Source organism: Lepisosteus oculatus, chromosome 7 (genome assembly GCF_040954835.1).
Source record: "Lepisosteus oculatus isolate fLepOcu1 chromosome 7, fLepOcu1.hap2, whole genome shotgun sequence".
In the NCBI taxonomy this organism is placed as follows: Eukaryota; Metazoa; Chordata; class Actinopteri; order Semionotiformes; family Lepisosteidae; genus Lepisosteus; species Lepisosteus oculatus.
Window position 1 is genome coordinate 21,524,164 of NC_090702.1, and position 144,179 is coordinate 21,668,342.

The following is a 144,179-nucleotide window of genomic DNA, read 5'->3' on the forward strand; positions in this document are numbered from 1 at the left end:
GTTACTGTACATCATCAGTAAAAAAAAGGGTGAGCCCGTTTCAGCAGAGCCCATACAGTACATGCCAAAGCCATAATATTACATCTGCCAGGACTTAGCATTTGAATAGAAACACAAAGATGAAACAGGAGAGCTTTAAAACAAGGTTTTATGTATAGGTGAAACCAAGATCTACCTTTACAACAGTGAAGAAAAGTTCAAGTGTGGAGAACGAAAGGAACTGCAGGTGGTCCAAAGAACAGCACCTCATCCGTGAAGCACAGTAGAGGTAATGTCATGAACACCTCTGGAACCAACTTTATGTAGGCTTTATGTTTTAAGTGTATGTTATCAATGGCCACATAAACACAAAGAAACTGATGAATCATGCATCAAATACTGTATGTTTCATTAAGATCTCAGTGTGTTCAGCACAAATAAACTCTGTATTGTACACATTATTGATTGGGATTGGAAAAAAAAACATGGTATACCACATGCGGATTTATATGTGCAAGTGTTAATACATTTGTATTGTTCACCAAAATAATGTTAGTATGAGTTTTTGAATTAATACATTTTACAGTATCTGCCTGTAGAGGTTGCTATAATCAAAAGAACTGAAAACATCCCTTGCAACATCAGCAGGTAAAGTTTCTCTCACATTCCCTCTTGTGCTGATGACTTGCTTTTATTTCTGTTAAACACTGCACATAGAGCTCACAAATTACCAATTACACTGTAAAACCAACTTTGACTTGCATAACTTTGATATAAGCACACTGCAGCAGTGATCTTAATTTAGACTGTAAATGAGGTTAATAGTCTTCAGGCTACTGTGCACAATGTGAAGTTTTTTATTCTCTTCAAAGCAATTAAAAAGTTTATCATTTTGCAATGCATTTTATTCTGTCTACCTTTTTTTTTTGCATTTCATATCAAGCCCTTAAATGTATGTACAGTAATATGCAGTATAAGGTGTATGGTAGGGCATTTTATTTATTTTTTACTGATTTATGTAGCACGTATAAATCTGTTTATATGGAGATCAGTTTCACCAACATGACAACTCTGAGGGATTTAATTCAGTTACAGATTGCTTTTTTTCCTTTTTAGTTGTTCAGTCTAAATCTGTAGCTTAGTCATTGCAGAGTAGCCTATATAAAAACGGTTGTTTTGGCTAATGCTGAGAAAGTCTTAGACTGCAGTTCAGTGAAAGCACAGGGTGAAGAGTGCTAGACAGGAGGACTTCCCTTCTCTATGGTATAAATACAGGTAGATATACAGTATACAGTCTATCTTGCAGTATTGCATTTTTTAAATTAAAATCTGAAAAAAAAACAGTTCCAAACCTTAGAAACCACGGAACATTGTTATCAGTAATAGCTGCTTTCTCGCTAATATTTTTTTTGTCCTGCCTTTTAAAATGTTTATAAATGAAAATTATTATGGGTTCAGCTCAGTTTTGTGTTTTCGATTAGTAACAAATGTTATATTTTATTTGAATGGTTGATGAAACATCCTGCATTCAGTCATTTTTTTTACATACTGTATGTATTTGTAATTGTATTTACAGTATATATTGTAAAGTAGTGTGTGGTGTAGATTGAGCAATTTGTTTTTTGAAATTTAATCCATGAGGCTTTTGGTGAGGCTACGTTCATATGGCAGTGAACAGGCTTGCACCTGTTTCATGAAATAATTTGGGTTTAATAAGCAAACACTGTAACAGCTAATGAATATTTTATTGGGATGCCATTTTTAAAGGGTACAAGCATAGACCTAGGGTGAGACATAATTTTAATGCTAAAGAATCTTGTTATTAATATTAATCAATTCTACCTCCTTGAATTGAGGATGCATTTTCATCCTACCATATTTAGTGAAGCCAACTTGCATACTTAATGTGACCTTCTTTTTAAACTTTCCTGATTATCTGTATAAGGTGTCTAGTGGAAATTCCCTAAATTAAAAATAAATTTTCACCTTCTGTATTCTGTTGCAATTATATGCATGAAGGTTCCCAGTGTAAATATATTAATCTCATATTTTATCTGTTTTCTAAAGATAGGAAGTGCTCGGTCATGAATAAAATAGGGCTGTCCCTGGAGACAGAATTTCTGGTGATGGAAAATTACTTTTACCAAGCTTCAGTACTATAACACATATTGTAGAGTATTTATTGAAACTTAAGATTGGCTTATATTTAGCTTATTTACAAAGCATTTAAGTAATTGACTATGCTTCTATTCTTCTAAGAGCTGATAAATAGCATTTATTGATTTACTGTGCAATTAAGACCCTTAAAGACAACTTAACAGAAAGACAAAAAATCAATACAAAGATTTAAATTACTGCCTAAATTCTGTATGAATTATTCATCAATAGCTCATCATTTTTTGTTTGAGAAACCAGTTTCTTTCAGAAGAAACTGCTTTTCAATCCAAATCAGTACTTTTCCAGGTAGCAGACATACAGTATTCAGAAGGGGTGTAATAATTGGCCTGCACAGCTCACTTGGTATTCAGTGGAGAGACACCCTTGAACAGAACAGCCACGAGAGTCCTCTTCAGCCTGTTTAAAGGAGAACAAACGCATAGGACAACATGACAATATAGAAACTAACAGAACATGAAGGACATAGCCTGCAGACATGAGCGACACATAAGTGACATATCACAGGGTGTAATCGTTCAAAGAAGTGTTTCAGATTAATCAAATCAATTCGATTTTGTGTAGACTTCGACATCTAAAAAAATAAGTTCAGCAAAAGGTTAAGAAAATTGGAGAACTCAAATCATAATTAAGTTACATAATTACATACATACTGGTATATACAGTGGGTATTAAAAGTATTCACCCCCACTAGACATTTTTACATTTAACTGTGTTTTAATATAGAATCACAATGTATTTGTGATTTATTTTGCTATTGATCAATACAGAACACTCCAATGTTCCTTTGAATGAAAGAAATTAATAAAGGTCTGGTCTTCCTGATGTCGTTTTTATTGGGAGCTGTACCAATCAACTGTGGGACCTCCCAAAGATAGATAAATTATCCTAAACTTATGTGAAATACCCTAATTGCACACAGATGAACTTCATTCAACAAATTATATGACTTCTAAAGAAATTTGGATGAACAAAAGCCTATTTAGGTGTGTCTTGGTAAAAGGGTTGAATACTTATGGAATTACTTTTTTTGTTTTAGATTTATAGTTAATTTAGGAGGATGCAATTTAGTTTTAACTTTGACATTATAGAGTGTTTTCTGTCAGTCAAGTCCAGTTAGGGGTGAATACTTTTGAATACCACTGTATGATGTTAAGATGTTCCACTTATTTCTTTTCTTGCATTTAATGATACATCCTCTTCAAAGAGCAGAACTCCGACCATGTTATCAACTTCATGTTGAGTGGAATTTCGAAGCTGAATATTTAAATACTTGCATAATATTTTGGAGATGGGAAGCTTTAAAGGATAACTGTTGTTGACAGGGTGCTTCAAAGTGTGTTTCCAGATCTTGCTGCTGGGTGGAGGCAGTTCCTGTGGACCTCTTGCTGTGAGAAGCCGTGCCAGCGTGTGTGCTGTGAGCTGGCTAAAAGCACTCTTGCAGAGTGGAAATGACAGCTTGTGCTGGAGGGAAATACACAACCTCTTACAGTCTTGACTTTAGTGCGCTCATTTGTTTTCACCTCATGTGGAATAAGCTTAAAACATAAGCACAAAAATGAGACGAAAATGCACCGCAAGTCACCACAAACTTTAATGTCAAGTGATATTTTTAATGCAGGATATGAGAATTAAAAAAAAAATGAAAGCTGGTTTTGTACAGTATAAGTCAAGGAATGTTGGTTGCTAACTATAGCAGTCACATTTTGACAGTTATGTGTTAGAACAGTTTATGAGTTATCTGCCCTCTGTTATGAATAAATCAGTTTCCTCTGCATGAAAATGGAAAGGTGTTGTGAAATACAGGAATGCTTTGTCACATTTTTAAAAAGTGATAAAGTGGAATTTTCCTACTAATATTCTTTAAACTACAAGAAAGAATAAGCCATGACAGAAGAAATTCAAAGAATGGAGAGAAAAGATGCAGTTCATGGTCTGGGACAGCAATAGCTATAAAAATAATATTCATGCAGTATTATAACGATTAAATAAGTTACTCACTAAATTCAACACTGAGTTTCTGAAGCTGACAGTTGACATTTCCCAGGACACCATTCAGCACTACTGGAACTTTGTCTCCTAATACTCTGGCAGACCCAGATGAGATGCTGAGTGATACCTGTGAGTTTCATTCAGTTATTTATCATTCAGCAGTTAGGCTGACAATTTTAATTCCTGGTTAAAGGAATTCAGTATACCACAGTACTATAGCAAGTGATTTTCTCATGTAGTGAAGGACATTTGAAGTCATCTATATGCGTCAGTGGCATTTTACATTGTTTTTCTATTGATCCTTACAACCATAGAACCGATTCACTTATGATTTTGTGCTTCAGACAACAACAACAAAGAAAAACTAAACACAACACAATTCTCACCTTCATCTAACAGGGTTTCAGACTGCATTTAAAAAAAAAGTTTAATCTCCTCATGTACTCCTGGAAATCATTTATTTCAGTATTTAATGCAACATGTAAAGATTACTTGGGTTTATATTTCTTTTGCTTTTGTGTCACTCAGGAGGAATTGTATATCATTTCATTTAAATCTACAAACTGTGTGTCTCCTTAGTTCCACTGGCCATGTTGCATTCACGTGAGACCTTCACAACAGATGAATATATATGCAGGCCCTGTTGTCTGTACTATTGTAAACTTTTGTCTAAACTATTGTTCAAATACACAGAAAATGCATTTTGAAACAGATGACATTTCAAATGTTTAATGCATTTATGCCCTAATGACCTAATGTTAATTTACCATGTTAAATTTTTCACAATGTTAAATTTTTCAACCACAGTTCTAACCTGGTGTGACCACAGATTTTATTTTCATTGTGCTATACTAAACAGGACTGTGGTAGTTTATGATGGTGTCCCCATGGCTCATTGTAGAAAAGCATAGTGAGACAAAAGGAAACCACAGCAGGTCTGTGATAAAAATGAAACAAACATACGATAAACTGTCATAAAGTTGTTACTTCAATTTCATTAATAGCAGTATTTTATTTTTATTTCATTCAAACCGAGAATACAGCTCACTCAGATTAGGGCATCCATTTCAGTGAAGTTCCATAAATAAAATATTTTAAATGTGCCAACAAAAACATATTTGACTAAAACAGACCTGGAATTCATCTTTGTTGAATTGGGATAAAAAGTAAAAAAAAAAGCTTCTAAGAACTGAAAGCTTGAAAGCACATCAGTTCAAAGCTAAGACATTTTTAATGCTGCTTCTAAAAGTCAAACAGGTTATTTGTCATCCTGTTTTTGAATTTCTCAATTCTGAATCCAGCCAGCAGCCTAAGAGCTGACCCATAAAAAGATAAACTGCTAAAGAGATATGGCCAGTATATTTTTGGATTGTGGGAGCACCCAGAGAAAACACGTATGAACATGGGGAGAACATACAGGGAGGAAGCAGCCCAGGTCTAGAATTGAACCCAAGGCCACAGTGCTGCAACGTTAACCACTGCACTGCTGTGTGGCCCTGTCCTAATATTAATCCATCTAAAATCAAGTTAATTGACACAATTTGTCAGTCAGTAGTCAGTGGACCAATTGGAAATAGGCATTAAGTAAATAAAGAAATTATTAATTTCTGAGACAGAAATTTCTGAGAGAGCACACTGTTTGGAGGTAGTGAGTTCCCCAGTAAGTTCTTCAACATTAGCAACACTTGTACAGAAGAGCATCAGATCCAAACCTTTACTCCTACCAGACATCCTTTTTCAAAGGTTAAAGACGTTTATAATGTTGGATTCCTAGCACAAATCTTGTGAGATTTCAATTTATTCGTATTTTGTATGTTATATATCGCCTTGCTAGGAAAAAAAAAACATAGTTTTTGCTGTAGAACACTGTATTATGAAATAGATTGCTGGTTGTATCTCAATTTCAATAAAGAACAAAGGGCAAACCCATCAACCATGGACAGATTAATGTGCAATTGAGTACAGTGTTTTGTTTTGACTGATTTCAACAGAACAATTTTTCTCCTCAAAAGGAAAATTTAACTTTCATTTTATATAAATGCATCTTTGGGAACATGCTCATAAATTATAATATTTCTACTACACATGTTATCCACAAAAAGGTACTATATGCTGATTTCTATTAATATACAGTACCTGCATCAATGGTATTGCTGTGCAATTCCTGTAATCCTTGTATTATCTCATGAAGTTAGGTTTATTTTATTGTATATGTAATGTCTTTATGTGCAGCATTCCAAACAGAACTTTGTGTTCACATTTAGTATTCAAAACAGTCCAAATGTAATCTAATTGACAGTTTTAGAAAGCAGTAGCAAACGTTTGTAATAATTCATAAAACATATTGAAAAATGCTGCACATTGATCACCATGATACCAAGAGACAGGATCGTACCATAGCTCGACCTATTTCTATTCTTCCTTTGCAAAACACACATACACAATTTTTGTCTAACCTTTAAAAAATCGCACTTCAGATGCTGTTTTAAAACTAACCATCTAGTATTCAAGCTGAGTGAATAAGAGAATGTTAACATTGCAATTTAATTCTCTTTGGAGCCGTGGAAGTCAAACAAGAAGGAGGTTTACTGATGTGACATCACCTGCAGTGTTCTCTAGGCCCTGATTATAAGGGGACCCAGGAGACAGGAAAATATGTCATCTCCAGAATGAAATAAAGCACTGGGACATTCAATTTCAGCTCAGGTCTATTAGGAGCTACACGGTTACCAAATAGACCCAGGAGAAAATAACCAGAATAGCTATGTACTGTAGCAAGATGGAGCCTGGGAATGTAAGATAAACTGATAAAGAGACCACCCTAAGCTATATACAGTGCAACCTCTTAATAAAGCTGAAGTGTACTATTTTCATACATGGAAGCTTATAATAATGACAACTTACAATCCTCTTCTGCTCTATAAAGCAATTTAGTTTTTGATACACTGACCATTCAGTTTTATTTAGCATTTATTAATTCCTTATTGCAAAGCATCTTTCATTCAACTCGACCTTGGAAAAGTTCGCGACCTAAAAAAGGTTAGCAGTGCAGAGAGATCAATGTAGACTTTTGTAAGCAGAAGTGGTTAATATAACTATTCGAAACATTAAAACTAAAAGATTGTGCACAACGTCTTGCAGGACAGTACTGAACTGAGTCTTTACAATGACTGAAACAAAAGCAGAGGGATTAGAACAATGAAGGCTCTAATGATACAGCAGGTGAATCTCAAGGGTGGCATTGGAAGGTAATCAAAGACAAAGGACTAATGAGAAAGTGACAATAGAAGGGGGGTGGTGGCAGGATTGAATAAACAGTAGTTAAGGGCAATGATGGTAAATCAGTTCCAATTAGAAGACGTTAGCCAGTATAGAGTAGACAGAAGAGACGTTGCACAGAAGAAACAAGAACGGGAGAATATTAAGTGAGCTATAGAGTTTAGTTATGGTGGAGAGAGAACATTGTTCAGCAATGAATTCAGGAATGCTAACTATATGACTATTGCAGTTGCCCAGTCTAAACAAGAACAAGGGCTAAGACCAGAAACTGAGTGATGTCTGTTGTTAAAGAGATAAATCAATCGGGATTTATTTAAAAGAAAAATAAAAAAAGGAGTGTTTTGTGCAGGAATCTGGGGTTGCACCATACAGTAATTCAAAGCAGTGGAGGAAAGAGGTGATAGAGCCAAGGCCAAGAGAAATAGTGATGGCGAGACCACTATAGGGGGATAGGAGGAATAATAAGAAGGAGGGGTTATTAATAAGGTTAGAATTTGAAATCCTGAATTAAAGGTGATGAGAGGAAATCCAGGAATAGTTATCTGGTCCTGTAGGTACTTTGGTATCCACAAAGACGTTTCACAGATGATGATGAAAGAAAGTCTACATTGGTGGTGTACATATGGTGGGAGAACCCAACGCAAAAAAAATAAGAAAACTGATTTGGTATCGAGAAAAAAAATGTCCTCCTTCTGATATTTTAGAGGTATGTGTGGGTCAGTTAAAAAAGGAAAACAACTATGATATGAAACATGGAAGGATGAATCAGAGAGGCAGGAAGACAACCAGTTAAGATTAATGCTTGAGATACCAAATTAGGAAACAGTGGTTAAGAAGGACATCTAGTCAAAATCTCAAAGAGTACTAATGCAAAGAAAAGTGAGACATTGGTCATACAAACTGAGTTTATCTTACTCGTATTCTGCAGTAATAGTGATTCCATGGATAACAGGATATGTCAAAATTTACATCTACAAGTCCATAGATAACAATGATAGATAACACTAAAGTGTTAAATGAACTGAGCAATTGTTTAGTATATAATTGATTAGCTTTTATGCCTCAGGCCATTTAAGGGTCTGTTCAGCTCCTAACGCAGGATATAAACTTTAAATATAGCCCTGTATCATGTCCAGCTACAATCTTTTGAATAATAGAACTGCCATCTGAGATGAAGGACAAAAGAGTAACTAGAGCACTGTCAGGATACGGCTACACTACACTGAGACACAATCATAGTCAAAGCTTTCTGTAATTGCTAAATGTTTTGACTGTATTTATGAAACTCCTGAAAATGATAATGGTATCGTATTTCATCTGAATTTTGTGTTAAATATGCTGTTTATTGTATATCTTACTATCAAGATCACATAAATGAGTATTCCTTTTCAATTAATTGCTTAATAGAGGCCTCCCCAAGATTGTCCTACAAGCTTAGTCTCTAGCTGAATTCATCCAAACAGCTCTTGAAAACCTCTTAATTTCATTTTTTCATATTGCACAAGGTCTTCCTATTTCATTTTTGTCCTTTAAGATCCATTCCATTGTTTTCCTGGTCCAACCACCCTGTAACTCACAACTGGCAACCCACTGAAGTTAAGCAGATGTGAGCCTAGCCAGTACCTGTATGTGAGACTTCCTAGGAAAGCTAACGTTGCTGCCGGAAGAGGTGTTAGTGGGACCATTAGGGAGCGCTCACCCTGTGGTCTGTGTGGGTTCAAATGCCCCAGTGTAGTGATGGGGAAACTATGCTGTAAAAAAGGCACCATAATCTAAAGTCCTGATTCTCTGTGGTCATCAAAAATCTCAGGGTGTTTCTCAAAAAGAGTAGAGGTGTTGATCTGGTGTCCTAGCCCAATTTCCCCCTGGCCTTTACCAATCAATCTTGGCCTCTAATAATACCCATCTATGAATTGGTTTTGTTACTCTGTTCACCTCCCCTCTGATAGCTGATGTGTGGTGAGGGTTCTGGCACACATTTTCTGCTGTTGCATTAATCAGGTGGTGCTGCTCATTGGTGGTGGTTGAGAAGAGTCCCCATTACCTGTAAAGTGCTTTGATTGGAGTGTTCAGATAAGCACTGTATAAGTGTAAGGAATTAATTAATTTGCTCTTCCTTATCTGTTCTTCTAGTTTTTTCTAGGTATACCTTTACACATGCACCACTGGGTCATCTGTAGTTTCCTTATTAGGTATTAATATTGTTGTATTCAAGATCCTGATTTCACACCTGATTTTAGATACGGGTACACAGATGACCTTCATGTTGAGAACCTTGAGCTCTTTTTCCAATTCTTTATGTTGACAAACTTAATTGGGCCTAATGCATAGGCCTTTTTAACCTTTTTTAGGTTATTGATGCCTTTAATTCAATTACTTCAATTTCCTTGGAAAAAGCACGATTCCTGTAAATATCACTTTAGATAATTTTCAGGAACGCTATTTTCTTGTAGTTCTTGAAATTCTGTTTCTTCTGAGATTGGGGCAAACATGATTATGTCGTTAACAAATTGTATATAATTTAGCTAGGCTCTATTAATCTTTAGACCATTTCCTTTAACCTAAGTGCCTTAGAAACAACTTTCAATATAATTGTAAAGAGCTCTGGTATTACATATCCCCTTGGTAGACATCTTTCTTGATTTTATTTCTTGTCCTTGTGTGATCTTATTGAAGATGTTGTCTGCTTGTTAATGCTACTGATGTTGATGTAGGTCTTTTTAATTCATCCTTTCTTTAAGGCTTCTAAAAATGCCTTTTCATACTCATAACTCATTATTAATCCTGTGTAGAAGGGTATATCATACTCACTGGGTGTTTAAATTATTACTATAATAATATATAAACATGACTTACTGTTATTTCAGTCCTGCTTGTTCTATAAGATGGGTTAATGGCAGTTTTTGTGGCAGCCTGTAGGTGTTTTACTTTGCTTTATACTTTCTCTAAGACTTTTGACCAGAACATTTGCCTGTTTCTCAACCTTCTTATATTATATAAGTCAACATAACATCATTGGGAAGTGCTTTCCTCAAGGTGAACATCTGGTATGTCATTTAAGACCAGATTTTATATGAAACATCTTTGTTTATAGTGTCGATATAATACTTTAAACCTCCAACTTTAGAAGCAGAATACAATTTTTTGCCACTAATTACTGAGTATGAAGCGCTAATTGATTAATTTCTTTGCGTGTGGTATTGTGAGAGTGTGATATGACTCATTAAAACAAAGACATAACAAACATTTCAGTGATGTTGATGTGATGTCTTCACTGTCATTGTATTATGTTTGTGCTGCACAGGTGGTTTGATGCAGGGAATATCTTCCATTACAAATATCACTCTTTGGACAGATATTAACTGACATAGGCTTGCACCATTCCTTCTTAAGAAGCATTCTTCCCTCATAAAAAATAGGAGTTACAGTACAATTCCTTTCTAAGTAATTACATCCAAAATTACATCCTTGTCTATTTTTCTGGCCCGAAAAAAGATTGTGTCTGGTGTTCTTCACAATCCATCTTGTGAACGTGTGTGTGTTTTTTTTCTCCACAACGTCAAATGCCTTTTCTTTTGGCTTTGGGTATCCAGAGTTGCACAGTGTCACTAAGTGTTCTTCAGGACCCTATGCAGATGCCAGAATCCGGAGGGGAGTGAGACAAAAATGAGGAAAAAAGACTGGGATCAGGGCTGGAAGAAGAACAGGGGGACGTGACCAAGGTGCGCCGGTGCTCGGGGGGGCATGGTCCAGGCAAACAAGTCCGAAGGGGGTCCGTAAGAAAATCCAGGAAATGCAAAAGTCCAGCGCCTGTTGGTCATGACGTAGACAAGACAAAGTTAAAAGGGGGAGCGGAGTCCGGCGAAGTGTCGGGGGAATAAAAGAGGGTAACGGGGCCAGGCGCTCCTAGCCCCGGACCCAGATGGTCAGGACGCCGTTGCGAAGCCTATGCCGTCAAACCCCTCCTGGACTGGCTGGTAGGCGGGCTTCCAGGTGTCCATCTTCCAAAGCTGAGCCCAGATTAGTAGGCGCGTCTGGCTTTTGTAGGAAGGGGGCTAGAACCGGGGACAGGGCTGGAGCGTCCTTAAGAGGAGGGGCTTACTTACAATCGTGACACACAGGCCATAATGTGTTGGCTTGAATTGGAAATTTAACCATCACTCCTCATGACATGCCTCTCTGATTTCTACCAAATTCCATTTTTTTCCATGCATCTCATTTCAAAATCAATCATTCATTAAAAACATCTTGTTTGGAGCTGGGCTGACAGTAGAATGAGGCTTCATCTGGTATACTTCTTTGCAATACTGCTCTTGACATACAGATGAAGTGGTCATTTTGAATGGTTGAAACTTATCCATTTATACAAAGTAAAAATAATTCAAATTAGCCTTTTGCTGTTAGCTGTATTAATAAATAGAATGCATTATGCCAGGGATTGAATTATTAACCAGTGAATGAATTTCGTGAAGTATAGCCACTTGAATTTATTAGGAGATCGTGTTGCTCTTTTCAAGTGTAGGCGTTTCCATGCTCATAGAACTCCTTTATCAATAAAAACACTGGTAACTGTTTTGCCCTGTGATATTTTTTAGTAAAAAAACAAGAACTTAAATAAACAACAGACAAAACTGTATATTGCAGGATGTTCTGAAATAGTATATTTTATTGCACTAGCACAAATGCATAATTATGAATAAAGGGATTAACACATTCTTGTTTTTTTTGTGTACTGCAAAATGTGTACTCCTTTGCCGTTGTTTTATTATCTATATTGGTATTACATAAAACACATTAATATGAAGAGAAATTGTGGTTATTTACATACAATTACATTGTAAATTACTTGCAATTTAAGTCACACTCATAAAGTGTTAATATTTTTAATACCGTAAACTATTAGAACAAAGTATTCAGGCTTTTTGCATTCCTAGGTTTTTATCCAACCTCTTAAGTGAAAAGGCTTAAGTAAAACCAGTCTAGGTGTTTCCAATGAATAAAATATTTTTGGTGTATGCTTATTTTATTGTTGCTGTTAAATACATACTAGCATGTATCTTTGGCCTTTTTGCCAATCTGAACCCACAATGTTGCGGTAATATTCAATGATGCGCAGAGTTCCCAGTTGCTGACAAGAGTAACACCTGTAGTTAAAGGTCGCCTCTTCTCCATCTGTTCAAAACAACACTCTTACGGTGACGGAAACATTCGGTGAGTCTAGAGAGTAAGGCTTCGGTGAAAAAAAAAGGCTCTAGTCTGGAAACGCTGGCTTGGGTGTTGGCTTCTGTTTTCTGTAAAATTAAAGCAGCAGAAATAGATTGGGCAGTGCTGAAAGAACAGCTCCCTCGTTGCAGTGAAGTGCAAGGGTTTTTCCCCTATACGTATTCCGGTGATTAATCTATAAATATTTCAGAAAACATAAATATTTGTGAGAAGCACTATTAAATATCATGAATCTTGCGACATAAACAAGCGGACAAACTGATATTTGAAACCGCTCAACTACAATGAAACAATAAAAGAAGGCTATGTGCCTCCACATATAAACCATTGTAGTTACCCTCTAGAGCTCTTAAACCAAAACGTGTTCTGTTTTCTTAATACCCCTAACAATTAATATTACTCTACTCGTAGCAAGAACATATACATTTAATAAAAAAACAAGTTTTTTTTTTCTTGAAACTACTTTTGTTTCCTATGAGCTATAGGCTATGAATTTCGTTTTTTCATAATGCTGTGTATAATTTTAAGACGGTCTAAGAACTCATTAGATATATTTTCAACAGACAGGGAAAAAAAAGAGTTGCCTGTCTTATGCCACGTCTCTTAATTTATAAAACGCCTTTTTAAAGAACCACGGGTGAAGGATATGTTTCATGGGGTGTGCCCTGGTTTGATTTCAGGATAAAAGAAGCAAATTGAGTTGCAAAAGCGAAGAGTATTTGATGATTTCGAAACACAGAGGCTCATAAAATCCCAAGAGTGAAAAAGGAGAAGGTGATTGATCAATAGTGAGCAGAGATATCATTCCGTTTGACTTCACCTGCTTGTGTGCGAGAGAGGGGAAGAAAGGGAAGGGACTGATACAGGCAAAACAGCACAGCACGCTCGCAAAGAGAGCTGTTGCCTGAGATCATTTGCACAGGGAGAAACCAGGGGAAGTCTGACGTGCAGTAAACGGATTTTTCTTTTCCTTCAGATTACCTACAGCAATGCAATAATACACAAGGCTTTCAATTGAACGTTTAACAAAATGAAAGCAATTTTCTTTTGACGAGTATCACGTTCGATGGCGTTTACTGATCTTACCGAAGTGGGAGGTACTCAACTGGCTTTTACATAGACTACTTTTTAAAAGAAAAAGAAGGGGGAAAAAAAGGGTAGACAAAGCTGCGATCTCCCATTTTTTTCGAGTCATGTCTGATCCGAAGCGATGGGCAAGATCGACGACAACGAGAGGATAATCCTCAATGTTGGGGGAACCAGGCACGAAACGTATCGGAACACACTGAAGACCTTGCCGGGCACACGGCTAGCTCTGCTCGCTTCCGAGTCTGATATAGAGTCCGGGGTGGATCAGCAGCAACAAGTCCCTGGCTACATCGAGTACAACCCGAAGAACAACGAGTACTTTTTTGACCGCCACCCTGGGGTTTTTGCCTATGTACTCAACTATTACAGAACCGGGAAACTTCATTGCCCTGCCGATGTCTGCGGTCCGCTCTTCGAGGAAGAGCTGGCTTTCTGGGGTATCGATGAGACCGATGTGGAACCCTGCTGCTGGATGACCTACCGGCAGCACAGGGACGCGGAGGAGGCGCTCGATATTTTTGAAATAAGCGGGGAACCTGGGGTTGGAGAAGGGGAGGACGAAGAATTGAGTAAGAGGCTTGGCATTGAGGACGTGGTGTCACCCGAAGGCAATGTCAGTCGCTGGAAAAAGTGGCAACCGGTGATTTGGGCTCTGTTTGAGGATCCCTATTCTTCCAGAACTGCGAGGGTAAGATACTGGTAAAGCATCAGTAACATAAACGGAACGAACTCTTCAAAGCACAAATGAGAGTTAAGATGCTAAATTTGAATAGTATATCACAGTATTTTCTGTAGTAGTTATCACCCCTTATAGTTGACCGCCTTCGTATTCCAAATGAATAATGAAGTTCAAGTGGACCCAGTTTATTAATTTTCAAACCCAGCTAGGGAGCTACACTGTCACCTTCTAAGATTAAATCGTGCAATAAAGAGCCTCACTTTCCCGTGTTTTTAAGTATAGCAGAATGCCAAATAGAACTACGATTTATGACAATGCTTTCAGTATATATATAATAAGGCAGTCCCGCCCCCCAATGTTTCGCGTTTTACATGCATGCACTCTGCATTGCTCAGCATAAACATAAAGATCCTATAATAACAGTGAGTTAGTTAATCGTGATGCAGTCAGTCATAACTCCAATTTACGGACATTTCATTAAAGTCACCCCAGGCAGCCTGTAGTTACTGTCATTAGACAGGATTTCTGGCCAATATAGGAGGCTGCAATACATTTAATTTAATATAAAAAACTTTCTGCATACTGGAATAAAATACATCGAGACATTTATACCTGTAAATAAACACTATACAAAGGATACTCATGTTTTGCATTCAATCTGAAGCGATGTTTCTATATATAGAAGGTTATAGAAATTCAAATCGAGGTTGTTATGGAAACCTGTTGTGGAGGTGGCAGTGAGAAAAGGGGAGAGCAGGGTATTTCTTTGAATGAACTGTAATAGGTGGCATTTCATCAAAAACGAATAAAAAACCTGCAGGTTGCGTTATACACCCGTTGGTCTGGAAACGTGATAAGTCTTACCCGCTGTGTATGTTTTTTTGAAAGTTTAGAATATTAAATTTCTGTCTATAAAAGCGCGCATTGCATTTTTGCGAAGTATACTAAGTGTTTCTTAATAACAGCTCACATTTTTGCAGGGGACAGACCTGCGACACTATTATCTCCTTAGATGTCACGAAGGCATCATGGCGCATGTTATAAAATATGGTGAAACGCAAGTGGCTCTGATGGCAAAAAGCCAGGTTAATTAGTCTAGACGGTCGTAAGACATAGAAACTATTTTTAAGTTGTTAGTGCACAAGCGTTTTAAAGAATGATTCATGTTGAGGAAGACAAACAGAAAGAGAAGGCAAACAACAGAGGTTAACATCCATAAAACGAAAGATCACGTTAGAAAATATATAGCAATTAATTCAACAGAACACAATCATAAAATATGATATGCAGTTATAATAAAACATGCCGCAACACGGATCTGTACTGCGTTTCCAAGGGAGGCGCACTGAATATTAAAGCAACATTCCCATGCTAATTAGCTCAATGCCCAATGTCTACGACTAGAGGAAATAATGTTCTTGTTGTTTTATTGTAACAAATCAGTGAAGTTACAGTATCTAACAGTCTTATCATATGAAAAATCTATTATCTTGAGTGTGTAACTAAATAGCCATCCTTTAGTAAGATTTATAAAGTTACTTAATAAATACACATATTCATGTAGAACTAACATGCTCTGATCAGGTTGTGGAAAATTTGGACTAGTTCTAACCAAAAAGTTATTTGTTTATCTTTTTTAATGCTTCATCCTTTGGTGAGGAAGGTATATAGCACTTAAGATCTGCTTTTTATATACAGGAGGGAGTTCATCATGAGACATATTTATTTTCCAAAACAAGACAAGTTGAATAATATTCAGATAGTGTCGATATTAATAAAAATAATTTTGTGTAACAGCATCTCTACCATTAGAAACATTTCAATTGCTTTCCTAACTAAACTTAGGTATTGGAAGCTTCCCTACATGGACAAAAACATAATTTAATAGATTATGAAACATGATTTTAGTTTGTTTCCTTATGAATATATAGGCTGCTGAAGCAGTCATATAGTGACATTTTTGTAAGATGATTTAGAGGTAAAAATTATTTTATGTTATGTTTGACATGAAAATCAGCCACCAAACACACAGGGTGCGTCAAGCCTACAGTAGTTAGTCTATTATCATTTAGATATGACAATGACTAAGCTATCAGCGTCAATAGCCCAAGGATGTGTCTTAAAAAGTGAATTTACTTCTGACTTTTCTAGACAAGAGGCACCTTTGTATGTTTGGGTGGAGCTTAATGAGTCCCAAAACTTAAATACAGTTATTATGTGTTGGAAAAATAAATTGCTCCTACTGTACTTTAATTAACAATCACAAGACTGAAACAACAGGAGGACTCTTCTGTTACAGTTGATATGATGTGAACACGTCCATTCATTCATTGAGAATGCTGCATCTGTTAAGTCCAGTGATGCATCACTTCTCTCAATAGTGTGATTTATACACAGACTATATAAACCTCTCTCCCATGTGTAGCAACTATAATAGCCTCTTTTGATGTGTTGAGAGTATTTGCTGCAGTCATTATTTCCAAGTGTCTGCTCCTCAAGGTGAAGCAAACTGGTAATGCTCTCGACCAGTTCAGTGATTGTACTGGGCCACCCCTTGCCTGTTCTTAAAATAGACAATTATCCCATGAGTAGCTACAGTGTATCCCCTTGTCTTGCTGTTGTGTCCTATTATGATCTTGGAGACAGGGACATGGTTCATCTAAGCAGACATTGCGTCACCTCTAAGTGACAAAATAAAATTGAAAATGCCTACTCTTTTTCTATAAAAGACACCATAGCATTGTCCTAGACTGTTGCTATAATCAATAATTAATTGTTTCTCTGGTCTCCTAATCTTGGGCTTTGTGAGCAATCTGCATTTTTAATGAGACAGGGGAAAAAAGTGACCTTGTTCTGTGTGGGAGATGCATTTGCATTTGCAGCATTTCCAGTATTGTACATATAGTCATCCTAGTAAAACTGAAGTGCTAGAGAAAGGCTAAAGGCTAAGTTATTCGTATTGTCTGTGTCTTTGAATAACTGCCAAAGTTATCCTTTTATCTGATATAACAACGTCTGCATGTGAAAGGAGTCTGTCTTGGAGTTAAAGCAGATTTCCAAATGGACAAGCTTAAATATTACATTTAGGGGCTGCTTGCTTGCCACTTCAATTCACACAGCTTTGAATGCTTTTAACTATACAATCAAAGTTTAAGCAAACTCTTGTTTCAAACTCTGGATGAAGGTGAAACCTTTTAGTGGTTGGGAAAAATAAAATTGGTCCTAAAGAAGGTCCTTAGAATTTTAGAGCTCCAGTTGGAATTTTAAACAATATTAGAATGTAGAATAAGAATGCTAAACAGACTGCCTGTATAGGACAGAGTTCAGGAATGGCAGCAGAGTATTTAAAGATATCTGTCAAGGTGATTCAATAGTTGGCCAGTCATTTTCTGTTAGCTTTAGAAATATACCAGAAGTGAAAACAAATCATTTTCAGTTTGTAATAGATGCTCACACCATTTAAATTACAGTAATATTATCTCAAGTTCATACTGATATAAACATGGTGTAATAAAAAAGCATGTTATGCCTGTTGCTTTAAATATTAATATTATTACTAGGTGTTTTCTCTCTTCATTTCTTTCTGCTATGTTATGACATAACAATCAAACTAGCTTACTATTCTGATATTTTGCTTACTATGGTGAACAACAAAGCAGTCTTCAGTTTACTACAAAATAGTTCTTCATCAGCCTTTAAAACCCATGCTGTAAGTATTCTAATGTCACTGAGGACAGAGCGTCTTTCAGATTCTTGGAGTGTTTAGTTGCTGTTGCAGCTTGAACTGCTGATCTAGCCTTGCTGAACTTGTGAAATCGGACAGACTGGAAATTCAATGCCATAAGCTGACAAATAATGGGCAAATCTGATTAGGAGGTCCATGGTTAAGAAAATGACATACTGTAATTACATGATTTTGCCTCAAATGTTTAAAGATGGTAGCACTGTAGTGTAGGGATTACCATTGCAGACTCACAGTGCTGGGGCCCTGGGTTCAATTCTTGACCTGGGATGCTATCTGTGTGGAGTTTTTATGTTCTCCCCATGTTTGCATGGTTTTTGCCAGGTGATCCAGCTTCTTCCCACTGTCCAAAGAGATACTGGTTTAATAGGCTTCTGGGAAAATCGGCCCTGGTGTGAGTGTGTGCTTCTCTGTGTGTGTCTTCTGATGGACTGGCGTCCCATCCAGGGTGTATCCTGCCTTGTGTCTGTTGCTTGCTGGGATAGGCTCCAGCTCTCCCACAATCTCAAAGTGGATGAAGCAGTTAGAAAATGGATAGACGATGGATGGATGTTGAAAAAACTTCAAACAAAGCTATACAATGCCTTTTATTGTTACCTTCAATGCAACAGAGCCTCAGGTGATCTCATAGCTCCACACAGAAGACCATCTTATTTTGACGTGGCATCATTTTTGTGCCACCATAGGAAACAATGGCTTCATTATTGCTTTGTCAACCTGGAATGCATCACAAAGATAATTTCCACAATAGTTATACCTCTCTACACTTGATGGGCAATATGTATACTTTGTCTGCCTTTAATTAGGTATCTCATATTGCACACCTGAAGAAGGCTTAACAGCCAAAACGTTCTGTTTCTTTTCTTCACTTTTCAGCATGGAATAAACCTTTACTTGTTCCTATCTCATATTACTGTAAATCACCTTAAAATTGTTGGTCGATTTGTGTTAGCATAATGATACTATGATCGTTATATGGTGGTGAAAATGTGACAGGGCAGTTTTATTTAGTTGCAAAAGAAAGTGAAGAAATTTGCTTTTTATACATACACACCCCCTGCTCTGATTTTCTTGTTTCTTTGAGGATGATCGTTTGGTAGGTGACCAGAGAGGTTGACAAGGCTGAAGGAATTACTGTAAAATCAATGGTTGTGTGAAAGTGAAATGGCATGTAATGCTTTTGAAAGTGAATGTGTCTTTTCTACCTTCCAACATTGTTTGATAATTAAAATTGCCATTCCAGAATAGAAAAAGCAGGCATACAGTACAAGAAATTAATTTTAATGCACCAATGTGCTAAAGGTGTTCAATACATATATAGTATGAGTCTTTACCAGAAATTTACAACAATTTAAAAAACCTGCTTGCACACCTAACAAAAAGTAGAAAACAGAAAAGCATTATACAAACTGTATTAAAACCAAGGTTTTTAGTCAATGGTTAAAACCAAGTTAATTTATTAAACAACCATTTCTACTTAGAAATGACCTGGCCAGGTTGTTTTGCAAGCAAAAAGCTTGTGATGGCTTGTTGCTTTAATTTCTGACATCAGATTGATCAGATGGCAATATGTTTCAGTCTCATTATGTCATTCTGTTGTGAAATTTCATAAGAGTTCACTTAATCTCTCAGTTGAGCCACACTTATAAAGATGATTGCAGTATTCCGTGATTCATGGTAAGATGAATTGCCTTGTAAGGCTAAGGTCAGTTTTTGTTAGCTTTCTGCAGTTATTCTTGATCTTTCCTAGAGCTTGCCTTATTTTTCAATCCAAATACTCTGAGAAAGTAATTTGAACACTGTGGCCTTAGGAATACATGACGTTTAGAGTATTTGGGTGTTACATGTGTAGAATGTGTAGATTTGGGTGTTACATTCCATCCCATTTATGTCTTGTATTGTTTATATAGTGTTGTGTAAACCTACCAAATGGAGGATATATTTTAAAAATTAGAGCAGGAAATCTTTGGACTTAATTTAAATTCTATATGTATGTTTGGCCACTTCAGACTGTAGCACTTTATGATTCTATTAGATTGCAACATAATTCATGGTGACAACATGGCATTCAGACCATTATACTTTTCCTTTTTCGTAAACAGTTACTCATTCCATAGCATAATTTATTTTATAAGGTCCCACTGTTAGCCTCCACATCATTTGTTAAATGCATTAAACAATCTTTGTAATAAAACCTTTTTATTGTATCTCTGTAGAACTCACTTTTAGGAAAAAATAATATATTCGTTTAACCAAGTGAGCCACATTCATCCTGAGAAGGTCAGAAATGAATTTAAGGTCTGTGTATGCACTAGTCTTTCTCAGTAAAATCTAATAGTGGGAATGCTTTGTTTTGCTAGGAAACATGCAAAGAAATAATAGATTGTGTATAAAAACTGCAATTTATTAAATAGCCTTAAATCCAAACAAGAGCAATGTATTCTCAGTGTTAGCAGTTATAAATGTTAATGAAAGGTTATTGTTTATTCAGATTATGCAAGGTTTTTCTAAATACAAATACAAATAAGTTTGAAAAGCTCCATAAATAAAACATGTGATCAACAGCAGAGATTGAAAATAATTTCATAAAGGTCAGTGTTGAAGAAATGGTTTCCAAGCCTTAATCCTCAAAAACGGTGGTGTATAAATATCAAAAGTAAATTATTCAGGAACTGAAAGTTTATTTGGAAAAGAAAATATTTGATATTACAGATTTTTTTCAATTCATTGACTAATGCTGCATCCTAAAGCAGGAGGGTGTAGTTTTCTCTTGATGTCTGAGCTGCTTGTCCTAATGCTATGTGTTGTCTCTGTGTTCCATTATCAATGTAAAATGTTACTTGTTTTTATTTCTGTAGTTCACCAAAGTTGGATTGTGATGGTAAATCTTTCTTTTTGTCTGACATCATGTTTTTAATATTAAGCCTGCTTTTACCACTTAAAAGGTTAAAATAATACTGTCTGGATGTCTCTGCACGTTCAAAGATGCTACCTCGGCAGGCTATGCTTGTTGTCATGGCAACATTTTGCTCATGCTTTCCTGTTTTCATTGAAAACTGCCCGGTCTGTGAAACCAATTGATCTCAGGAAGTTATTCAACCATGAATTCCACTTTCTAACCCTTTACATTCTGCATATTGTACTACATTTTAAAAGTTTAATCATTCAATCATGGTCAGTTACACCTGTATTCTTTTCCAGGCTCTACTCTCATTTAACATTTGAAACCTTAGTAAATCTAAGGCTTATTCAAAATATATAGTGGTTCTAATATGTATTTGTACAGTACGTCCATTGTACAAGTATATATTGGACCCAGTGCATGTGTATGCATTTGAAACCTACTGCATTTACAAGTTGCAAAATTTCATTAGTTCGTCACTTGGAATCTCACTGTTCATCATCTTTTCTGTTTGTTAAATAAAAGTTATTTATGAATTTTTATAATCAAATAATGACAGGATTCACTGTAGGTCACTAAATCCACGTTGTTGTTGAGAATGTTTTAGTTCACATCCCCTCAAGACCAGTCAAGATTTATTTTACCATCTTTTTTTCTGTTGATCACTTTAATGCAACACATAACACATCAACAACAGTTCTACTGGAGGGATTGGGATATTCTAACATGCTTACACAACATGTTGTGTCCCAGGCTGGCTGCCTTAAAAGCTTACACAGTCTTTTTCATTTGCTAGACATGCTGCAGGTTATTTCAGTGTGTCTTCATGTGTCAGCCATATTTTTGGAAAACCAACAGGGAGGCTGACTCAATTATACATTAACCACATTTCTACAAAAGTTTAAATTTAACGTGTTCCATTTTTTCCCAAATAGGAAAACTATGTGATATTATGGAGTAGTAGTCTGTTACATTTGTTTCACATATTAACTATGAACATGTGAGTACCAAAGATCTAGACAGTAAAACATTTTTAACTTGTATTTTACTTATTCAAAAGCTCCCCGTTTTTAGTGCTTTTCTAGAAACAAAAAAAGTGTTTTTAAGTTAAAAGTTAAGGAGGAGAAAAGGCAGTGAACACTATCTTACCATTATTCCAGAAGTGAAATGATTGGGAATGAGTCAGCAAAAAATGCAGTACATAGAACAATGATATAAATGAATAATAACACTTTGTGAAAGGCTTTTATTAATTCAAATCTACCTTTGCCTGTCTTAGAGCACAGGACATTGGTATATTATAATTGAAACCCACCTTTTTATTTTTCAGTATCCCTTGGACCCACCAGTTTGGGTATATTTATTACCAGGCAAAAAATATTTTGCTAATGTGTAGAAAAATTTCCATGTTCCATGTGCATTCTACCAGATTACTCTATAACTCTGAATCAAAAGTGCAACCTTGCATACTGTTAGATGAAAAAAAAAACATACAAAACAATAACATATTTAAAAACAGACTATTATATTCTCATATAGTATATATACTTCATATTATATGCTTAATATTTACAGTAGTGACTATTTATAATCTTCATACATATATTACATATTATTATCCATATTACATATTAATATGAAAACATGATATCTTCACTTGTTTGTCTTTATTTTAAAAAGCCATTCATTTCTTTCTAAAAGTGCAAGCATTAGTGCGTTGTGTAAGAATGTCCTAAATTAATATCTACATTTAGGATCCATTTGAAATCTGGGTTTAAACATTTCAACATATTAGTTCAACATAACTCTTTCATTTTTCAACCATGACACTACTTGAGCATGCAGCAATTACTTACTACTGCACATTAGCATATTCATGAAATGTTTGTGAAATAAAAAAAAAACCATATGCATGAGCAAGTTATGTGCCTTTGAAACAGCATGTTTTTGCACTTTACCCTTTTCAGGGAACTTGTTCCACAGTGTGTTCTACTAGTGTTGCAAAGGAATTTGGTCCAAAACATCCACGAGGAAAAGTCACTGTTTCAAGAAAAAGAATCCTAAAGCAGATCGATGGACTATGGATCAAATGTTCACTTTCTCTGGACAGAAGCACTGAAACATAGAGACTGATGGATTATTGTGCTGACTTCATAGCCCTTAAAACAAAGGGAAAACACTCTTCACAGGGCAGTTAACTTAGTTATTTGGAGCTAAAGAGGGAGCTGGTATTTTGTGATATTAATCAGCTGGTATTAATCACCACCAACTGCTGATGCAAAGGAATATACAGTAGGCACTGTTTTTTTTTCTGAAACAGCAGAATCATGTTTGAGGGGCATGTAGAGCTTTCATATCTGCAATTATGTTTTTGACTCATATCTTTGTAAGAACTGCTGAATGTTTATTGCTGAAGGGAATTAAATCATTATGAAACAACCTGACACAGTCACGTGTAGTTTTGTCTTTGTTTCAACACAAATGTCTTAAGGAGGAGAAACCCTGTTGGATAATACTGTTACAAATGGGGCTGGACAGATATTTTAACACAATTGACAAAACACAAATTGTTACAAAATTGGGGTTCCGAAACTGGTGAAAATCAGTATTTGTATGAGCGGTTTAGTCAATCTGAAATAATTATTCATAACCCCCGACTTGAAAGTGATGTTCTAGCTGTATACCCATGCGGCTGGTATGACTAGAGGCACGTGAATTCTTTATTCTCTTGCACAACTTTGTTGAGAGGAGTAATAATCCAGGAACACTTGGTTAAAACACATATATATGTTTATATTACCATAAACTACACAAGGCGCAAAACACGGAACACACAAAGTTACATTATGTACAGTATTTACAGACAAGGCATTTCAAAGGGCTAACATTCTGGTCACCCAGAAAACCCCAGACTGCTACTAAACACTAAACTCTTAATATGTCTACAGAGGCCACACAACAGATGATCTACCTTCTTACTAAATAAAAAGTAACCTGCAGTTACATCTCTCTATGCACCCTGGATGCCACAAAATAAATGGGAGCCTATATCCCTATCCAAAATGCACCCTAAGCGGGAAAGATGAAGAACAAAATATGGTAAATAAAAGGTGGCAAAGTGATAAAATGTTTTGGCATTGCTGTTTCACAGAGCTGGGGCCCTGGATTCAATTCCTAGGATGTTATCTGTGTGGAGTTTGTATGCTCTCTTCTGTTTGCACAGAATTACTCCAGGTGCTCCAGTTTTCTCCCACAGTCCAAAAACCTTTGTGGTAGATTAATTGACTTCAGGGAAAACTGGCCCTGTTGTGTGTGTGTTTCTGTCTGTGTCTGCCCTGCAATGGCCTGGTGTCCTGTCCAAGGTGTGTCCTACCTTGTGCCTGTTGCTTGTCAGTATAGATCAAGGCTCCCATGCAACCCTGAATTGAATAAAGTGATTAGTAAATACATGGAGAAATGGTTCAACCAGTAAAGGTGCTTGGCCATAGCAGAGATAGAGCTCTATAGCTCTGTCAGTGTAAGGCTGAGTATATGCTATATTAGTAGCTGACTGTGACTGGGATCTCCAGAAGCTACTGTAGTTGCCCTAGTAAGGTGAGCTTTTGTCAGTTAGGACTCAGCTCTCAGTAACTCTTGGCAACTGCCACATGCCTGTGATCTTGCAGAGATGTCAATGAGAATATGCAGTAAATAAAGATGATAAACAATTAGTGATTCCAAACATGCTGGCTATTAAATAACAAAATGACTGGAAATCCCTGTTTAAAAAAGTTTGCACATCTGTTGCAATGAAATTTACAATCCATGTCTGACAAACAAATTAGCATTAGAAACAAATAGTCCCAATCTGAGGAACATGATAATTATCTTATGCTTAATATCCTTTCTACTGTTTTTTCATTATGCGTCTCTTATCATAAATTAGGTTTACCTGTTATGAAGTATTTAGGACATTATTTTTGCTTGAGACACCAAGAGGACCAATCAGATTAGTCTCTTGTGCTGTTGAGTGTGGCAACTAATTTTCGATCCTAATGTTTTTGTTCAGTGAACAGGAGGCAACTACAAAATCGTGTATGGTCTTTATCACATTTTTATGGTAAGTGTCAGTTGTGAGGAAGACAAATTTTGCATGCTTAGTTCCTCAGAGCTCTTTGTCCTGAAATTAGTTTAAGGTTACAAATATACCATATGATATGCATCGGGTAAGGAAATTTAACAATTCTCCTTTATTATTGGTAAATAAGGTCTGTTCTTTTAAATTTTTGATTTTGAGGTGACGTGTCGACATTATAGTTCAAAGAAAAAATGAGAAAATCTGAGATGTACTATATGATGAACTCTTGAACAATACGCACATCTGGTCAGTACTGTAAATACTGTATGCCATTTACAGCATACTGTATTTATTTTCATTAATCTGGAATAATATTAAGAATATTAATGTTCATACAGATATAATTATTAATTCTCAGATCCTCTGCATCTGTTTGTTCATACAATTGCAGGTGTTAAGAATATTTTTATCCAAGTAAACCCTTAGAAAGAATTAAATGAAATGGTTTTCTTTTATTGTTTAGTTTCACCATTATCTCTACTGTGTGATGGATACTGCGTGAACATATTACTGGCTATAAGATATGAACCATCCAAACAGAACCAAATTAAATTGTGGCATGCCTTTCCAGATTATTTCAACTGCATGATGCAGGAAATACTCTAACTACGACTAATAATAAATACCATTAAAATACAATTTCATACATGTTTACCAACAAACAAAGGTAAATTATTTACGTCAATAGTGCAATAATTACAGTTTAATAATTGTATCTAAATTGAGAAGCATGATGGTCATTTCTGTATTGTTCACATTACTGCTGGTAAATGAACCATGTTGGGAATGAAGTGAGGGCTGAGCGAACGCTTCTGGGTGTGTGTCCTGTGGCCATTGTTGAATTTCCATCAATAAAGCGACAACTGAGAAATCACGTGCGCGCATTAGAAACAACAGGCATGATCATTATTTATCCATGACCTGTATGGCTCATGAAATCAAGGGCAAACTGAATGTGATGGACTCTCTTCCTGGCAGACTTCAGTCATTTTGAAAATGTCTGCAAACCAGAGCAAATCAGCCAATATTTAGAAATTCTTAGCAAATCGGCTTATGTAGATGATGTCTAAGGACTGCACATATTCAGTATGCTATAGAATAAGAGCTTTTTCTAAAGATTGAGATTTCTTTCCATTGCTGCTATGGTTCCAAATAAACAGAAGGTACACAGAATTAGCCTGTGGTTTCTTCACTCATGTTTCTTAGTAGATATTTAAAACAATTCTTCCTATTGTTCCTGCTAACTATTCCTGCAAAAACTAATTACCCAAGATTCACACTTTCAACAGCCAGGATTCGTACTTAAAAGAAAAACCAATAACTTAATCCAGTACTGTTTGAAATTTGGGAGGAGATTGCATGTTATTCTCATGGTCAATTGGGTTATTGATTTTCTTCCCACTTCCTAAAGACCTGTAGGTGAAGTGTGAGTTGCTACACTACTGATTGACGTTTGTACCTGGCATGAGCAGTGATAGTTACGAAACATAAACAGAATACAATATGCACGATGAACCAAATGGCATACTCTCATTTTTATCCATTTTGATTTCTAAGGTCCCCATACAATACAGCACATCACTAATGTTGTGATTAAATACATGTACTGTATGGCACATCTTTTGTTTTTCTCAGAATACAGAGCATTGATTTTGCTCCACATATGTATTGCAGAGGTAATAGTACACATCATTTCATAGAGAGACAAAATGCTTTAAATACAAATTCCACTACTAACTGAATTACAAACTGAATTCAGTGTAAAGCAGGCATGTCTTGTACTGTATATAAAAGATTTCTACTGTAGTAGCAGACATCGTGGATTTAATCAGCCAGGTTTTTGTTCACCTTACAGACAGTTTCTCATCTCCTCAGCAATGGAGTATTATTGTTTTATTTCACATTATCAAGATCTTGCCGTTTCCCAGAGCAGTAGCCTTATAGCACCCAACTCCAGAAACAGGCACAGCTATAGAGAAAATACATCATGAAATTGCACCTAATACTGTAAACCATATACACAATGGAAGAACTCATTGGTAAAATGTCAGTGCTAGCTTTGGAGGTGACTTGCCAATTGCTAATTTCACTTTGTACCATTTTCTAGTTGCCCTGATAAAGCACTGTAAACCCGATAAACCTAGTCATTAAATAAATCTTTGAAGAATGCATCTCCTTTAAGGCAAATGAAGCATTTCCTCTCTTGAATTTCCTCTTTCTGACAGCTGCTTAGAAGAACCAAGCCTGAATGCATCTTTTGCTTCACTGCTTACAACTGGAAGAGATTGCAACGGAATGAATAAGGCTCCACTCAGTGCAGGAAGTCAGAAACTGTTTCTTCTGTCTTCTTTGTTTTGCATAAGGTTAACAAAGGGGTGCTCACAAAGCCAGATTTCATTTTCGTTCCCTTTTTATTTTATTGTGTATGCGCCTTCAGTATTCTTCAATAAACATTGCAGTATTGAGTAAAGTGATGTGAAATTTTGTAGCTTATGGTGATTATTGGCATTTTCTAGAGAGATTATATTCAGTTAATTACCTTCATAAGTAGTATCAGGGCTAATATGACATGAGTTTCATCGGCTTGTAAATGAAGTAAAAACAATTAAATGTTATGTCTTAAATAGCTTTTTTTGTCTGGATTTAACTTGACATAATTGTCAGTTAACTAAGCAATTTGGGAGAACTATACAGTATCTTCACATAGACATGTTATTTGATTTGTTGGTTCCAAAAGGGAAAACAAGATCCTGTTCCAGAGGAGTTTTTTAGCCACATCTTGCAAGAGATTGGCTGTGACATGTTAGGGGCTGCCAGGTAAGTCAAAACCTAATTGAAAAAAAGTTGGGGGAAAAAAAGCAAATTGCTTTACTTTGTTTTTAAATGGAGTGAGGGAGTCTTTTAAACCACCTTTTGCTCACAAAGTGTAATTTAAAAGTCCTCAGCAGAACAGAAATGTCTCAAATGCAAAGTCTCTGTGATGTGAAGTAAGTTTATATGGTTTGTTCGGAGAGCATGAATAAAGATTTAAAACTAAAGAGTCTGGAATAGGAAGCTGTTAATTCAGACTTCAATCTGTAGAGGGGAATGTAGGGAATAGAATGAGATTCAGAAGAGTGTACTGTAAGTTCTTGTGTCATTGCCTCAAGTCAGCAAGTCTAAAATACTGACGTATTCCCACACCAACCAACATTGACTTTCTACTTTTTATCGGGGCTACCTACTACTATGAAAGCTGATTTACTGTATAATATTGGTTTACTCATTGATAACACTCACTAATATATTAATAACATATTCTATAATATATATTATTAATATATTAATAATCATCCACCTTCATTTATCTTCAAATACTTTGATTTATGTACAGAACTGAATGCTTATTCTCAGAGGTTTTCTATCAACAGCCATGCTACTGTATATACATGAACAAAGTAATGTTTTTTTATATGAGAGATAATTCCTTGAGGCCGTACTATAGACGTGTGTCAGTGGATGGAACGGTCACTTTCTGTGGCTTTATTTAAAATAATGGGAGAGAAAATGAGAATAGCACAGTAGCATTATACTTAGTGATCAAAAGCATACAATCAACTTAAAAACTGGGAACTAGATTCCTGTGGCGGATTGGGAATTCAGATGTGGAATGCTTTTGATCATCTGTTGCAGTTCATTGCAACTGAAGGGATATCCCATTGTGACATCATAGCACACAGCTATCACACACTGCTTTCTTCCCAGTGCTTTTATTTTTCAGAAGACAATTACAGAGGTTAAATAAGCTGCACCATAAGATTCCTTTGTGTGGAATGTGGCAGTCACACAAACACAGCATGATATGACCTTTTGACTAGAATCTCTGAAAGGGTATATGAGAGTGTTTAATATAGCATAGTATTGAACGGAGTCTAAATAAGAAAACACAGAGCAGCAGGGAAGATACAGTACATCTACTGTAAAATTAGAAAGATTAATTTTAGGTATGATATTCAGAAGGCTTCATCTTTTTTTGGCTTTCGCACATCATTTGAACTAAAGGTGTGAGTTCTTGATGGATACAGACATCATGTTGCTTTTTATGCAGGAGAGATGGCAGTGAGAGACACCAGTGTTACTCTTCCTGTGTGCCAAAAATGTCTCTGAAGGTCTACCAGCAAGGAGGTGATTTGCAGATTGTTAATATGAGGTGGCAATTTATGCATACTGTACAGTAGGTAGGAAGGGTTCTTTCTATGACAGGACAAAACAAGAAAAAAGAAAACTGCCAAAAACAGGAAAAATGTTCAAAGCTGAGGAAATAAACAGTAACAAAACCTAAGGTTATAAACACCTGGGACATGTTGACTTGCATTGTTTAATGTTAGGATTGAGGAGAGAGATTTGAAAAGAAACCACAATTTGTGTTACACGATAACATGAATATCAGCCTGAATTTGTTTCTCAGCAATGAGTGTGTTTTGTGACTGCACTGATGAGTTTGGTTAAAACATTATACTTTATGTTATTATTACTATTACATGCATTTTACTTTGAAGGGAGGAGGTGGTGTTAACTTAAAATGCACTTTTTTACTGAAACCTGCACAGTTATAACTACACAAAGAATAACAGTATCACTGTATGTTTTTCTTTTAGTTTTACTGGACAAACAAAATATCTATATGAGAATCAACAAATTCTTCAACCTGCACAAAATCTGCAGAATATTTAAAGCATAAGAAAGGTTACAGACAAGAGGAGGCCATTTGGCTCAGCTAGCGCATTGGGTAGAGATACTGTACTTGATTAATCTTAGTAGGTCTTGCATGTTTCAACTTCATCAGCTTGGCCAGTCACTCTGTAAGGCATATCTACAGCATGTAATTGGAAAGGGTTCCCGAAGGGGAAATCCTTAGTGCAATACCTCTGGGAGGCAAGATTTCAATCGTAAATATCCTCCTGGCACATTACAATGGTAAATTTGTATTAATATTATATTTTAATGTTATTGTTTACCATGATGTCCAATCAATGTCTTGCTCAGGTGATTTTTGTCTCTGTTCTTGCTCAGGTTGAGTCTAATGCTCACACACAATCATCACTGGTGGGTATGACAGGGTGTTGTAGGTATTGCTTACTTAATTATTTTATTTGCTCTTTAATATAACTAGTTGCTAAGAATCAATTTAATAGAATTGATTATATTCAATAGAATATATTTGCAGCTCAGTTGTGCCCATGCAACCACTAAATCTCATTTACATTTTATTTCTACAGCACACCTACTGAACATGGAAAGTAGTATTGCTTGAAAATTTTATGATCTTCAATGACCACTACATATTCATAGCACAGTCTTGTTGTTTGGATTAGTTTTAGTTATCCGTATCGGAGAACATACAGTACTGTGAGGTGATACAGTAGCCTGACAGGAGACACAAAATTTAAGGTTTGTCCAACAAATACCCTGATCTATTAACTAATACTTAAGTAACCATTTTCTATAAATGCACATTTAATGTCCAATATAGAAAATAAAAAAGTCATTGAAAGGACCAGAACGTTGAATTTATATATTACGTATTAAAAACACATAAGCTAGTAACTAGTAATGACAACTGAAAATAAATTCTGATTGGTTGAAAGGATTGATTTGTTACTTGTTACAAAAACTACGATTGGAAGTAAAAAAATGTCAAGTGGGAGGTGCAGCATAGCAGGTAAGCACTTAAGGTAACAGGTGAATTGTGGTTCAGGTCCCTGCTGCGGACACCAGCCAATACAATGTAAATAACATAAGGAGACATAAGAAGATATGAAAATATTAACAAGTTCAAGTATCAGGTAGAACAGAAATGAAATGGCCTGGCAAATTAAAATATAAATAAAAACGGTACAATTTTAAAACTCTGAAATGGTGTTGTGACAGCTTCACCCCTTAATCTCTTGTAGCCCTACTTTAGTTTATTCAATGCAAGCATATAAAGTGATCTTTTGGGGCTTTTAGTGGTCTGACTTTCCCACCTGTTGTGTAACCAGTGTGCTGTGTATAAAGCTGTGTGGTACAGCTATAATTTTACTATTTGTCTGCCAAAGGTAATAAAAAATTATTATTGGAAGAATTCCAGAATATTTTCAAGAAAGTTTGTATGATTTAATGATTGATCCAGTGCATGCAATTTATCATATGCTTAGGCAATGAAATGTAGTTAACTGCAACATATTTGCATTTCCTGTATGTTGCAAAGCTAGGTGTGTACCTGGATTACCAGCTACTAGTGTAATTATTTGAGTATATGTGGTAAACTAACATGTGTTTACAGGTTTACATTTAAGTAACTGAACAATGCTAGAAAAGTGTTGGATTCTCTGGTTGTCTGCATTCAACCTTTAGCAATCAATACAAGGGAACTATGAGATAAGCCTTTTTGAGATAATTTTCAGGAACTGGGCAACTCCTTGTAAAGATTAAATTTTAAAGCAAGTCCTAAAATATCTTCAACCTCTGCTCTGCATGTAACACTATGAGCCTTGGAAGTTAAGTTTGCCAGATGAAAATGGCAAAGTCATTGACTTTGGGTCTCTTATCTGAATCGCCAAGGATATCACATTTGTGCTGATGCTGAATCAATCACATCAAACACACACGACTTCAGTTTCAGTTGTGTAGAGGTTAGTGCTAGGGCAATTAAACTAAGCCCCGCCAGGGACAAACTGTTAAAATTTAATGCGGACCCCTTGTATAAATGTTTTCTTCTTGTTAAAGAAGAAAAAAGCACTGCAGTAGGGAAAGGAAAAATGGTTTAAAGAAGCTGTGGGTGGAAAAGAGAAACATGATAGTACCGTATATAGATATAAAAAAAAATCTGTTTCAGAGCAGTTATTGTGTAATGAGACATGCTTGGGAACAGCATTTATGGGTGACAACTATTTATGGTTGAGGAAACTTCTGTTGTAAGTGGGCTGAAAAATGAATCTGTTTTTTAATTTTATGTTACAGTATATGCAGTAGCATCTTTTCAGGATGAGTACAATCTCTGTGTACTTTACAATTAGACATACTACAGCAAGGGATAACGAAAGAGCTGCAAACTACAAAAACAACAGCCCTTTACTGTTGGTACTGTACAGCTGTAGTAATAACAACAATTAAACTTTATTTTACATTAGACCTTTTAGTCTTCAAAGCAGGGAATGTGGTTTATTTTGCGATGCTTCAGATATTTAGGACATTGCAACAAAAGGTTGCCCAAACACTGTAAAAGGACAGTGGGAACGCATAGTAAAACAGTATCAAATGAGCAAATGTCAAAAGCAAGGAATTAAATAGATAACATATCAATTACATATAGGAGAATCATATTATATAGATCTTGAATTTAGGTGAAAGGATTTCAAAATTAACGTCAAGCCTATCAGGAAGCCGATGCAAGTACCTTGAAGGCAGGAGCTCTAGTTTCCAAATGCTGAACATATTGTAACTTGTCAAATGCAGTTTTACAGTCTTGCAGGTAGGGTGTTACAGCAGTCAAATCCTTGTTAAAACAAGCTACCGAGACAGACACCATAGGATACAGCTTGACAATATTTCGCAGATTGGGAAAAAACAAGGCTTTAAAATATTCAACACAAGGATCAAAAGTCAATGCAGGAATCAAAGATCACTCCCAAATACTTTGTTTTAGATTGAAACTTGTGTAGTGCTATCAATTGACAGACAACGTTACGATGAGAGCAACCTATTAAAATGTTTAACATCACTTTATTAACCCTTACAATTTCTTGCATTAGGAATTATCTTTTCGCATACCCCAGCTCGCTCTCCATGAGAGACACAGATAGGGAGAGAGCCTGGAGTCAGAGCGCAGGGTCTGCCATTGTACGGCACCCCTGGAGCAGTTGGGGTTAAGGGCCTTGCTCAGGAGCCCAAGGAGTAGGATTCCTCTGCAGGCTGCAGGATTTCAACCGGCAACCTTCTAGCCACAGGCACAGATCCATAGCCACAGAGCCACCTCTCCGCCCCATATTCACATGGTCTTAGTCTTGGCACTATTGAAATGCAAAGTGCCATATACTTGACATATCCAAAAACAAATGCAAGTACCACCCATGTTGTAGGCTGATTTTAGATTGACAAAAAATGTATTTTTTTTTCAATCAACTGAGATTTTAGTTTTGATGTTAATTTGAGTTATATTGATCATTATAGTTATTGTAGTTCATATGCAGCTAGGATAATGGCAACTTACTGGTAATTCTAATGTTAATTTCTGTTCAGTATCTGAGTGGTAAAACTCATCCTTCCAGTCAGGATATCCCTGTGTGCTTGCATTGCTCTTTAAGAGTATCTTTTAAAAACACAGCAATGCTCTTTCAGAGTGCTGGAGTCACATACAGTAAATCATTACACTTTTGCATTGACCTCCAAGCTGCACATTGTCCTGCATATTATTGTTATTCCTGTCAACGATGGCAGTAAATGTAGTAAATCTACACTTTTCGTTTTTACAATATAGTGGCCCTTTTTAAAAAAAAGTTTCCACCATGATTTGTATTTTTGCCAAGTACAATCAGACCCCCCATTTTAACTTTCTACATGATTAATTGGGTAACCCAAACTCTATACTTCTTCACGACTTCACCAGCTGTTCAATATGGTCATGAGGTTTTTTATTTGTTGCAGTATAACTCTACTGCATGCTTTTAAATCTAGGGTGTGCGTGACCCATGTTAAAATGGCAATCTCTGCTTTCTTCCACAGGGGGTTTGGTACAATAGAAGTCCAGCATGGGCACCATCTGCGCAGTGCCTGCCCTTGATTCAGCTCAGCAAATACACTAAAAAAAAACTGGATAAAATTACACTGATTACCATATACAGTATATCCCACCCCGAAAAGGACGTTAAAATGACCCAAATGTTACTAATTACTAAACAATGCAGTAGTGGCAAATTAAAAAAAGGCTTTGCTTTCCTGCAGCTTTTGCTTATCCCTTATGGCAGTCCAGTTGCTCGCTTACGATTTACTTGACTGAACATGTCAGGTTCTGCCTTTTGAAGTGGCTGATGAGACATTTGTATGATCAAATCCAGAAGCAGAGATGCCAAGGCCAGAGTGAAACCTTTTTCAAACCACAAGGCATAACCCTGTTAAGAGAACATGTCAGAAACTCTGGCAGTTATGCTCACCAAATTACATTATGTTTAATGTACAATGAAAAGTCTTGTTTTTAAAATGTTATGTTCTGATTTATGAGAATTATTTTCAGCAGCATCTCTAAGCTGTATTGTAGCTTTCTAATGTAAGTTTATTGTTTTTATAGACAATTAGATTTATCCATTAAGTGGGCTCAGTTTTTCCCTGGTACTGGGTATCCTGTCCTGTAACATGTTATTGTTTGATGTAATGGCAAATAGTTTTGATGGAGTGTAAAAATACTTCTTTTACAGGACAGGTACTGTATATTTTTTTTATATTTACAAAATGTATGTTGTATTATAACTGGAAATTAAAGACACAGTGCTTTATTAATTAAATAAAGATAAAGTTCTTTATCCTTCAGAGATGACTAGGCAATATGGACTATTTTTACACAAGAAGCGTAATACTTCTAGATTATTCTAGATTATAACAATAAAATGTTTTTTAATAAAAAATTTTTAATAGAAAAATTTTGGTCACTTGTATTTAGCTTTTTAAAGATTTGTTTACTAAAACAGTTTGTTGTTTGCATTGCACTACAGTACTGTACAACATTAAGTCATCATACTTCATTTGTCATGTAGTTTCTGAATCATAGTTTTAATAGCAAAACTATATAGAATTTGGAGATTTCAGGTTTTACACCTGAAAATATGCATGGACATGATTTATGAGCAAACTCCAAATAAGTCACAGTATTGTTATCTTTTTATCTCCCAAGTCTAATTCAAAGATAAGAATCCTTGCAGATGTGTTGCCATCTGTTGCACAACAACTAGTATAAGGCCTCAAGAACACTAAGACAACATTGCAGCTCTTAACATGAGTCCCTTCCTCCAAAAAAAAAGGAAACTGGAATCATTGTGTCATTCCTCTTACAGCTGTTTTTTTCATCTGTGACTCTTAATTGAATGTTATCAATCTGGTGTTTCTTTAAATTCAATCACTGATATATTGCATAAAAGTGAACTAAATACATAAATGGTGGTCTGTGGTGCTATTTACAGTAGGTTCCTGAATAGTAACTGGCCAATCATCCAAAAAACACAAGGACACAATAAGCAGCTGAAAACTAGTTTGGTTCTTCATAACATGCTGTGGGATAGTAAATGTGATAGTTGATTGTATAGTATATAATATATAGTATATAGTATATTTTAGTTATTTGAACAAGTAACAGCAGAGCATATGGTGTGGTATATTTAGATTTTCAGAAAGCTTTTGCAAAAAGCTGTTGGTTTTAGGTATTCAAGGTAATCCATGTATTTGGATTAATCAGACGTTAGTGGATAGAAAACAGAGTTAAAGATGAAGGTGAATGCTTAAACAGGGGGATGAAATGAATGTTGTAGTAAAGTGCTACAGGGATCTGTGTTAAGACCACAGAGCTTCCTAATTTATATTGATGATCTAGATGATGATGTTATAGTTAGTAAATTATTGTACATTTGGAGATAATACCAAAAAAGAAGAATTCTGAAACATTTGTAGAAGCTGCAAAGAAAATGATATAAAACAAAGTTTTAGATGGATTTCTGAGCCAAGAATACTGGAAAATACTTGGCAGATGACAAGTGCACAGCTAAATATTAAATGGGAAACACTGACCTTAAAGAACGTATGGATGTAAAATCAGTTTTCTTAAAATCATCAGTGAATCACAAAAGAGAAGACACAAATGGAAACTAGGTGAAGGGGAAATGCATTGTAAACAGAAAAAGAAGTTTTATAAAAAGGGATGTGGGAGTCTGGTAAAAGCTGCACAGCCACATTGTCAAAGCTGATACCATCGCTTCTTTCCAGAAACAAATGAGATCCTTGAGAACCTGTTCTCTACTACATAGTAAATGAGAAATGAGCCAGATGGCTCGATGGCCTCTTCAAAGTTTGCAATCTTTTTATGTTCTTATTCTTAGCCTGAAGTGTTTTAAATCTAAAGATAAGTGGGTTTCTAAAACAAACCAAGAAAGACACACTTTAGAGTGTTTGGCTAAGACAAGTTACTTGTCTCCAGAGGTTTTCCCATGCTGCTTACAGCATAGTGGAACAAAATTGTTTAGAGTGGAGCAACATACTCCAAGGGGTTTTCCTCAGGATTATGCTGTACTAAAGACAACTCAGTGACCAAAGGATTGTCTTACAGACTAGTCTCTTCATTCTGATAGTGAAGATTTTAGGAACAAGTTTGACATTTAATGAACATTTTAGTTTGGTTGTATTGCTATTTGCAGAATAGTGTTCATAGAACCTTTTATTAGAAATAGCGCAACGAGTTAGAATAGCTGTATTCACAAGTTGCAGAATGACCTGGTGGTTTTTGCTGCATTACAAAATCTGCTTCACTTTCCCTTTCTCCAGATAGAATTGAGATTAAATTCCCAAGGCAGGTTTCCACACCTACAGTATGCAATCTTTTTGTTTTTGCAAATAACTTCTGATAATTAGGAGCACGTTTGGTCTAATGGAAGAGCCTTGGAAATGTCTGGTAAAACAATTTGGACTTGCTTTTCAGAATGTTTGGGGTTCTGTCAATGTCTACTGTACATAGAGTTGTGTTAATTCTGGACTTCCATAGGGTACCTTAATTAGATAAATTATTCTAGCAGATTTTGTCAAGTTTAAAGTATTATCTGCCATTATGGTGTTTCACTATTTGTCTTAATTATTATCTCCTTGTGTTGTTCAAGATATGTTGACATTATAGGAATGTATACTGTGAACATTCTCATCTATACTCAATGGTCAAAATGTGCTTTCATACAATTCTGGTGTACAGATCACCTTGAACCCTTCATATTGTTACAGCTTCAGGTGACTTAGAAGTGTCTCTTAGATTTTAGATAAAGTTCATGCCACTGGGAAGACTAAATACTAAAAGAGAGGATGTTTGCTGAGGTCTGGGTTTTGGGGTCCATTGAGCAGAAACAATTGTAAAGTTTACCTTAGTATACCTAGGGAAGTTGTGGATTAATGATTGGCAAGGAGCAGTACAGACACATACAATATAATATCACATGACGAGCAGGACAGAAAAGAGGGACAAAGAGAAGCAAGGAGAAGAGAGAGGAGTCCGGAAGAGTTGGGACTTGAAGCTTGCACCAGGCGAGAGCTCCTACTTCATGATCATCCAAACAAAACCTGACTGGAGCTAAGTATTTGAACCATGTTAGAGAAAGCGTGGAATTATATGTGTTTGAAGAGAACTTGGATTTCCTGGGTAAAAGATACCTCAGTTAGAAACATCTTTCCCGCTTAGGGTGCATTTTTATGGATAGGGATATAGGCTCCCATTTATTTTGTGGCATCCAGGGTGCAGAGAGAGAGATTTAACTGCAGGCTGCATTGTATTTAGTTAGAAGGCAGCTTCTCCATTATGTAGGCATTAAGAGTTTAGTAGCAGTCTGGGGTTTTCTGGATGACCAGAATGTTAGGCCTCTGAAACACCTTGTTTGTAAGTACTGTACATAGAGTAATTTGTGTGTTGTATGTTTTGTGTAGTGTAGTTTGTGCTTTGTGATTGTAATAAATATTTGTTAACCAAGTGTGTCTGGATTGTTCATTACTCAACAAAGCTGTGCTGGAGAACAGAGAATTCACATGCCTTCAATTATACCAACCACTCGGGTATATTTCTAGAAATTACTTACAAGTTGGGGGTTATGAATAATTATTTCAATTATTGACTAAAACGCTTGGTCAATTCTTGATTTTCACCAGTTTTGTGACCCCCATTTGTAACAATATACAATACATTACTAGAAAAAGTATGTAGTGTCACCATATGTTTTAATACATAAGTTACTGTATAGTGTATTTCAGTCAGCTAAAATAAACCTAAAGCCATTAGTAAAAAGATTACTTGCCAGTTTCTTAACACATCATGTAGTTTAGGATCATCCTGACACCAAACGTTAATACTAATAATTACTGGAAAAAGGTAGTATAGATTTAATTTAATATGTTTTGTGTATCTTAAACATACACATAGGATGGGTGTGTCCTCCAATTCTCAAATCAATTCTCATATCATAGGTAGAGTTAAAGATGAGTTTCATTACCATAAATATGTCATTGTGAGACACTAAAGAAAATAGACCTCTGTAGGCCAATCATCTAGTATGACACAGGTGTTTAGGTAGGTGTTCTACAAGGATCTCACATTTATTTTTTTACTTCAATTTTTATTTGCTGTATGTATTCTGGGAATAATGTATTCTTTGAAGGAGACTTGCATATATTGTCTTATTGGTTACTTGATGCTGTCTAAAATGGAAAAAGTAAATTGAATTTTATTGGCTCTAATTATATTAGGATAAGAATTGTAGATTCTGAGAATGGTTTCTGATGGATCCATTCTTGAACAGGCTGAGGTGTTGAAATGCTGTATGTGGCTGTGTAATGTTTTACTTACCTTTGATTAATAAAAATTAAAAAATCAAATTGTTTAGAAAAATATAGTATTTTATTCAAAGACTGTGTGTGGAATACTGTTGTTAATATTGGATTGGGTCTCTGTCGTGTATCAGAGCATTACATTTTGTAAAATACAGGAGCTTTAATATTTAATCATGTAGTTTTGTTGTATTGGGAAAACACAATCTACAGGCTGTTTTGTATGTTTTAATATACTGTATGTGTTTTTTCTGGTACCTTTCCGATGTATTGTCTAATGTATTATTCTCATGAAATACATTTGTACCTGATGAGTGACTCAACCAGAGTCCAGCTTGAGCTAGATGTAATAATGGTTGAGACATTGTGAGGTGCAGGTCTGGGCACTGCAATAATTATTCCAAATAGTTCAATGTTTTCTCAAAATGATGGAACATTTTTTTCTGTGGCTCTGAAAGACTTCCATACCTGTTGGTGGTGATATGTTACCAACATTCTCTCAAAACAATGCGATGATTGTTACAAAATAATGCATTATCTTTTTAAATCATAATAACACACAGTTACGTTGAAATAATGCAATAATTATTGCAAAATAGTGCAATGTTATTGTGAGTCTTCATAATATTACACAATTAAAAATGATGATTTTCCGCTCACTGTATGGTGACAGGTCTCAAACCGGGAGTGTGGAGTTTTTGGTACTGTCAGTCTGCTCTCTGAGCTACAAAATAAAACCTCTCTTGCATCCTAAGTTTTCCTGTTTCCTACTCTCCACTGCACCGATTCAGTAACTACAGTATCACTCACTTCTGCATCATGATCATTAAGTCTATTATTTAAACTGGCTTCTCTATTCACTCCTCGTTCAGTACTATAGTTTGCTTCAGTATCAGTGTTCTGTCTGCTCTTCTTGTGTTGCCAACTCTGGTTTTGTCCCTCTCCCACTCCTTATTTTGACTTCTGTTTTGCCCTTATTTTCTCCAGACTTCAACTTTGATAACAGTTTTGACCCAGGCCTTTTGACTGACAGTTTTGACTTTGATTCTGCTTTGTGTTTGTGTTTGTTTATCTTGGACTGTTTACTTTTTACTTCAGTGGCTTGATGATTCTGCCTTAGAATCCCTTCACAATCACTACAGCAAGACTGAGCCAGAATGGATTCTACAGAGTTGGATCAGAATCATTTGGCTCTGGCTAGTCAGGGAGCTTTCCTGGATACACAGCAACAGCTCAATCAGCTGACCACCGTCTTTAATCAACTGTTTCCTCCGGTTTCGGCAATGTGACAGTCTCAGGGTAATTTGAATACAGCTTTCTGCTCTACTGCTTCGATTGTGTCTGCTTCCATTCCTGCTGAAGGTGTATAGTTTAAGGAACCTATGATTATGATTCTGGGTCCAGAGAGAGATTCGGGTGAACCAACAGCATGTAGAGGTTCTCTTGTAAAGTGCTCCATGATTTTGAGCTACTCCAGGGTTAAGGTACCTTATAAAATATTATTACTAATCTATTCTCAAAATCTAAAAATCCTATCTATTCTGACCTGGGAGAATTTTTGCAATTTCCTTTTTTGCAAAGAAGACTTTTAATTCCCCTGCTTGCTCTACTGAAGTTTCATCACAGCTATTCCAACTTCAACAGGGGGATTGCTCTGTCACAGAATATGCTTTTCAATTTTGCACTTTTGCTTCTGAGAGCTTCTGGAATCAGCCAGCTCTCATGGCTGATTTTCTCATGGGACTGTCTGAAAGTGCTAAGGATGAAATGACAAATTAAGACCTTGCCCAGGGCCTCGACAGCCTCTTTTAATTGTCCACACTTTTGGATATTTGACTGGCTGAATGTAAGCTGGAGTGCAAATGTAATATTTGACCACCATGTGCTTTCCCTTTCCATTTCTCATTGGCGGTCAGTCATACACCACTCCTGCTGGAGGAACCCATGTAAGTTGGACATACTTTTCTGATGCCACAAGAATGTAGTCGTCACTGTATTAGGGGAAAGTGTATACTGTTTACTGTTGTGCCAAGGGCCTCTTCAGTAATCTATGCCCAGGGCTTCAGGGGAAAGCCATCACTCAGCAGAGAGTGAGGATTCTTTATTGAGTGGAGCCTACTCCTCATATGTCTCTGCTCAGCATCTCATGTTAATGCCTTCATTCTCTTGGGAGCACCAGTGTTACAATCTGTATGCATTCATCAACTCTGGAGCTACAGATAACTATATTGACACTAACTTAGCTTGCTGTCTAGCACTACACTTATTCTCTGTGTTAAAGTTTTATGTGCTCAGGCTTTGAGTAGCACTTTCACTGTTGAAGTTCCTATTTCATGGCAAACTGCTCCAGTAACCTTGAAGGTGGGTTCTCTTCACACTGAAATTAGTTCTTTGATGCTCATTCCAACACATACTTCTCCTTTGGACCTAGGGTTCTTGTGATTTGTGAACCATGACCCTACTTTTTCTTGGAGCATATAAGAACTGGTTATTTGGAGTCATTCATGCAGGAGTCTACTGTATGTCTTTCACATATCGCTGCCTCTACTGCATTACCCAAAGTTTCAGATTCACAGCAATCTTTTTACAGTGACTACCACCACCCTTATGATTGATGAACCATGCCTCCTGGGGATCACATTTTTGTTATGTCTGGTCCGGGGAATCTACCCATGAAAAGCAGATTCAGGAAATTCTTCAAATTGGTTTCATTTGGCCTTATTCCCCCCCAGTTAGAGCTGAGTTATTCTTAGTTGAAAATAAAGACGGCTTTCTCTGTACATGTATTATTTATAGAGGATTAAACATAATCACTATTAAGAACAGGTGCTCTCTTCCACTTATCTCAGCACAAGTCTAAAGGCCCCTGTATTCACAACCTCATTCAGATAAGACAAGGAGACAAATGGAAGAGGGCCTTCAATTCACCCTCTGATTCACCCAGAATCAGAATTATGCATATCTTGGTATGCTGTTTGATCTCTGCAATACTCCATACTCCATCAGTTTTTCAAAGCTTTGTGAGCATCTTCAGAGATCTTTTGGATAAATTGGTTGTGATGTATCTGAACGGCATACTAATTTTTTCAAGTTCTGAGCTGGATCATATTGAACATGTGTGAGAGGTTCTACATTGGCTGTGAAATAATAATCTATGCTTAATGCTGTGGTAAGTCAGAAAAAAATGTGAATTTCATATTTAATAATTACCATACCAAAATACCATACCATATTGCAATCCCCACTTTCCTCAGTGCTCTACATATGGACCCAAGAAAGGTCTTGCCAACAGCAGACTGGCCAGTCCACACTTCTCTGAAGCAGAACATTTTATTTCTGCTTAAATAACATTTTATTGGCTTTGCCGATTTCTATGGATGCTTCATTCACAATTCCAGCTCCATTATTGCTCTAATTGACGAATAAGTCATCTGGTCAAAGTATATGGTCCCCCGAAGCACAGTCTTCACATCAGCTCTCATTTTCTCCCACCCTCACCCCTTGCTGCCTTTTTTTTATGGATGTAGACTTTTCTGTGTCTGTTTTTCTAAAACCTTATCCATGGAGCATAAGCAGTGTGACGCAGAATCTTCATCACAGCCTTTGTTGTGGCTTCATGGGCCTTTGTGGGGTAAAAATGTTGCCCAGTACATCTCTGTCTGCCATGCATCCAGTCCAAGGACTCCTACATGTGCTGACAAACTCTGGATACACATTTCAGCAGACTTCTTCACTGATTTGTCCAAATATCAGGATTGTACTGCTGTTTAGTGGTGGTGGACAGATTTTCTAAAAGAAACTCTCCATTGCACCATAGACATATTTGTATTTTCTGGAGGGCCTGCTGCAGAAAATGAGGATAATAAAATACTCTCCTCTGGTTATCATCCTCAAACTATTGGTCAACTAAATGGGTCAATCAGGAGCTTGAACAATATTTGTGATATCATGTGTATGAATTCCAGATTAATTGATATCAACTCATCCCTGGGCTCACACAAGATCTTAATTAACACTTCTACTGGGACTTCACCATTTCAGTGTATCTATGGATTTCAGCCACCACTCCTGTTCCTGGATTCCTCAAACACTGTTTTTCCACTTGTGGACTAGGTAGAAGGCAGTCTTCTGCAGATATGGTCCCGGTTTAACAATATCTCCTCAAAGCCAGCTAACCAGCAGTGCCATCCTCAACCACATTTAACATTATAGAAGAAGGTGTGGTTTTCAACCCAGCACATCAAGCTTCAAGTCCCTTTGCGAAAACAAGTCCCAGGTTTATTTGGCCCTTCAAGATTATCAAACGCTTCAATCACGTCACCTTCAGGTTAGCTCTTCCCTGTTCATTTCTTATATGTCCAATATTCCTTGTATCTCTTCTCAAACCTGTCACACAGTGTCACACTTGGTCAAATGGAATGGGTTTGGCCCTGAAGACAGATCTTGTCCTGGCAGAAGATCTTCACACACCCACCTAGCAATAGGCCTTTCATTGTCGTTTTTCCCACAGTACAGTATGTGTGCCCAGAAGTTGCTCTTTAAGAAGGAAGGGATAAACCCACACCTGCATCTGATGATCATTAAGACTACTATTTAAACCAGCTTTCCTATTCACTCACTGCACAGACTTGCTCCAGTCTATTTTTGACTTTCCTTCCACTTAGTGTTTGTGCTTGTTTACTTTGGACTGTTTACTCTCTACCTCAGTGGCTGAATGACCCTCCCTTAGAATCCCTTTCAAATCAGTACAGTTATCTCACAATAATGCAATAATATTTTTTTCTGTCTTGCTAAAAGTGTTGAGTCCTTAGATTCAGTAAAAAAAAACAGACACTTGAAATATATCCACAATTTTGTGTGAAGTGCCTTTCTGTGTGCCAGGTTCTCATATCACTCGCTGTAACTGGTTTAGATCCAACTTGATTTATGGACAAAGCTAGAAGTATGTTTCTACTTTTTCAGTATACATAATTTTTTTTTTTGAGGGTACCTTCTTTTGTTGTGCATTATTTCTGCGATCTTTGTGCAAAGTCATGCCCCAATAGGCTGCAAGGCTCATTCCACTCAAGACACAAAATAGAAAAAGAAGGATCAATACATAGAAACAGTGTGATTTTATACTGTGTTTTTAGAGGGTTAATGTCAGTAGGATCAATGTCATAGATAGAAAACACTAATTTGATGTATGAAACAAAGTGATGCATGACCAATGGTATTACTTCTAATTTACATGTACATCCAACAGTTCCAAGCACACAAAATATGTACAATTCCTTAAGGAATGTTCCTGCATTTGAGATGTTCAAAAACTGTATTTGAAAGACTTATTTCTCTTGGGTAATACTGAGAAAACAACCATTTGATAGAGTGGAAAATGTGATAATACATCAAGGCCTGAGCTCTGGGTTTGATTGAATGTTTGCTTTTCTTGGTGTTTACATTAATGCCACTCTTTTAAAGTCTGATCAACTGAGGATTACAGGCAAAACGAAAAATTAAAAGTGTGGCTAGAGCCGGGGGGAGAGCTGGTTTCACAATGTTTTCATTATTTTGCAAGCCTCAAGAGGGGTAAAAGAAGCTTTGTCTTATATGGTTGAGATCGAGTGCATGGGTGGCTTCAGATATTGAGAGTTTATCCACATTTAGAGTAAAAACACAATTATTTATAACATCAAATGCTTGACAGATATGATTCTTTTAAGGGCTTTACTTGATGTTCCTATGGAAAGCTCTCCAAAACTAGTATTTCCTGGAAGCGGTTTGGAGAGCAAACGCATTCCCAAGGGACACGACAATCATTTCATTAGGTTCAAGGCATATACAATAGGGTTTCATGCAGACATGTAAATTTGTCAGACTGGAAAAGTGAGGTCTTGTGTGATATATTGCCGTTCAGATTTTTTTTTCTTTTTTAAAAAGAAAAAAAATGTACTCCTCTCCCCTAAATGGAGACAATGACAATTTCACCTATTCCAGTTCCTATCATTCCCAAAGCAAATAAATTGCTATTTTGCTTTTAATCTACTGTTTTACAGTTTTGTGGATTTTCTTGCCTTAATCCTTTGTTTCTAAGAATGTATTATTTGCAAGGATGAGTTTTTTAATACAAACTAAGTGGATTTTTTTTATTATCTGGGGTGCAAATGCTTTAATTATAGTGGTGGATAAACATTCATTACTGTATATCCCATTTTATCCAATAGTATTTATTCTAATTGAAATTCCAGAAAAAAACACTACAGAAGCTTTATTTTATATATGATATACTGTATATAATGAGTAATGTGTATTTAGCTGTACAGTATATTGTTAAGCTACTGTTAAAAAAACAACGAAACAGAATAAGCAGCACCGAATTCAGCATGACGTGAAGTTTAAGCATATCAAAAGGAATTTCTTTACCAAGCCCTTTATAGTTGAAAGCTGTGGCATATCTCCATTTCTTCTGCGTATGCACAGAGCAATCTGGGTTTTCTCTTTTCGTGTTTGTTGTCTAGGTTACTGAGTCTTAGGTCTTATTGACGTCATGTTGTTTGTGACCTTCTCAGTACTACTAATGCTGCCTTGGGCCCATCAGCTCATTTCTGACAGGTGAAGTAGCAGAGCAACAGATGTGTTTAGTAAAATGGAAAAATAAAAAATGCATTTTTTAAATTGTTAGTCGGGATTCAGAATCCTAAACAACGTCAAGGGCGAAAAAAAGAAAGAAAAAGAAATTGACAAAGAAAAGGTCAACACTGTTTCAGAATGAGAAAGATTATCTTTCAAAACAAATTTAAATAACTCAGCAACAGCAAAAGAAATGCTGAATGGGTCAGTCCATATGATAATGCATTATAGACAGGTGTAGTGGAATAAATAAAAAAGTTAATTTATTGTATAATATAATTGTTATATTTATTTTATTTAAATTATAAGGGAATAAATGGTACTGGTAAAAATGCAAACGAAAATGATGATATTGACGTGGAACAAAATTCAGTATTTATGAAATTATCATTACATGACTGTGTGCTTTTTGTTCAGCATTTCTCATTGTTCCGTGTAATAAATACTTTATTTTTTCAAATTTGTTTTGTTTTATTAAAGGAGGTCTTCTATCAACTGTAAACTTCATTCATTGATCATGTTTGAAAAATCAATCTTACTGTAAATGTTATTTTATGAGCTGAATTTTGATATCCATCTATATATTTTCTAACCACTTTATCCAATACAGGGGAGTTGAAGACCATCCCAACAAGCAATAGGGGGAGGCTTTTCCTCTATGGTGCAGGGTTAAGATACAGATTACATATTATTTTCAATTTTCATTGGTTTAGAAAAATAAAATGTACTCGTCACAAAATATGCATCTGCCAGAACCACAATTGACCAGTATCAGAATTACTCTGACCATCAGTTCTGTTCTGGACTGCAGTGTGTTAAGTGAGTGCCAGTGAGGAAATTACTTTTTCTGCTTTTGCCTCCGTTGCTGTTTAATAAACATTTCAATTACAAAAACATTTGATGTATCATTGATTGTATCATTATTGATATATTTAAAACATCTGCGATGGACTGTACCCTGCCTTGCGCTCGTTGCTTGCTGGGTAGGCTCTGGCTTCCTGTGACACCGTATGGTTTGAAGCGGTTAGGTAAATGACATGACTTTAAAACATGCTCATTTTAAGTTTCTGAATGTGAATGTGATTTTTGTTCACTTCAATGGCACTTCATTGTTCCATTCAATGGCCTTTAAGAATGGCCTTTAGTTCCATTCTAACTAAAGGCCTCTACTCAACCTACTCAATCTAAAAAGAAATATGAGCATATGATATACTGTATATTACCTCCTAAATGTTTAAATTATCACTGCTGTTCACTTTAAATGGACTGAAATAGCATTTCCTTTCATACAAAAATAAGCCTTCGGCTCAGGACGAAAAACTATCACCATGGTCAATTTTCTTGCCATTGTGGGCTGTGATTCCTAATGTTATTATAAATTAATGTATTCAACACCTGTACCCAGCAGGCAGTGACAGAATGGAATTTAAGTTTCTTGATCATGATGCAGAGGCATTGGACACGTCTGCACATCTCTTATGCATTCCAGAAAGGCATACAAGATTCAGGTCAAGAAAATCTTTTTTTACACTCCTTCTTAGAACTGAGCCCAAGTGTGAGTTTCGGTTATGGATTTGCACTGGTGAGCTCATGATCCTTCAGTAGGCTATAGAATTACCTTCAGACATTCTCATATCATCTCAGACCATTAAAAGATAGATGGGCCAGTGAGCATTTGTTGAAGTCACATACAGTATGCCTGTTTGTCAAAAGCCATAATAAATAACTAACTTATCTGATTGGTCACTGAGATCCTCTGCTTTCTACATCCCTGGTTGAATATATTGAAAGGATTAGTTCTGAGGTATGAAATAGGCTTTTAATTTGAAGGATAAGATGATTAAAACACTCTCATACAAAGTGTCTTTGATGTGATAATGCATTAACATTGATTTGTAAATGTGAATGGGTAAAAACCTGTGCTCTCACCCTTGGAAATGATAAAATAGGCCTTATATCCTTTAAAGTGTGCCTTGAAACGTCTGCTCGTCAAAATTCAGTGACTTGAAAGTGAGTAAATTACTCATTGTGTGTGTGTTTTGTTACAAATAATGAAACAAAAAATAGCCCTAATGTTAGTTGGATTGGTATTATAAAAGATGGTCTACAAATCATTCTTTGTTTTTTTTAAATTTTTCTATGAGTACCAAGGTGCTGTAGTCAAAGTTTTCATTGATCAGTGTCTGTCGCTAAGTAGACTAATAGTATGATGAATTAATGTGTTTTGGCATTTGGAAAATGGCTTTTTATCAGGTTGGAGATAAAGTGCAAGGAAAGATAGTCTTACAAAGTGTTGCTCTAAGTCTGCCTGACCTTGAGAGATTGTAACCTTGTGCTTAAAAAAGAAGTTCTGTTTTGTTGGGTTTGCATTGATCAAGCATGTAAAGTTATTCATTACAGATGCTTCTACAGACATCTACAATTTGATGGTCATTGGGGATGTAGAAAGGGATAACATTATCTGGTTCAGTTACCGGAGGTGATATCTAGGAGCAAAAAAGCAAAGCACATTTATTTTATAAAGCTAGACTTTGAGAATGTAGCAGGATTTAAATTACTGTTTTTTGTTCTCAAAAATGATTTTTCCCTGTTATAAAAGTATCCTTTTTCTTTTGTACGTGATGCACAATGGGCATCTGCATGTCAAGATTTGTTTTGGACTGATATGCACATCACTAAATAAGACTATTTGCATCTAAATGTTCCATCAAAAACAGAAAAAAACAAAATTAACAAAATTATAATAATATAGGACAGTGTAATATAATTTAGCACAGTGATTTTGTGCCACCCAATAAAGATAGGGATATAATAGTAAAGACAACCTATTCATTTTTCCCAACACAGTGTTGTACTTCAAGTAACATATGTAATTGAATGTGGCCATTCTTTAAATCTGAAATGTTGATATCAAACCAGTACAGGACATTGTGATTTTTTTATGTTTAGGAGAGGGTATACAGCAAGACTGACTTGTTTTGTGAATTTCAGCAAGTCACATGTACAAAAAACGCTCCAGGCTTTCTTTCAAGACAATGTTTTGTTTTCATTTGATTTTACTTTGCAAGAAATGTGGAGGAACACAACCACTAGTGCATTTGCCTTCCATCTCTATGAATGGATCAGTTTTGGTAAATGGAATACTTTAATAATAATAATAATAATAATAATAATAATAATAATAATAATAATAATAATAAAACTTTATTTTATATAGCGCCTTTAAAGGTGGCTTCTCAAAGAGCTTTACAGGATAACAATAACAATAAATAAGAAGATTTCACAAGATAGGACACAATTATAATTACAACAATAACAATAGAGGAGACCGTGGAAGGTGGTATTAAGAAGAGCAGAGGGGTGAAGAATGGAACCAGTTAAGTAAAGGCTTTTCTGAAGAAGAAGGTTTTGAGTCTGGATTTGAAGGAGTTTAGAGAAGGTGACTCTCTGATATCCTTGGGCAAAGAGTTCCAGAGCTTGGGGGCATAGCAGGAGAAGGCCCTGTCGCCCATACAATGTAATCGGGCTTGGGGGACAGTAAGGAGGGCAGAATTTGAAGAGCGGAGGTTGCGAGGTGGGGAGTAGGGCGATAAAAGTTCAGACAGGTATTGAGGTGCCAAGCCATGTAAAGCCTTATAGGTGAGCATGAGGATTTTAAAGTCTACGCGGAATGTGACCGGAAGCCAGTGCAAGGACTCCAGGATAGGAGTAATGTGAACACTTGCACTAGACCTGGTCAAGATTCTGGCTGCTGAATTTTGGACATACTGCAGCTTGTTCAGAGTAGATTTAGATACCCCAGGGAGTAGAGCATTGCAGTAGTCAATTCGAGAGAATACAAATATGTTGATCAGCTTTTCAGCCACAGTTAATGATAGCATAGGGTGTAGTCTTGCGATATTTCTAAGGTAAAATATCTAAGGTGATATTTTTAAGGGTGGCAAAGTGGCACAGTGGTCAGCATTGCTCTCTTAGAATACTGGAGACCTGGGTTCAATTCCTGGGGTACTATCTGCATGGAAATTGAATGATCTACAAGTCATTCAAGTGCCCCTGTCGGTCATTTTGGCCGGCCAATAACATACCGCGCGATGACGTAGCCAAATGCCTGCGGTACGTGTTTGTGCCGCACACTTTGAATGGCTGCATCTGTATGTGTGTTCATGTCCAGTAGGTTTCCTTTAGGGAGTCTGCTCTCCTGCCACGGTCCAAAGACATACTTGAAGGTTAATTAGCTTCTGGGAATATTGGCCCTAATGTACAATATTTTTCTTTTGTTGTTTGTACCTGTGTTTGTCCTGTGATGGATGATAACATCCGATCCAAGGTGTATCCCGCCTTGTACCCGTTGATTGCAGGGATAGTCTCCCACTCCTCCACAACCTGGAATTGGTTGAAACAGATAGAACATGAATGGATGTGTGAGAAAATGGATGTTATACTTTAATTCTGGCATTTTGATTTAAGATTTGCTTGAGATAAGCTCGTGCTGCCCCGTGATCCTGAATTAGATGAAGCAGTTAGAAAATGAGTGGCAGACTTAGGATTGACCTGAATCAATCTGATATTTCGTTTGCTCTAAGATATAATGTTGTTCAATCCCTTGACAATGATCAAAATACAGATAACAGAAAAAGTCAGAAAGAGTCTGAAATCCTGAAGCTTGAAATATGTTTTCTGACGTCACAGTGTATTTCTGAAATACAGAACATACTGTAAAACTTCCATGAGAAACATCAGTAACATAGGTTGTTTTAAATAGGTGCTGTGGTTCCTTTAAAAATGTCCATGACAAAGGGCACAGGAACATATTGAATTAATATTTATGCTTTTACACTCTGGTGGGTTAGACACTTGTATGTTACAGTTCATTAGTAAACAAAAGGATCACCTCAGTTAAAATGTTTTCAATTGGCAGATGTTCAAGACTTAATAACTATGGGACAGTGGAAGACAGAAAAATACCTTCGGAATGGTAATGGAACTTTCTGTGGCACAGGGGCCATTGTAACTGACACTGTCCTTAACAGTGTATTTTGCTTTTTCTTTAAAAAAAAATGAAATAGCCACTGTAAATATTAATTTATATGTCTAACACAACATGTTGTTATAAAGGGAAGGGTTGTAATAATTTGAAAATGCCCAGTGAAGTGGAGAGATTGTGCAGAGTAAAATAATAGCTAGTAGTCAATAAAATATTTTTTTCTTGCTTGAACAAGTTTACTCATATTATAGACTACAGTTTTTATCCATTTGTTAGACCAGACCATTGAATTTGATACAATTTCTCAATTTTTTAATCTATGGATTCAAGGCAGGTTAGGATGTGGCCCTAAGCAGGACAATAGGACTAAAACTTTTAGGTTCAATGGTCCAAACCTAATTTCATTGCTTTCTCTTTAACTGATGGCCACTAGTGCTTAGGAGACTTCCTTAAAGCATTGATTCTGTTGTTTTTCATTAGGGCTTTATTCTGGCTCTATACTATTCTCTTAGTTAAAATTAGCACTTGACACTTTCTGTTTATTTTCTTACCAGAGTGTGAGATTGCACTGCTATAAATCAGCAATGAACAACAATAAATGTGTATGAAAGCTAAGGAAATATGTGCTGTCGTTTGGATATTAAAGCCTGAATACATGATAAGTAGTGTACAGTATATAATCTAAAATCTGCAGACACATACAAGTTTGTTGTATCTATAGTTAAAAAGCCTATGCTAGTGAAAATTAAGGAATTTACACTAGAACTTGGGAACTTCAGGAGTTCAAATGACACACAGTTCACTGCACAACATTTTTCTATTGAGCTTCAGAACATTTAGTTGTGCTTCTTTGCTTCTGTTTACAATCAGCTTAACTTTTTCCTAGGACCTGTACTTTAATAGTTATTTAATATTGCAAATAACACTCACAGAGAATTGCACAGAACACTCACAACAGGGTATGAGATTAAGAGCAGGAAGAGAAGTTAAGTGCTTTTGATTTCAAGTACCCCTCTAAGGCAAGTAGCCTTACTGTATCTGATTTCATTTTTAAATAATAAGCTTTCACATGAAATTAATTAACTTTATACAATGTTTTTATTAAGTTTGTAATTCCATGAAATTTCTGCTGTAAATCTATTTTAAATCTGGAGTTACCACTTATTTTTTTTCATTCCATAACAATGCAATTTAGACCCCACATGTTTTTAATACTACAATTTTGGCAATGACTCCTGCTCTTTGCAGGGGGACCTGGGACCTTCAGACAAGCTCCTGTGATGCGCCCACCTGTCCGAGCTATTCATCATTTGACACACTGCACGCTCTACCTTGCTGTACAGAATAGTTAGTCAGTTGGAGCTGTGGCACATCTCTCAATGATGTCATTGTAATTCACAGAAGATGCTACTTCTTCAAAAACTGTGAAGACCCAGCGTGACTAACTTCCACCCAACTTAGGAAGAGCTTTTCCTATTGTGATGCTTGGGGTCATGTACTGATACGACAACATTGACCCTGTGATTGCTTGGAATTTAATTAAGTTTCTTTACTGGTTGAGGCACTCAGGTCAAAGCTTTGATATATAGTAGTCATTCAGTCAACAGGGTATTAATACTCACTGCTTTACACACATTGTAGATGTTTTATTATCAAAATGATAGTTATTTATAAAGATGATTGCCATCTTCATCTTTATAGTGTTTCATTTGTTATGTTTTATATACATCATTGTATATACAACGTCTCCAAGTACAAGAGAAACAAAAAGTATTACAAATGCAACTAAGAATCTGAGTGCCTTGACCAGTAATAGGGCTTGTCTGGGCACAGACTGAGCCCTATGATCCAAGCACAGTGCTTTTGAGTCCTGGTCGTGATGTCAGCCGGCTGGGAATGGGATTTCCCAAGCAGTAGTGCTCAGTTGGCTGGGGGAGGAGTTGGGATAGGCTTGCTGGGTCTCTCTCTGCTCCCTTTGCCACAACACCCCCTTCATCCTTCCAGGTTGTTGCAGGTTTGCAGTGCTGCAGGTGCAGGATGTGCCTCTGATCCAATCAGTGCTGAAGTGCCTGCCATGCTGTGCAGTCTGTGACATGTCAAAAAGACAAGTGGACAAATGGCTGGAAGGTGGGCAGGTTGGAGGAGTCTGCCTACACGTCCTCCTTCTCCCCTGTGTGAGTTTACAGGGCTTGTAGCCAAGAGCGGAGACATGATGAGCCCACAGTTGACTATTCCAAATCGGGTAGGTTTATAACAAATAACTTAAATGGCGCTTATGCACTTCTGGGAAAAAAATGACAATTTAAACAATGACAATAAAAACAGATGACATGATAAAAATTCAAAATAACAATAACATGACTGACATTTAATTAAACAGGATATAAAGTATGCTTTCAAATTCAATTTAAACTTGTTAACAGTATCACTGTTCTTTCTGAAATTCATCCCACAATCTACAGTAAGTGCTACTTAATAGTGTCAAGAGACTGAAAGCTGCACTTGGGAGAGTATGGAGAAAGAGCTGTGCAGATGGAATTAGGTGCTAACCCATTAAAGCCAGGAGTATGATTTAAAATTTTACTCTGAACTCTTTTTAGCTCCCCAATCCAGAGCAGGTAAAACTGGAGCAATGCAATTAAAACATTTAGCCTTATTTAGAATTTGGACTGCTGATTTATTAACATAATGCAACTTAATATAATTGGTGGTGGTGGAGGGAAGTTCCCATTACGTGTAAAGCGCTTTGAGTGGAGTGTCCAGAAAAGCGCTATATAAGTGTAAGCAATTATAATAATGATTCAGTAGTTCTCTTAGATCGTAATGAATGTGAGAGAAGATGAAGATGTAGAAAGTATTTTTGGAGGCTGGATATGTCGCGCACATCCCCCTCCCACCATTGCCATTGGCATGAGCTAGGGGATTTTGCTGCAAGAGTGTAAATGGAGAGGCGCGGGGAGGAGGTGGGGGGGTTACGAGACAGGTACGATAAAGGAAGTCCTGAGTGCAAGACTTGCATACATAGGCAAGCAGAAGTGTGCTTAATTAGCATCTAACTTTCCTTCTGAATTTCTTTTTTAACTTACGTTATAATTCCAGTAATTAATTTTAAAAAAAAAATTTAGTTTTAAGTCTCACATTTCATCCAGAAGGATCCCAGTGTGCTTTATACATAGAAAGGAACCTGCGTTTTCCATTTTGGAAGAGCATCACCCATCTGGGTATTGCACAGCTGCCATTATGTGCCAGCAGCCTCATTGTGCTACAGATCAGTTAGGTGGGGAAATGAGAAATTGCTCCACCAACTGCATAAAGAAGGAATTCAGGAAGGTCAGACTTTACAAGCCCCAGGTGGCATTTATCCAGGACTCTTTGGTTAACAACCCCTTCTGTTTTGCCAATTGCCGGGGGATCTATAATGACTTAAGTAGTCAGGGCCATGGTTAAATGTCTCACCCACAGGACAGCATCTGCATACTCACCCATTGATTTGGAAAATTTTGAGTGCCAACAACACAACAACCTGTACTTCCTTCGGGGTCAGCCATCCCAATAGTGACCAGGTACAGCCATTCCTGTATGAAAGGATTAGAAACAAACAAGGCATTATTGTAGTGTATGCAGAAAAATAAATAAGTGCATGCACGAGTTTTTCTTCATCTTGCTATGTGAGACAAGAATACACATAAGCAATATTACAGAAGTAGAAAAAGGATTCATTAGTAGCATTGTGTTGCAAAGCATGTTGTTCAAAAGCCAGATTTTGATCAAAAATAACACCAAGGTTTTTTACAGAGTAACTCTGCCAATTCTCAATTCCCTCAATAACCAGCTTGAGATTTTTACATTTACAAAGCTGCTGTAAAGAACACACAGTCTTATCAAGGTTCAGCAGAAATGAATTGGGAATCATCGTTTGTGCGGGTTTGTAGGGGTGCCAACTTCTCAGAGCTGCATCGAATTTTTGATGTCACTCTAGCCGAGTGTTAGAAAGGAAAAATGCTAAATTGAGGTCAGGAGTTGTGCACGTTGAAATTTGAGTAAGCACAGCAGTGAAAATTAATACTGTATTTATAAACAATATATCAGCTAATGAAAGCAAATATATTCATTTCTGTGTATTCATACATACATTCATACATTTTCAATAACAGCTTATTATATTTCTGTGTAGTATTGGATTTACAGAGCCAGAGCAGGTACACAGGACACATACTGTAGCAGGATGCACCCTGGAATGGTCTCCTGTCTGTCATTACACAGAACAAAATTCAGAGATGCCATTGAGACAGCAAAATAAGAAAGAAAACTGGAGCACCCAGACAAAACCCACAAGCTCATGGGGAAACCAGATAAAAACCCCACACAGAAAGTGGCTTCTGGCTTGAATCAAACAGGTGTGAAACACACCACAGTCCTGCCACAACACCAGAAGCATATACATGTATGACACCATTTGGAACCTAGAACTTGGATGTGATGTGGCTGCATGTGTTACTGAAGAACATTGCACGTTTTTGGCAAACTGTTCCCTTCAAGTTAAATCTGATTTCAGTTAAGAGAGAACAGAGCCTGTAACACCTACAAACTTTTCCAGGCTACTCAGAAAAACAATAAATTCTGTGAAAACCACCACTGTGGATTGGATTTGGATTTGCACGGCAAACTTGGATCTACGTTATGCTTTTGTAAAAAAGGAGTAGGAGGTGCACATTTTTTCTTGAGAATTCATACATTTAACAGAGCCTTTAACATAATTTTAGCTTTCTTATAAATTATGCTAAGTAAGAGACTGACCTGAAACATTTGTCAACCACAACTTAGTTTCCTGAACCAATTGCCCAAGCACTGACTGAAACTATAGAACTCAATTGATGAGAATGTATTATCAAAACTTTCATTTATATGTAACTGTTACCTATTTTCCCTATAGATTTAACTTTTTTTCTAATTTAACTCAAAAATATATTACTGTACTTAATTCTAAATATTTATATTGTAATCCTTTTAAGTTTGTTCCGATAAAGTTCTGTCACAAGAAGGCTTAGAGAAATACAGAATAATTGCGGAGAATGATAAATGACTAAAGGCCTGAAGTTCAGGGAAGTCATCTCAACAATCTATCATTGGATTCTATGTTAATAATGTAATAAAAATGGAAATATTCTTATCATCCATATTCATTCTCTAAATTGCACTCAATGCAAGAAAATGTGATAAATGATTCAAGTACCGCCTTTAATATTAAAAAAGTTCATGAAATGTACATTGCATTTAAGGCTTTAGATATATCCATGTGGCATTGCGATCTAACATATTCAAATAAATTGATGTTTTCACAAGCAGGGAAAAAGGGAATGTATTATAATCTCAATGTCATGTTGAGACCTTGTGGTATTAAAGTTTTTGAAAATGTCTGAAAAGGAAAATTCTGTTAAACAAATAAAAAACAAACAAACATGTATGTAAACATTACACTCAAAATCAGTCTCTTCTCATGGATGAAATTGAAATTAAGTGTAGCACATACTAATGCAGAGTTATGCAAAATGAAACTAATGGACATGACAGAGACCTTTAAGCTTCTCCTAGAGACATGTTTGCCATTCAAAAGGATTGTTTCCATTAAAACAAATTAAGGGTATTGGACGTTATAGCTGAAAAGAAGACTAATGACAAATATTTGGCATGATGTAGTTATGCCATTAGCAAAGTGTGGCACACCCAATGCAAAACCATTTTTCGTTCTTGGGATTTTAAAAGTGTCATGTTGCTTTTCTGTAATTTGAATTTAAATAATCATGACTTTTGTACCTCAGTGAAGCATGTCAGAGTTTGCAAGTAATATTAGTGTTTAATATGTGATCTATTTTAAGCTACAATATACTCAGCTAATTGTGTGGCTTATTAAGGTAATTTTGTGCACCTTAATTTTGGCTTGCCATAGTAAAACATTTGAATACTTGTTCAGTCTTGATTTTTTCAGTTTTCTTTCATATTATCTACTTCTTTTTTGTTTTTTGCTTTGAATGTGTAAAATAATTTATGTATATAACGTACAGTACATCATTTGCTACATAGATAGATGCTTTATTGATCCTGTGAGGGAAATTGCAGAAACATGAAAGTATTATGACAGGAGGCTTTAAAGCAACAATAATGTGGGCCTGACTACTTTTGCAAAGCATTATATATATTGGAACAAGTAATAGGTTTATTCCATGCTGAAAAAAAGATGAAAGAAACACAACGTTTCGGCCGTGGAGCCTTCTTCGGGTGTGAGCTCACACCTGAAGAAGGCTCCACAGCTGAAATGTTGTGTTTTCTTTCTTCTTTTTTTCAGCATGGAATAAACCTATTACTTGTTCCATTGCAGCCTACACATGCTGACGCAGCTACCCACCTGCATTATATATATTGATCATGTTATCACTGTGTACACATCTTGCACCTTAGTATTAAGACTACCTAGCTTGTATAATGCTTATCAGCAGTTCTAAATCAATCAGCTACAAAGCATTAAAACTGTATCCTGTCTGCAAGAGTTATCTCTCTCCCAGGAAAATGCAACTGTTTGATTTGTGCTTCAGTTTGAGTACAGTGTGTAGCAGAAATACTGTACATCTGTTGTACTAACCTCTAAGGTTATGTAATTACAGTCATCTGAAGGTACAATAAAAGTTGTGTACACGAGTTGTGTACATGGTGAGGCTTATTATGCATTAGTATTCATTATTGTACAATTGTTGATCATTGAGTTATGTGTATATGAAATAAGAGTACTATATACTGTACACAGGGACACTCCCCATGAACTCCAAGGAGGATCTGTTAGATTTTTTATTTTTCTCACATTATTCTTGTTCTTGAGAACCTCAGAATATGTATTGTTTTGCTTGTCTCTGTATTATAACACCACTCACATCTTCCCACTGCAGAACCTAATAAACCCACAGAATCATTCTGTTGCAGATCTCACCCTTAAACAACAATTCCCATTCCTTTTGAAGAATAGCCACCATTAAATGGAATACTCACCACTCCATGGGGTATTAGACTGAGCATTTACACAAACAGCTCTTATAGGACAGTCACATGTGACTACTCTGCCATCTGGGATCTTAATCACAAACCAATTGCTTACAATTTCTTTCTGAGGTATACTTTTAAATTTCTTTCAGCTCTTATAATGTTGGTAAGGTTTATAAATGGTATCAACTCTGCACCAATTTCTGATTTTTTGAATTTCCCTCTGGCAAGTTTGTTAACTGAAAGGTAACCAATTGGACTTCTTGGAGTTTTTCAGAAACAATAAGAAAAATATCCATTGGAGAATATTTCATGTTGTGTCACTGCTACCTGTGTCTGTTCAGCAAAAGTTGCTAACTTATTAATATTAGTATTAGTTAAGACAAAAATAAGAACCAAAAGAATTGAGGAGAGATTGCATAAAATTCTGTATGTTGAAAGTGCTGGAAACAAAAATACTTGAAGCAGGGTGAGTAGTTTTTAACATAAGGATTGAGTGCAGAAACAGGTAGGTACAATGTCTAAACAAGCAACCAGATCAGATAGCATCAGTTAACACCAGTAATTAACAACTAAGCTGGAATGAAACCCAGCAACAGAAGTGTTCTGTGAGGGTAGGATTGGGAACCCCGTTGTCTAGAACAGGCGAAGTGCCCATGTTCCTTTCAAGAAGTTGCTTTCTATGCACATCAGTACTTTGGAATTTAATGCAGTCTTTCAGGCCTTTCCTTTCAGTGTGCTAGAACTGTACTTGTGCAGGTGGGCAACTAATCAGAGCTGTTCTTCATCAATCACCAAGGAGTCAAGGAGCACTCAGACCCTGGAATGGATGGCAGTTCAGCTCCTTCTAAGGATTTAATGCTGCTTTGCATCCCTCCAGTCTGTGCATCAGCTACTGCCCCTCAGTCAGGTGATAGATCTCCTTTCAGGAAGAGACTCAGGAAGAGTAGTCAGATGAGATGAGGACAGACATATTGTACAGTAGATCTCCTTGCATATAGAGAATGGATTGACTGTAAATAACATGTCACATGATTGTAGATCTTTTCTCCAGTAGCTCTCCACCCAGCCTTCCTGGAGAAGGTCAGGAAAACGAGACTGGTAGTCCTGTTCATTGCTCGCCATTGGATTCAGAGTCCATGGATTGCAGAGCATGGCAGCCTCTGGATGGCCATGGCTGATTCAAGGCAGATGGTGGGCAGATCCCACTTTGAGTGAATGTCTTGTCACAGGCTTGGCAAGGGCTTGTCACATGGCCTTAATGAGAAGGTTTCTTAGCATTAACCTTATTGGTGACCAAGGCTACAAGGCATTGTTCAGGACTTAGAAGAACTGCTTCACTGCCTAAATTTGGTAATGTAGTCTGCAGTTTTCACAGCCTGTCTTGTACAAAATCCAAATCCTTGAACTAACATTAACATGGTTGGTGTCTGTGCTATATTTTGCATATTTAAATCCTTTTGACTTCCTTGTGCAAATGTTTTGAAAAAAAGTATGCAGATAACCTGGGGACAATTGAAAATCTGAAAACTAAAATATAAATTTGAGGAATCAAGGAAAGTATCAAGAAAGACATTTTGATAAAAATGCAAGCTTAAAAACAAGACTGACAAATGTTCTCAAAGTGACTATAGTTTTAAATATAGTTGAAATACAGTTTTACAAGTAAAATGTTCCCTATGGTATGCAATTTAAAAGGTCAATATACAGTATATACTGTATATTATTATAAACTAAATAATTAATTCTAATAAAAGCCAAAGAAAAAAACGAAAGTTCTTCCCTGATGACCCTAAAAACACTGAATTCACTCAAATCACAAGTGCTTCCACAAACAACCTATTTAAAAAATATATTTTTGTCATCTTAAATTAAGTGTCAGGGAGAGATCTTTCCGGACCCTGTGAGAATGACACGATCCACGGTTGAGTGAGAAGACACGAGGAAAAAAGGCATGCGGGATACAGGGATGAAAACAGGGGGGGCGTGCCCATGGAGTGCTGGTGGTCGGGGAAGGTGTGGCTGAGGCAAACGATCCAGTGATGAGACAAACGGGAAATCCAAAAACAGGGCAAAAGTCCAAGGCCAGGCAATCCATCCGAGACAGATGATTAAAATACAGAACCGGGTCGGGACCGACAGTGGGCACGGGAACGGGAACAAGAAACAGAAACTAAATTCATAACGGAGCCAGGCGCATCCAGGTCCCGGTTTTGCATGACGCAGGAACCAATGCAGAGCCTGGAATAGGCGTCAGCATCTGGCTTTTAAGGGGGAACTGAAAAGGGGATGGAACAGGGAACAGGTGCGGGAGATGAAACTAACAAGGTAGGACTGGAGCGCCCTTAAGAGGAGGGGTTGCGATCGTGACATTAAGTGGGAGTTGGCATTTTTTAACATTGAAGAGGTTAAAAAAAACGATTTCACCAATTCAACTTTTTCATGCCATAATAATGTTTTTTTTCTTACCTAAACCATAAGGGACACAAACTTTGAAGGGAGAAAAGCCAACAATTGGTCTCTCATCCATACAGGGGGATCTGAAAGATCTCAATAAATTCAATTGTCTTCATTGTATGTCACAATTATTTAAGTTAAATAGATATTTTGCATTTTAGGGCTTTTTTATTTAGGAGTTTCTGAACAGTTCCAAAATATATAATGCATACCTACTAAATAAATCAATTGTTATGAATCATCTGCAAGAGCTTGTCTTGTAGGCTTCTTTGATCTCATGTGAAGAATAAAATTCCAGCAGACACTCTTTTAGAGTTAAGAGTTTGTACTTTTACAAGAGGGCCATAAACACAGCTTTCAAGTAGAAGGATCAACAAAGAATCTCTGTAGAAAATCTCTATGGAAAACTGTTGCATGTGCAAATAACAGTCCAGTTGTCTGACTGTTCTTATTTCAGAACAGAAATCTCAAAATTTGGTAAACAATGCAAATATGATAAAACAGAATTATTTTGTTATTCCTAGTAAAAGTTGTGGGATCCTGTTGTTTTTCTTGGTGGCATAGAGCACTAGGTAAATGGGAAGCCAGACTATCAGGGGCACACATACACAAGCAGTGCAATTTAAAAACACCACTTAATGCAGCCAGCAAGGTGGGAGAACAAACTGAACACTCGGAGAAAACATGAGGCGAAGAACATGCAAACTGTATCTTCTTCCATAAAATCAGAACCTTTTTAACTTCATAAAAATAATGTTGCATGAACATCTAACCACTAATAAATTCTAAGACTATTCTTAGACTCTTAAACTTATGTTTTTATTAAAAGAAATTTACTAATAGCTTGGCTTTTCACATTCTCAAATAATAAAGTCCTCCTAAAATATCAGCTCCTTTGTTCTTCCATCGGTATTCCAAAAATTAAGATAAGATCACTTTATTGGCCATATACAATTTTCTTGTATTAGGAATTTGTCTTTTTGCACACCCCAACTTGCTCTCCATGAGACACACAGACAGGGAGAGAAGCTTGGGGTCAGAGCACAGGGTCAGCCATTCTTCAGCGCCCCTGGACCAGCTGGAGTTAAGGGCCTTGCTCAGGGGCCCAACAAAGTAGGATTTCTCTGCCAGCCACAGGATATGAACTGGCAACCATCAAGCCACAGGCACAGATCCTTAGCCACAGAGCCACTGCACCACCCAAAGTTAAAGGCTGTTTATGTTGTTATGGAAAATGTAAATACAGATACAATTTTTGAGAATACCACATGGCTATTCAGTTATATAAAAAACACATACAGTCAGTGAAACCCATTGGATGAGTTATTTATTTGGCATTCTGAGGTATGACCATCCAAGGAAAAGAATGTTACCGTTTTAATTTGTGCTGCTCTATTAGCAGGTGGTAAGATTTTTTCTGAACCAGAATTTATAATCCAGTTCACCAAGAGGGTGACTAGGGGAAGTGTACTGAAAGAGGTCCAATCTTACCAATGAGATGTTAAACCAAGGTTTCTAAGTACTTGTGGTCTTTAATAAACCCATGCCACTGTTCACAAGAGTAGAGCTGCTAACACCACTGTATGGCTAAATTCAATTCCCCAAATTGGCCAACCTATATTTCTTCTTAATTCAGTTTGTGAAGGATTTTTTACTTCTCAACATGACCTGATGTGTAGTGGGGGCATTTGTGGCGTAATATCTGCCACTGTCATCAGGTCGGGACAACTCTTCAGCAAAGTTTATTCTGGCTCATATGGAAAGTGTCTAGGTATTCTTTGTGATGTAAGTGCTGTACAAATGCAAACAATTGTTATTCATTAATATTGCAGTGCTGAACCTTTTTTGGCTACCTTTGCCCTGTGAGTAACATGGCAATTCTTAGCCTACCTGGTCAATTGTAACCCATGGACAGGGGGCAGTGTCCTGCCACTCATCAGTCAGATGAGCCCTAGAAAATCAGGTGGGGGAGTGGGGAGAAGGAGGAGAAGAAGGAGGCAAGTTGTTTGGTAACACTGGAAAAAACATTCCTTGATGTTTCTAGCCTGGGTCCCAGACATATACTGTAGATGTTGTGCTGCATGTTGTCAGAAGATTAAGTACAGTATGTCATGAATATGCATGTTTGCATTAGATAGGATTAAGGAAGGTCTGCCTAAACCATGGCTTTGTTTCATTTGTGCTACTTTCATAAAACATTTTTATGACATTCGGACATTTTTATGTCATATTTTTTATCACATTCTGATATTATCACACATTAAGCTTATTTATACAAGTATATTTTATTCATTGAAATACACGAAGGAGTACTGCCATAATACTTTCACTCTTGGAATCATATGATAACATCACCATCATGTGCATTTTATAGTTCTTTTTTTTCTGAAGTACTTTAAATCTAGAGGGAAACATGGTTTATCCACTACCGAAATGCAGCACCCAACTGGTGGCAGCCCCACTACACAGCAAAGTATGCAAACTGAGAAAATTCTTCATCATTGTTGAGAGGGAATCAAGAGGAAATTTAAGGTAGACAAGATTGTGCAAACCAAATGCGGCTTGGGCGCTTACTATAACATCAGGATGTACACATCTTCTCTTACAAGATCAAACAGGGATCTTTACAGGTTCCACTTTAAAATCCCATCAAAAGCATAACACTTCTAACAGCACAGTGTCCCAATTTACCATGCTGGGACATTGGTTTGGAAATTCTTGTCCACAGCAGCAAATATTGGCCTTTTAAACTGTCAGGATCAAATTATATACAGTATAATTTACCACAGTAGGTTACTAGGTGTTCACCCATTTGTATCTGTTACAGCTGTATTATCTGGAAGTTAAGGATCCTCATTGTAACAAGTGTAACAATCAAATACATCCTCTGGAATCTGATTAAAATAATTGGGTTTTGTAAATATTTTTTCTGTTTCTAAGATAATAGAAATATTTGTATAATTGTATTTGCAGAAGACATGGATTAATTTTAAAAAGCCACTTCTCATGTACAAAGTACCTTGTGCATGGTTCTTGACATAATATGTGAGTAGAATTAATAATGTACTTATTCAATATGCTCTGTAATTTCTGTGGTACCAGACAGGTTATAAGAAAAGGACTCTCACTGGGTTTGTTTTCATAGCATTGGCATAAAAGTGCATGTCATTTATTTGAAATGCAGAGGCTATTTAAACGACCGATTCAAGAGCTCTTTCACTTCTAGATTAAATGGGGGTAGACAAACTACTTGAGAATGAGTCCACACTGCTTACTTGATTGGCAGTACAATGTTATTCTGTTTGGTCCCTTGTTGTCATGCTCTGAAAACATAAAAAAACACAACAAGAAAAACACAATTATATATACAGTATGTGACTGTGTCCATGAAATACTATAAAACACAAGGTGCTTTGCTGAAATTATAGTCTAAGCAATTTTGGCAATGATTTTTACACTTATATGGGTGGATTTAGTTTTAGCAAGCTTTTTTTTACAAAATCTGTAATAAAACTTGAACATAACTTTAATTGAAGACAATTAATGTCAGGGCAACTTAAAGGAAATATAGGCTGCTTGTTTGAACTACAGTATATCCATGCTATTTTAAAAGCCATTAGAAAAATGAATTTGTAATTTTATTTTCACTAATATACTTCCATTTCAGTGTGTTAGTAAACTGTTGATTTTGTGTCTATGCAAGGAGATCTACAGTACAGTACAGTACAGTATGTCTCTCCATTATGGATTTGATCAACAGATCTGCTATCCCTGTGTCTTTCTTGTGGGCATGAAAGCATTAATTTATAAATCCAAAAGGCAAGACTGCACCTGCCTCTAACTGATTATCTTTATGATCAGTTCAATCTGTTGTAGCCACCTCTCAGAGATGCTCCTTTTGATCTTGTCTGTATCTGCATATTAATGACATTTTCTGTCAGCATTGATACTATGAAAATAATCTTTAGGTAGTGACTTATTCAAACGTAAATAACTATCTATATTCCTAAAGACTGAAATACTAGACCTCAAAACGATTAATTTTTTTACCTACTTATTTAAAATTGATTAGATTATATTGATGATATTCTGGTGTACAGCCTAATGTTCTATAAGATGCTGTACATTTCAAAATGTCAGTTAAAACATAAGGCCATCCAGTCAGTTTAAAATATGTGGATTTTAGTGTAATTGGAGACAGGGCAGGAAGCCTGTTCTTTACAAAGTCACTGCATTACTTAAAAATCCACAGGTACTACCAGTTCAAGTCAAGCTGTCTGCTGATCAGTAGCTGAGAATCATTTTGCAGCAGTCAGTTTCACTTTGCCGGTTCATTTTGTTAAAATAAATCCATTAGTTCACATGCTGATTATTCAAGATAAGAATAACTGTATATATTTAAATACAGTTTACAAGGATTTCATCTAATTATATTTATGCAAAGAAACTGAGATTGATAGTGCTAATGATTGATTCCAGAGCTAATGAATAATGATTGCCATTTGCCCTCCTAATCCATGTGCCGCAAAATGCTAATAGTCTAGTTTAGATTTCTTAATAGGTATGACTTCATTGTGATTTTAGCACTGGTCTCTTGAACATGGAGAGAGCACTCTAACCTCTTAGCCACTGGATTACTTTTTAAGGGATGACACACATAACAAAAATGTACAGTAAAGTTGCCTGTCCTTCATGGAAGTTACTCAGAGATTTCAGAAGTCACAGAACCTTTAATTTGAACAGACAACAGATAATATTTTCTTGTACGTCTTATACCTTTTATACTTTTTGATAACATCTGTGTATTTCTGTTATAACCAATGACAGAGAAGGTATTCTGCAGGCATTTTTAGTTTGGTTATGTTAACAGAAAGAACAATTAATTTCCTGCATATTTTATAATAATGAATGAATTTAGACATTCATTCATTAGGTAATTAATTCAGAATTAACATTATTTTATATTTATATTAAATATGTGCGATACATTTCAAGAATAAAATATGTTAACGGGTTTCAATTGTAAATGCCCTGCACACATTTACATCAATAGTTCTGTTTTGTGGTTGAAAGAACACATGACAACACAAGAGTATAAGAGCAAAAAAGAGAATAAACTGTACTTTGTTGAGCCCTAATATTTTTAAAGCAACATTTTGAAAATGTTTGGAGACAGAATAATGTGTTTTTTTAAACTTAATTGGGTTTGGAGGACTCTTTTAATAGTTGGGCCACTATTGCAATTGACATATCAAAAGTAGTTATGGGTGGCTGGACCTATTGGGAGAGGAAGTATGACGAAATGTTTTCCTGACCAAAGGAAGAGTGAGAATGTGATTGAGAAAATCTAGGGTTATTAAATACTGGAACATAAGTGGTTATGATAAGGTCATTTGAAAGTTGACACGAAATGAGGAAACAGCTCTGCCACACACAGAAATCTTCAGCAAATGAGTGCAGAAGATTTGGTTTTACTGCAGGCTCATCTACATCTCATATAACAGTGCAGCTTCAGTGTCCTGTTCTTGACTGATTGACAGTTGAAGATGAGCCTGACTCACTCTCTCTCAGTCTTTTTTCAAGACCCTCAGCCACAGTCTTTGAAAACATTCATTCAATTTTTAATGAGTTTCAGCAAAAACAGGCTCTGGTCTTGTCACGCTTTATGTCTTCATCTGATCACTCATCAGCAGATTACACTTTATTATGACTTATGTAACTCCTTGCAGTTCCCATCTCCATAGCAACAGCTGAATCTGTTATTTTATGGAGCATATCAGTGGGCTGCAGCTTTCAGATTATATGTAGAAAAAAAGGTGATTAACGAAAATTTGAGAAATTCATCTTCATATTCGTACTTCAAGAGCCATTTAAAAATGCATTAGCATAAAACCATTGTGTCAGCTGCAAACAATATTGTTAATTTTAGCACTTCCATAGTAATAGCATGGATTTCACTTGCATTGTCCTTTGACTGAATGAAAGTCCGTGATGTACAGTCAATTTTTTTAAACACGAGTGTTAATGAAACAGATGGTTTTAAAGTCATTTTTCTCTCTATACAACTTGCAGTATACTCACACAGCATCAATTCATTAGATGTTGACTTGAACATATCATATCTTAAATTTATTAAATAAGTTGATGCAATTGTCTCACCCTCTGTGTACCTTAAACCATAATTAACATATATGGTTTATGTAAAAAAACAGCCAGTGAGAAGACTTTGAGAGAACAAAGCAAATCAACAATAATAATAAAAAAAACAGTTTCAGGTGAATTGTAAATAAATTCTGAATTGAAGGTAAGAAAGTGAAAAGAACACAAAAGACAGACAATGAAATATTCATTTAAAACAGCCATGAATGAAACAGTGTGGTATTTATAGAACTGCATATCTTAAACTGTCAATGGAAATAGTAGCTACGTGATATTTTATTTATTGACTCCTTTTTTCAGTGTATTTGGTTATGATGCACATAAGGGGAATTATATCTTCTGAAGGTGCTCTGTTGATTTGCAAAGACAAAATGTGATACTGTAATAAAACATACTGGGAGGCAGAGATGCAAGGGTTTGGAAAATCCAGAGGGTAAATATTCAGTAATAAAGAAAAAATTCTTGTTAAATTACAGAGGGCATCTAGCAAATACACCATGTTAAAATCACTATATGTAACCTTCAACGGTTTGATGTGAAATTATTAAGAAAGGTCTGAGCAAGGACATGATCCTTTGGCCCTTCAAATGAGGTTTGCCCTCCAGCAGCAGAAATAATTCAAAGGTCAGTGCTAGGGGAGGATAATACAAAATATTTTAAATGTTTTGTTTGTCAGTTTGGAAGCACATCACCTTGAAATTGTCAAATTTCAAAGAACTGATTACTTGTAAACTATAGCTATCAATATTAGAAACATCAAATTTAGCTGCTCTATACCTGATGAAATTGCTCTTCACATAGTTTAGATAAGAGACTTGTGATTTCCCATTTTTATTCATTTGGTCCTCAAGTGATAGTTTTTTCTCTCTCGAAATGAAGCATGGTTTCTCTTGACAGTGAAGAAGGGTAATTGAATTCACATTTTTTTACTCATTGTATGGGTCTGTGTGTCATTATGACTTTTTCGTGGTTGTCATCTAATGAAATGAGACTGTCAAATTATCTGAACCCTTGTCATCCTTTCTCACTCATGAGTTATCTTGCAGCAGTTAAATTTACTATATATTGCCAATGAGTAATTGGAGTAGCTGAAAAAAGCATACTGTACCTTATTATTCAACAGAGCTCATAGAAAATAATTATTCTCTTGACTGAAGCGCTGTTGAAAATTGCATATATCTCAAATAATATATCTATCCTTCTGTATTATTCAGTGTTGTTAGTGGTTGTAATATGCTTGAAATGTTTAGGGCAATGTAAACCTTTAAATGGTTTAAATGGTTGTGTGCAGCATTGAGCAGATGTCTAGTACAATCCATGTCAGTTTGTGTAGAACTGATATTGTATACTATATTTATATTATACCTTATTTGTTTCTGGGTTTTCTTGATACTAGGTATGCATCAAGGCTGAAAGGTGATATAATGTAAGCCAACCAAATAAGAGTTGAGTACAGTCGAGTACTGTGAGAGACAGTGCTGTTTGGAAAGTGTTCACTTTAAACAAAGAGGACACAAGAAGAACAAGCATAAAAAGCTTACAAGGCAGGATCATGGTTTGGATGCTGTTCCAATGTTTACAAATGTATACAGACAGTGTAGTATAAATCCTTTAATTTACTTTACAATATTCAGTTATCTGGAAAGCCTTATAAGATCTCATAAGCCTGTCAGAGTTGGGTGCATATCCAGAAAAAATGAAAGATCAAGTTAATGTAGTTCTAATAGACTTAATCAACTGGGATCACATATCTATGTTTTAAAAATACATTTTGTGTGCAATATACAAATAACGAGAAATTAAGCATACACACATTACGAAATCTGCATTAATATACAGTATTTATACCAAACAGATTCAATACCTAAAATATAATGATGTGTGTAAATAGTTATTGTAATTCAGTTACTGTAGGATAGTTTTTTATTTCAGCTAGAAGAAGGTCAAACTATGTGTGCATCTTTTAACGTGCTGAATGTAACAGTGCAGTCCAGTAATGAATAAAACATCAAATCTGAAGTAAACCTACAGGACAGGACTGAGATACAAAGATGGAACTCCCTGGTGAGGACACAGTACCTGAAAAACCTGTGAATGAAGTTCCACCACAGCTGGGAAAAGACTAAGAACATGTACTGTACACCTGTGATATAAACAGCTGCACTTGCCAATAGCACACATGATGGGAGCACTTGCTTGGGTTTCCTGGGCTAGACTAACGTCACAAATATGACGTAAATAGGTGAAAGCTCCCCTAATAAATGTCTCTGTCACTGCACTTCTGCCCTTTGCTTCCATGTAGAGTTTCCTGACTGTCCCTTCTTTGGCAAGAATACTAGCTGCATGGACACCTCAGCTTAGCCATGTTTGTAATCTTTTCCAATTCCCCCTGTAGCCTTGGACTTTCATAATGCTACAAGATATTCAGCTTTTATTACTGCTGTATTTCAACTGAAATGGTCAGAATGAAGTACCTGATTATGCAGGCAACCTACAGCCAATCTTTGTAGGGACATGGGTAAGGTTAGCTTCTCCTTGGCAATCACTGAAAGAGCAGGTTGAGGAAGTGACTGTTGAATGCAAATGAGCCCTCCTTATTTAAACTCTGCTGCTTCCCTATGTCAGCCTCTGGCAGTACTTGAGTGGAGGTACTTTGATGCATGGTGTTCAGCTCAGTTAAGGGTAACCCCTTCAGGCCCATTTGCTGAAAAAGCCATTCACCCTTCCATCTGGACTCCAACCGAGACCCACAGTATCAAACTAGTTATTACATTGAGTACAAAGTGGTTTATTTTTAGAAAATCAGACCAAACTAGTACTAGAACTGAAGGTAGTTGAAAGAAGGAGATAATGCTAATACTATACTATATTATATTATACTATACGAATATTGCACCTGAATGGTGAAGCCATTAAAGAGGGAATGCACATGACCCATACAATTTCAACTTTCATCTGGGAATAATGTGAAAATTAATTTCTGAACTGGTGAACAGACAGTAAAATGCCCAGAGTTCATCCCTCACCTATAGGCAGTGGCTGAGCCAGGTTGATCTGTGGTCCAATCATTCCTTACCCAAGAAATATCAGTGCTCAGACCTCTCAATAGGCATTGCAACACTACAATATTATTCACATTGACATATTAAAAACTATTCTGATAGGTATGATCAGTCCTGAAATATGATACACATTTTCTCTTTACTGTTTTAGTTTAGTTGTAGATTTGATTAAAATTCCTTTGCTGTAATTTTTTGCTCATTGTCCCTTTTCAGCCTTGAAGCAAAGGCTGAAAAGTTGTTATAAACTATTTTCTTTATTCATAATTAAGAAACTGCAGTCATTTGTGATGATTTAGATTTGTTTTCTCTTATTATAAGACATTTACACTGCTTTCCAAACATTTGGATCATTTTTGCATTCTTAGAATTGGGCAGTTACTATTTTCTTCTACCTTCAAAAGTGAAGTGATCTTGCTTTATAACCAAGACGCATTTCTATTTTCTGAGTATAGTTAAACTAAAAGTAATTAAATAAAACTATTCACAGTGTCCAAAAATGTTAGAAATGTGCCAAAAAGATAAAGGAATAGTTTAATTTTGTCACACTGTCTCTTGATTTATATTTTACATAGAATTTTGAGGTTGTTGAAAAAAATAGGTTTGCAGAATAAAAGAATAATGTGCTCTAACAGAAAGATGGCTATTATTGCCAAGCAGAAGTGACTACACTGACACATTAGTTATGGAAATATAAAAAAATGACATTTCATAATGGCCCAGTATATAAATGGAAAGTTGTAGCCTCATTGGAATGAACCTTGTGATTTTCTCAGTCACTCTTTGTCAGATTAATAGCTTTTGACATGCTCTCACACACTAAGCACAGCAGTAAATGGCTAGAATACATACTGTACGTCTTTGTTATTGGTGTACTAGCTTAAACGTTTAAGGAAATATTATTCTGCAGCTCAGTAAAAACTGAAGTATGGTCTGAGGAATTATAGTCCTATGGTGAAATCAATATTCGAATTCAAGAAAGTTGCCTGTATTTCTTGTTGTGTGAGAAGAGGAGAGAAAATTATGTATGCGTTAGTAACCTCTCTAAGATACACTGTTACTAAACTGGGCTTGGCTACTGATACTCAGCTTTAAGTTGGGTAATTCTCAGTGGTGTTCCAACACATAGGAAGTGCAAGAAACATTAAACATCATTGTATTTAGTAGTGGTATTATAGCTGGAATTCAAAGAATTTGGTCTGCTGGTTAGATCACGTTTACATGAAATGTCCAAATACTGACAAGGAGCTCAATGAGAAGATTGATTCATTTGTCTTAGTTACCTGTTTTAGTAAATATTGCCATGTTATCCACTGAACAATTTTAGAGTCCTGGCTATTTTTAGAGTGGTGTACAATTTGGTGTTAACTAAAACAAACAGGCTACTGAAAGAAATATTACATATTGTTTTGCAAGAAGCTTCAATATAGCACAGGTTTGAAAGTCAAGTAAATGAAAGCATGCAACAGAACATGATGGATTTAACAGATAATTTGTGATCTGTTACTGTGTTAAAAACTAAAAAAAAAAACAACATTCAGGACTAATGGAACCAACAGAATACATAAAAACAAGAAATTATGGCATTGGATGAACTGGCATTCTGACTCCTTAGCAAAAAATGCACATTTATATGAATGATAATATCTGTGCATCTGTGTTTTGTTAGCTGCACAATTGACCTTGTGCTCAGATTCTTAGCATCATAATACAATATTTGTTTTGTGCATGTTAGACATATTGGTAATATTTTACATGAACTAAGCTTACAAACATATTCATAACCCTCTCATAAACAACATACAGCATAAAAGTCTGGTGTCCCCCAGGGCTCAATACTGGGCCCCTTGCTCTTGAGCATTTACATGTTCCCACTTGGTCAGCTTTTAAGATCACATGGCCTCAGCTTTCATTTTTACGCTGACGATACTCAAATATACATCCATACCAAACCCGACACTGACGTGGCTGTCTCTATCCTATCTAATTGCATCTCTGACATAAAAATTTGGATGACTCAAAACTTCCTTCATCTTAACTGTGACAAGACTGAAGTCATGCTTATTGGTACCCCCCATCAACTTCGTAAAGCCAGTCCTGTAACCCTGTCTGTAGATGGCTCTGTACTTGAGCTTCAATCAAAACTGAAAAACCTTGGGTTATATTCGATTCTGGCTTAACATTCGACCCACATGTACAGCATACTGTCAAAACATCTTTTTTTCACCTTAGAAATATCGCAAGACTACGCCCTATGCTATCATTAACTGTGGCTGAAAAGCTGATCAACATATTTGTATTCTCTCGAATTGACTACTGCAATGCTCTGCTCCCTGGTGTATCTAAATCTACTCTGAACAAGCTGCAGTATGTCCAAAATTCAGCAGCCAGAATCCTGACCAGGTCTAGTACAAGTGTTCACATTACTCCTATCCTGAAGTCCTTGCACTGGCTTCCGGTCAAATTCCGCGTAGACTTTAAAATCCTCATGCTCACCTACAAGGCTTTACATGGCTTGGCACCTCAATACCTGTCTGAACTTTTATCGCCCTACTCCCCACCTCGCAACCTCCGCTCTTCAAATTCTGCCCTCCTTACTGTCCCCCAAGCCCGTCTACATTGTATGGGCGACAGGGCCTTCTCCTGCTATGCCCCCAAGCTCTGGAACTCTTTACCCAAGGATATTAGAGAGTCACCTTCTCTAAACTCCTTCAAATCCAGACTCAAAACTTTCTTCTTCCATAAAGCCTTTACTTAACTGGTTCCATTCTTCACCCCTCTGCTCTTCTTAATACCATCTTCCACGGTCTCCTCTATTGTTATTGTTGTATTGTTGTAATTATAATTGTGTCCTGTCTTGTGAAATTTTCTTATTTATTGTTGTAGTCTTCTTATTTATTGTTATTGTCATCCTGTAAAGCGCTTTGAGAAGCCACCTTTAAAGGCGCTATATAAAATAAAGTTTATTATTATTATTATTATTATTATTATAAAACATCATGCATAGAAACCATTCAGAAAAAATAAACTTTCACCTACCCATATAGTACCAGAACTAGTGTCACTAAGATGATTCTACAGAAAGTCCTTGTCAGCTCTATAGTCCTTCCTTCCTGCTCTTAGCTTTCAGTTTGAAGTATTATGATGAACTCTTGTAATAAACATGTATATGATAACTGTAATATTATTTGCACAAATGGTTGTAATAGATTGTTATATCAGGCTGTTCTGATCAGTCATGGAGAGTACTTTCTGGCTTATTAATATGAAGCTTGTTATAGAGAACCTGTCCTGTTATTTTAGGAAATTCTGATTTTCTTTAAAGTGGAATCCTTAGGCTTAAAACGCTCTCTCGTAATTTGGCATTGTGTTTTTTAAAATAAAGATATACTGTATATTCTTATTCATTTTTTGCATCTATTGTATATTGTAGGAAGAGAGATTTAGTCCTGTTTCGTATTCTTTTACTTATGGTGCAGGGTATTTTTATTGTTGACTTGTCAAGGTGCTGCATAGTGTTTCAGGTTACAGGGGTTGGACTCTACATTTCTGGGTCTGTAGGGCATAAGCCTATGAAATACATAATTTCGTATGTACTGTAGCATTTAATGTTGTGCAGAGTTCTGTTGTTTTATTGTCTTTTAAATAGATATTTGTCTGTTCAAGGTTTGACGGATTTTAATACTTTTCTATCAAAGCCATGCCGTAAAGAATATAAAGAATTTACATGCCTCAGATTTCTACTTGGGCTTATTAATTTATATTTTCCCCCTCTCTCTAATTTGTAATAATAGCTACAGTATTTGTATCCATGCTGTTCAACAATATGTGGATCCTCATTCACTGTTTTATGCAGCTACATATGGCACTGATAGCATTTGTAGCCAATTACAGTACATTGACCTGTTCCGGTAAGATGTACTGTATGGTGTGTTGTATAGCTGTATACTGTATAGCTAATCGGGTTGGCTGCCAATACATTCTTTTAATGTGTGAATTCCCATTGTTAGCATTGTGATGTACAGTATATTTACATATATTTAAGTTGTTTACAAAAACACATCTGGCATTAAAAATAGTACTGAAATACAACCCTAAGCTTGATTTGGGAGATCCCACATTAACCTACTGTACTAATGCAACTTTTTACCCACATCTTGTTTGGTTCTCAGATGGCTCACTATATCAATAAAATGTAAATGGTTTAGAAATAGAGAGAGAACTGAGTCTATTACTAGGTATCAAGTAGTACTAAAATAAATGCTTTCTGAATGAAAAAATCCCTCTCCCAGATTTGCTGAAGCTGTGACTGTGTGATGTGTCTGGCAACATTCTCTTTTTCCTACGGTCATCTTTTTTTTTCTTTTCTTAGCTTTAATTTTTGAATGAATAATTCAGATTTGTAAGCCTGAGTGTATTGTGCAGACCTATTTTTAAATATGCTACTGGTTGCTTGCCAAAAGCTGTGGATTTGAAAGGTTTCCCCAAGCGAGTCAGCTGTCATGAGGGGAAGGTCTACAAAAATGGAGAGAAAAACAATAAACCACTTTGTCTTGTGGAAATGGATTTTCGTTTGTTTCAGTTTCTTCTTCATTACCTCTGTTTTTTTTTACAAAGAAACTCACATCTGAAGCTAAGATGGCTGTACTATAAAAAGAAGGATCTGAAAATAGCAAAGAAAAACATTCACTTATGCCAAAAGTCAAAGACCCTTTGGCTGATCAGTATTAAAATCCTTCTCTTTTGTCATCATGTTTATTTTCATGTTCTGAGCAATTACAATGCAATTCAGGGCATGAAAATGACTTTCAAAGAACAAAGCATTGTGATCACTGTACAATATTTCAAATGGTAGCTGCAGGATTTGTTTTATGAGAGGAAATTGTCAAGCCTTAAAATGAGTAGTTCATTTTATTTGCTTTTTGCTGCCTTTTTTCAAACATTCTGTGGCTTAGAACGTAAGATTTCTATGGTATCCTCTAATGTTTTTGTATTGCTGACACTCCATGCAAAATCACATTTGGATAAATACAATTGAAGTACATTAAACGTTCATTAGAACTGCAATCAATCATTGCAAATTAATTTGCTTTTACAGTACCTTCAGATTGGGAACAAAAATATACCTAGAATAGTACCTAGAAAAGTGTGTTGATCTGTACAGCTTTATACATTATATAAAAATATTATTATAAAAAGTGTATTATAAGAATTATTACTTATGTTATTTAAAATTGAACTTAAGATCACAGTTTAAACTGTGACATCTGTCAAAACCTAATACGGATGAATAATGAGAGATTCTTGTAATGACCTGTAACAATGAGTAATAACTTGTTAACATATTTCACTCACCGTTTCTGAAATATTTTAACCCTTGAGAAGTATTACTAACTTGTAAATGGATTGTTAAGTGATTATAGTATTCAATTTAGTAATTTAGCAAAACATCTTTAGATTACAAAAGGCTGGTGTTTTATTAGCTTTATTCACTTCTTAAATATGATGGAATTAAGGGGCACACCTACCTTTTAACATACACATTAAGTTAGAACTGCAGAGATGACTTAACAGCACTATTCTTTTTGTCCATATGTAATTATAAAGGAATATAAATGCACCATTAGGAAAAGAAGTGTAACAGTATTTTATTTTCAATGAACAGATCAGTATGTAGCGGAGCTAGTTCAGACACAGTGATGTCATCGTGCCTAGGCTGGGGGAGGTCTCCTCTAGCTCATGTGGCTGGCTCCCTGTTGGGTTATGCCGGAGACCCGGGTTTGTGCTCCAGGTGTGGCGGGACGGAGCGGCGGAGGCCACAAGCCCACGATGTTCACAAGTACATGCCATCATTTGAAATAAATTATTAGTTCAATACATGGTCGTATTCCAACACAGCAGACAATGGGTGCAAAGTAAGATACACCTTGGATGGATGCCACTCCATCTGAGGGAACATGCTGTATATACTGTACGTGTTTGCACACATGAGGGTACAATATAGAGACACCCATTAACTGAGACATCATATCTTTGGACTATGGAAGGCAATCAGTGCACACATCATACCCAACATGTCCGTGGCAAGACTGTACAGACTTCACCCAGAAGGTGCTTCAGGCCACAGTAAAAGCCAGGAACTCTGATGCAATAACACTAAACACCATACCTGTTACAAGCACAGCCGGCTCCAATTAACTCCAAATCATTCAATCTTCATTCCACAGCTTTTCCCCGCAACTCTCCTCACTGCTACTGGTTCTCGGTATTAGGACTCCATCGGCCTCCTGAGCTCGCCTCGCCCTCCTTTTCTGAAACTCTCTCTACCTCGTCTGGATCCCCTGACCTACGACACTTTTGCTTTGGATTTCTCGCTACCTCTCTCTCGTCTCGCCCCTCTGGGATTTATTTCTACTGTACGTTCTCGCTACCCAGATTTGACCTTGCCTGGAAAAATCGACCACTCTTCTTCACCTGTCTTGGATACTTTAGCTTTCAGACCCCGTCTCGAGACCTGCACGGGGTTTGTAAATAACTCGCCGCTAACAATATCACTGTGCTCCCACAGCCAGCACCTTCAATAAAATTAAACACATGATACATTATGGAAAAGAAGGGAATAAATCTGTTCCGTTATCTTTTGCAACCTTTCTTAAACACAGGGCATCAGATGACATATATTTTTATACAAATTTAAATGAACTCTAAATTTACATATTTACACTGTATAAGATGCATCCATGCATACAGTACAACTTTATGCCAAATTCCAGAGCCGTGAAAAGCAGTCTGCCTGCCATCTTAAACTTTTAACAGCAGTTGTACCATCACTCTTGGGATTTTTGTATGCTTCTCAATTAATGGAAGTCCAAGTCAGTGTACTATGTGAGGACATACAGTAACTTGCATTATTTATCACACACAAGCCATGACTAGGTGTTACTAGAGATCTGAGTTTTGTTTTGTAGTCCCCTTCCTGGTTGTTACATAAAATATTTTTTGGAGATAGGACAAGGAAAATAGTCTTTTATTTTTACTAATTAAAAACATTTATTTAGTGCAATGTATTTGCACATTATACTGAAGTTTGTGCATTCTTTTGCTCAAAGGTGTCATCTTTTAGAATATACTGTCAATTGCCTGCAACCTCAAATCAAGGCTGGTAGAAAACTTAAGATTGAAGGTACCCCCTGGAGACAAGCACCAGCTGTAAGGTAGAGGCAGAGAGGGAGGAGCGAGGCATTAACTGAAACAAGAGGGTTGGTCAGGTCAGTATGAAAATAAACCACATGGATTCACTTTAGTTTTTGTTTTTTCATACATCAGGATGTGTGTACTTAAGAAATAGAAGGTATCAGGTATGATGTCTTAAATGTAATTTTACAGTCTGGAATTCCAAAAGTGATACAGTATATTTTCTCGTACAACTGATGTTAAATCTTGATTATGGAATTCACGATTTTTGTGGGTGGATTTATGTTTTAAATTTAATTCAGCCCTTTGTTTGATAACTCCACTTATTGCTAATCAATTCATGTGATTTAATTTTTTAATAAAATCCAGTTCAGAATTATTAATTATTGAATACTATGTATCTAAAACCCTGGTACTGTAGGGGTTTTGTGCATTTACTGGGACAATTATTAATTGTAGCAGTAAGTCACAAAATGATTCTTTGATGGCTATTAGAAAATTGACCTTGCGGAATAACTCAGCAACGCACACACACGGATACTAATACACAACAATACATTTATTAATACATAAAATGTGCATTTAAGCATAACAGATCTTATAGTGAGGGTTAGCAGAATACAAAAGGTATATATTCAATTACGAAGAGTTACAAACCAAGAGGAACATACATTCAGTATACCATTCATTTAGACCGCTTTGTAAAATGGATTACAACTTCTACACTAGATACTGTACTCAAAAGCAAGTACATCACTCATAAGAATTAAATTGATATCAACTGGGGTTGAGGTAACAATTGAATTCTTGAGCTGTAATGCAGAATGTTGAATACTCATCCAATCTCTGTGGATTCAGATCTCCCGTGGACACAAAGGAACAGCTGTTGCTGCGTCCAATCGGCATCCTCTGGCCCAGTGCCAGGCAGTGCTGGCCCGGCGTGAGGTGTGGGAGAAGGAGGGAGAGATTCTTGCTGCTGCACGCTGGCAGTGGGCTCTCTGAAGACCGGTTAGTTTGTCCTGGCTGCACTAGCAGAGTTTCTGCACATGAAAATTGATTTCGGGTCCAAGCTAGTCCTGAATACTGAAATTCAGCTGTCCACAGTTCCGACTGTAGTTCACTTATTGATCAGTGGAGAGTTCGCGGTGGGGTACTGGTGGTTCACGAGGCTTGCTGCTGGGCTAACCTCGGGCGGATCCTTTGGTTATGTGAGGTCGACCTCCGGTCTCGACTCTTAGAACAAAGTAAAGTCCTGGCACTCAGACACACTGGACGTCACGTGCTTGTCCGAGATGAGTCTGAGAATCTCCTACAGGGGCCCCTTCTGGGCCCTGTGCTGCCTCTTTTATCTGGAGAAACTACGGTCGTTCATTGGTTGAAAGTTTTGCGGGCATTCAAGACCCACGTGGGGTTACCCTGCCCTATCAGTTCCTGATTGGTTGATCAAGGTGGAGGATGAGTAACAATGGTCTCTGACATTAGGGTTGTAAACAACCTGCAATGAGACTCTCCCTTGGAATCTCCCAGATAGTAAGGCACCAGAGATGACCATTTATTAGGCTGGCTAGAGAATCTCAGCCTTGGGAGTTGTTCCTTATCAGGAAACTCTATCAGATAGAAAAACACCTAAAATCTGAACCAAATGGAATGGCCTATCTGTGTCCAGCACCACTGAGATGAGGGAGAGAGAGATTGACAAGGGAGCAGCAAACTTAATTCCCGTATTATTAATAAGTCTTGCTCCGACAGTACCATATGGGGAAATTTCAATGGCTACTGGCCACTGGCCACTGGCCTATAACATAAAGTGAATCTATTTTCTTACTGACAAGTGTGTGAAGCTTGGAAAAGAACTCCATTATTCATCCGATAAAAGGAGAACAGTTTGAACACTTCCATATATTGAAGTGATAGTAACGCTAAGTAAAATGCAATATTTTGCTATGACACTTGTAGAGTACCATCCTGTAATCTAACAATACCTTCCATTTTCATTTTCAATTTCACTAGAAAGGTAGATGTACCATATTTTAATCACTTGGTTATGTCCAGTTTGGTAAATAAAACACAAAGAATGACTTCATTTACAAAATTAAGAGAATGTTAAATACTACAGCTTTGTTAAAATCAAAATGAACCCCATTGTAATTAAGGAGGGAGAGGTTTCAATTTTGTCATGATATTGTACACAGTTACAATTCAAGACTAATTTTTCCTTGAAAAACTGTTTAATCTTTGGGTTGCAGACTAATTAATACATGTACATAATACATATACATAATACTGTACATGTTGGAACGACATGCATAATACATGTTGGAAAGGTAAAATGCTGGTATCATGGAAAACTTCAAAGATATCCCTTAAAAAGCTTTCTAGATGAAAGAGGAAAAAAGACCTAAAGGATAAGCTTTTTTCAATTTATATACAGTATGAGCTACTATGTTTCTCCCATGTGGGCATTGGCTTCCCAGAATTGCAAATGGTGACCACAGTGGGTATCTGACAAGAGTATTGATCTGGAAAAAGTGGAAGCTGAACTCCTGGCAACAATTTGCTCAATGAGTAATTTCTGATAAGGTGTGTTGAGATAAATAATGGTGCTTAACAGATGGTTGTTGTCCAGAGGAGGTATAAAAGAGAAAATTAGGGTCCTTTCCTGCTAATTATGTATCTTCCCGTTGTTCCAGAGTGGTTATCTGATGGCCTTAGTCAAGAGATGTGATGAGACACATCTCTCTATCTCTGCCTCTGACTGGGAATTTCCATGGAGCACAGCCAGAATCAGTGTCAGAGATGTCTTATGACTCACTAATATGCATTTTGTTTGATTCATAAATTGATTACATCTAGACCAGAGTGTAAGATAAAAGGACTGCTTTGCTTTTATATTTTCCTAAAAGCATTCAGAAGATCAATTATTGAGTATGTCTCTGTTACAATCAATCTTCATTTTTTACAGAGGCATTAGAAATGGAAAACACAATAAATCTATTTTATTAAGCAAAAACAAAAAGAAAATGCTTAAAATTTAAACACATTATGAGCCCTGAAACCTATGTGATGATTTTGTTCGTATTAATCCATTTGTCATGTTTAGCATGCTTTCATTCTAATTTTTCTAGCTGTTCAAGCTATGTTGATGAAGACAATGCCCTGGCTGGATGAGATCCTCAAATTGATTAGTAACTAGCAACCCAACTAGCTAAATAGAGAAAATGACTTTGTCTTGCTTGCAGTTTTCCTTGTCATATATTCTTATATTCTTATGACATACTAGAAAGTGATGCAAGTAATTTTTTCACGGGAAGGTGTATGCATTTGAGAACACGTTTGTCACCACATCATCTCCATTTTGAGGAAATAACTCAATGAATTAAGTTAACAATTGTAATATTTGAATACTGAAGGAGAACTAAGGCATTGCAAACTGGTATGCTTTAATAAACCTCTATATTCTTAACAGTTTAAATCTTTTGATCAAAATGGTGGCTTTACCTGTGCTTTTTAAAATTAAACATTGTTCAAGGCATATGGCGGCATATTTTTTAATGGAGGTTAGCATTACTGCCTTCCAGCTCCAGACTCCAGAAATTTCTAATCCAGAAATTCTAACTTTCTAACTTTGTAATCCAGAAATTAGAAGGAATACTAAACATTTCAAATGGGTGCAATTTTTCAGGCACAGTATCTCCATATTGATGCACACCTGTTATTCACTAATGGATTCCTACTGGCGGTCAAGAAAGAAAAAATCTCCAAACACCACTTTCATCTTAGGAGCCTATCAAAAAGAAACAGTACTGATTTTGTTCAGGTCCAGTTTGTAATTTTTCTTTTGTGCCATAATAAAAATAACACTAAGAAATCTAAGGAACACACATTTCAGCTCAATTCTTTGTGTATATGGATCTTGACACTTGGTATGCTGGTGGTCCTTTTCATATTTGAATCAAAGGGCTTTCATCTAATAATATTTAATAAGATCAAGCGCCTTTTTCAATCAATTTTTTATTATTTTGCTTTGATCTATGAATTTGTTTCTCTTTGCTTTATTTATGATATCTTTAAGCAGAATTCCTGACAGACTTTCATAGGCCTGCTCTGCCAGATAGTTTTATTATTAGACATCAATGTTTATGTACTAACAGGCTGCCGATTGAACTTGGTCCTCGTGGAGCACTAGAGTTGATTCAGTGAACTTTCTCCTGACGACCAATGGGTATAAATCACTATGCCTCTTGGTCAGAAATGTACTGAAAGGACTGTGGGAAGATTTACTGCACATGGGCTTCCAAACACACATTATTTTATATAAGCATCTAGAAGACATTTGTCTTGGAATTTTAAGGCATCTAAGAAGCTTTTTTATATCTATCTGCCTGTCTTAAATCCCAAGATCTTATATGAAAACTGACGGAGACCCATCAGAGCACAATGACCTACATATTATAACTATGTTCTGAAACTGCATGAGTCATACAACTAAAATCATCACAAAAAGAAATTGCTTCTGGAGGTCTGGTGATTTCCCAGCTTCTTAAACTACTGGGTGAAATGCACAGCTGTGAACTTGGCTCCTTCATTAAAAGAATACTGTATATTAATCACTCACGCACCCTGTTTTAGTTTCGATTTTTGCATCTCTGACCTAAATATGTCACATTTGAAAACAACAAATAACATTTCTATTAAAATAACACAGGAGAGTAGAAGTCTAAAGAAAATATGAAAAAAGGAATTTGTGCAGTTTGTACTGTATCAGCTTTACGATTCATTTTTTTAAAGTGCAAACAATAAAGACATAAAAGGTAATGTAGTTCTGTAGAGTAAAGTAACACATTTAAGACTGATTAAACCTCATATCTCACATTTTTCATACTTCAGACAAGGAGTACGAAAATGACTTAAATAACTTTTTGGAAGACAGCTCTGTTTAAGACCTACAAAATACATCTCTCAGGGTTATAAAAATAGACTATATGGTACCCTGCCAAGATTTAAAAAATGTCCAAACCAATTTAAGGCAAAGTAAAGAATTTAAAATGTTAATAATAGTTTACTTTATACAATGGGAATAATGGTTTCCAATCATTTTTTTTACATGTGCAGACATTTAATGCATTTTAATGTTATTTTGATGAAGAAATTCAATACTATTTCAAGTGTTAACATTTATTAATGTATTTGCAAGTTAGAGTAAAATGGCATTCTATATACAGTAGCATACTCAGTAAATGATACAGCAGTGTAGATTTTAAGATCAAAGAATAAACAAAGATTTACATATCTTGTTTCCTAAGATAGCACATTGTTATTTATGAACATGTCCCATAATTATTTTTATATTTTCTTTTTATAATTCTAGGAAAGCTGTTTATAGAATACATTCATCAAGACCATATGTAAACTCCTTTCAGTATGATGTTCAAATTGTCTCCTGTTTGCCATTTATGTTTGTTTCCAAGCATCCAGTGCTACACAGAATTCAAACTACTGTATGTCTGATGTCCTATTTTATGTAGCTGAATTATTCTGAATTTGCATTCAAATTGCTGATATACGTGGCACCTTCACTGATTTCTTATGACATGCAGCAGTGTCTGTGCATGGAAGGTGAGGCTTCCCTTTTTGAGGCAGCAGGATAATAAGATAATAGGCAAGTCAGCTTTACTAATATGAGGGACCCCTGTTAAATATCTATATTTGCTTTATATCAACACTGTGGATGAGGAGAAATTGTTAACAATGAATGGACAATATTAGAAAATTGTCAGCCAGTGAATTCTGTCAATCATTTAAAAAGCTATTCTTTTGATTTCCCTCTATTGTTAAAATACTTGTCTTGTACTTGAACAGAGAAGAATAAGGTAAAAAGACAGGTGTGCTACTGGATAGTTTTAAAGATGACAGCATAAGGTTTTCATTCAGAAGAAGACTGACGTGTCAGCATGCCTTTCTTCTTCCTTATAGAAAAAACAAAACAAAAACAAAAACACACTCTTCTTGTCTCTATGCTGCTGTCATCTCCTCAGGTTGCTACCTTAGTGGCTTTCTGTAAATTGTTGTCCAGTTTCTCTCACTTCCTCACTCTCTCTGGTAGTCAGCTTACTTAGCTCTTTCCCAGCTAACCTGCTGAAAGAGATCACATGTTTTTATAAAGAGGATCATAGCATATCAGATTTCACAATTGTAATGACCGAAAGCTGTATCCTCTCAGATGGTGATTAGGCTGACTGACAGGGTGTCCACACAGCCTTTAAACATCCTGTAACACTGATCTGCTGTTCATACAGTAGTACTCAAACAAAACCGAACCACACTAAGTGTAAATAACTAGTTGCCTAATGGGAATCCAAATACTATAGCAATGAAGGTGGTAGGCTCTACAGTTATGTATTCTATGTTATTTATAAATAAAACCTGGTGTCATAACGTAGACCTGCCATTTTATATAGATAGACTGATATTCCATTTATGTTTTTTATTTATAAAAGAGTTATACTATAATCTGAATATTTATCTCTTCAAGTAGGAAAGATCATGAAATTAAACATAACTAATTAATCTTCATCTAAGCCTTGAAATTTAAATGTGTCATTATGATGTCCTATGTAGTGTTTATGGTGTATGGATATTTGTAGACATAATACCAGTAAATTATGTCAGAGAAAATGTTTTAAATTACCACTGATCAAGACTCTTTTCTGTGGCACATATATCAGTGCAGAATCATTAATTAAAGTTATTTTTGTACGTTTTTAGTATGATGTGGAATTGAATGTTCTGCCCTTCTTTATTTATACTAATGTGAATTACAGTACCCATAAAAAGACATAGGTAGAAAACAAATATAACTGCTGTCTAACTACAACTAGGTGAATGATATATCTGGAGAACACATTAAGTTGCATTTGAATGTATTTCTTAATGTAATCATGAAATTTTAATATATTTTATAATTACATACTTCATTTTTGGCATACTTCAGAATTTTCTATCTTATGAATATTCAATGAACAATATTTATTTTTTCATGCTGACTAATGGTGAGATCAAGGACAAGGACTTCTCACAGCATGATATAGATATTACTACACAAAACAATCTTAATGAGGGGATGTTGATAAACCATTGAACTCTGGGAGATAATTTGACATGATCAATTTTAGCTTGACTCTACTATTAACCTTTGTTTCAGGAGGTTTTGGGAGTCATTGCGATTCAATAGGGCAAGTCAAACCCCAGGTTCTTGTCCTTCTAAAAGTAGAAATCAGGCTTCTATTTTTTTTGGTTCTCTAGTCAATAATGTTCAGACTCCTAGCAAACCTTTCTTGCTATGTTTAAATAGAATGTAATGATAGGTTGAATACTTTACGTCTTATAATTTCATGGCATTGGTGTATGCACTTAAAATCATAATTACTTATGCTTACGTAGCGCTTTCCTGGACACTCGACTCAAAATGCTTTACAGATAATGGGGACTCTCCTCCACCACCACCAATGTGCAGCCCCACCTGGATGATTGATAAAGGACACTGGAGTAACACCTCTACTCTTTTAGAGAGACACCCTTGGATTTTTAATGACAACAGAGTCAAGACCTCAGTTTTATATCATCCAAAAGCTGGCACATTTTTACAGTATAGTGTCTCCATCACTATACTGGGGCATTAGGCCACACTCAGACCACAGGGTGAGCGTCCCCTACTGGCCCCACTAATACCACTTCCAGCAGCAACCAAACCAAAGGTGGTCTCCCATCCAGGTACTGGCCAGGCTCACACTTGCTTAGCTTTAGTGGGCTGTTAGTTGTGAGTTGTTGGGTGATATGGCTGCTGGTGTATGCTGTCTGTTAATATGCTTACATTAAATACAGCTAATCTAAACCAGATGTGTTTCCAATATGGTCACAAATATTTTATTTATTTAAACCTCGATAGCTTTTATGGACCATTTAATGGAATATAAGCATTCATAATAGATGTACAGTATACTATCATTGTATTCTAAGAATAATACCCAGACACATACAGTAAATCATTGCAATGTAAGTATTATAAAATCAATATGAAGTAATTAATTATTACCTCATAAATACTTTACCTATAAAATGTGATATACAGTCATTGCAAACTATTTTCAATGAATGAAAATACATACATGAAAGCAAATTATGTACAGTACACTACAATTAAAAATGAACATAATTGGAAAAATGTTTTAACACTCAAATTTTACTTCTCTATGGTCTCTGGGTTTCTGTGACCCTTATCAGGAATATGTGGGTTTCTGATCATGATATTTGCAGATAGTAAATGTTAAGTGCACACAGCCCTAAAATGCATTGTCTGTTCTCAAAAACAGTCATTTCTGATAAAAGTACAGTGCAACACAACTATAGTTATGTGTAGATGTTGACAGGATGAAGGATGTGTAGCTTTTATGACTGGTAACGGAAGAATAAAAACAATGAGTGCCTGAGAGCTACTTGGAATATGTAGTTTCTAGAGGCTTGTTTGGAAGGAAGCATGTCTTCCAAACAAGCCCGTTTTACAGGATAAAAAAAGACAGACAGTCAGTCTTTTTTTACAGTGAATAAACCATGTATGTTAAATATGTATAAACCATCTTTTGCAGTTATTTAAAGTAGTTGAAAACATTGCAAAATAATACAAATGTAACATCAGCAAGTCATGCAGTTGTGTGATGGAGATTTCAAAATGTAGCTACAATAACATTCAAAAATAGTAGAGACTTGCTACACTGAAAAAAAGAAATGGAGAAACTGGTTGCTGCAGAAGCAAATATTCATGTGTTGTACAAGTGGAAGGACTAAGAAGTTTTGCACTTGTGTTATGAATGAAAGCACTGGGTAAAGTTAAGGTGTATACGTTGCCTGACAGGAGCAGCATTTCACTGGAGCAGTGCTATATACAGTAGTACTGATCCCGAACTTGCTCAGAAGGCACAAAAATAAGTTTCTGTTAATTAAAACTCACTGTGCCATCGGAATTTTGATTTTTCACAACCAATACTGTATACAGTAGGTACGCAGTCCTATCTTAACCAAGGAGGGTTTACAAAGCAAAATAAACAGAAATTACCCCAAAACTCATTTGACATTTTTAAATTAAACACAGTTAAACACAGCTGCCACAAGTGAGTAATGTCACGTTCGTAAACCCCTCCTCTTAATGACACTCCAGCCCTTCCTTGTTTTCTACTCATCCACCGCACCTGCTCCCTGTTCCAACCCCCTTTTGTGTTCTCCTTAAAAGCCAGGCGCTCACTGTATTCTAGGCTCTGCTCTGGTTTCCATACCAGGCAAGTCTAGGTCCTGGAAGTTCCTGTTCCTGTTCCTGTTCCTGTTCCTGTTCCTGTTCCTGTTCCTGTTCCTGTTCCTGTTCCTGTTCCTGTTCCTGTTCCTGTTCCTGTTCCTGTTCCTGTTCCTGTTCCTGTTCCTGTTCCTGTTCCTGTTCCTGTTCCTGTTCCTGTTCCTGTTCCTGTTCCTGTTCCTGTTCCTGTTCCTGTTCCTGTTCCTGTTCCTGTTCCTGTTCCTAACCCCGTTTGTCTTGGATGGACCGCCTGACTTTGGACTTTTGCCTCCTTTTGGATTCTCCATTGGATTCCTGGATTGTTTGCCCCAATGGTGTTAACCTCCCCTGAACACCAGCGCACCATGGACACGCCCCCTGTTTTCATTCCCGACTCCCGCATGCTTTTCCCCCACTCTACCCGAGATCATGTCGTCTGCATAGAGTCCTGAAAGAATGCTTTCGTGACAAGTAAGTTCTTCAAAGGAAGGGAAATTGATAAAAATAGACTTCATAGTACTGTATATACTGTAGTAGTCTTGAACTAACACAGCCAAACCATCTGGCTTCTTGAAAATTGTATTATACATTCTGATTTATCCTTTAAAGAAGGGTGGAGGTGCACTTTATGTTCCCAAGAGAGTGAATATTGGTTTTAAGTGACTAAAATATGCAAACCCTTAAATATTGCACAGAGATAAGTGGCACCAGTAGAATGTCCATGTGAAGAACAGGGAATGTGGACTAAAAGTACTCTAGTAAAGGGTTTCAAACAAAAGTGCAATGCAACAGAGAAATGTACCAGAGCTGCTTGATTTGATAGACTTACAGAGACAAGATGACAGGACATAATCAATGTGGCAATACACTAAAATTGCTGCAGAATTCTAAGATTATTTTATATACAGGGTAGGAGATTTCTTAGGTAGAAACTGTGAACACCAGATGTTTGCTGGCAAACATGTATCTGGTTTCATCGGGTTGTGTGCTACAAGGGTGGTTTCATAATCATCAGAGGAAATAAAATGTCAAGTTCATCTGTGAAGGGATTTTCCTTCTTTCTCCAGTAAAAGAGATCTATTATTATGTTTTCCTAAAACCTTGGTTATTTGGTTTGAAACAAATCAAGTTATCCTGATGGATGTGTGTAGATATACAGTGCCTTGCGAAAGTATTCGGCCCCCTTGAACTTTTCAACCTTTTGCCACATTTCAGGCTTCAAACATAAAGATATAAATTTTTTATTTTATGTGAAGAATCACCAACAAGTGGGACACAATTGTGAAGTGGAACGAAATCTATTGGATTTTTGAAACTTTTTTAACTAATAAAAAAATGAAAAGTGGGGCGTGCAAAATTATTCGGCCCCCTTGCGTTAATACTTTGTAGAGCCACCTTTTGCTGCGATTACAGCTGCAAGTCGCTTGGGGTATGTCTCTATCAGTTTTGCACATCGAGAGACTGAAATTCTTGCCCATTCTTCCTTGCAAAACAGCTCGAGCTCAGTGAGGTTGGATGGAGAGCGTTTGTGAACAGCAGTTTTCAGCTCTTTCCACAGATTCTCGATTGGATTCAGGTCTGGACTTTGACTTGGCCATTCAAACACCTGGATACGTTTATTTGTGAACCATTCCTTTGTAGATTTTGCTGTATGTTTGGGATCATTGTCTTGTTGGAAGATAAATCTCCGTCCCAGTTTCAGGTCTTTTGCAGACTCCAACAGGTTTTCATCCAGAATGGTCCTGTATTTGGCTGCATCCATCTTCCCCTCAATTTTAACCATCTTCCCTGTCCCTGCTGAAGAAAAGCAGGCCCAAACCATGATGCTGCCACCACCATGTTTGACAGTGGGGATGGTGTGTTGAGGGTGATGAGCTGTGTTGCTTTTACGCCAAACATATCGTTTTGCATTGTGGCCAAAAAGTTCGATTTTGGTTTCATCTGACCAGAGCACCTTCTTCCACATGTTTGGGGTGTCTCCCAGGTGGCTTGTGGCAAACTTTAGACGAGACTTTTTATGGATATCTTTGAGAAATGGCTTTCTTCTTGCCACTCTTCCATAAAGGCCAGATTTGTGCAGTGTAAGACTGATTGTTGTCCTATGGACAGACTCTCCCACCTCAGCTGTAGTTCTCTGCAGTTCATCCAGAGTGATCATGGGCCTTTTGGCTGCATCTCTGATCAGTCTTCTCCTTGTCTGAGCTGAAAGTTTAGAGGGACGGCCAGGTCTTGGTAGATTTGCAGTGGTCTGATACTCCTTCCATTTCAAGATGATCGCTTGCACAGTGCTCCTTGGGATGTTTGAAGCTTGGGAAATCTTTTTGTATCCAAATCCGGCTTTAAACTTCTCCACAACAGTATTACGGACCTGCCTGGTGTGTTCCTTGGTCTTCATGATGCTCTCTGCGCTTTCAACAGAACCTTGAGACTATCACAGAGCAAGTGCATTTATACAGAGACTTGATTACACACAGGTGGATTCTATTTATCACCATCAGTCATTTAGGACAACATTGGATCATTCAGAGATCCTCGCTGAACTTCTGGAGTGAGTTTGCTGCACTGAAAGTAAAGGGGCCGAATAATTTTGCACGCCCCACTTTTCACTTTTTTATTAGTTAAAAAAGTTTCAAAAATCCAATAGATTTCGTTCCACTTCACAATTGTGTCCCACTTGTTTGTGATTCTTCACATAAAATAAAAAATGTATATCTTTATGTTTGAAGCCTGAAATGTGGCAAAAGGTTGAAAAGTTCAAGGGGGCCGAATACTTTCGCAAGGCACTGTATATATATTTGTAACAGGAGCTGGTCCTGATTCCCGTGTAGTGCGTAGTTTAGGATCCTGTGCAAACAGTATAATCCAGAAGTGACTGGAAATGGGCTATGGGGAAAATACAGATAGGAATGGAAGGGATGACGAACAGGGGACGGTGCCGACAGTGATCAGGTGCACTGGGGGAGCACAGGCAAACAAGTCCAAAACAGTCCAAGGGGGAACTCTGGGCGCAGTCCAAAATCTAAAGCCATGTGATCCATCCATCCAAGACAAGACAAGAGTAAAATCCGGAACGGGATCTGGAACAGGAACAGGAAGTTAAAAACAGAACGACGAGGGCAGGTGCTCTAAGCCCCAGACTCAGCAAGGTCAGGACGCCGATCGGAAGCCTAAGCCTTCATGCCGCAGATGTAGGGTGACTTGATGCTAGGCGGGCCTCCAGGCGTCCGTCTTCCAATGCAGAACCCCAAGGTTCAAGAGCACTGGATTTAAATAATAAATGGAACAAGGGGCAGGTGAACGTGATAATGAAACTGAAATACAAAAGGAGCGGATCGCCCTTTAGAGGAGGGATGACGATTGTGACATATTTGTGTTTCAAAAATAGCCTTTTGCCTTTACTAATGTACAGAGCTTCTTCTTTGCTTTTCTGTGTATTCACATTGCGTAGAGTCTGCATCTTCTCCCATGTTTTTGAGGATTATTTCTGAGTGCTGAGATTTTGTTGTACCTTTCCAAAACATGTCTCCAAATTACCCTGTGTGTCTCCCCTTCATAGCTGGTCTCTGTCTAAAGTACAGTTCCACCTTGTGCATGTTCCTTTTGGGACAGGCTCCAGCTTGCTGCAATCCTACATGAGATGAAGCAACTATGAATAATGGTTGGAAAGTGATGGATAAGCTTCATATTGTCTGCGCATGAATAGCAACACAAGGTCATTGCTTTTTCTATGTCCAGAAAAGGAGGAGTGGTAGAGGGTACACAACAGTGAGTTTTAGAGGTGGGTGGAGGTTCATGAAATGTGGTGAAAATTACAGTAGCTGGTTTGTTTTGCACCAGGTGGTGGCCCTTCATAGTCATCATGGATCTTTGGAAGCAGATAGAATTGAGATATCATCTACAGTACAGTACTTTCCAGTTTGGAATTCACCTGTACTAGCTCCTTTGTGGAAAATGCATGTTGACTTAATTCTATCACCCTGCCATAAAACAGCCTGCTACTGTATGTGACAATTGTTCACTTAGATCAAAATGTCTTCAGGAATTATAGATTTGTAAAAAATAACTTCAGAAAGATTTCAGCTTGTGCTCATGTCCTCATAAAATCTGAATCAGAAATTGATCTCTCCCACCTAATCAACTGCACTGGTTACCTGTAAAATATACTGTAGCATGGGTTTTAAGATTTTACTGTTAACTTACAAAGCTTTACACCCACTCTCTCTGCCTTACACCCAACACACACAGGTCTGCTGATAATGATTTAACCCACAATTAAACAGCCTTTTCTGTGTCTGTAACCCAAGATGTGGAATTCTGTGGCCTTGCGTGGACAGGAATTTGAGCTAGTAAATATTTTTATAACTGGAAAAAATACCTACTTTTGAGTTTTAAATCTCAGCTAATTATCTTCTTTTTTAATTATTATCTTGATATGTATTTTGATGTAATCTTCTTCAGTGCTTTGAGAACCAAAGCATGAAATTAATTTTAATAAATAAAATTAATACTGTAGGTAAAATTCAAGTTTCAAGCAACTAATTGTTCAAGCAACTAATGGGTGTGAAATTCCTATGTCTCTAAAACCAATTTGCTTTCATTGCATACATCTGAAAAATATTCATTGACCAAACCAGTTGTTCATAAACGACACTTAAATTTCAGATGTATAAAAGTCACATAGATGATATTAACAGTTTTCTATGACTTAACATCTTATATAGAACGAGTAAAGAAGAATAAAAAAAAGATTTATAGTAATCATTAATTCTATAAGAACCAGTTTCAGACAAAAAAAAACATCTAGAAATGGTGGTTATATTAATTTATTCTTTGGGAAAGCTGTGATTAAAAATACATGAATAATTCCAGTGATAGCTCACAAAGCTAAAGCTAAGATGCTTATGTAATTTCTTTCGATTTTTTTACTTTTATTTTCAGACCCTGGTGTCTGCTTTACTTAAAGTGAGAGTGAAATCTTTTTTCTCAAAAACAACTCCACTCAAGATGATATATCAGCATTAAAAATGTACAAGCCAGCAATCTAAAACCATCTTAAAATGATAATAACCTGAGTTGACTCATAATTACTGGTGGTACTTTAAAGTTTAAAGACTTAGGACTTAAGATTTAAAGGAACCGAAATAAAGAAATGTACAGGTACTCCCTGAATAATACAGAGGATAATGTGTCAGGATAGATCATCTCAGGTTAATGTTTAAATCATATGCAATTACAGTGCTACCCAGCATATATTAAATATGCTTAACATCTTCACAGTATTTCACAGATTGGAATTCAGATATCTTCACAGTATATCTGAAGTCCAATCTTGTTTCTGTAGTCTTGAAGTTGGTTGCTGTTACACCTGTGTTAAAAATAACCTAGTACCCCAGTACATAATAACTACTATTCTATTTACAATTTGTCTTTTTTAATAAAAATTCTGGAACAGGTGGTGGCAGCTCAATTGCAGCCTTATCTTGCCTTTAATGAGTTCTTTGCGTCTTTGATTCAGGGCTTGGACAGAGACACAGTACTGAAACAGTCTTTGTCAAAGCATTTAATGATTTACTACTGGCTTCTGATTCTGAACCTCTTAATGTATTCTTTCTGTGCTTATGTATAACTTTTGAATCTGCCAATCATGATTACCAAATTCTACAGGTACAAATGGAAAAATAATGTGTTGTTAAATTGGTTTTACTCCTATTTGGCTGTCAGGAGCCAATTAGCAGTTCTTCACTGCTTTATATCAGATGTTTTGCCACTTGCATACAGTAGGGTGTTCTGCATGATTCTGTGTTGGGACCTTTACTTTTTAGAATTTACATGTTGACTCTGGTCAACATGATCATGGACTTGGATTTCAATGTTGTGCTGATGACACTCACATGTATTTATTGTTTAAAGTAGATCTTACTACTTCTACCACAGGTAACGTCAAGTTAGAAACCTTGGTGTTACCTGTAACTCTCTGTTCTCATTTGAAGCTCATGTTAGAAACATCATAATGGTACTGTAACTTTCTTCCACTCGCATAATGTTGCTTAGTTAAGATTCTTTTTCTGATAATTAAATATGATCAAATGCCTGTAGTTCATCAAGATTAGATTTACTTTCACTTTACTTTGCCTTACCTACTGGTGTACAGTATGTCCTAAAATAGTAAATAGACTTCAGTATGTACAGTTATTCTACAGTTTGTATAGAATTTGTACTCCTTTGAACTTGTACTCCTTTGTATTTGTACTTGTGTAGAAAGTACCCCTATACTCTATAAATTGTAATAGCTCCCATTGGTATTTAGGGTGTACTTTTTCTCCTTCTCATGTACAGTAATCTATCTTCAGATTATGGATTTATAATCCAGTTTGTTATCTGAGAATCTATTACAAATTCTGTATCAACATTTTTAAACACTTTTAAAGACCTGAACTTTCACCAGGGTTTATTATCTATATATTAGTTTTACTCATGGCTACATTAAATGAATTATCTTTTTTCCATTTCTTGTGTTGTTGTGTGTCTATGCTACTGCGCAACATGCTATGCTTCTTGAAACGTACACATGGTATAAATAAAACTGTGTTGTTATAATAATATATAACTTGTGATTCTAAAGTTCTGTCACCCGACCTATCTTATGTCTAGACAAAGTTAAATATTAAATGTACCGGTGTGTTGAAACCTGAACAAAGCTCCACAGTTGAAACATTGTGTGTCTTCTCTTTTCAGCATGGAATAAACCTTTACTTGTTCCTTTGCAGCCTATGCATACTGATGCAGCTACCTACTTGGACTAATGGAATTACTGTACATGTAAACTTTAAATTGAAATTATGTTACTGAAAATAATAAATGGATCAGGGGACCATTTGAATCACTATTTGTTTTGAAACCACTTTTAAATATGATGATAATAAAATGTGTTTGCAGAAGTCTTTTAACAATCATGTGTGACAACTGATATTGTTCACTGTGCAGATGCTGTATTTATATGATGATTTATGCTGAGGAAGAACAGTCCTGACTATAGCCAATAGTGTGTGTTCTACATTCATATGTTTATTGAGACCAAAATACTTGCCAAATGTATTCATACAGTACATGAGTTTCCATCTATGATTTTGTGCATGTATTGTCCTTGTGCATGTATAACTGTTCATTAAGTAGACATTCACTATGTACATACTGTATGGGCCTTTGTGTGCTGTACACAAGTATTACACAAGAACACTTTTCTCTGTCAAACCTTTGGAAGTGTCTGGCTTCTGATAGCACTATCTGATAGCAGATCTGATGCCACCAGGGATACATGTGACCACCGGAGTATACAACTTTATGCTTATTACTAATCCAGCAATGTTCAGAAATGCTCAAGCTCTACCACTGTCTGGCTTGTAGTCTCAATTCTACATTTATGCAAATATGGATACTTATGTAGTAAGTGTAAAATATGGACACATGGACCTATGGATGTAGTCAGTGTAAAACAAGTTTTCTTAGATTCTTCCTTGTTCTGGTGCACAGGGGAACTAGTCAGCCAATTCAGACCAGAAAGTATATCTAGGTATGGCTGTTATTACTAGGAAGTATTTTGATGCTTTTACTGTTAGAATACCTTGGTTGGCTTGTGAGCCAAGCATGTTCTCTTACAAAACAAACACCTGGGTTTTAATCTATTTACATATCATTAAATCATGAGAAAGAAATTTAATGATTAATAAGGAATAAAATATAACTTTTTACATGTATAAGGTCAAACACTTTACCACTGAATTGCAATAACCACCATGGAGACACTTTGCAATCATGAAGCACCAATAGCAATAATATACATGAGATTCGGTTGGAAAATTAGAAATTACTTCACCAATTGAATTAAGGGGAAAGTTTAGGTTAGCTGTATTGTATAAACCCAAGGTGGAATTTAGTCAGGACACCTGTGTTAACACCACTCTTAAATACAGTACCATGGGAACATTAATGACCAAATAGTCAGGACAACAGTCTAGCATTTCAACTAAATGATGACACTTCTTACAGCTTAGTGTTTCCTGTCACCTTAGTAATCAATGGTTTTGGAAACTTTGGTCCCGAGGCAAGATTGCCAACTACTCTTGCACCAACACCTTGTACACCAGTAACCTGATCTGCTTTAGAGCTCTCTTTCCCAGTGTTGACCAGACCCAGACCAGTTAGTTGCTGTCCAAATGGGCTTTAAGGCCTACTGCATATGACTTACAAATTGAATACGCTGGCCAAGAATTACTGTAGCATATCTTTTATTTTTTTTATGATAAATGGTGATAAAACCTAAAATATACTTTGTATGTTTGATTGATTCTTTTGAAGATCTCTTAAATCGTTTGATTTGATTGATCCTTAACTTTCTTTCAGCACATTCTTAGGCACTCCAGGCACAACGGGTGTTCAATGGGATACAGGATTCCAATATATACATTTATAATTCTATAGATAGGGTTGCAAAAGAGAGAACACTATTCTCATCATCTTAGATCTTATGTTACGAAACCTATTAAAACATTTTCCAGTGGTTTAAATTGAGCACTAACTCTGGATTACCTGATACTAATTGGAAATCAAAGACTATTTCTAATTAACATCTACAAAACAACCCCTTTAAGTATAACTTTCTAAGATGACTGTGTTGTCCAAAATATTGCAAGGTACAGTATCATTGCTTATAATAAAATAAGAAATTATTACTATTATTATAATTGGATATTATCCACTTTCTGACCACGTTATCCAATTCAGGTTCACAGGGGTACGGCAGCCTATCCTTGCAAACAACAGACGCAAGGCAGGATATACTCTAGACGGGACTTCAGCCCATCACAGAGCACACAGAGACACAAGCATGCATATGCTCACACCAGGGCTGGTTTTGCCAGATGCCAGCTAACCTGCCAGTATGTCTTTTGCCTGTGGGAGGGATAAAACTGGAACACCCAGAGGAAACCCATGCAAACACAGGGAAAACATACAGAAAAAGCTCTAAGCTGAGAGCACCCTAGGTCCCGGATTGAAGTCAGGGTCCTAAAATATAATAATATTATTACTAATAGTGATTAATAGTGATTTTTTACAAATTGATTATTTGCCATGAATCTAATACTGGATGCAAATTCTAATACATATGGTAAGCATGAGCTGCCAGAAAATAACTTGTAGCTTCTCTTGGTAATCTTTCCTAACAATATTATTTGTTTTAGGTTTGAAATCTTCACTTCAAGAAATAAATTTAGAAGGGTGAAGGAAGGTGATGCTATTTATAAAGATTCTTAACATTTTAGACTGTAGAACAAAGAGACTCAGAGAACGACAGGCTATTCTTGATGGTCTTGTATTCCTTGTCACAGTATATGAACAGGATAATACTGATGTTTCTATGGAAGAGCTACAGTACCTCTGTGCACTTGGAAGACATTAGAAATGGCAGGATGTGATAATATTTTTGTGATGATATGGCAATGAATGCTACTGGGAGAGGTTTCATCCACATTAGATTTCAGGGGGTTAAGACTGTACTTGAATGACTTTGCTCATTTGTGAATGGAATTCTGATTCTTTGGATGTCTCTATGCTTTTTAAAGAATCATTTCACATGATTGAGCACAACAGCACCACCATATCTAAAGGCTTTCAGAGTACGTTTTTAATTCTAATGTCAATGAGGTGAAAAAATTGTCTATGCAATGTCAATTTCAAAGATACCTATTAATCCAAAGTATCATAACAATAATGATAACATGAAACAGCAGCAGTTTTGCAAATAAACCGCTGTGAGAGTTTACCTTTTCTCCTAGGCTATGTTGAATAATTGAACCTGTCATTCCAGGAATAATTATATTAAGGTAGGAAATCCAAATCACCATGTAGCTATATAGCATTTTAATTTACTTACCCACAATTTCATATTCAGGTCAGCTTTGGTACTGTTTCTCATGTAAATTTAGCTTATGTGCCTTTGCCTTGTCAAGTATCAGGTGTTAATTAATTTTCTTCAGGGCAGCAGAGCGTGAGATTTTTCTTAACTCTGACTTTCTTCTTTTGCAGTTTATCGCCTTTGCCTCCTTGTTTTTCATCCTTGTGTCAATCACAACGTTCTGCCTGGAGACCCATGAGGCTTTTAACACAGTTATAAACAAAACCGAACTGATAAGGAATGATAGCCAATTTGAACTGGTCTCACAATATGAAATTGAAACGGACCCAGCACTGACATATGTGGAAGGAGTCTGTGTACTCTGGTTCACTTTTGAATTTCTTGTGCGTGTCATTTTCTGCCCTGATAAGCTTGAATTTGTCAAAAACCTCCTGAATATCATTGACTTTGTGGCTATTTTGCCTTTTTATCTGGAAGTGGGTCTCAGTGGGCTTTCATCCAAAGCTGCTAAAGATGTGCTGGGCTTCCTCAGGGTCGTTAGGTTCGTCAGAATCCTACGAATCTTCAAGCTAACCCGCCATTTTGTAGGACTGCGAGTGCTGGGACATACTCTTCGAGCTAGCACTAATGAATTTTTGCTGCTTATTATATTTTTGGCTCTGGGGGTGTTAATATTTGCCACCATGATTTATTATGCTGAGAGAATAGGTGCAAGTCCCAATGACCCAACAGCCAGTGAGCACACAGAGTTCAAAAATATTCCTATTGGATTTTGGTGGGCTGTGGTCACTATGACCACCCTCGGTTATGGAGACATGTACCCCAAAACATGGTCAGGAATGCTGGTAGGTGCCCTTTGTGCATTGGCTGGGGTGCTCACAATTGCCATGCCTGTACCTGTCATCGTGAATAATTTTGGAATGTACTACTCGCTTGCCATGGCAAAACAGAAACTACCACGCAGGAGAAAGAAGCACATTCCACAGGCTCCCCAAGGTGGCTCACCCACATACTGCAAGACGGAACTGAACATGGCTTGTAATAGTACCCAAGGCGATGCCTGTCATGCTAAAGAAAACAGGCTCTTGGAACGCAACAGATCAGGTATGGTACTTTCATTATTAAAGCAATGGCTATATAGACCTACCTCATTTTTAAAAGTTATACTGAAGCTTTCAACTTTACTTTTCAATTAATAATTAAGATGTAATGAAAAATCAAATCACCATCATACAGTATGAAGCAAGAATTAAGTTTGCTTCAATTATGTAATTTTTAAAACTTTAAAATGTGTCATATATTTATACTTATTACAGCTATGATTGGCACTGTGTTTCTGATTTGTGAATTCTGAAATAGGTTTACTATATAGTTCATTTTGATGTGTATATAATGGTTGCAAATGCGTGTCATCCTTTGTATGTATACAGTATTTGCTTGCTCCAAAATATGCGGCATGTATTTTAGCTTGGCATCATGCATGACAGGTTTGTTGTTGTGTCATGTTGTTTTTCATTTGTGCTGTCCTGTTGAGTATATTGTTCTCACCCATATAATCCTTCCCTTCTATGATTAAAATGTTTACTCATTAATGAAAACCACATAAACAATTAATAATAGTAACAAAAATGATAGTATTATAAAAAAATAATTACATATCTTTGTTCAATTATATAAAATATACAATACATGCATGCAATCCCCCCAAGAGAATTAGGAGCACAGAAACACTGTTTACAACAAAAGTAGTACTTGTATGCAAAGGGTCATTGCTGGTCCCACTAATATGCTCCTGAATATTGAAGTATTAGAATTCTAACAATAAATATCCTAATCCTAACTCGAAAAACAACAATGCATTTGTGGCCAAAGTATCTGGGAAAATGTTATTCGCGTTGTAGAAACAATATTAAATACTGTCCTTGTTATGTATCTTGCTGTATGGAAACTATGATTCACTGCCATTGTATTTTCTAATAAATATGGCTTTCACAATGCAGATTGCACACAGGCAAGATATACAAAGCAGAAAAAAGAAAGAATAGTGTCACAAATTGTGGAGGGCTGTTAGAAGTATAGAAAATAAAGGTGTGAAATCATTAAAATAAATCAACCCCAATGTCAGATATACCTGCGTATACCTGAGAGAGGTACATTGAGGCACAGCTCTGGCAAAAGAGTGATAAATTAAAGGTAAACTAGAAAAAACATATTAATAATAACAATAACATTAACACAAAATTTTCACCAAAAACAAATACAGTATACTTGTTACACTATATATGAATTAATACTGTATACTGTATCTCAGACGCCTATGCTCTACAGAGCCAGTAAACCCAGAATATGTTAACCCTGTAACCTCAAACACTATACAATGCCTTGGCAGGTCAACAAAAGGGATAAAACCTACATCCTAAATAAAAAGAATACCACCCACACAGAACTAAGTCCCCCCTCCTATTACCTGAATGGCCACAAATGAATGGGAATGTACAGTATCTTGATATTCTAAAGATGCACCAAATTAGGAGAGAACATTTTTAGCCCAAGGATTCCATAATAAAGGAAATTAGAATTTTCTTAAGATAACAGCACAGCAAGCTCTTAGCCGAATCTGGTCTTCAGGACTAATCAGGTCCTTTCACCTAGTGTTTCTGCTCTCCGTCTTCCTTCCATTCTTTTTTTTATCTTTATTATAAATTCTCCCATGTCTTATTATATTGACTTTCTATATGTTAAATGTTTACTTTTTATTGTGATTAAGCAAACTAATTCCCTAGATCTCCTTTGATCATTTGTGGTTAACTGCCTGGAAGCTCAGCTCTACCTGAAAAATTCTCAAAACTGAGAGTTTATAAGTAATACACCAACTTAAAATGTGTAACAGTTTTGCAAGATATTTGCAAACTGCAACACTTTATTGGATAGCATACACTGTGTATGTACTGTAAAAGTAACTCAACTAAAGGACCCTGAAGCTGTAACAATTCCAGGACTTTGGACATTTACACATGAAAATTAATTTAAATGATGGATATGTTTGTAAATCAGAGGGCAGGAATCTTGGAGGAGTTTTAGAATTTTTCTGGTAAGAAAATGGCTTTCTAGAAATACTATATGTCTGAACATCAAAAATATATAGAAAAGCCTTAAAAATGATTATCTGAGAATCTTAAAAATTCATAATCTGATAAATCACAAGTCAGAAATTAAATATACTGTAGCTGACTATCAAAATTAACACAATTTCTATTGCTTTACAGGGCCTTGAGGATCCAATCCAAGGGTCCTCAAGGGTCAAAATTTACGATGTAGGCAAATGTAGGAATACAACGTTTATTCTCCCACATTTTACTACATTACAACTCACCAAATTATGAAAGTTACAATTTTCCAAAACTGTTTTTTTGGACAAGATAGACTTTGTTTCCTTAAGAATTCTATGTAAACAATTTGTTTAAAGTAAACTTCCATTTAGCTGTATAAAAGTCAGGCAAAATCAACAAACAAGATGTTTGTGATTTCAGAAGCCTTATATAAATGTTTGTACATAGATGCAACTTCTTAGAAAGGACACTAACCCTTATGTCACACATACCACAAACCCAAATCAATGTATAATGTCTTTTTGCAACCCTTGTTCATTATGCTATTGCATTCATACCCTTTGTAGTGTAAGCTTGATGTTGGTGTTTGGTATGTTTCAGTGTGAAAAAAAAAATGTGAAACTCTCTGTTGGACTTTTTCTCAATATCATTATTGTCCAACATGGTGCTTTGACCAGTGTTGTCAGGTGAAGACAGTGGAGGAAGTGACCACACTCTGTCACCTGAGGAAAGGCTCCCAATGAGGAGATCTAGTACCAGAGACAAAAACAGAAGAAGTGGAACATGTTTCTTACTGACGGCAGGTGATTACACATGTTCTACAGATGGAGGGATCAGGAAAGGTATGGATATCTCTTGTCCCGTAAAGACACACACAGTATCAATGGCATAAGCCTGACCCCACCCAGAGCTTAGTTAAGTTATTCACATCACAACAAAAGTATGAACTGAAATGAATATTTGTAGTCTAGCCCACAAAACTCCCAAGGGAGACACAATTTCAGTATTTTTGAGAAAACATATCTCTATACTAGCTCTGACATTTTGATAAACATAAACAAGTACTCCAATGGTTTGCTATCATGTCACATGGACGAACTAACCGACAGGATCCAAAAGTCTCCATCTCATACTGTATAATACTTTTAAGCTTCAAACTAACTGGGCCATAAGGAGGATAAAGAAAAAAACTAACCTTGGTATTTTACATTCAGCATCATCCACGGTATGGTCAGGGTGTTGACTCATTAATCCCTCAGAGCACAAGCAGAAGACAAGTATAGTTTGATGAGATGGATGCTGTTTTCCCCTTGCTATAAATTGCTTTTATTCTTGTGTCTGGTGGTCAATAATGCATAATAGCTTGAGGCAAAGTTTAAAGCACCTGTATCCTGCAGAGCTGCAACAGACCGTATTTCATTTGCACAGAAATTCGTGACAAAAAATATGGTGATAAACAAATTATTGAAGATATTGCACAATTCTTTATTTTACTAGTTTTCTCTCAATACAATATTTTCAGATTCACTTGTTACACTTAAACCTTTTAACTGGTCTTGCGATGCAAATTAACTGCCTTCTAATATGAAAGCCATCACTAACTTTTCAAAGTAAAAGTTATCACGACCTTCCTAAAGGTTTTAATATTTTAGATGTAAATATGAATTACACACTTCAACATCCTAGATGAAGTACAGATGCGAAGACTTAAACACCTTACTATACAAAGCCCTGACATATTAAAATGGACAGCCTTATACAGGGATGTAGTTGTGAGAAAAACAACAGCTCTTAACATGTCTGCACTTTATTTTGCAGTGTGGCCTTGTGCATGAAGTATTGTGTAATGCATTGAGCCATGCAGAAAATTGATTATAATATAGGTACAGATGTAGTGAGGGAGAACTAGAAATTCTGCTTATTTCTCTGAGGGGAATTTACATTCTAATAATCCAAAGCTCTCTGTTTGTTCTTTCTTTAGTGTGCATCTTCATTTGTACTCAAATGGCTGTTGAAACAAAGAAAGAGCACTGGCCGTGTTATGTCTTTAGTTATATTAAAATAAAATGACACACTTGCTTAATATTATTTTCCTATTTCTTTTTATTGGGCAAAACATAATGTTGTGAAAAAAAATAAATTTGAAAATGACTTTTAATCTTTTAGTTGTCCAAGAATCAAAATATTATCCAAATGAAATTGATCATTTAGCTATCTCAGTTGTTAAATTTGAATTTATTCTGGAATATCAGAGTCCATTAAATCTTTGCTAATTATGTACTATTAGGAGATAATTGCTTAAAGTGTTAGTAATCCTACATTCTGAAGCAAAGTGCCCACATAGATCAGGTCTTGGGTGATAGCAAGAATCTATTTATATAAGAGAACTGAGAAATGCTCATGCACTTTAATTTTGCTTGGAGAACAGCTGGCTGCAAAACAAAATACTAAACATTGTTTTTGTAACTTTAGTTTTCAAGTGACAAAATGACAGCTCATTTTTCACAATTATAAGAAATATATGATTTATTTAATTAAAAAAATACATGCAACTACAAGTAATTTCTGTTCATAAGACAAGGTGTTAAAAAGTTCTAAATATTCTGTCAAGCCTTCATTGCCTGTCCCATCTTTTTCTAATAGAACAGAGTCCTATACATAACCATGGCATGTATCCGTTTCAGTAGATGTAAAGTATATGACACAGTAAGTAGTCTATATAGAACATCGACAAAGAGCAAACAAAGGAAGCATGACAACAAAATTGTGTACAAAAGTGATTTATTTTAAAAAAGTGAATAAGTGAAAGGAACTTGAGCGGTGCCTAAGAAAAGAAAACAACAAAACCAAATGGATCTAGCTAATTCAGTGAAGTCTAACCTAACTAACCCAAACAAACAAAAACCAAAAGGCCTTCAGCGTCTTCATGCATCCTAACTTCCCTACACTGAACTAACCAGAACAAAATAAATGAGTGGCACACGCCCCTAACCTGGTGTGTCTAGACAGAAAACAAACCTACAGTACGTGTGCATAATGTAACCTGACGACCTTATCTACAGTATACCTTTTCTCCTGGTGTTCAACAAGGTCACAGTTAACAATAACACGACACGAGTGAACCAATTCCACAATGGTGGAAAACAGGTAATTACGAAGAAAATACTCGAGCAAGGAATAGGATAACAAATGAGCACAAGCAAGGTAAAAATGAAAGTAACAAGTGCAGGCAAGGTAATACAAAACACAGGTAATCAAAACCAATAAACAAATGAAAACGAAGCTAACAATGAACAAACACGAACACTAGTGAGCAAATGCGAACACAAGCCAAAGCTAACCGAAGTTGAGCAAAAATCTAACCGAAGTTGGGCCGAAAAGAAATGGAGTTGAAACATCTTCAGGTATTTGAACTTTAGGTCTGGTTGCTGATTGGCCAGAAGTTAACTGATGATGATGTCACAACTGCAGTGATGGTGTACAGTAGTGATGGACCAATGGGGAGGGTACCTGAATTCAGGAAGCAGAAAAAAAACAAAAACACGGACACGCACAGAGACATACAGTACACATACAGATATTAGAAAGTATGTGTTGCTGGCCACCAGATATTGAAATGTGAAGCTTTATATGCAAGGGAGTGCATCCAGACTCTTGACTGGATCGTATAGCACAGACTGTACCTATTGGCACAGATTGAGTAGCATGGCTTGCAGGTTGTCAAGCCATTACGCAGTGGCAGTGAGTCTATAGTAGTGGTGGAAAAATGTTATGCTGCAAAAGAGGGAAATAGAGTTAATTTGGGGATCCTTGGCTCTGCTCACCAAACAACAGTGACTCCCATTGCTGGCCAGATTCCTGCAGAGCTCTGCTGTATCAGTGGTGGCTGTGACAGTCCTCCAGTTGGTACTTAACCTCCACTGTTTCTGTTCACAGTGTGACAAGAGTCAACTCATCTGTTACATTGTGTCTTCTTCAGCTCTCTGGAGCAGCATATGCCTGAACTGGAGAATGACTAAAAGTGCAGACTGGAATTTAGAATTAGAAAGAATACTTAAAGGAATAGTTTTGAGGATAAAAAGGATGCTAAACCACAGGATTGTTGTATTTAGTAACACAAAATCAAGGATCTGAAAAAACAAAAGTCTCTGAATTATCCTGCATTTGTACAGTAGATGCAGTGTAGCATATTTTAAATAAAAATGTGATTAGTAAGAACTGTATTAGGTAATTTCACTAAGAGTGGATAAACAAAAACCCACACGACACCCTTTTCCCATTATAAAGTGTAAGGAAGAAAGCATATTACAGCCATTTCTGCTTTCCCCTAGTTTTAATAGTTTCATGAAAAGTACAGTACAAAGAAGTGCAAGAAGGGACACAAATGGACTACACAACCAAATGTCAGGAAAATATAAATTTGTGGTATTCAGTTTGGACTTATTTACATAAGAACTCCAGGTATTTCTGTAACAGTGCATTAAGCCCTTACACATTTGTAAAATATATTCCACACTGTGACATTAGATGTGACATTAAAACTGTCTACCAGTGGCAGTTTTTTAAAACCTGCACATACAATTTCAAGGATAATATCTTTCCCAAATAACAGGTTACCGGCCATTAGAGAAGGGCCTTTAAGAAACACTGATACACTACTGCATACAAGTAGACTCTGAAGCTTTGCAATTGTGCGCCTGAACACTCAGACTATAAATAACAATATTCTGAAATCCTGAACTAAAGATATCTCAAATGGCATTTCATTTTAGTCAACAAAAGTGTTGATTGTCACAGTATTATCTTTTGACAACTCTAATGCCATTGAGTTATATTGTGGGCTACTGGCAAAATCAAAGCATTTATCAATAGTTTTATTAAGAAGAATGCTTATTAAAATGGGTTTGATTGCAGAGTCAGCACTGAAGTTTCAGTGGCTAAGAACACAAATGGGAAAAGCTGCCTACCCATCAGCATGAGAGAGGACAAAGATCGGACCACAGACTGTTATTATTGATGCGTTCAATCCACCCGAGCCACTCGCCCTCTGAAGTGTATTTAAGCAGGGTCTTCATTTTCATTTTCAGCTTTAATGGCTGTTGTTTTCTTTTAGAGGACTTGTATTAAACAGTTTCAAATGCTTGATATTTTTGTTTTGTTTTTTGACCTGTGAAACTTCAGTGGATTGATATTTAAAACAGAAAAAAAGTAAAAATGAGAGCACAGATGAACATTATAGAAATTATATACTAAAAGAGACACTTTTCCTTTTTATACATTATTTTCTGATAACCCATTTACTACTGCTAATACAACTGCATATATATATATATTATAAACCTACAGTGTTAATTATAGTACATTTCAGGTGTCACTTATTTTACATGACATTATTTTAAATATATCTTCCTTAATATCATATTTAAAGCACATACCTTAAGTTACAAAACATCTGCTTCTTAGACAAGCCTAATTAAGCTTGTCTTAAATATCATGTTTGCTTTAAATTACTTTGAATTATTTCTGAAATCAATGTGGTTTTCCTGTAGTGGATTTTTTACCACACTAGTTCTTATGTAAAGAAGGTCCTAAACTGATGCTGAGTGCATAAATACTGTAGTTAATTAAATAATATTGGAAGTACATAAGATTGTCTATATTCTCCATATAATTCTGCTAATATACAGTACATTTTGGTGTATATATAAAAATTACATTTTCTGTCGAATATGCACAATATATTATTATTTAAAAAGTCATGAAAAAGTATCACAACCTTATGCAACAATTAAACAAAATGATTGATGTGTGGATGATATTTTTGTCCATTAATTAACATGAGAGCAAATTTCTATTTAATGAACAAGTAACATAGAATTAGTCATCAAATTGTCTGTTTGTGCTTGTATGTTTGTGTGCTCTGTGATGGGCTGACCTCCCATTCAGAGCATAGTTCCACCTTGTCTGCTATGCATCCAGAATGGATTTGAGTGATCCTTGCCAGAAGAAGTGGTTTTCAGGCAATGGATGGATTAAATAAAATTGAATGTTTTGAGTATAACTAGTTAAAAAAATACCCTGGAAAGGTCAATGTTTTATTTCAGAGATTGACTGACAATCACTTCACAAATACAAATAGCTTTAGAGTTTTAACATTTTTAGATATTTAAATATTAAAATGTAATATTTTAAAATAAAAATAAACATATATTTCTTATTATAAAGTAATAATATAATTAACACTTCAGCATGTTAATTAATGGACATTTGTAAATGAAGAACTGAAAACACATTTTACAGATAAATGCATGAACTATAGTGTTGCATTGTGTCCTGTGTCTTGTTCAATTTTCTTGGCTGACTCCAACTTATGTCTTGTGCATTTTCTTGCATAAAGGATATGAAAAATCCAGAAGCTTAAACAACATAGCTGGCTTGGCTGGTAATGCTCTGAGACTGTCTCCAGTTACTTCACCCTACAGCTCACCTTGTCCACTGAGACGTTCTCGATCTCCCATTCCATCAATCTTGTAAAGCTAGACTGCATCAATAAGCCTGGTAGAGTCCATTCAATTATTGTAACTGCATAATGGAAGTGATTCAATGTAGAATTAAAACTAGATACTGCTAGTCCAGTATAAAATGTGCATGCTGTAAACTGTAAATATTAGGAAATAATTGTTTTGTTAATGGAAGATCCCTATCTTTGGCTTTCAATGTGATTAAAATAGTGTTTCACCATTATTTCCTGATAGCCCTGCATTATGGCAATAAAAGGACATTTAGTGGCTCTCTATATGGCCAGTATATTGAATAACAAATGTATTTATTCAGGGAGATTATGTATATACTTCTATTTAGAAAAAAAAATGTGCTTCCAAATGATATCACTCCATTGGACCTCATGTCTGTGACTTTTATTCATTATGAAGATGTCTGGAATCCCGTCTTGATTCACATGCGCACCTTCGCAAAACTCGGGCCAGATCATTTTTGCATGGATCATCCTGTTTCATCGTCTGAAAGCGGTGTTGCACAACAATTTATTCTGGATGCAGATGGCACTGGACATGTGTGTGCATTGTACCATTTGCTAAAAAAGTGCATTGGCCAACTGTTTTTGCATGTGGAAAAATAGTTTGTGACTGGTATGCTGTTCTACTGCGAATCCAAATGTGGCAGGGTTATAGAATTGAGGTTTTCCGGTTGTTTACATGCAGATAACTGCAAAGAGATTGTCTTTACTGGTTACACGCAAGCAGAGGCCAGCTCTCTTTCTTAATGGCTTGGGGAAGGCACAGTCATGACAGAAAGGTAACATTGACATCCTGGCTTGCATTTTAAGATGATGTAGACAGCAACAACATTTGTGATTTTCAGTGGTTAATGACTTTTAATTGTGTATATGGGGGTAATTCAACATTTTCCCCCCAGACAATCTTCTGAAAACACATTACTTAACAAAAAACACACCTTTTTAAGACTCACAGTACATGGTAGCAACAAAACTTTAGTTTGTTAATTAAGGTTTTTTTAATCTAACACATGTTCCAAACAAAAACACATGATCAAAACAGTGTCATTTTATTTGCTGAAAAAACAGAAAGATTAAATATATTATTTTTTATTGTTTATTTTCCTAATGACAATCCCACCATTACTCAAGAGTATGCACTTCACAAATATTGTTCTTTCATATACGGATTCTAAATTTATAATTCTGATACAAGATATACTATAACAGGTGAGTTGAAATTACATTAAAAGAGCACATTTGGTGTATTTCCTCTTAATTAGTTTTGAGAAATGATCACTACACTCTACTCAAAAGCATAAAGAACCTTTGATCCATCACTTTCAAAAGTGAAACCTTTCAGATATGAGGTATGTCCTTACAGGAAATGACCTGGTAACCATTGATTTGGACCTCATTTGACTATATCTAAAGAATATAATCAATTAATTATATTGCTGTGCGTCACAAAAAATGAAAGAACTTAAACTCTAATTAGCATAGCATGTTGAACCTCCCCAACTTGGAATCTGATTGGCCTTATCCTAAGCCTATTGTAGCAGCAACAGGGTTGCTTAGCAACTAGCACATTCTCAGAGTTTTAAATACTTCAATGATTTATACTTAATGAATTGTACATTTCTACCGTCATAGCTTTCTTTAAGAACACAGTTATGTTCAATGCATATCATAGGTTTTCACAATAACTTAAGCATATAAAACATTTGCTATATCTAAATACAACTGCATCTACTTCATATCTTGTATGTAATTCAACTGCATTAATCTGTTGAATTACCCCTTATGTGATGTTGAGGATATAAAGTTTACATTTACATAAAATATATAAATATATATATATACAGAGAGTTATATATAAATATATACATACGTACTGTTATATTATAGCTGTTGTACAGTAATATAAATTTAACCCTGTAGCATGAACCTGCATGTCATTAATCTTGTATAATATTATATATTATCCCAAATATACATTTCTGATATTTAGAGATGTACATTGTTTATATTTTGTTGATGTCTTCAGAGATATTTATTTTACCAAGGCCAATAGCAAAGGAATTAATAAAATATTGGTGCTGCTGTTATTGACCACAGTGCTAAACAGTATTTATCATGGATTAACATCAAAATGGACATTGGATTTTAACCATAACCAGGACTGTTGTGGAAGGACTTCTGCTCAGAGGAAAAGATTCACACGGATATTGCCTCAGGGGATGGTCACTGGGAAGATGGATGGATTGAGCCCAACCCCACAAAGAGAAGAAACACGAACAGACTTTGTACGGCTACTGCTGCCACAGGCAAATATCAGCCTCCAGCAGCCCAACACTGGGACACTGAACAACAGCAACAGAATTTGTAAATATTAACCTGCACGTGGGCTACTGAAATCTATCACCTGTGAGCTGAGGCTGAGTCAGATTGTGGAATTCAAAGTCATCATTGACATTGTGTTTAAAACCTAAATACCTAACTCTATTATCCATGAAATCCCTGCAATAAATCTACACTGTAGTGCTGTAGATGTATACAATTAAGGCACATCATTAGAAGCAAGAAAAGATCAAAACATGTGCTGAGATTAATAAATGTGACATCTGGTCATGAATACTTTATTTTCTTTAGTATCTGGGTGAATTCATTGCTCTTCTATGCTTTGTGATATATTTTTCTGTTCCAGTTACACATCCAAAAGGAAAAAAAATGTGAGGATTAAGAGGTTTTCATTTTTCTTGACAGTCTAAGAAGACCTAGTTGTGACGCATCAAAATAAAACCCCCCATTGCACTTACAATATGAAAGGGCAGCCCTTTAGGATATGTGCTCATCAGGACAGGCAGGGAGTTTTCTTTGTTTCTTTTAAATAAGATCCATCTCATCACATTCGGGTATCCTTTGTGTGCAGGTCTCTTCTCTTTGTAGAAAATGGTACAGTATCTCTGATAATTTATTTGGTAAACTAGTAAAAACAAAAACTACCATGTTTTGGTTTGACCAATTTTCTATGTACACTGTACATATACTCTAGTTGGTAATTTGCATTATCTTACTACCGATGCCTTTCCTCCTATCGGATGGAAACAATTCCATCAGAGGTGTACAACCTGTGGGCCGCAAGCATCTCTCAGAGACACACAGTGTGATAACAAAAGTACAGTATATCAAATATTCAAACACAGACAGTTCCTTAAAAAGTCACAGCCACATACAAACACATAAAAATAAAGCAGAAGCCTTTCATGATTTTTTGATGAGGTGTTGTGTGTAGTGTCATTTCAAGAATGATTGGAAACTACAAACAAGACCTATTTCCTAGTTTAGCTTGCCCATTCCTCCATTGAACATAGAAACTGTAGCTCAATGACTGTCTTGCAAGGAAGGCTGAAAAAAGTGAGGACTGTTAGTTGCAGATATTCCTCCTACAAAAATCATCTTTGTATTTGGCAGGTTTATTAGAACACTTCCGGAGCATGATGCTGACCACATCACCTCCACCTCAAGTGTGGAATGGTTGAGAAAAATAGTGGCCCTTGCCCCTCATTCCCCATGGGCCTTTATGGACTGAAAAGGGGACTTAAGCTACCTAAGTACATATTAGAACACTTCAATGACTGCCTGTTTTTTACTTGTAAGCATATGAAATATGATTAATTTAAAAGTAAAAGAAAAACTACCGGTATTCATCTGTAAAATGCATTTGACTTTTAAGAAGGTTGTTGGTAACTTTTAAGAAGTGTCTTGGTAACCCTCAAACAATGAATGTAATAATACTGTGCTTTATTTTTATAGCACCTTTAAAAGAGTTCATCTCACAGCACTTAATACACTTATCAAGTGAAAATAATAATAATAATGTTAATACAATAATTATATGAATTAGTACATTAGTAAAATATATTAATTCATTTTAAATATTAAATATGTAATTAAATTGCAAAGCCAGTAAAACAAAGCACACAAAAGAAAAAAGCAATCACAAATGTAAAGCTGTAAAGCACTTTGAGTGGAGTGTTCTGAAAAGCGCTTTATAAGTGTAAGCAATTATTATTATTAAACACCTTCTAAATAAGTCAATTTTCAGGTTAGATCTAAAAAACCTTATGTGGTGGAGTCCCTTTATGCTTTGTTATGCGAGTCAACAGATAACCTAATCATGAAAAAACATGTAGAGCCTTTACCATAAGCAAAAGGATTTTAAAATCAACCTGAATTCTTAGAGGAAGCCACTGAAATTATTCAAAGAATGTTGTGATGTGATTATTTGTGATCATCAATCCATCAGTCCATCAATCCAAATCAAAATAATAATAAGGATCATTATTTTACTCTTTGTGGACAAAAAAAAAACATGATCGGAGATTTTCATATTGTAAGAAGGTAATCAAATATCACTTCTTAGAAATGATGAACACAACTTTAGCTATGTTTCAGTTTAAAGTAAAATGTGTTTGGAAAAATCTATTTAATTTCTACAGTATGACACTTGATGTTTTCTTGTGGGTAGAGTTCAATATCATAATAGGCGTTCTTTAAAAATTCACACTTCTGTATTCCTTTGTTACCAGTTAGTGCATGGAACTATCCAGTTTCAACACCTCACATTCTTCAGAAAACCAAGATCATTTAATGATTTGTTCTTCTAACATAAAATTACAGACATGAATAAGAGACAAAATGCAAGTGGTACCAGAATGCACTGCGATTTAAGTAATATTTTGATGTATTAAAATTATTTCAGAAATGGCTAACTCTGTCCTTATGAACACAGGGCCCACAGGATTCCCTTTCATGTGTATTCTTTTAAATTTGGTGATCACAGGTGAATTTGATCTGTAAGCAAGTGAATATTCAATTGTTGTTGTCACAGAAAGTTGTTTTTATAATTTACTACCAATTTCTACCACATTATTCATTTTATTATAAGCACAGTCAGCCTGCTTGTGTACTTTCTTCCCATTCCTTTAATCTGTGTGCTTATAAACCTCCTAGGAACCCTTAAAATGATATATTTGTATCTAAATGAAATGTGTATATTTTGCAAATATTCTCTAAAGTATCTATATTTCTGTTTGTGTTGTGGAGATACTGGTCTGATTATTTGTCTATTTCTGGATCATTGTAGTCAAATGCTGTGCTGCTTCTGTTTGTTCCACCTTGTTTCAAAAGCTGATTTTCAGGATTATTTGTGTTGCGTGGTGCCATGAATGTAGGGGCAATTCCCAATCGCAGTTGTGTAATGTAGACATGTTGTTATCAATCTAAGGTGCATGCACAACCCCTGATGATATGAAATCAAAATGTAAGGAAAAAAACCCCATCGGAAAAAATAAGAATAAAACAAATACAAACTGGGAAATAATATGGAACACATTAATCATATAACAATGTGGTTTTGTTTCTTTAATAGTATTTAAATCAGTCTAGTTTTAGTTGTACAAATTCAATTAACCTCTTAGGATTGTAGTACAAAGAATGTAGTATGCTGTATTCGCACAGGCACAAGTATGGATAACTACAGCAACTTTTCACGTCTAGCGTTAAGCAAGAAACATCCTTCAATCTATTTAACAGACATTGCAGATTAAAAATTATAAAGAACGTAGACTTTAGCCAGACACTTTCTGTAAAACGCATTAAAAATAAAAATAGGTTTTGAAAAAAATAAATGTGTAATAATAGCCATAGTGCAACCTTGCTGTCCACCATTGATAAATACTGATGCATTACTGCATGAGATTTTTGATTCAAAACCACAAAGGAATTCTAGGGATAAAGGTAGTGTATTCACCAGATGGTTATTTTACAGAACTGAGGTAAGGGCACAGTTTATAATAACCAGTTATATTGCCTATAATCAGCAAAACTATGATAAGTCAGAAACAGTTTTAAGAATTGTATTAATCATTAATAAATTCCAGGAAACTAATCACTTATTTAGGCACACATCAGTCAAACATTTATGAACACATTAGTAGCAAATATTACTATTGCTGATTTACATCTCTCAGAAAGACCACTAAGGAATTAGGGTATTACTGTCTTTGTGACTGTTCTCAATGTTCAGTCCTGCTTCTTCTGATTATGTGTTATTGTATTACCTTTTTCCTCCATTTTCTTCACCCATTTGTTCATTGTGTGGTTTAATACATTCTGAACATGGTTTCACGGAGGCATCTTATCTTTCCCATTTTAACTGACTATCTTTGCTACTATTGCTATGGAAACAGTTCCCAAGTCAAAAAGATGTAAACAGCTGGGGATGAAATATATTTTTACAGGGAAGAAGTCTCATGAGATTTGCACGTCTGTTTTTCATGGGAGTCTTGGAAAACACACACTCTAGTGGACGGGGAGGGGGGTGAAATTTTAAAAGTACATAACTCTTGATCCTTAATTTCTAGTGCTACTCTGACTACTGAACATTTTTTCTATTTTTATGTAAGTAAATCAGTAATTTGCAAATTCCACATGACATACAGTAGTATGTCTGTAGTGTTCTTCTTGAATTTCACTAAAGTATCTCATAAAACATTTGTACTGTATATTTCCACTGTGAACAGTAATAACAAACAGAAAATACTATACATTACAGTATACCAGGATATCGAATTATATATCATAATAATAATCAGTGGAATATTATTTATACAATATGTAAATCCTATAACAAAAACAGTTGACATGTGATTACTGCTGTCTTCAATTAGTTTTCCAATTATTTTAATTAGGGATTTGAGCTAAAGAAAACAAACATTTTCACATACTAATTGCCTGGAGATTGTCTTTCTTTAATGTTTTTTTGGGAAAATAACATTTATCGATACAATCAACACTAGAAAATTAATTTCCCTGTGCATAATTATAATTACAGGAAAATGTGAAGTTAGTACTGATATGTGGAAGCTACTAGAATTGAAAGAGCAGGTGTTGTCTTAATGTGCAATCAAATGTAGTGAAATACTGAATTTCATTCACAAATTCCTTTTCATTTCACCAGGTGCATTTCTGGTCAATGTAGCAGAAAGTTCATTATGTAATTTTATATCATGTCCTTATTTGATACCTGCCAGTGTCTTTTACCAGGCATGTTCATCATTTTTGGCTGGGATTATGGAGCTGTTTTCTAGGTGTCATCAGGATCTGGACATCTTCCTTCACCAATGCCAACTAGAGCACGCTAACAGTGCCTGGAACATCAGCACATCCCAAAGCTTCCCGGAGCAGCTGTTATCACCTGCGTGACATTGACTGAAAAGCTTTGAGAGGACCTTGAACATCAGCTGAAATCTCATCTGTCAACACCACAGAGTGTTTGGTAACTACAGGAGTGAGAGTCAGTACCTCATGTACTGTCTTGATCCAATCTCTTATTCTATAAATGAGGCACTTTATAGCCTGAAGTGTGATTAGCAGGTATCAAACATGGCAGTGATTACTGAAAATTAGTTAATTCCCCAGAGATGACAGATCCCTTTAATTAGTATATGTTGGCCTGCTAATTTACCAAATGTGTGATTCCATATTAGATTTCTTTAAATTTTGTAAATTAAAACAAACAAAATGATTAAAAACAAAACACAGTCACAGTCTTTCCCGTTCCCGAATGCACAGCCCAGATAAACTCACCATCATCCTTACCATATTTCTAAAAAGGAAACTATACATTTGTCACAGGAAATTATGACTGTTCATAATTGACAATGTATAATAAATACAGTGCCTTCAAAAAATATTCAAACCTTTCCAAATGTGAAATTTTGTGGAGATGCAAATGATGCATACACTGGTTTAAACTTATGATTATATTAGACCAAGACACTTTGTTTTGGCCCTAACAAACTGAACTGGAAATATGTGGTTAGATTGTTGAACTTCAATAAGAAGGTAAAATAAATAAAGACATCTAGAAAAACTTTATCGAGGTTTTGCTGCAACTGGAAAAAAACCTGCTGGATTTTATAGGCCTTAATTGTTTGATAGGAGATTTGTTTTATGTTTGTTTTTCAGTCCCATTCAGAATGTGGGATGATTAGATGACATGTAGGGATGGGGTTTAATTTTTTTATAGATTCAGGGAATATAAAAAGCATTGCTTTTGAGCAAGTTTTTATTATAAAGTAAAAAGGTCTCCTTAGGGGTTTCATTAATTGGGACCTCACTAAAACATCTGCACATACAGTAAACCATCAGAGGGAAATGGAGAATAACATACACTTGCTACTGTATATAGACTGGTAGCCTGCTCTGAAGATTAATTAAATTTTAATGATGCCTAACCGCTTACAATGTAGACAAATAAAAAGGTAGCCTTGGATGTTATACAGCTTTTTGGCATCTTTGGTAACATCTGTTTTATAATGGCTAGGTGTTGACATTTTTTTATGAGTTAGACAGCTGACACAGGAAATGGCTTTAATAATAACACCTTAAATTATCTTTTACTTAATTCAAAGTAAGTAGATCAAGAAAGCATGTAAAATAGAACTTTTCACATTTAATATAGAAATTTGGGATTTGTAAAGTGAAACAGAACTGAAAAAAAAAACCATTGTATGTATACAGTATACAGTACTGTATATACGATATCTTTGTCTTTAATGAGGGTGAAAATGTGTTTAAAGTCCTTTTTATTATGCTTTATCTTGCTGGTCGCATAGTGTCCTGTCTATAATGTATAAAGGGAGAAATTGTATTATGTTAAATGAGTCACCCATCCAATGTTGTTCAGAATTAAATTCGGGGCATTCAAAGCTAGTGAAGCAGAAACCTACTCTCTTGTGGATTTTGAGCTGAAACCACTGCTAGTTTACATCTTGCCTCATATGCACTTTTTACCCCATTAGGTTCCTTTACTTCAGTCTTCAATTAATTGATTTTAAACCCAGACCTCTCTTCAGCTCTTGTAAATAAACAAAACAATGATAAAGTTTTGAATTCACATTTCTCCTACTGTTTTCTCATTGTGTCCCCATGAGGCTGGAGTTTAATAGTCTTTGTTTTCAATAGCTACTGTATAAATGATTCTCTCTAGTGTTGTTTGGCTTTGTATGTTATTTTGCTTTGTCAACCTGACTGGATTCCATTCAGTAGCCACCAGTAATGAAAGAAAATGTAAATTTAACATTGTTATTAGATAGAAATGTCTGAAGTCATATCAACTGTTTTCCATAAGATTATCATCAAATTACATTTTCATTTACATTTCAATTACATTTTAAAGATGGTAATGATTCTGTAAATGTATTTCTAAAAAACACCATTCAGATATGTTAAAGATGCACTGGAGGGGTAGGTATGCAAGTTCTTTATTCTTCTTCATTCCTGCTCTCTGTTCTCTTCTTCCTTCTAATTACTCCTATGTCTCCTTATCCTGTCTTTCTCTGTGTTAAACATTTTCTCTTTATTATGATTAACCAGAGTAATTCCCCAGTCGATCACCCTTGATCCTTTTTGTTTACTGGCCTGTAAATTCAGCTGAAGCTTGGTTTTTTAAGAAACGTTTTAAATTTACGACACCCTCCTCCTCCAAACTGTAAGAATAAGTTATCATATCAAAGAAATGAAACATTAAGCTTTCCTTATACATTTTATGTACATTCACAGTTGTTTTGCAATTAAAGTAAGGAAAATGCCACTGACAAATGACAATTTGATGACTTTATGCTATTTTGTTCAAAGTTATTAATGATGTTTTCAAATACAATGCAACATGTTCAGGAGAGATGACAGCAGCAAAGTTCAATTTGTCCCAGGTTTGCCTTCAGCCAAGCAGGTTGAGCCAAATCTTACTATGACCAAACACTCAATAAACATTTTCAATACATTTAAATCATGAATGTTGTTATTCTTTGCAAAATGTATTGATGAACCATTACATTTATATGTATTCAACATTCAATTATACTGTAAAATGTTTTAAAGGACTATAAAGTTTTTGGTTAGAATTTCCAATTCACCACATTGCAGATGACTAAATAAAGTACTTAAATATTCTAGCAGTGATATTTCTGTAGTCATTTCAAACCACTGATTTTGAGTAAAGAGGAAATAAAGAAGGAACTGCATCCTTTTAGAAAATAATTTTACTTTATCTTTTTTTTTTCTGCAACCACAGAGCTGCTCAGATGAAAAGGGCTCTAGATGAGTTTAATGAACTCTACGGGAATAGTTAACATACAAATCCTTGTTTCATAGTAAATCCTTGTTTCTTTCAGTTGTCTGAAATTTCAATGTCATTTGAAGTAAAGTTTGGTTTCTTGATTCCATCATTAATGCCTTCTGGAAGAGGAGCATTCCTTGATGAGAGAAAAGAATATCCCTGAGATGAGTGAGAAAACACTATAGCAAAGAGTGAGGAAAGACACCATTGTAGATCTGTACTACAATACTGCTTTCGTAGCTATTCTAAGATACTAATAAGCTATCTTAATATCAGAAACACCTAGCCTGCTCTTATTTTATCAGTTTGCATTAAGCTCTCCCATTTGGTCCATACAAGCAATGGGCATGGAAAACTTGTAAACATCAACAATTTACAAATAACATTTCTGTAAAGGAGTTATAAAACTGTAAAAAGCATTATTGAAAAGAATCCCTCAGACGTTTGTTACATTATTTGACAAGGTCAATATGAGATTTCCTAATCAAATGCTATATGCAATTTATTAAATGTCTACCTTTAAAGAGGTTACAGAGGTTAACCATAGAGGTTACAGAGGTTACTGTAACCTTGTGGTTGTTACTCCCACAAGGTCTTTACAAACAGTACTTGAAGAAAGATTATACTTTTCTTACAATTGTACTGTTACTTGCACTATTAATTAATTTTGTAACTTGCACTACAAAATTAATTTGTAATTTATACAAATTAATAATTCCAACCATATAAGCCTTGAAGAAAACAGAAGCTATTCAATTATATATTGCTAAAGCATTAAAGAAAAACATGGTAGAAAAGAACTACTTCTTATTTTGACCCTTAGAATGTTTAATGTACATTGGTCTGTACCACACCCTGCCTTAGTCTTCAGCCTGATTGAAGTGACCTTATAAATTTAATTAGGTGTTATGTTTTTAATCTCATTTTAATGGAAGGATATGTACAGTATATGCTTGCATCCAATAGTATTATCCAAAGGGTAAGCATGTATTTGGACTTTAGAAGGAATTCAATCAATCAGAGCAAATCCCTGTGGACAAAGGGAGATCACATGACCCATAGTAAACACCCCAGTGCACCATTATACCCTTTACTCAAGAGATGTAGTTGCATTAAAATTAATGTCACAGTGATGCACAAAGGTACAGTATGATCAATATTCCTGTCTCTTGAACCTATAAATCACAAGGACTCATAATTTAAAAAAACCTTAAAATCTTATGAAGACTATTAATTGAAGAAAAGGGTTTTGATTAAAGACTCCTTGAAGCTCAGTCTTAGTCTCCGTTTGTGGGTGCAGTCACATCATGGAGTATATGAGCGGAGCTGTGCTCAGAACTGTTATGGAGACATCACTGTTTTATCCATGTAGAGAAGAGAAGTTCCAAGATTAAAAAATTTTGCCATGTGGTTCTGTTTGAGATGGTCTTTTGTTCGCAATAAGGCCCTCTCCGCAAGTCCACCTGTACATATGGTCTCAAGTGTATATACAGTAGTTCTTATCTAAGTTTTTGTTAATATTCAAATAAAATAATGCAAATTATATAAACATAATTTCTACTGTGTATATTTTTATTTCACCTAAAAACACATCCAGATTCTTCCAAACAATCCTAAACCCCAACCTGTTTCACAATTTATGCTAATTACCTAAGTTGAACAGTAATAAATGGGTCTTATGTTTTAATTTGTCTCTGTGTTTTGCTTTACTCTGATTTACATACTGGAATCAGGCAGCAGTTTTTTAGCAGCCACCACATGAGCGCGATGGACACCTTCCACTTTCTTATGCTCTTATATCTATTCATGACATAAAGAACCTTATTGTTTGAGGTTTTAGTGCTTTAAATTGGCATAATTGGAAACTACGTTAAATAATAGTCCTGGTTAATGTAAAATATCAAGAAACACACCAAAGCAGATGAAATACACAGACAGCTTTCTTGCATGCATTTGGATAAGAATATTTCACATGTTTGTGTGTATGGGTAAAAATCAGGGCTGTCCATACTTGGTCTTGGAGATCTACAGTTCAAAAGGTGTAGTATTTAAATTGTTTATTTGTAAAGACTCGGACTAAGGGTGTCAGTTTAAAGTACTGTATTATCTGGCTCATTAACTGTATTGTCAGGAATGGACATCAAGAGCTACAGGTTGTTAAGTCAAATCTACTCAATTTAGTAAATTTTCTAATTAAGGGGGCAAAATAAATTGTTCCAAATGTTTAGTAATTGGTGAGTCAAGCTTAACCTCTAAAATCAAGTTCTGATCTGTAGTTGTTTGGGAGTGTTTGGCTGCTCATGGTGTAAAACGTTTTCCAGTATATTCATGTGAAGAGAACTGTGTCGACTTTGGCAGATACCAAGTGCTGAAAAAATGAGATTTTTAATTTCACTTGAGATACGCTGCAGCTCTTTACAACCTGTCAACAAAATATGATGTTGTACTGCCCACTAAAATTAGCACCAGCAAGTTCTCATGTCACATCCAGGTAATGGGAGCTGATTGCCTCTGAATGAAGCAGCTGCAGGACTATAGAGCTCACGGAGCACCAAAAACTCGGGTGCAGAAGCCTGTTGTGTGACTGTGTAATAGGGGATCTCAGCACTCAGCTCTACAGGAAAAGAACATCATGGATAAGCCTGCTAATGCTAATAATGCTGCCCCAAGCAGTACCTCTTCTTTTTTTAATATTATTATAATATATAAATGAATCAATACTCCTGTTATACCCAGAAATTCCTGAAAATATTTTTCTTTGGTTCCAGAATTAAAAACATCACATTGCCACACCTCTCTTCAGTTCATTTACAGGAAACCAGTTCTGAAGTCTGGCTTGGAATATATTATGCTTAAATTAAAAGTTTGGATACAATTCTGAAAACATAATTAAATAAATGGTTATTATGAGAATATGTCTCTTAATGAATGTAGTAGATATCTATCCATCCTCCCCAAAAAGATATCCATCCATTTTTTAACCATTTTATCCAATACAGACCCTATCCCTGCAAGTAAAGGGCTCAAAGCAGGATACACCCCCGGATCGGAGGCCAATCTGTTGCAGGGTAAACACCGACAGAAACATTCACACACCAGCACCAGTTCTTTCCAGAAGACAATGGGCCTATCAGTATCTTTGGACTGTGGGAGGAAAACCAAGTGAGCACAGATCACATATTAGCATTCAAATGCCACACTGATGGCACCCCACAAATGGAACCCAGGACCCCAGTCCCGCAAAGGAGCAATGCTAACCACTGTACCATCATGAAGCCCCTACAGTAGATATATGTTTTAAAGTGCCACATAACACAGGTTAAAGCATACATTAACAATCACTGTTACAACTAGACTTTAGTCAATTAAGTTTGGTTTTAATGCAACTGCACAAAGAGAGAGGCAAACCATATGACCCTGTGTTCACCTGTACATTTTGAGACAGGAACATCCTTAAAACTGCCTTTAAACCAAAATATTATAATCTGGAAATTCAGTATTACGCCTTTGCTGACTATTATTTCTTAATAATGGCTGTGCTCAGTAAACTGGGCAGCTGTTGGCTGTAAAATCTAACCTGAAATAAAATCCTTTCAGAAAATCAGTAATGTTGTTCAGCTGTTCACATGGTCTGATCATTGGCAAGAAAAGTGAACATCTGCAGAGTTATGCAGCTACATAGTATTACACATTTATTGTGCTAAGGCATTAATCACCAATTTTCATCTCAGCAGAGGCATAATGCTGATTTCGCAAATTAATGTCTTTCATTTGAAGGGCAGCTTTACATTGCCCTGTCCTGTTTCAAAGTATCCAGGTGAACATGCTTATTGTACACCTGGCACTAATTTAGATGTAATGTTGATAAAAGCCTTTTGAACACCCAAATACAGTCCGGAAGTAACAGCTTCCAATTCAAATTACTGTAGCAATAAAAAGATCTAAGGAAAATATGACGTTATTAACATTATTTACTCAATATTTTTTTTGTCTTATTCTCTTGTATTGTCTTTAAAATATACTGTAACAAGGTGAATTTCAAACAAAATTTTTCCTGAGACATGGTTAATAATTATATTTTTTGCTTAACAGTGTAAGATAGCTTTTGCTAAACTACTTCTGCATTTATATATTTGCTATGTATTATATTGTTAATTTTCTTATTACTGGTACTGGCATAAAGTTGTGTTACAGTATATGCTGTTACCGCCTTGTTCTGAGGCACACAAAATGATAAAAATAAACATTATTTACTCACTGAAAAGGAGTAAAAAAAATCTGAAAAAAATAATTTGGAATACCCATAGTCTTTAAGATGACAAAATTCTAATAAAATCTCTTAGACATCTGAAAAGTGTTTCTTTTGTTTTTGAATCTACAGTATAAAGACCTTTCATTAGGGAATCCAGACAAACTAATTAATGTTAATGGAAAGCATTGTATGTTAAAATGAAAATAAGCGAATGTGGATTAAAATTGCTATTTGCGGCATTACCATTAATACTGTTCACCAGAAATCAGTATTAAAACAGGAACATACTGTTTAAACATTTAAATTATTAAAATAACCCTCCCCTGAAAGACAGAATTAAGGAAATGATAATACATATTCATCCATTTACCTTCAATAACCATATAGTCCAATACAAGTTAGAGTTGAGTCAGAGCCTGATCCAGGTGATCAGGTGATGGGTGATGGGCACAAAGCAGTATACATACTGGAAAGGATGCTAATAGCAACACAGAGAAACTATTTCAAGCCTGAAACTGGAGTGCCTGATGAAAACTGACACAGATACAGTGTAAACATGCAAACTCCATGCAGACTGCACCCCATGCCAGAATCAAACCCGGGATCCACGTCTGGTGTTGTGAGTTGTGAGGCAGCAGTTACAGTACCATCTCTATAGTACTGTAAGTCCCCTTTTTTTCATTGCATACAATTTTTAAATGCGTACAACAGTCCTTTTGTTCACTTAAAAAAAAAGTTAATTGGTGTAATATAACTGACAGAAAATGTAAATATTTAACATGGATATGCAGAGCCATTGGTATGAAATATGAAGTCATACAAAAGTAAAAATTTCTTAATGCCCTGTAATTTGTCTTTGTTCAATACTGAACATAATACATATTCTTTGACAGTTTTACAGTCATTACAGAACATTAAAACAGCTAATTGGTTTTAAACATCCTTAATGACAATTTGATTTACAGTCAGTATTAACAGAAGCAGTTTAATGTTCACAGGCAGGGAAAGAAACCATTTAACAGACTTCCTTTCTATTCCATAGCATGCACTATTATATAATTTACCATTTAATTTATATAATGGTTTCTAAATAAATATTAATATCTTGGTTTTATTTCTTTACTCATATTGTTTAAGATAATTTAATTATGAACTTCTTTTTTTCACCACTGTATAACCTGTGTTATTACATTCGCTCATGCAAGAAGACATCAATATAATCAAAACACATGACTTTTCAGACGGCAGTCCCAATCAGCATTTCAATATTCTTTTCATCCATTTAATTTCACACATTATTTGTTATTTGTTTGCTGTGATTTTATTGTATAAAGGTCGCATTTATGCAGTGCTCACTGAATCTTTAATCTCTGCAATTTTTCCTGAGGTACCTTACAATTCTTTTGAGAACTTGGTAAATCTTGTTATATAAGTTAAATTTAAAGATTTGACTGGAGATTTCCAGTGATGTTTCTGACTCCCCATGACAGCTTTTACTGGTGGCTTCATGGTAATGCTAAACTGGCATCAGTAAATTGTGCAATCTAATTTTAACCAGAAAGTCTTCCTTTTTGTAATTATCATCTAGTTCAATTATCAGACAGTAATCACTGTTATAGGCACTTATGAAATTTGAAAATTGTGCTTACAGTACATTAAGATTCTTGGGAAATTACTAAAGAGCTTAATGATTGTATCATTTTCATATTAGAAGTAATTGCATATATCACATAGTAAGCTAAGCAGTAATTCAGTAATTTGATATGTTGATACATTTTGAGGAAGCTTGTTTTTTGAGTACGGAAAATTTGTGAAAATTTACAAAAAAATGCCTTCTGTATTTTCATGGGAATTTTGTTTTTGTACTTGAGACTCGGGACAGTCAGTGGAAGTAACACCCATTCTATTTATTATCATAGATAATAAAGGTGATAATCAGTAGCCAGGATTATACACAACGTGTATGATGAGGAACCTCTGATTTTCAGCATAATACACAGCTCTAGACTTCAAAAGAAAGAATCCCACAGGTGTTCAAGGTCTATACAAAAAGTTCAAGACCTTTGAAAACTATTTAGTTGGTCCAGTTGATAAGCTACATTAGGTAATTAAGTGCACAGTTTGTCACTTAAACCCTTTTGTGTTTTAGTTTCATTATCACGTACACCTGTCCATGGATTCACCGTATTTAAACCTGGTACTCCAGAAGCATTGGAATACAGATGCCCGGAGGCCCGCCTAGCATCAAATCACCCTACGACCGTGGCTTGAGGGCAAAGGCCTCCGAACGGTGTCCAGACCAGCTGAGTCTGGGGCTTGGAGCACCTGGCCTCGTTATTCTGTTTTTAATTTCTTTGTTCTTGTCCCTGATCCCGTTTCTGGTTTTAATCGTGTGTCTTGGATGGATCTCCTGGCACTTGGACCCAGGACTGCGCCCTAGATTCCCGTTTTGGACTTCCTTCATTCAGACTTGTTCGCCTGCGCTCCCCCATGCACCTGGATCACTGTCTGCACTAGCCCCTGATCACCATCCCTTCTGTTCCTATCCGTGTTTTCCCCGTAGCCCTTTTCCAGTCATTACGGTCTGCACAGGGTCCTAAACTACGCACTACTCCCATCACACGTGGAGCAAGAACCTGCAGACACTACACAGTAACACTCCAGGACCAGTGTTGTGTATCACTGGTTTATAGACTATACTAACTTCACACAGAATGTGCCTGGAATCGAACCCAGTACTCAGTTTAAAAATGACTCTATCCCCTATTTCCTTCATTTACATAGCATTCAGGGAAAACTAAAACGTTCCCAGAAGAATCTGAGTATTAATGTATAAATGTGAAAGGTACACAGGTCATTCAGTATGTATTTCTTTAGACATAAAAAAACTTAAGCAATTGGAAATGTGTAATCCAAAACAATGATCAGCTGAAGGCTAAAGTATTTTCTCTAATTTCCCTAATGAATGATTAATTAAAATATGCCTGTGACTCTACCAGGGCCTATTAGAGATAATAAGTGGTAGGGGCAAGAGATTAGTGGTATAACAGTAAAAATTAAATAGTGATGTAATGAAAAGGCACAGCTTGGTAGTAAAAGCTCATCTTAAATTGACAAGACTGTTCTTTTTGTCGGTAGCACAATATAAATTCAATGGCATGAATTTAAGCCATGAGAATGGAATAAAGGATAATCATTATTATATTACTTTAAATCTTATGCTGTCCTGTATCTAACTGGGTGTTCTGATACAAAGTGGTAATTTCTATCAATATATGTGTAATAAAAGAAATAATAGTGTCCATGCTGATCAAAATAACAGTTATGACCGAGCGCTATGCTTTCCTGAACTGTTTTAAAGATCACTACATAAAAATGTTCCTGCAGAACCTAAAGAAAATTCCAAACAGAAAAGCAAGTAAAAGTATTAATTTTTCAGATGCCTTTATCCTTTGTTACATTAAGAGTTAAATTATATCTGTTCATTATGAAGGATTTAAAAATTGTGGTTTAATTTATTTAAAGACATTCATGGTATTGTTAAAAAAATCTAAACAAAATACACACATAGTATAGATGCAGGGCTAGAGAAGAGTTATTCTATCTGTAATGTGATTAATAGTATATTGTAACTAAAGAAAAGTGAATTTCTATGTAATGTATACCGAAGCATTTCAACTATACTGTGTCCGTTCCACAGTGGATACTGCACCTTGAAATGTAATATTCACATAATATAGAATTATTTCAGTTAACTACTGCAATAGTATTCAGTCTAAACAGGTCTACAGAAGCTCACACTCTGTTTCCCTGCTCTCTGGCTTACATAATCAGGCGTCATTCTGTTACATACCATGAATCCTCCAGCACCCTTAGTAAACTTCATAACAAGTATATGCTGTATAAACTGTATAAGCAGAACAATTCGGAATCTTGGATTACGAGGATCATAACTTCAATCAGTAGTCTGAGTATTTGATTGTGAATTTCTGCTAAATAGCCATAAAATGCCTTTGTTGAAATGAAAATTATAACTGAGTAACATTTTGATTTTACTACTGGATTTTTTAATTTAAAAATTGATCTATTTGAACTCATTCAGTGATTTTACAGGTCTGTTCAGATTCTAAGAAAAAATATGATTTTACTATATAAAATAATACATAAAGCACTGTCAAAATTGAAAAAGCAGCCAATTTCCAAAGTGACTGAATAGTATTTAGTTGATGATATACTGTATGTTCATTCAATGTAATCCTTTCACTCAAAGAGTAGAGGGTCAGTACTCCATCTTCTCATGAATTTGTTTGTATATTCTTACTCTATTTGTGAAAAATCCCCAGTGTATCATTTTGTTTTTTCTTACCCTAACAAGGCAGGCAACAATTATTTTTCTCTGTAAACCTTTCACTGATTTTGAATAATCAGATCATCGTGTATCCCAAGTCCTGTTTGCAGTGTTCAGCTCTCCTGAAGGACAACAGATGCTATTTCAGTAGTAAAAGTCCTCAGCTAAAGAGCAAGCAAAATAGTGTTATTGGATGTCTGAAATTTATAGCAAGAGCACATCATAAATGATTGACGGTTTTGTTCCTATCCTCCAGGACAAAGATCCATCTTCACTTTAGAAATACGTTCATATGCACTTCTAGTTTTAGGTTTGTGACCCTCTATCTTACAGAGCCATGGAAAAACTACTCAAAATGAAGAATTGAATAGATTCTGAGTATAGCCTATTAAAAATGGTCTCTGACCAAATGTATAACAAATAAATGTGCGGTGTAGATATTGTAGATATCAAGCATGGATAATAAAAAAAAATCAAAACAGTTGGGCTTCAACCAACTGGGCATACAGCAGGTATAAAAGCAATGAGATCCAATAGATGTTGTTTTCTGGAAGCCATACAGTACATACAAGTAAAAGTTTATTCCATACTGACAAGAGAAGAAAAGAAACACAACATTACAGCTGTGCAGTGTTCTTTGGGTGTGAGAGAGAGAGGAAAACCGGCAATTGGTAAAGCATGGGAGAACAAAGGCCGAAAGTGGAGAGGAGGAGGAAGCAGGAGAGAAGTGGAATCAACACTCAGGTGGCTAGCTGAACTGCCAACTGCTGATTTTCCTTTCTCTCACACCCGAAGAAGGCTCCACAGCCGAAACATTGTGTTTCTGACGCAGCTACCTACTTGATCTACAGTGCATACAGTACATGATATTTTTAATATCAGCAATGCATTATTATGCACATGAAAATGCTTTTTATTGCTTCCCCACAGTGTCTAAAAGATGAAAAGAGTGTGTGAAGATGCCGCTTTAAGTTTTCCCATTTGAATATTTGTAACTTGTATTTTTCTACCTGCATGTAACACCTTGCACTTGTTTACATTAAATATCCCATGCCAGGTGTCTGCCTAATTCTGAAAGCTGTCTAAGTCTAGGAATGTACTTTACAGCCTTTAAGGTCTTTGCTAATCATCTTAGATTGGTCTTATCTGTAGATCTGTATAGGAGAAAATTGTCAAAAGCCTTTTGGAAATCTAAATAAACCATTTCATATGCTCTGTTCTTTTCTATTACTGCTTTTGCTTGCTGGTTAAGCAAGACCAACCTTTTCTAAATTAATGCTGACTATTCTTTGAACCTTTTAACCATACAGATGATCCTCTAGTTCATAATCAGTTCTGATGATGGTTTCCCTGACCTTGTATCTAATAGAAGTAAGAGTTACTCATCTATAATTACTTAGTTTAACTTTGTCACCCTTTTTATGAACGGGCGCAACATTAATTCAATAATTTTCTAGTCAGTGGGTATTTATTAAACTTGTCTCAAGAGATTGCTTGGAGTTTTGTGAATTACCAGTGAATAATACCTCTTGTTTCCTCAAGTACAATTGGTAGAATACCCTCAGGGCCTATAGATGTACTTATCTTAAGTGCCTGTAGTACTTGTAACACTTCTGATTTTTCTATGCCACTATTATTTAAGGTAGCACTTTATGTTTGCTCAACCTGCAGCACATTGTCTGTTCATTCCTCTGTAAACACCAGATTAAATATTAATGTAAGTCATCAGCCCTAAATCTAATTTCCAATACACTTTACTTTACTTCATCCTTTATTTTTGGTGTTGTAATATTGAAAATAAATGTTTACTTTAATTTCCATTGCAATATTCCTTTCTATTTCTCTCAACCATTCTTTTAACTCTTGCTTTCAGTTCATTATAACTGGTTCTTGTTCTGTTTTCAATGCTTAATAAAGTGCTTTTTCTTTCCTCATATTCTTTTTACTTGATTTAAAAGATGCATTGACATTTTATGGAACATAGAGGTATATCAGGCTTCCATATTGATTGGTAATTTATACACAGCAATTACTGTATTTTGTTGCCTATGTGCACCACACTCACTGAAGTTCATCGTGGTGGTCTAAACACAACCTTGATTCATATCTAAATTACTCTGCTTGAAAATCCACCTGTTATGATTTAGTTCAGCATCTAAGACATTGCTGTTATAAAAGTGTTGCCCTCTTGATAAGTGGAGACAATTGGTTCTTTTGTTTGTCTTCATTTTCACCAGTTACAATACAGTGTCCAATAGGTTTAATCACCTCATCACCTATTACCAATAAATCAGCTTATTAGAGCTTATGTAACAATCACTCAAGTATATAATTTACATTTATGAATGTCAAAATGACACCACAAACATTTAATCAATATCTAAAATTCTTTAGTTTTCAAAATCCAAACATGCATAGAGTGATACGCTTTGATGATCAGAAATGTAATTATAACATATTATTATTATAACAGATTTTTTCTATAAAGCACTGGTAAGAATCAAATCCAGGTCTTACACATAAAAAATATATATGTTTTGCAGCATAGTGAATAAACATTACATGTTTTTTTTCATTATGTCACAAACGTCTTATACTGTAGGTTCAACACACATAAGAGTGGATTTAACAAGGTTGTGAGATGTGTGTACTGTAAATAAAGTTAGATTTAAATCTTTGATCTGATCTTTATAATCTTTGAAAACTACTATAATATGTTTTATCATACATACACATATATTATTATTCCTCTCCATCTTAATTTTTTAAATAAATAAACTGTTTAGCTTTTTACTTCCTGTGATGCATGCAGTCCTGTGATTTATCATATAATAAAAAAGTATTGTACTTGTAACACAATGTACTTTCAAACTTGAATAATACTTTAAGTTCCATTAGAAAATGGAATCAGCAACAATAATAAAATAATACCCTCATTCCCTGGTTTTATTTTTGACAAACATGTGAATAATGCATCCTCTAAATATGCACTTTAGCTCCATGATTACGTTACAGCCAGCAAGTTCAGTGGATAGTATTGACCTTTTTTACATGAAAATGCACATTTGAAGCAAAAATAACTTTTTAATAGAATAAGTGTGAAAAACTGTAAATATACAATAATTTTTTGGTTGTTTTTCAATCTTGAAAGGTTGATGAGCCGTTAGCCTCTTTATTACTCCTGGGTGCTTCACTCTAATTTATCTCTACTACCTAAAATCTGTGGTAGAAATTCCCATTTCTTCAAGATTACAGTATATTATGGCCCCATATCCAATCCAGACAGCCCATCCCTTTTCTGGTACTCCAAACATTAATCAAACTCCAAATTCTGCACCCCCTAAAAGTTAAAAGACTATCTTACAGTATATAGCTCTTTTCTATACACTCCACTCAAAGAGCTTTACAGGTAATGGGTTCTCCCTTCCACCACCACCAATGTGAAGCATCCACCTGGATGATGTGAAAGAAAGCTTTGAATGATCAAGGATACCCCTGTAAGAGGTATCTGCCATGGGCCAATATTGTATGATAATTGACACGTATTGAGGTGTGTTGTTTATCACTTTTGTCCCTCATTTCCTGGTAGGCTACAACTGTATGAGGATTTGCATGATGACTCAGAAGACTAGTATTTTAGGATGATTTCCATATATCAGTATCAGGTATTCTGGGTTTGGTTTCCTCTGTCTTTTGTTTTCCTTTAGTCCCTCACTTACAGGTCCACCCCACAGAGTCATCAAACCCTCATTGTGATAATTGATGGGCACCCAAGAAAACAATGTGAAGATTGCTGTCACTGACCTAACCGTATTTCCAGGTCTAGGACCAAACTCTAAACCTTCGCCCTGACTGTGTGGGAAGAGAAGAGCACCTGTGACAACTACTACCACTGGGGAATTTAAATGAAAACACAGGAGCTCTTAAATGTAGGAAACAAGCTTAATGATAGATAGCACTAAAGATAGAGTGTAGAGAATATCTTGTACAACCTTTGCAGACAGAAAACAGACATATTTGTTAGATGTATTTTCATTACCTGGAGCAAGCCACTTTGACGTACTGTAACAGATTTCATTAAGTAGCGTGAGGATCCAAAAGGGATGTAACTTTTTGCAGTGTGGTTCTGGCTTTGTCTGGGGTTAACCTGATGTAATATTAAAAATCATTGTGAGTCTGTGTCCCGCTTTGCAAGGTGTTCTTGACGTAATTTAAGTTTTATTTTCATATTTGTGTTCTGTGATCTGGATTTTGTTGTGTATTAAGCCACCAGTGTGTTTATGCTGTAGCTCCTTTAAACTGTGAACAGTCTTTAATGACCTTGTAATGTATGTTTTATTTGTCAAGCAATATTAGTCTGACTACTAGAATTAAACCTTGTGGGTTTTAAACACTGTGTCCTTAATGTCATTGACACTACGGTCACTCACTCAATTAAAATAACTTTTTTTTTTTCATGAACCTCCAGGCTGAGACGTCCCAGTCCTCTATAATGCTAGCTGACATGCTCAAATTAGATTTCCCCCTTTTTACCCTTTAAAGCTATAGAATAACTGCTACACTCCTGTTCCTGATACATTATTAAAAGGGAACCTTGTTTTATGTACTTGTCCTCAGAAATCTTTTCTTGGTAGACATGAAAAGATTTTTGTTTCTTGCTCCTTTGGCTCAGTCTTGTGCCTCAGGTCCTGTTGTCCAGTGGTCACACTCAGCCGCTACGTCATTGGGTGTCCTTATGTGACCCCAGTAACCTGAATCTGTGTCCATTTTGCTTCTATGCTGTGCAATCTTGATTTTATGGACATTAATGCATGATGTCGTGGGCTACTTCAGGTTCCTACAAAATTACTTCAGTTCACTCAGATTACATATCTATTCTTTCCATAACCAAAACAGGGGGTTTCTCTTTTTTTGCTGCAGTGAATATTGTAAGGTGTATTTTGCAATCTTTGTGCCATTAATCTGTGCAGCACTTATACCTTAATCATTTAAGCAAGGCAGGAAAGTCACTGCAATAATATAATTTAAATTCTAGAATTTGGCCTTGTAAGCAATAATTATGTATTTAATCCTGTAACAGAGGTTAAACTACGTACAGTATATCCATATTGGTAATGGCAGGTCCTACTTAATCTGTTTGCAGTTTTTTTCCCTAATTTGATTTCAGATAAATTTCAATGTATTGAAAACAACCCTGAGTAAATACATATACTGTATCATGAAGTCCAAGCTATGTCTATGGTATGGATCTTCAGCCATATTTTTTTATCTTTATTTTCACTATTGAGTGCATAAATGTACATAATACATTTGGAACACATTTTAACTCAAAACCAATACGAGTTTTAGGTTACATAAAGAGATTCCTTGAATATGGTTTCAGATGACAGGTTTGTAATGGGAGCTGAAAACGCAACGTTTTCTTCTTTCCCTTAATTAAGTTGGCTTTCTACAGACAGTCTGTTGAGAGCTTGCACACTAACACTAACTTGAGAACATCTGCTTTTAAAACAAACATGTCATTAGCCAATTAAATTAATAAAACACCTCATAGAAATGTATGCACACTGTGATATGAGGTTCTATGACTTTGAATTTGCAAGAAAAGATAATAAAACTGAATTCTGAAGTTACAGTTGAAATGAAATGCTTTATTATCACTGTATTTGGGGTCTTACACAATTTCCCAGTGATAAATGCCATGTTTATGACCTGGATCTTATCTCCCATATCTTGTTCACAGCAGTAGTAAAAATAAATAAATAATAGACAAAAATTCCTCTTAGATGTACTATGAATAACCACAATTGATAGTACAACCAGTATTAAACACAGCATTTTAAAACTTTGAGTCTCAACTCGGGCTCAGAAAGAATAAAATAAGAAACCAAATTCATTTTAGGTTCTTACACAGTGTGTCAATAACATAATAACATAAGTCTAACATAATTTCTCCAAGGTATTTTTTCTGGCCAAACACATTTACATTACACTACTTTACTACTGTAAACTGCATCAAGCATTTTACTATAAACCTTGTTGGGACAATATCTTATGCCCATGTCAATAATTTGCAACTCATGTACTGTAGAGTTTTGACCATGGAGACATCAAAATGAGCTTTGAAGGTTATCTGTGTTTTTGTTGTAGCTTCATTTGGAGATTATGTCCATCTGCTCCTTCCTAATAAATTTTCATTGTCTGAATAGGCGTCATTCCCTGAGCCTGTCCTTGAAGCTCACATATCTTTGCCGAGCAATTCATTTACTGAACTTCTGTTCACTATGCTATTTTTAAAGCACCATTGTTTTTATTAAGCTGAATTCAACATAAATTATAAGGATTTTATTATTATAGTACATCATGTAGTTCAAACAGCTTCTCTTGATGGTTTTTCCCTCTGTTTTTAATTTTTTTAATTTAATTTCTAAATTTTAGTCTCACAGCAATTCTTTTGAGCTTTTATGTGTTGCTTAGACACTTTCTTTTTCAGAAATGATACTAAGCATTTTTTGTCCTATGATAATTTTAAACTGTATATGCATACTATGTATTTTAATTAAATGTTCATAGTTTGCCGTAGAAGTACAGTATGAATTTGAACATTTGAACTATTCTCTCACTTTTTTTTCTCTGACCCTGAAAAAAATATTTAAAGCACACTTACTTTCTCAATTATTAATTGACAAAAATGTATGTAGTGCTGAATGGCAAAACGTTGTTGACATCACTTCAGCTCGGAAAAGGATTACAATTATTTATGTGAAAATGATTGTTCTTTAGAAAACTTGCACATTTTCTGGAGCTTCTTTGAAACATGATCTGTGACTTTTAGAATACAGGTGATATACAGTAATTTGAAAACAATATTTTTGTTTCAATAAATAAAGAAGGGTACAGGATCTTTTTCTGGGTAACAATTCAACTCTTAATTTTTAGAAGGCATTCCCTGGCTCAGTGAGACTGAGGCATTTAGAGTGTAAATGCATATTATGATATGATTTTTGTCCTGGAGGTCTGGAACAGGATGAGCAGTAATCTAAATTGTGTTCTTCTTATTCATCAAGACCTTCCATTAGTGATGCTGCCTTTTTAGTGTGCTGCCCTGATTGATGTATTGAGGGTCCTTACTATCCTGCATTCTTCTGCAGAAGCTCAAACTGCATACAGGACTTTGGAAAAAGCTGTACTGTGATTGATGAGTGAAAAAAAACATCTGTGCAATGATTTTGTGGTGGAAATGATTATTAATAAGACAGAATTATGTGTTGCTGTGCTTTTCCTCTCTCTCATCACTGTGGTCCAAGCCAGAGTGAAACCACTCATGTTGGTACACTGATTAAGGGATGTTTGCCTTCCTGATAAGGAACAGTTCCCAGGATCGGGATGCAACCAGCTATCATGATAGATGCTCACTCTTGGTGCCTGGTTCTCTAATGAGACTCTAAGCACATCTGGATTATGGTCCGAGAGTCAGAGGTCATGGTCAGTCATTCCTCAAATTGACCAACCAATCAGGGACCTGCTGGGCGTGGATACCCCAGCTGCCTGGCAACCTCTTGACCAATCACCAACTGTATTGTCCTCCAGTTAAAAGGCATTGCACAGAGTCTGTGTGCCCTAGCACTCCTTCAGACTCATCTGAGCAACCTGGCTGTCTGACAATCACATGACTGCCAGTGCTGTAGTCTGAGTGTTGGGACTTGTAACTTTTTCCCAAGTGCCGAAGCAGAGACGTAAAGACAGAATTCTGACCGAGGTCAAGCCTGCAGCAAGACTTCGTGAACTGCTGTATCTGCCTGATCAATGGGGCAATACGGTTTGACTTTTGTCGACATCTGAATACTTTTATTCAGAGGGAGCCACTATGCCAGAAGCTAACCAAGTTTCTTCCCCCCAAAGAGTGACTTGCAATGATTGCACAGTGACCTCTGTGTACAGATTCACTAGTTCAGCGTGAGGCTAACTAGCAGGTCCCTGGAGAGTAACAACTGTCCAGGGCGAAGCTGACAGAGGAACTCTCTCTCCTTCTCCCTTTTATTACAGAGGCTCCTCCCCTTTTAAACACCCACAACACTCTTAAAGAACCCCACTACCAAACAGTCATTTTCACCTCAATAAAAACACAAACATCAAAACAAACATCCATTACCAAAGTCAAATACATTTCACATTTCCCTAATATTTTAATCCCTTATTGAAACATATGGGTTATTATTTTAAAACTACAATGTTCATAAACGGATGGGACAAGAGGGCACAATGGGTAACAAGCCGGTGGCCATCCGGTAATTGCTGGCTTAAAATCCGTCCCTGCCTCTTAATGAGGTTTTGACTGTTAAACCGAAATGAACTGAATTAGCTCTAGCCAACAAACAACCAACAAACCAACCACAAAAAGGTAAGAATTTTTATTTACTTCAAACTTAGTGTATGGGACCAGGTCCATCGCACTCTGTTTGGTATCTCTTCATGTTTTGTATCTCTTGTGATATATTCTATATCTTGGTATCCCTCACAGTAAGATCTGCCACCTGCATCCAGGCAGACTGATATATTTTTATATGCATAATTTTATGTATTAATAAAAGTATTGCATGTATTTGTGTATGCTCTGCTGATTGTTCTGACCATTGATCCTCTAACAGCCCTAAAAGAATCACCTTGCGATTTAATGCCACAATTAATAAATTGTTCCTGTAAATTCACAAAACCCCTACACTGTAGTAACACTATTAAGCTTGTGTCACAGAGCCGTGGTGGTTAACTCTGCTGCCTCACAGCTTCTGGACCCATCGTTTGAGTAATGGAAAACTCTCTGTGAGAAGGCTATGTGCTTTTTCTTTGTTTATGTAGCCTATTACAACAGTAGGTGCTCTCATTTCCTTTACATCATTGTGCAGGAAACATAATGATGTAGTTAAAGGATCAATATTATTTCTCATGGCTAAACACCAGTAATATAATTTTTATGGATGATCTATGGAGTAAGAAAATTGACAAAGTGACCCAGATCAGGCATTCTCACAAAAAGGTCAACAATTGCTCATTGTCAGAAGACTCTTGTCTGAACTACTGAACATACCCCAGAAAGCTTTGGGGAGTGACCTGCCCTCCTTAGTTGCCTGACCAATTGGTATGAGACAATTGCTTGGGTAATAGTTTAAAAACCAGGAAGCTGAGGCTAGAGTTTTTCCATATCTGCCTTCTGATGACAGACAGCAAGTCCACTGCACTGCATTAGAGCAGTCATGCTCAGATAGTGATTGCTGCTGTGGAGTAACATGAGATTTGGGAGATTCTTGGTGAGATACTGACTTCTTGGACAAAAGTAATGTTTTGAGAAGTTTTGGAGAGAAACCTGACTACCACTTTTATTGTCAGTAAGGAGGTTCACTGACTGTAAAGGGAACTAAAAATCACAAGTTAAAAGACAGCTTTTACTTTTACTTTGTTTGGGTTTTGGTCTATTTTGTCTCATACTCTAAATAAAAGAGCACTATATCTTTACCCTATACTGTAGCTATTTTGTGTGTCTGCTTTCCCTCCACTTACCTACAAACAGTCCTGTTTGTGAAACCCTGCTGCAGGTTGTATCACATTTGTATTGTAATTATAGACTGTATGTACTGTATATAAAGGAAACATACAACCTTAAACAGTGACCTTACAATCTTACCGGTAAATGTTGTTTATATCTAATAATTAAGTTTGCCTCAATATATTGCTATATATTGGGGTATACATGGGATAAAAATATGGATAAACTTCAAAGTTTATCAGAGAGACTTGTGTTGCTAAGATAACACAGATATATAAACTGATAAACTGTGTAATCTAACAAGCAGCAATTGTGGATGGTCTTATAAATTACCAGTAACATACTGTACCTGTACTTTCTTGAGAGCTGAAACAGCTATGGAGTCTGTCTGAGCTTGGCTCACACCAGCGAAGGACAGCACTGTAGTTCCTGTGTTACAAAGTGTATGTGTATAATCCACCTGGCACATGCAGGCAAGCAATAACTGGCCAAGCAGAGCAAAGTATTGCTGGTATGCGAGTGTTCTGTGTCCTTTTACTCTAGCTTATAGGTCAAGCATGGCAGTGAGAGTAGCTGAGCTGAAGCTCTGGGAGAGAGTGGGGTTGTTGGTGTTTGTGTGCAGCAGCAATACTTTTGCTATCAGAAGAGTAGTAGCCTTGGCCATTGTGATGCTGACCTACCATTAAGGTGTGAGGGTCACTAGAGTTACTGGAGATGGAGTCCACGAGTGAAGTGCTCAGTAATGTAAGTTAGCCTTGAGGGAATTGACCTCAGAGGTGGTCATTGAAGGACCAAAGTCAGAGTTTGAGTCAGAAACAAGACTATATAATAACACCTAGGTCTATGTGTCATGAATTTGAGCCTAAGAGTACATAATCCAATTGCTCTAAAGTCTTTATTCAGTGAACAAGCTTGGACAGAGTAAGCGTAAGAAAATACTAAAGCACACCCTGTGTCCTAATTACCCCAATGAGTAAGCCTTTGAGAGTACCACTGTCAGTGGAGAGTGCATGTAAAAGGGAAAACACTTAAAAAAAGGGTGTGCATGGGCCCACTTGGATTAAACCCTTTTGTGATGGACGCCCTTGTGGCATCATGACACAAATTGAGTTCATTTTAAAAGATATAATAGAGATAAAGTATATAATGAGAAGTAACTCATTGCCTGCATCTTGAGTCATACAATTACAATTGAATGTAGACAATGACAGACAGGAGGTGATGACACAACATCATTTCTAGACAGCCTCAAAGGAGGTTATGACACAACATCATTTCTAGACCAGTGGCTAGACTGCATGATAGATGAGCTGCTTGCCAAGAAAAAGAAAATGTATTTCATTGTCACAGGCCAAAGCACAAATCTGAATTTCTTTTCAGTAATGGACCCTGTTCAAATTTGAACAGCAGTACATTTAGAAAATAATAAAATGATTTATATAGTTTTGTTTTTCAAAAACCTGATAAAATGAATGCTGCATATATGATTGTCGCTATACTGTAATTCATCATTACAAAATTGAGAAATATGTAGTAATTTGTGTGATTGCTATTTAAAATCCATATCACACTTGATCATTATAGATGAAAAGGATGCAACTAATTTTGTATTGTTATTTATGATTATATTTATTATTTTGTATAAAACTAATAATAACAACAATAATTGCATAATTAATTCAGTGTCTTCTATTTGGTTCTACACGTAAAAGTTGTCAACTCCATTTTTGAATTCTCTAACACTTGTTTTGTGCCGGATTCAGAATGCCATCGATAGTCTGACCTGATCAGTCTACCCAAGGTTATTTAGTTCTAGCTCTTTTCTGTACCATTTGGCACTTGTGCCTGAGGGCTGTTTATCACTCTCGGGACTCTTAAACATAGGGTTATTTTGTCTGGGAAACTTACAACATATACAACATTTTCCTAAAGAGAAAAATAGGTTAGAAAAAGTCAAACTATGTTGTAACATTTCTTATTAATTTCTAAATGGCCAGGATAGGCTTTTCTTAATACAAACCAGCTCAGTAAATGAAGGATGTGAGTGCCCATTCCAGGACACTAGTTTTATCCAATCCTCCACTTACCATAAATCTATAAATATATCCATATCACAAGCTTCACATGCCTTTGCAGTGTTGTTTCAGGGACAATTACAATACAAACTTGAGTTTGTTATGCTAAAGAAACAAAAAAGCTGTTGCTACAGTACAGAGATGCTCTATAATTCAAATGCATATGGACCAGAAGCATATTTTTATACTTTAAAATGTCAGTAAGATTAAACATGTTCTAAGGCAGGATGATATCATGATTTGAAGGATATGTAATAAAAGTGAGAGTCACTGCACTGGTGTAGATGAATTCGACAGCACATTTGTTTACTGTCTCATAAATTTTGCTTGCAATATATAAAAAATAACCTAGGATTTTTATGAAGGATTGTTTATGAAGGGGGAGTATTTAATTTGTTTGGAACATCGTATTTAAAGAATTAGACTTAATTTATTCTTTGCTTCACATCCAGAAAAACAATGAAGATGAAGCCAAAAAGCATAAAGGGATTAGTGTACGTCATTTCATAACATGATGAGTAACTTCTATTCTGTGGTGCCTTCTTTAATGCTAGAAATCAAGATTATGTGATATGTTAATTTAACTAGTACTTAACTAGATCAAAGTGTGTTGGTTTTTCCCCTTGTTTGTTGAAAGATGACAAATTGAGACAAGTAACACACATTTGTTTTGGAGAGGAGATAACCTTGCCTGTGTCTGCAATGACCACATCAGCTTTTTTTCATTTGCTTGTGTGGATTTGTCATCAAACTACTGAGAATTTTGGAATGATAGAGTAAACGTTTCAAGGGCATCTGCAAAGAGCTTTTGAGTCAGGGGGACCTGCTGTTTAATGGATGGCATGCAAATGAATCCAAAAGTGGATGCTCAATGAAATCTCTGTGTACAATATAAAAGGATCCTTAGGCCTATTCATTTACCTAATGTTATAGATCAAGATGGACTCTAAAAGCAAATAAATAGCCTCTAGTTACAGATCTTGAATACCCAAGCCATAAAAACTAGGTTTATATTTCCTACATTTTAATCCATATCATTGTTAAAGAAAACAGTTGATGAGGTGGAATGAACAGTTTTACAGACTTTGTTGAAACCATTTTTGGCTAAACTATTCATATACATGTATAGGTAAAAAATAAACTAGAGATAATTATTATAGGGGATAAAAATAATATCAAAGCCCTTGCATGTTATGGCAAGCTTAGTCATCAGATACTCAAACATGCCATTTTTAGTATATGCTGTATTATATTCAGCATGATGGTATCTTTTAAAATAGCATTCCCTTCAGGTTTGTTGTTGTTCCTCACTCTTTACAGTACCACATTGTATTTCTTTATAACATATACTGTAGCTCCCTGAGCTCTGGTGTGGTGGTGTACACATTACAAAGTACTGTAGTCAAAACCAAAGTTTAAACCATACAAAGTGTGAATAATCTTTTTTAGCTCACTTGTATTTCCTTGAGAAGATGGTATAGTGTACATTTACAATGTATCCAGTCATCTCACTGTACAGTAAATTAACTTTTCAAAACCTTTCAATCTGACTTTAGAAAATTACATAGCACTGAAATTGCACTTGTTAAAGTGACTAATGATCTTTTCATGGCAGTTAATTTGGGTATACTTGAACATCAATTCCCTTAGATACAGTATCAGCACTGCATTTAATACTGTACAGTAAATCACAACATTCTACTTTATCCGTATGGAAGCTTGTTTGGCTTCTATAGTACTGTCCTCATACGATTAAATCTTATCTTGAATTACATTTTAATGTATTTCTATATTTCTATATTTCTATATCTATAAATTCGATTCTGTGGTTTGATCTGTAAACAGGACTCAATACTGGGTCTTCTGCACTTTAGTATTTACATTTTTCCCTTGGGCAACTACTAAACGTACTAGTATAAATGACCATGTCTATGACTAATACTCAAATCTATACCCACAATTAACCTGACACCAAAATAAGGTTTATGTAATCATATTGCATTTCTGATGTAATACTTTAGATTACACAAGTATTTTTTTTTTTAGTTTTGATAAAACTGGGGCCATGTTATCCAGCATTAGTTTTCACATCAATCCCATATTGCAGTAATTGCACAGGCTTCCTGTCAGATTTCCAAATTATTCTGCTTATTCCAAATGTCTTTGTTCTTTAGTATCTAGCCAAATATTACAGTATACTGTATGTTTATTCCCTTCCATACAAACTTCGCTCAACTGATTCTGGTGTATCATATCTTATCACTATTGGTTTACACTCTTTGGGTGGCTAAATATTTTAGTTTGCTTTTACAATATATCTGTTAGTGAAACAGATTTACAGTAAACTCAAGTAATCCTTTCAATAGGTCTCAAGAAAACAAACACAAATAAAGGGCAACATACGCAAAGTTCACCTTTTAGTTAGAGTGTGAGGAAACAAAAGAAACAAAAGCTTAGCTTTCCTTTGAGTTTAACTAAACTCTTCAACCCTTTAAAAATACCTGGCTTCTGAACAAAACATTGATATCTTACAGATGCAGGCCACACAGGACCTGTTCACTGTCCCACACAGGGCCTTCAGTTCACTCCTTCGTTCTTCCCACACAGTTTTTAAGCGGCCCGGTTTAAAAAAGGCTTCCTGGTTTTTAAGCTATTACTTGGCCAGTCATCTTTCACAGAACTGGTTCTTGTTAAGAGCAGTGTCAGCGTACTGCACATTGGCATGCAGTATTGCATATTGTCTGTAAATGGACAAGTAGAGGTAAATGTACAGTAGTTTAGGCCAGAGCTGCCATCTTGCCTGAACCTAATGTCATCAAAGAAGCATAACTGATTACTTTTTATTGTCATGTTCTAAGGAAGTTATAGTAAATAATTTTATAGTCTTGGGTGTAGGAATTCTTTATTACAGTAATTGACTGACACAGACATCATGTACTTGTTTATCATTAAGTGTATAACAACAGTTCTGAGTCCATCTCTGTGAAAGACAGCAACATGGGTATGTCTAGTTCTAAGGGGCTGCAGTCAAATCAACAGCAAAGCAGGGAAAAACTAGCAATTATAACCATTACGCCACAGTGCCACTCTGCTTAAAGCATTTGCTTCATAAACATATATCCAATAGTGGTATTGGGCTGTCTAGTAGTTAAGTGTGATTGAGTATCTACAGTATAGACATTCTGCCTTTTGGGGAACAGAACTGAACATCCATAGAGTAATGTATGGCAGTCTACAGTATATTCATCAAAAACCCCAGCTAAACGTTCTGGGGAACAGTCAGCTGGGTCAAAATGTGAGGAGGATTGGTGCTGGGAGAAGATTGAAAATCAGCAAGATATGGCCTCTGGTCAATATAGATGCTAGAAGCATTTGAATTTATCAGCTATGTAACCCACCACATATAATGTAAGCCACTGGTTCATAAATCCAGTCAAACTGCCTTGTGATGGTATGAATAGACCTGTGAAGCCTGATGAATGTAACACATTCCTTATTTGTTGTGTTTAATTTTTTAAACACAGAAAGTAAAGAATAGTCTACTTGGCAACTCTAAGTCACTTCACCATAATCATGCACTGGGGGTGTTTAGCTTTCCAAAATTGGATAAATCTTCATATGGATTCTGTTCAGATAGTTCTATAACCTGCTTTCATTTCAGAGCCGAGTCAGAGAGAGACAGAAGAACAAATTGTTTTTCTGACCTTTCAGAACACATATGGCCAATAGCATAGGTTTTTAGTTGTCAGCTGGTTTTACAAAATGCATTTTATAATTTGAAATTACCCAACCTTATTATGTCTGCACTGGTATAGAATATTTTTATCATATAATATTTGTGTAAATTGGCATTATTTCATCAATAAAAGAAACAGAGTAAACTTGGATAATTCCTCAAACTACACTCTGTGGTTTTTAGTTCTGTCAAAGAAGAAAATTACAACAATGAATAAGATATGTTTACCATGCTCAAAAAGTAGTTGCCAGCATTTATTATGCACACAAGTTAGGCATGTGAGAAATTTAGTACAGGGAGCACAAAATTATAAAGAGGAAGTATCAATCATATCAGATCAAAATGAATATCAAGACCGTGCTAAACAGTATTCCAACTTGCTATGCAACAAGTTAACAGTTACACAACTCCTATAGTTAGGAACTCTATTAAAAATTAATAAAAAGCAGCAGACTTAAAAAGGAAAATATTGATTGACTATAAAACAAAATGTTTACTACTACTATACAGTATACAGATAGTTACAATACTGTGAGCTTCAATATCCTGACTTCCAGAGATATAGGTCATAGAACTCTTCCAGCTCAAATGAGGCACAAGTACCATATAAGAGAATAAGAGTGGACCCGTGTCATATCCATTTCACTAAGGACCAAATTTCACTTTGAAACAGATGTGAAACAAATGGGAACATATTCTCACATTCAAAAAATGTGCCACAAAGACAATTAGACTTTTTTTGCCTTGTGGGTACCACAAATAAAAAAAAAACTGTATTTCTAGAAATGGGCAACATAGTGCAGGTGGTGCAGTGGTTGGCATTGCTGTCTCACAGTGCTGGAGCCCTACTGTAGGTTCAATTCCAGACCTGGGGTGCTATCTGTTTGGAGTTGTATGATTTCCCTGTGTTTGTGTGGGTTTCCTCCAGGTGCTCGAGGCTCTTCCCACGGTCAAAAACATACTGTTGGTTAACTGGCTTCTGAGAAAACTGGCCCTAAGTGTAAGTATGTGCATGTTTATGTGTCTGCCCTGTGATATTTGGCATCCTTTCCAGTGTGTACCCTACCTTGTCCCTGTTGCTTGCAAAAACAGGCTCTGGCTCCCCTGCAACCCTGTGTGAGAAGAAGCAGTTAGAAAATGGATGGATATTTCCACAAATATAAAGCAGCTATCACTTACCTGGAGTTTCTGTATTCCCAGTCTATAAATGAGAAAACTCAGATGGAACTGATTACAGTACTTCTGCTCTCACTTCTGATACTTCTCTCACCACACTCCCTCTCCCTGTTTCTGGATCCTTGTTTTTATCTCGTCTTTGAGCCTGCTTTCCCTGTGTCTGTTCACCCATGAAGGCTGATTTAATTATTTAACTTCAATTAGTTTAGAGATAGTTATAAATTAGTACAATGGTCTGGCTATGTTTGACTGTTTATAGGAAGCATATCTTCTAATGTCTGTACCAAGGCCTGTGTAGTCATCCTAGCTGTTAATATGTGAACAGTAAGTTTATATAAAAGTATTTCTTTAAAGATTCTTACTTATTTAGCTAGCTGTTGTTTAAAAATATCATGTGAGTTTCAAAGTGATTATGATAAATATGGATTAGAAATATTTCTGCTATGATTTGTATTTAAGAAAAATAATTACTTGCTAAACATTACATATACTGTATAATAAAATAATTAGGATTATACTATTTATGGGTACATTTATTTTACCTTTATAAATCATCCATCTCTTTCAGGGACTTTTCATGTGAAATATTTGATCAACCAAGCATGAACCAGTTTTCTTTAAAAATAATTTTCTTTTTAATATTACAGACAATTAAAATATTGTGTGCATATTTGATGCAGACTGGGGCTTCTCATGAACTGCATTTTGTAATGAACATTCAGTTCACTTACATTATCAAAGTCAGCCTCACATACTATCAATTTGTGTGGGTTGGTCTTCAGTTATAACTGTGAAGAAGCAGTTAGAAAATGAATAACATTTAACACATTGTTCCGGGCTCTTGTTGTGTGAAACCTTAAGGTAAACAAATAAAGAAATGAAGAAAAAGATTATCATATTAAAACCTGATGTTTTTTATTCTGTTAATGGATATTAAATCAGAAAATGGGGAATCTGTGATAAGAGTCAGATAAACAAACCCAGAAGAGAAAAGAGAGACAGGAGTGAGAAAAATGCAAGACAGAATCGGCTGTTAATTTGCTAGTTCAAAGCAACATAGAAAATGAAATTATATTCTTCTGGGGGAAATAAATACATGTGGAATTTAAGAATTTAAGCATCAAAAGTGTACTGAAAAACACCTGTTTTCACAGCTCTCCCATTTCACATTTACCATGCATAAATACACAACTGGCAGTATTTTATAAAATAAATAAATATAAGTGTCATATTTAAGAAGATATCAACATATTGTGAGAAAATATAAGGTAAAGTTCTAAATGGGGTCTGTTGAAGGCCAAGGATAAGCAGTCTTAACTCACGGTAACGTTCTGGATTTCATTCTGCATTCTGCATTTCATGTCCAAGGATAGTACTACATTTCCCAGCTGGCAACAGGCTAATTAGGTCCACTTGCAGGTTTCATTGTGTTAATTGAGCTCAGGTGGTCCCAGTACAGGGTGGATTGTCTTGTATTGAGATTGAGTCGGTATGCTGAAGATCAGTATTTGTCTATGGCTTAAAGCAGGTAAGTAGTCTACAGTTTTAGTCCTGGTCCTGGAAAAGCCCTATCTCTACTTTTTTTGATCTAGTCGGGCTCTTAATCACCTGTTTCAATCACTTAATTAGTGCATGTAAATGATTTACGTGGTGGCTAGAAACATTTAAAGTTTCAAGAACTTTATGTAGTCTCTTTTAAACTTGCTCCTCAAGATTTTTCTCCCTGATTTTTTTCCCTGACTAAATGGCTCTTAATACATAATAGTTGTATGATGATGAATACACCCAGGTAGGAATGATGTTGTCAGACAACTCCAACAGTGAGTCAGTGTTTTTCTGCTGAAGCAGACTTAAGAGTGATTTTTCTGTAAGGTGTACTGAAATTTTGAAACCAGGGCCCGGTGAAGAAAAAAAAAAACAAGCCAACAGATTGTACAGGCACCAATTATCACTGGCGACTAAGGAAATGGTTTGAATAAAAAAACCAACAGACACAGGAGTACTCCGGGTTGAGGATGGAAGAATGAAAAGGCAAAGAAAACCTTTAAATTTGAACAGTGATGTGCACTCCTGATCTTAGACTGCTGTGTTATCTCGTTTTCATTCTACTCTTCACTCTTAATGACTTGACTTGAATTAAATGTGCAGTAGATAAGGGACAAGAGGACCAGCTACTAACTTGACACACAAGCCATTTTTTCTCCCAGGTGTACTGTCTCTTATACATGCTGTACAGAAGGTACAGTCAGTTTGCATAAAGAGATTGGACAAAATATCCGTTTATCCTGTCATATTGTGCCTTGTTGGCTATGTACAGGCACTGACTTTAGCTGTACAGGTGTCACTATAACACATAGAAGGCATAGATAATTTAATCTGTAGTAAGGCAAAGAGTTTAGGACTCAAGTCTGTGTGTGGGTCACAAAGTCTGTATATATACTTTGGCACTCTGGCATGCATTAAAAAGGATGGCTGAGGAGAGGTAATAAACGAACAACCAAAGTAACAGTATAAAAGTCTTCCACATATTTTAGATTAATTGAACCTAATCTGAAACTAAAAAACAAGACAAATAAATCAATATTTGAAATGCATTATGAAATATATCATTTCCTATAACTTGTTACATTCAAATTACCAAAAGATTTTCTTATTTCACTCTTTTTCATTGGGAAATACAATTTGTCCTTCTATTATTGAGATTGAGCTGAAAGCGTCACTCACTGGAACTCATCTGGGTAACAGCAAAAAAGATGACATTTACAGTACATCAAACTTTAAATGCTAAAAATTGCCAAAGGCGAACAGATTCTTCTTCAATTGGCTGAAAGTCAGATATTTTCTTTATTCTTACATGCTCTTTTTCATTTTTCCGATTTGTAAATTATTTAAAGACAAAATATCTACAGTAAAAACAATCAACTTTCAAAAATACTGTAGTTAAAATAAAGGATCTTTAAAGGTTTTTCAATTTTATACACCACAGTTAACTGAAAAAATATTAAATCAACAGCTGGTGATTATAATTTCAAACTCATATTAAAAAGTGATCTTATGAAGTTTTTTAATCATACCTGAAGAAGACTCCACAACCCAAGCTCCCAGCATGAACCTGTCTCTGACATGACCTCGTTAAGCTGTCAGGAACTTTACAAACATCAGATTGCCTTATCAAAATATCAGAGGGCATATATCCAGTGTATATTGTATGTATATGTCCAAAGCAGTGGGAATGGTGTGGCATTGACCCTGGAGACTGTAAACTAGAAGCAGACCAGTCCTGTTCCTCAGTGCACTGTGCTGCATATAAAAGAAGATTGTGATAAGTGACCTTGTAAGAGACCTAACTATTGTTGCACACTTCTCTGATGTATCACTGAAAGCAAGAGTTCACCTGGAAAATGTGTGCTTTTGGACAGCTACAAGACTGGGCTGAGCCAAACAGTGGATCAAACTATCGTACACTGCAAAGTTGTGACCAAAAACAAATATAAAATGTAAAGCTTCCTTGCTTTGGCGACTTAATGTTATTCACATAAGTAGTATTAGAAGTATTCTTCTGCATTTGACCTAAAATGTTTGGAATGGTACTGTGTGTTACAAGTAGAGAGGTACTTTCAAGTCATATAGTGGTTATCTTGAGCAATAGTGTAAACCAGTAAAAAAAACAGGCAGGTAGGATCTAGCTCTTTGTATAACATAGCATTGGAACAGACTACATTTCCACACATTTACTTATTTTACTTATTTTCTAAATTATTTATTA

General features: G+C 35.8%; 1 protein-coding gene across 3 annotated transcripts; it reads left to right on the plus strand.

Annotated features, from left to right (window-relative positions):
- The first annotated feature begins 12,842 nt into the window (after positions 1-12,842).
- Positions 12,843-107,037, plus strand: kcnc2 (potassium voltage-gated channel, Shaw-related subfamily, member 2). Of its 3 annotated transcripts, none has more exons than XM_015352918.2 (4): positions 12,843-14,425; positions 95,646-96,579; positions 99,263-99,427; positions 103,500-104,712. In XM_015352918.2, the coding sequence occupies exons 1-4, from the start codon at positions 13,859-13,861 to the stop codon at positions 103,562-103,564; spliced, it is 1,731 nt and encodes a 576-aa protein (XP_015208404.1). In that variant the 5' UTR covers positions 12,843-13,858; the 3' UTR covers positions 103,565-104,712. The 3 variants fall into 3 exon arrangements, with proteins under 3 accessions (XP_015208404.1, XP_006633591.1, XP_006633590.1); XM_006633528.3 differs by lacking the exon at positions 103,500-104,712 and adding an exon at positions 105,806-107,037 and having other exon boundaries at positions 12,844-14,425; XM_006633527.3 differs by lacking the exon at positions 103,500-104,712 and adding an exon at positions 104,983-105,735 and having other exon boundaries at positions 12,845-14,425.
- Positions 107,038-144,179: the final 37,142 nt, after the last annotated feature.

Excerpts from the sequence above, each read along its gene's own strand:
- kcnc2 (XM_006633527.3), top strand. The coding sequence starts at position 13,859 with ATGGGCAAGATCGACGACAACGAGAGGATAATCCTCAATGTTGGGGGA. Across the intron at positions 14,426-95,645 it reads ATTCTTCCAGAACTGCGAGG|TTTATCGCCTTTGCCTCCTT; the intron begins GTAAGATACTGG and ends CTTCTTTTGCAG. Across the intron at positions 96,580-99,262 it reads CTTGGAACGCAACAGATCAG|TGTTGTCAGGTGAAGACAGT; the intron begins GTATGGTACTTT and ends TGCTTTGACCAG.